This window comes from Procambarus clarkii, chromosome 13 (assembly GCF_040958095.1).
Source record: "Procambarus clarkii isolate CNS0578487 chromosome 13, FALCON_Pclarkii_2.0, whole genome shotgun sequence".
In the NCBI taxonomy this organism is placed as follows: Eukaryota; Metazoa; Arthropoda; class Malacostraca; order Decapoda; family Cambaridae; genus Procambarus; species Procambarus clarkii.
The window spans coordinates 43,467,860-43,612,038 of NC_091162.1; the positions used below are offsets into that span (position 1 = coordinate 43,467,860).

Sequence of the window (144,179 nt, forward strand, 5' to 3'; positions counted from 1 at the left end):
CATATGCTATTCGTACAGCCCAGCACTCCAGTGCATTGTATTTACATTCCAGTTTAAGTAATCATTCTATCGACTTCACAGGGGCAAAATGTATTGTTAAAAGTAAGGATTTTGTTGAACGAAACGTGATCGAGTCTGCTCTGATCAAACATTGTAACAACAGCCTTAATGTGAGCCCCGGTATGTACAAGTTGGATCCCTATTTAAGCCTCAATATAGCACGTCAAAACAATATAGCAATCATTTAACACGTATGGTACTTGGAGATATTAATAGGAGCGGCCTCGTATGGGCCAATAGGCCTTCTGCAGTTACCTTCTTTCTTATAATTCCTTTCCTCCACTTATTCTTGGTAGACAGGTGATCTGCCATGCGGATATAAAGGTCTGATCAGCAATGTTTTCTTATCTTCATTCTACTTTGCTCTGATGAAGGCGAATTAGCCGAAAACGCGTTAAGCATTTTCTATTTTTCACATGTGGTTATTCTGCATACTTGGATCAGTGTTTTTGTGATCATTATTGCATATATATATATATATATATATATATATATATATATATATATATATATATATATATATATATATATATATATATAAGGCCACAAGCAGGCCCACTGGGATAGCCCCATAATGGAAAAGACTGTCACAGCAATGATTGACAACGCTGATGCTGAAAACAAAGCCCGCCTCCTAGCGGTAACAGCACCCCACGCCGGGGATTTTTTATTTGCTGTGCCCAATGCAGCCCTGGGAACTCGCCTCAGTCATGACGCTCTCCGCATTGGAGTTGCCCTTCGCCTTGCCGTCCCCATCCTCACCGAACATAGGTGCATCTGCGGAACTACGATGGCAGACCAATATGGTCGTCATGGTCTGGTATGTCGTAAATCACAGGGTAAAATTGCAAGACATGAAGAAGTCAACGACATCATCAAGAGGAGCCTCGCCACAGCCCGCTGCCCGGCACAAAGAGAACCACACTTATCCAGACCTAACGACCCTCAGAAGCGCCCTGATGGGGTCACCTTGCTACCTTGGAAGGATGGTAAGCAAGTGGTATGGGACTACACTTGCGCTACCACACTGACCAGTACCTACCTCCACTACAGCACACGTGAGAGCGGTGGTGCTGCTTCTTTCAGGGAATCGCAGAAAATTATTAAATACAAAGGTCTAGCACACTGCTACAGCTTTGTTCCGATCGGCTCGGAGACCCTCGGTTCGTGGGGAAAATGTGCATTGAAGTTCCTGAAGGAATTGGGGGACAAATTGATCAGCGCTACAAAAGACCAGAGAGCAAAAAGTTTCTTGTTCCAGCGCCTCAGTGTTGCGATTCAGAGGGGAAATGCCTGTTGCGTCTTGGGCACTAGTCCAACTTCAGAGGAATTCGAAGAAGTGTTTGACTTGCAACAATAATCGAACCCGTCTGTGACATTCATCAATGTTTCCCATTGTTGTGTTTTTCAAGAGATCCATAACATTTAAGCACCTTTTTGCATTTTATTTTTGTATCAACCCATGTATATCTTGTAACCATCAAATGCATAATAAAGCACAAAAAATAAAAAAGGAAGGGGGTGGTAGGAGAAAAGCACACAGAAACTGTATTGGAGGGGATCTAAACATTCCCTCTAATGCGTTATGCGTGGTTTCCTCCGAGGCTATAGGTCCCCCTTCTTCCAGCTAGAGGTGGTACTCCCTTATATATATATATATATATATATATATATATATATATATATATATATATATATATATATATATATATATATATATATGCAGAAAATCCACAGAGAAATATGAAATGAGGTGAACGTTTCGGCTTGATGGCTTTAACAAGCCGAAACGTTCACCTCATTTCATATTTCTCTGTGGATTTTCCGCATAAAATGATCAGTGTTTTGTGATCGTCAATTGCATATATATATATATATATATATATATATATATATATATATATATATATATATATATATATATATATATATATATATATATATATATATATATATATTTTCATATATATATATATATATATATATATATATATATATATATATATATATATATATATTTATATATATATATATATATATATATATATATATATATATATATATATATATATATATATATATATATATATATATATATATATATATATATATATATATATATATATATTAAATATGACCGAAAAAGTAAGATTAAGAATTCTAACACGAATTTTTTAAATATTTTTTATGTTTCTTTTAACTGTCGATGGTAATTGAAAAATCAATTCTCCAAAATTCATTTTTATTTCTTGTCTGACGCGACGCTTGAACGCGTTTCGTAATAACTTATTACATTTTCAAAGACTTTAGTTTACACACACACAGCTATAACCTGCAAACACTAAACAGAGTTTTTCTATTTAAACAGCTTTCATCTTATATACCTGCATTTGGGTGAGGTGATATGTTACAACAGGTTTGGATGAGGTGAACAAAACTTTCAACACAAGTCAGAACACAAAACAATGGGTATATATTGGGTAAATTAAAGGGAAGAATGGAGTAACTGCAAAGGGCCTATTGGCCCATATTTCTTGATGCTTCTATATTGGTGCGGAGTCTTGAAGTGGGTAGAATATAGTAGTGCATTAATTGGAGAATTGATTTTTCAATTACCATCGACAGTGAAAAGAAACATAAGAAATATTGAGAAAATTCGTATTAAATTATATATATATATATATATATATATATATATATATATATATATATATATATATATATATATATATATATATATAAATATATATATTTATATATGTATATATATATAAATATATATATTTATATATATATATATATATATATATATATATATATATATATATATATATATATATATATATATATATATATATATATATATATATATATATATATATATATATGACAATGTCAGACCACGGAGGAAAATGAAACTGGAATTTCCTTAAGTACTTTCGTATATTAATACATCTTCAGAAGGAGTGATATTAATATATGAAAGTACTTAAGGAAATTCCTGTTTCATTTTCCTCCGTGGTCTGACATTGTCACATTTTTAATCACGTGTTTATTTTCGTGATATACACACGCACACACACACACACATATATATATATATATATATATATATATATATATATATATATATATATATATATATATATATATATATATATATATATATATATATATATATATATATATATATATATATATTCAGTTGCATATAGTCCTGGGGACCATTTAGGCTTGTTCGCATATATATATATATATATATATATATATATATATATATATATATATATATATATATATATATATATATATATTAGTATATTTTGGTAGCAGTCTTTCCTGTAGACATATTTTATTAAATATGACCGAAAAAGTAAGATTAATAATTCTAACACGAATTTTCTCAATCTTTCGTACATTATGCTTCACTGTTGGAGGTAAATCAAAAATCACTTCTCCAAAATTCATTTTTATTTCTAGTCTGACGCGACACGGGCGCGTTTCGTAAAACTTATTACATTTTCAAAGACTTCACAAATACACAACTGATTAGAACTTGCATTTCCCTGATTTTATATCTACTTTTGAGTGAGGTGGGAAGGGTGATGTGGCATTACATTTGAGTGAGGTGGGAAGGATGATGTGGCATTAGAGGATATTAATAGGGTATTAAAAGTATCAACACAAGACAGAACACGAAACAATGGATATTGAATAGAAGTGTTTGTAGAAAGCCTATTGGTCCATATTTCTTGATGCTTCTATATTGGAGCGGAGTCTTGAGGTGGGTAGAATATAGTTGTGCAATAATTGGCTGTTGATTGCTGGTGTTGACTTCTTGATGTGTAGTGCCTCGCAAACGTCAAGCCGCCTGCTATCGCTGTATCTATCGATGATTTCTGTGTTGTTTACTAGGATTTCTCTGGCGATGGTTTGGTTATGGGAAGAGATTATATGTTCCTTAATGGAGCCCTGTTGTTTATGCATCGTTAAACGCCTAGAAAGAGATGTTGTTGTCTTGCCTATATACTGGGTTTTTTGGAGCTTACAGTCCCCAAGTGGGCATTTGAAGGCATAGACGACGTTAGTCTCTTTTAAAGCGTTCTGTTTCGTGTCTGGAGAGTTTCTCATGAGTAGGCTGGCCGTTTTTCTGGTTTTATAGTAAATCGTCAGTTGTATCCTCTGATTTTTGTCTGTAGGGATAACGTTTCTATTAACAATATCTTTCAGGACCCTTTCCTCTGTTTTATGAGCTGTGGAAAAGAAGTTCCTGTAAAATAGTCTAATAGGGGGTATAGGTGTTGTGTTAGTTGTCTCTTCAGAGGGAGACAACTTCAGAGGGAGAGACAGTTGTCTCTTCCTCTGAAGAGACAACTAACACAACACCTATACCCCCTATTAGACTATTTTACAGGAACTTCTTTTCCACAGCTCATAAAACAGAGGAAAGGGTCCTGAAAGATATTGTTAATAGAAACGTTATCCCTACAGACAAAAATCAGAGGATACAACTGACGATTTACTATAAAACCAGAAAAACGGCCAGCCTACTCATGAGAAACTCTCCAGACACGAAACAGAACGCTTTAAAAGAGACTAACGTCGTCTATGCCTTCAAATGCCCACTTGGGGACTGTAAGCTCCAAAAAACCCAGTATATAGGCAAGACAACAACATCTCTTTCTAGGCGTTTAACGATGCATAAACAACAGGGCTCCATTAAGGAACATATAATCTCTTCCCATAACCAAACCATCGCCAGAGAAATCCTAGTAAACAACACAGAAATCATCGATAGATACAGCGATAGCAGGCGGCTTGACGTTTGCGAGGCACTACACATCAAGAAGTCAACACCAGCAATCAACAGCCAATTATTGCACAACTATATTCTACCCACCTCAAGACTCCGCTCCAATATAGAAGCATCAAGAAATATGGACCAATAGGCTTTCTACAAACACTTCTATTCAATATCCATTGTTTCGTGTTCTGTCTTGTGTTGATACTTTTAATACCCTATTAATATCCTCTAATGCCACATCATCCTTCCCACCTCACTCAAATGTAATGCCACATCACCCTTCCCACCTCACTCAAAAGTAGATATAAAATCAGGGAAATGCAAGTTCTAATCAGTTGTGTATTTGTGAAGTCTTTGAAAATGTAATAAGTTTTACGAAACGCGCCCGTGTCGCGTCAGACTAGAAATATATATATATATATATATATATATATATATATATATATATATATATATATATATATATATATATATATATATATATATATATATGACAATGTCAGATGTTATGATCTCAGCCTACAGGAGAAACGAGTCTCCCCTCTTGAGAGTTATTCAGCAAGCCTGACCTAACTAAAAAGTATAGGAAATATAGAGGTGATAACACAGATGTAAAATAGTTTGTTGGATTCAATAAACAATTTGAGATTATGGGCAATAAATAAAGAAACAGATAAATGACTGATTAGGAGATGTGGATAATTTGCTGGAGGCGTGAGGCTCGTTTCTGGAGGGCTTTGATCTCACTTGAGGCCAGACATCGCAGGGGGAAGCTGTGCTCCGTTTGAGCTCCCATCAGAAAGGAACCCCTAGTGATATATCTCCAAGAGAAGAGAAGTGTGCAGACGTTCCAGCTGTGGAATTGAGCTGGGAACGTTGTGGTCTCAAGTCCTGGACGGCGAGTATACAACTTTAGAAGTTGTATACTTCACTCTCGTGTTTAGGAGAGTTGTGCCTTAAGCATAGACACTGTGTTCTCCCATATTAACAGGGACTTGATGAAATAAACGTATAAATGACCCCTCACTTGCTCAAGTGCTTTTGGGAGGTGGTGATCTTTGGGGTATACAAATACTCCGAAATTACCATCTCTTTTAAGGGTCTGAGCAGGTGGTGGAGCGGGTTAAGGCGTACCTGTTATGCTAGTTGCTGGAAGGCTTCTGTGCTGGCGAGGGTTCGAGTCTCCTGGTGGGAAAGTGTTCTAAAGTTGTATACTTCACTCTCGTGTTTAGGAGAGTTGTGCCTTAAGCATAGACACAGTGTTCTCCCATATTAACAGGGACTTGATGAAATAAACGTATAAATGACCCCTCACTTGCTCTAGTGCTCTTGGGAGGTGGTGATCTTTGGGGTATATAAATACTCCGAAATTACCATCTCTTTTAAGGGTCTGAGCAGGTGGTGGAGCGGGTTAAGGCGTACCTGTTATGCTAGTTGCTGGAAGGCTTCTGTGCTGGCGAGGGTTCGAGTCTCCTGGTGGGAAAGTGTTCTAAAGTTGTATACTTCACTCTCATGTTTAGGAGAGTTGTGCCTTATATATATATATATATATATATATATATATATATATATATATATATATATATATATATATATATATATATATATATAACATATAAATAAATATATATATATATATAAATAAATAAATAAATAAATATATATATATATATTTATATATATATATATATATATATATATATAAAACATATAAATATATATATATATATGTCGTACCTAGTAGCCAGAACGCACTTCTCAGCGTACTATACAAGGCCCGATTTGCGTAATAAGCCAAGTTTTCATGAATTAATATATTTTCTCTAATTTTTTTCCTATGAAATGATAAAGCTACCCATTTCATTATGTATGAGGTCAATTTTTTTTATTGGAATTAAAATTAACGTAGATATATGACCAAACCTAACCAACCCTACCTAACCTAACCTAAGCTATCTTTATAGATTAGGTTAGGTTAGGTAGCCGAAAAAGTTAGGTTAGGTTAGGTTAGGTAGGTTAGGTAGTCGAAAAACAATTAATTCATGAAAACTTGGCTTATTAGGCAAATCGGGCCTTGTATAGTAGGCTGAGAAGTGCGTTCTGGCTACTAGGTACGACATATATATATATATATATATATATATATATATATATATATATATATATATATATATATATATATATATATATATGTAAGGATGGAGAACGGAGAGGGGGACGGACACGTGGTGAGCAAGGTCCTACACTTCAACCAATTTCAACGTAGATCGCGATGCCTCAGCAAGCCAAGACTTGACCTATGTAGGTATGAATACCTGCTAAAGGCCCCGGGGGTGACAAGAAGAACTGTACCTCCTTCATTCCAACACAATGAACGCTGAAAGGTGCGTTGTCTGAGCTTTGTATGGCGAGGCAGGTACAGTGTATGTGTGAGGGTGAGGGGAGGGTCGCTGCCATATCAGTGCCGCCACCCACCAACCCCCAGGCGGGGTGCGGGGGGAGGGGGGAGTGATGGGGGAGGCTCTCGAGCTGCTTACAGTGATGTTAGTCGAAAGTTAGTGCATTCATGAGCAAATCGGTGAGCGTAGTGTTAAAAACAAAGTGCACTAGTGATTTCCCCGAGTGTTGATTGTGTGTAACAAGTGTGACGGCGGCCTTGCGTGCTCCCCTCCACCACCCCCGCCCGCCATCTTCCCCCACCCCGCTACCTGCGCCTGACCCAGCCAGCCGCCCATCACCACACAGCCTATCCACACACGGTGTCCAGGCCATGTCCAGCCCCCCCAGGAGGGTAATGCTTGCCGTTTTACTCTCCACCTGGGAAAGAGTGGGCAGTGGGCAGCCAGGCGTCATCACATCTAGGCATGGCACATGTCGCACCTGACACACAGCCTCTTTCCAGCCAAGAAGATGAACACCCAAGAGGAAACTGTCAAGTGTGTGACAGACGGTATCGTCTCAATGGAGATGGAACTGTCCGCTATCATTCTGTCAATTCAGGTGGTTGTCTAGGATCTAGGCGCCCGCCCCGGGGCAGTGACGATGGACAACCTGCTGCAGGAGCGAGGAACAATACCTCCCTCAACTTCATTTCAGCAGATAATCTGCTTGAAGCAGTCAAAGCGACGTCCACCAGGACCTTGCCCCACATCCCCAAGGCTGCCCGTCACCATGCAGCAGCCAAACTCACCAGTCTGCTGACAAAGGTCAACAATGCTCCCAGAACCACTGGATCGTGGCACAATCTCCTTCTATTTGGGAATGCATGCCTAGCATTACCGCCCAGGAATCTGGTAAGGTCCTTTGCAGCATCTTTAAGCACCGGGTTCAGCATTTGTTTGATATGCTGCGGTCTTAAACCTGTAACGCCCCCCTGCTCTACCGCCCAGGAGAGACAAGTCATTAGCAACCTCTGTAATCAGGGCTCTTAATGAATTCCCCAGAGCAGACAACCTGGTCCGCCTCCCCCCTCGTGCCAAGAACACCAGCCGCAGGACGACCAACAATAACTCATCTGAGAACCACAAAATAAGAGCACAGATCACCAGGAAAATAGAAGAGGTCAATACCACAGGTGCCATCAGAATCATGACCAGCGATGACACTATTGCCCCCAGGAACGCCACGACAGCAGAGGCTCTTCAAGACAAACACCCACCCAGAGCCCCCGACAGCAGCAGGGATCCCCAGGTAAACAATGCTGGCATAGAACCCTTGACTGTTCGAGAATACAAAGCAGCCATGTCTTTCCCAACAGGTTCAGCAGGGGGCGTTCCAGGTTTAAGACCGCAGCATATCAAACAAATGCTGAACCCGGTGCTTAAACATGCTGCAAAGGACCTTTTTAATGGAACTTACCAGATTCTCCAACATGTGTTTGGCTGACGGCATCCCTGATGACATCAGGCCTTTCTTTTATGGAGAAGCACTCTGTGCTCTAAAGAAGAGGGATATGGGAATCAGGCCCATTGCCGTTGGCAACACCCTCCGACTCCTCGTAGCCAAGGCTGCAGTGAGATCTATCAGCCAGGGAGCAGCCACCTTGCTGAAACCTTATCAGCTCGGGTTTGGGATTCCCCTAGGCTGTGAAGCTGCAGCAAATGCAGCGCGGGCTTACATTGCTGATCTTCCGGACCAGAAGGCACTAGTAAAGCTTGACTTCAAAAATGCTTTCAATCAAGTCAGAAGAGACGCTGTCCTCAGGGCTGTACACAACCATTTCCGTCCCCTTTACCCATTCATCCGATCGTGCTACAGTGGGGACTCTAAGCTTCTTTTTGGGGAGCATGAAATAAACTCCTGTGAAGGTGTCCAACAAGGTGACCCCTTAGCCCCCCTCCTTTTCTGCCTAGCTATCAAAGAGGTCACTGATAGTCTGACAAGCGAGCTAAACATCTGGTACCTGGATGATGGCACTCTCGCTGGAACCCCAGAAACCATTTTGGAGGATATAAGGAAAATCCAGGAGCAGGGAGTAGCCTTAGGCCTCATTCTCAATGCATCCAAATATGAAATAATCTCCCGCAACCCAGACATCACTGGGCAAATGCAAAATGTTCTTCCAGACATTCTCGTTGTCGAGCCACCGGACTGAACTCTCCTGGGTGCCCCACATTGGCCCACGAGCAATCGAGGAGGTCCTGGATGCAAAAATCACTGACCTAAAGAGAATGCTGGACAGGATTGACAAGACTGATGCCCATGATGCTCTCTTTCTCCTCACAAGATGCCTGTCTCTTCCTAAGTTGACCTTCTTTCTGAGATGTTCTCCATCCTACAGCAGCCCTAAGTTAAATGTGTATGACACCCTTCTGAGGTCCATGCTGGTGAAAGTCCTGGACCTAGATTCAGGAAGCTCTGTGTATTTCTTCGTAAGTGGGTTTGCTACGAAGGTTCCTAAGTGCGCCCTAAGAAGATGCTTAGGTGCGATTCAATAAGGTATACTTAGGAAGAAAATTGTTGGTTCACCTGCGTGCCGATAGAGGTCACTACTGTGTTTCGTTTGGCCAATCAGAGAGCAGCAACATTCTTCATATTGAAGATTTAGCGCTGGCTTATAGGAGCTCTACTGCCTCCTATTTACGTCGAATTTTCTTATAAGATTAGTATATTTCGAAGTAAAACAATGTTTTTTAAACTTCTACAGCCAGCACCGACATTGTAGTAAACAAATATGTTACATTTGTTGTTTACCTACGTAATTCTAAGAGATACTGTGTAGCTGTCCTTGTTGCTCGGAAGATGCGCTGACAATTATTGTATATATTTACTGAATTTACCCAATGGCCACTAACTATCTAGTGACCTCGAAGAGGACAGAAAGCCGGCGGCTTGTTAAAGGGCCCGCCAATTGAATTAATGTTATTTTTAGCTGGAATTTGGCATTTACGGCTTCAGCGGGTAGGCGGTTCCATGGGTTTATAGCCCTCTTGGTGAAAATAAAAAACATCTGTTTTCAGTCCTACTTGAGAGAACATACTCTCCAACACTATATCTGTGATTGTCCTGTTATCAGTGACTTCATACCAAATGGTATGAGGTACTTTGAGCTCTGTAATTACTTCATACACTCAGGAATATTGGAAGATATTCTTGTGCTGCACCCAGATTTTGCCAGTGGAGGCTAATAGATCAGCATTAAGTATTTTGTTCTCTCCTAATTCCATGTATGACTGGCCATCCTGTGAGGTGAGGATGTTGGGTGAGCTTGTAGCTGGTTTTTGATCTACACTGTGTGGTCCTTTATACAGAATAGGGAAGCAGCACATTGCTGTGTATACCTAAACATGTTTAAAAATACATTGTTTGAGAGGAGTTTTGTAGAAACTGGTAAGAGTAATTATAATATAATGTTTCCATGATTCAGTGCTTACCTCTTGTGAAAATTGCTTAGAGTTGTTTAGTCAGAGTTGATTTGTTTTTTGTATTGAGGCTGGTATTTTCTAAATTGATTCCATGTACAGTATGTCTAACCATCCTGTGAGATGGGAGTATTAGATAAACTTATAGCTAGTTTTTTATCTACACTGTGTAATATTCCATATAGAATAGGGTAGCAGCACATTGCTGTGTATACCTAATCTTCTTAATAAAAAAAATCAGTAATAAAGATTTTAAATTATAGTTTGTATTATTACAAATACAGTACTGTATTATCCTTATTAAATCATGTTGACCATGGATCATTAAGATCTCATGTTGATATGTAATACAAGTCATATTCCTTTTGAACTGCTAATCCATGCTAATCATTCATTAAATTGTGCATTATGTCTTAATTTTTCACTTCCTTGGATATACTGTACAGTACAAAAAGATAGGATAAAAATAAACCAGTAATATTTCTTTCATTATATTTTTCATTTAAATAACTGCATCAATATTTTTACAGCTGACAGGATTTGTTTTCTCATACAGGTGCATTATTTGTTAAAAAAAATTTGGTTTATTGTTACACACAATGGTGCTACATAGCCTTCCCAGCTTGGTGCCTTCTTTTAATACTTACTGATTAAAAAATAAATAATAAATACATTTTATTCAGGAAAAGTACATACAGTTGATTTACAAACATAATGTTGGATTTATAGGCAGAGCTAGTACATACAATACCTAAAGCCACTAATACTCATAGCATTTCGGGCAAGGTGTGGGGGGAAAAAAACACAGACTAAAACTTAATAGCAATCGAGATTAGGTATAAATTGTGTTGAAAGAAGGAATAAAAAATACAAAAAGGGGGTTAACATAGCATAAATCAGCAATTGCACATGTTGGTGAACAGCGTTGTTTAAAAAATAGCAAGACATGGGTTGACATTTAGGAGGTAAGTTAGGTTACATGGAGTTAATTAGGCAGTACTTGGTTTAACTCTTAAACTGGTTGAGAGAGGTACAGCCTTTGACATGATTCGGGAGGTCATTCCACATTCTGGGTCCCTTGATTTGTAGAGCACTTCTAGTTTGGTTACACACAGCCAAATTGAGTAACAGGAAGAGGTCTTGGACACAAATTTGTTCCATGCTAAATGTAGAGGAATCAGCTGAGTATTCCTCAAATAAAATAAGTTGCCTCAGCTTATAAGGTAAATAAAATAAGCATTTCTCAAATAAGTAGCTGCCTCACCTCACTGCCTTACTGCTACATAGCCTTCCCGGCATGGTGCCTTCTTTTGATAATTACTTGTTCCACACCCAAATTGTATAACAGGAAGAGGTTTTGGTCCCCTACTTCCCTCTCTCTTTTTTAGTAGTCTATATAGTCATAATTATAGCTTTAAGTATTCAATGAATAAAGTTTTTGACATTTTTACCCTTTTCCTTACCTAACATCATTTGTGCAGCATAATTTTATTTTATGTCTCACCCAGATTTAATTTCAAAATAAAACCAAACTAAATAAATTAGAAATAGGTATGTATAGCTAAGGTACGCCCTTACTACTAGGTGAACAGGGGCATTTGGTGATAGTAAATGATCCCATCAGGCAGGGCTCATCACCTTCTCTCATATTTCATGTTCACCAGTGTTTATTTACTTAATAACTACCGGTATAATATCTTGCTATTATAAAACTAATTCTACTATCATCAAACACATATTTACTTCAAGTTTCAAGCAGAGAATGCATATATAACTAACACGAAGGACTCCTCTCCCCTAGATTCACCAGCTATAATATTTTGGTCATGTTCCAATATCATAAATCGATCCCAGTGTTATGTAGTAGAGAAAAAATGACTTATATCCAGTTTACGTAAAGCTACGAGTGGTCGAAACCACACTTAAATCCCGGAATGAACTTACGAAGATTTTTCCACTTAGGGTAGTTAATTGAATACGGACGTAGCCGCCACGAAGGCGCTAAGACAGAAAACGCTCTTAGCTAAGAGGAAAAACCTTCGTAAGTACCTTCCTGAATCCGGCCCCTGAACCTGCCATTGGACGACTCTCAGTGGGAGCAAGCAACCCTTCCTGTAAGACTGGGTTGGTATATATATATACATATATATATATATATATATTAGTATATTTTGGTAGCAGTCTTTCCTGTAGACATATATTATTAAATATGACCGAAAAAGTAAGATTAATAATTCTAACACGAATTTTCTCAATCTTTCGTACATTACGCTTCACTGTTGGAGGTAAATAAAAAATCAATTAAAAAATTTAATTTAAAAATAAATTAAAAAATGAATTTTGGAGAATTGATTTTTGATTTACCTCCAACAGTGAAGCGTAATGTACGAAAGATTGAGAAAATTCGTGTTAGAATTATTAATCTTACTTTTTCGGTCATATTTAATAATAATATATATATATATATATATATATATATATATATATATATATGTCGTACCTAGTAGCCAGAACGCACTTCTCAGCCTACTATGCAAGGCCCAATTTGCCTAATAAGCCAACTTTTCATGAATTAATTGTTTTTCGACTCCCTAACCTACCTAACCTAACCTAACCTAACGTTTTCGGCTACCTAACCAAACCTAACTTATAGAGATAGGTTAGGTAGGGTTGGTTAGGTTCGGTCATATATCTACGTTATTTTTAACTCTAATAAAAAAAATTGACCTTATACATAATGAAATGGGTAGCTTTATCATTTCATAAGAAAAAATTAAAGAAAATATAATAATTCAGGAAAAATTGGCTTATTAGGCAAATCGGGCCTTGCATAGTAGGCCGAGAAGTGCGTTCTGGCTACTAGGTACGACAATATATATATATATATATATATATATATATATATATATATATATATATATATATATATATATATATATATATCCTCGACCTACTTTTCCAAATGACTGCAAACAGTCCAAATGGGATAGCCCCATAGTGGAGAACATCGCCACATCATTGCTGGAGGCAGCTTCCAGGAAGGACAAAGCGCGTCTTCTAGCTGTGCAAGCTCCCCATGCCGGGGACTTCCTGTTGGCAGTCCCTAATTCCGCCTTGGGCACCCGCCTGGACCATCGGACCCTAAGTATTGGTGTTGCTCTGCGCCTTGCCGCCCCTATCTCCACCGAGCACCGGTGTATTTGCGGCCATGCACGGGCAGACCAATACGGCAGCCATGGTCTCATCTGTCGTAAGACACAGGGAATGATTGCCAGACATGAAGCAGTCAATGACATCATCAAGAGAAGTTTGGCTTCAGCTGGGTGCCCAGCACAAAGGGAACCTTAGTTGTGCAGGCCTGACAACAGCCAAAAGCGCCCAGATGGAGTCATCCTGCAGCCGTGGAGGGAAGGTAAACAGGTCGTGTGGGACTACACGTGTGCATCCACATTGGCTGATACCTATCTACCTTACAGCGCAGCTGAGGGAGGCGGGGCAGCCACCTTCAGAGAGACCCAGAAAACTAACAAGTACGGGGACCTAGAACGTTGTTACAGGTTGGTGCCAATAGGCTCTGAGACTCTGGGCGCCTGGTGTAAATGTGCAGTTAAGTTCCTGAAGGAGCTGGGCGAGGAACTCATTGGGAAGTCTAGAGACCCAAGAGCGGCCAGTTTTATGTTCCAGCGCCTCAGTGTCGCTGTTCAGAGGGGAAATGCGTGCTGTATCTTGGGTACGCACCCGACCCCCGAGGAACTGGACGAGGTATATTGTTCATATATATATATATATATATATAATATATATATATATATATATATATATATATATATATATATATATGTGTGTGTGTGTGTGTATACATATGTCGTTCCTAGTATCCAGAACGCACTTTTCGGTCTACTAAGCAAGGCCCGATTTTCCTAATAGCCCAAGGGATTTTCGTAATTTTCCACAAAAACATTTCCAATTGGTTTATTTGAATTATTATTATTACATTATATTATTAACATAAATTATTACCTTAGTTATGTTAGTTTAGGTTAGGTTAAGATAGGTTAGGTTAGGTTAGGTTAGGTAGGGCTGGTTAGGTTCGGTCATATGTCTACGTTAGTTATAAACCAAATTAAAAATATTAACTTAAATATATATATATATATATATATATATATATATATATATATATATATATATATATATATATATATATATATATATATATATATATATATATTTCGTGTCTCCAGACACGAAACAGAACGCTTTAAAAGAGACTAACGTCGTCTATGCCTTCAAATGCCCACTTGGGGACTGTAAGCTCCAAAAAACCCAGTATATAGGCAAGACAACAACATCTCTTTCTAGGCGTTTAACGATGCATAAACAACAGGGCTCCATTAAGGAACATATAATCTCTTCCCATAACCAAACCATCGCCAGAGAAATCCTAGTAAACAACACAGAAATCATCGATAGATACAGCGATAGCAGGCGGCTAGACGTTTGCGAGGCACTACACATCAAGAAGTCAACACCAGCAATCAACAGCCAATTATTGCACAACTATATTCTACCCACCTCAAGACTCCGCTCCAATATAGAAGCATCAAGAAATATGGACCAATAGGCTTTCTACAAACACTTCTATTCAATATCCATTGTTTCGTGTTCTGTCTTGTGTTGATACTTTTAATACCCTATTAATATCCTCTAATGCCACATCATCCTTCCCACCTTACTCAAATGTAATGCCACATCACCCTTCCCACCTCACTCAAATGTAGATATAAAATCAGGGAAACGCAAGTTCTAATCAGTTATATATATATATATATATATATATATATATATATATATATATATATATATATATATAAATGTAAATGTTCGTTTGTAAAAATCGCTAATCTCCTACAGTTTTTCACCAATTGCTTTAAAATTTTCACACAACGTTCCATTCATATCCGAGTGGGTTTTGTATATATACTATATAGATGTCACGTCTGTGACAGGGAAAAACATTATTTTTTTTATAAAACTGTGTTTTTCATGTGAGGGAACTCTTCAAAACCTCTTTACCGATTGCTTTTAAATTTTGACACAACGTTACATTCGAATAGGTGTGCGTTTTTATATACCTACCATATATATGCCTCGCCTCTGACAGGAAAAAAAACATTTTTTTTTTTTTAGAAAAACATGGCCATCTGTGGGACATAAGAGCAACACATGCTATAATCTCCGAAAGTTCTTCACCGATTGATTTGACACAATGTTCTTTTCGAATGCACGTGTGTTTTTTTATACCTACTATATAGATGTCACACCTGTGACAGGTAAAAACCATGTCTTTTTTTAAACATTGCCATCTATTGGACGTAATAGCAACACCCGCTATACTAAAACTGTTACGATTCAATTTCAAAGTTGCCTATTGCATTGATAAATTGAATTTTCATAGATTTTGATTTTTTTTTCATTTAATTTTATTATTTTGTGTGACATTGCTTTGGAATTGAGCTGTGTTATTTACCATACATATCATATCGTGAGTATAGTTTATTATTTTTATTTTTTCATTGATTTCATTTCGTTTTTTTTAGCTGTTTTTCTTATATTTCAGAGATGGGAACATCAGATCATTTGATATTCCCAATTCTCAGATGGGAACCTTAGATAATTTGAGGTTCCCCGTTTTCAGATGGAAACATCAGATCATTTGGGAATGCATCGGATGAGGGAGTGGGGAACAGTGGGGTGGACGAGGAGACGGTAATTGGAGATGATGTGGAGGACAAAGAGACCGGGGAGGGTGTCATGATGGGGAGGATGAGGTGATGGAGGAGTTTAGAATGGTGTGGACGAGGGGACAGGGGAATGGAGAATGGCGGGGAGGACAAGGGGACATTGGAGTGGGGGATGGTGGGGGAGGACGAGGGGATGGGTGAGAGGGGAATGGTAGAGAGGACGAGGGGACAGGGGAGTGGGAAATGGTGGAGAAATCAAGGGGACGGTGGAGACAGGAATTGTTAGGAGGATGAGGCGACAGTGGGGTGGGGGATGGAGGGGAAGACTCTCCCAATCATCTCTCTCGCTCTCTCTCTCTCTACATCTCTGTCTGTCTGTCTGTCTCTCGCTCTCTCTCTCTCTACATCTCTGTCTGTCTGTCTGTCTCTCGCTCTCTCTATCTCTCCGTTTCACTTTGTTTTACCAAATATATGGGAAATAATTTGTTCACATTATCGATGTCATGATGAAGCTAAGCACTTGTGTTCACAACAACTGGTCATTTATACCTATATTGGACACCACCGATGACTATTAATAAAATGAGAAACACCACTAATTAAGTTTTACACTTAATTATTCAGTCTTCAATAAATGTTTCTAACTGAAGCCTTGTTTGTTGTTACGCTCATCAACCTCTGGACGGTTACTGAGACAACTAGAAGTGTTTACTAACCAGCCAGCATATATACCTTTGTCCTGAACATTGTCCACCATTATAGTATATTTTGAGTGTAAATACAGTTAGAAGCGTGGTATACCTCTTGGTATATATATATCTCCCTGTATTAACATTGTTTACAAGTTAAGGCACTATGATTGTTCATCAGGCCAAACCAAATTCACATTAATTGTGTAGCTTTAATTCCTAACTTCTGGTTTTGGTGTCATAAATATCACGAAATTTCGTCAAATATTGAATACAAAGAAATAAATAAATAAAATCAATTGATTTTGTAATGAATGTATTAACCAAGAAGCGAGCGAAACACAGTAACTGAAGAACACTGTTCTCAACTCTGTGTTCACATCAGCACCATATTCCTCTTACACTGACGTACGCCACATCTGCTGCTAGTTTATGTGTTGAGTGTTTAATGTGCGCTTCTTTTCCTACAGTGATTTACAATACTTTTTTTGGGAAGCAATCGGAGTGTTGTAATTTTTCTTTAAAAGCAGGAGGGATTTTTTTTCTTTGTATAATTTTTTTGAAATTTGCAACAATTGATTTTCTTCAAAAAGGTTGAACGTATTTTATGGCTTTCTGTAGACGCCTATGAAGAGAATGTTGTTTGTATGGTTGTCACGGATGAGGAAGATGAAGGGTCGGTCACAGGTGAACTCTCGGGGGACGGGAGGAGGACGGGCGAATGTGATGAAAGCTCCGATGAGAGCTGTGGCGGCGGCGGCCTCGGCGCCCTCCTCGTTCACCTCCACCACCGCCTTATGGATCGTTTTGCCCACCTTTACTATCTTTGAAGGATCATACACCGTGAGATCAGCACCATCAGTGAACAGGTCAGTACTTCCCAGACGCTCAATAGCCTGTAAGGACAATGATAGGGTTATTAACATCATTAAAACATAACCTTTTCTTTTGACTCTAAAACGTTTTGGTCAAGCGATGTGATATTTCCAAGATTTTCTACACCAACCTACTCAGAGTTAAATTACTGGTTGAAAAAAAAAGAGTAGTAAAATAAATAAATAGTTATTTCAGACAAAGCAGAGAATTAGCATTATTGGAGTTATAAATGGGAGATGCCAGGACTGTTGTATTTATACAACAGGAATGCCAGGACTGTAGAAAATACAACAGTGGTGGCATGCACCACTGACCAGAGAAGACTGTAAATACTGGAGCTATATTCGTAAAAAAAGACCCACCCTAAATTTACAGAGTAACAACTTTCATACTTTATCTATGGTAAAAGCCAGACCTCACCACAACATAGGATATCTGCATTTCTACTGCGTTTGATTGGCATCTACTCTCCAGTGTTTCATTGATATCCTTCCCCATTGTGTCCCTATTTGAACACCTATGTGTGATTGCGACACCTTAACCACCCATACAACTTCACCTCTTTCACATGTGTATTTAGGATTAATTTTCACCTTGCATTTCTTTCCTGAAAATGAATCGGCATATAAAATATACATTCAATAATGATCAGTTTCTTAACCATGAATTTCAGTAACGTGATTGCATTTCTTAATTCCGAGAGAAAGAGAATAGTTAGGAGAATAGAAAACTTAGAAAATCAGCAACTCTAGCACTGCCATCATATTTAACCAAATATGCTTAAATGAACGGATGCGGCCTAAATATATAAATATTTAGGCAGCAGCCCAAATATATATATATATATATATATATATATATATATATATATATATATATATATATATATATATATATATATATATATATATATATATATATATATATATATCTTGTAACCATCAAATGCATAATAAAGCACAAAAAATATTCAAGGAAGGGGGTGGTAGGAGAAAAGCACACAGAAACTGTATTGGAGGGGATCTAAACATTCCCTCTAATGCGTTATGCGTGGTTTCCTCCGAGGCTATGGGTCCCCCTTCTTCCAGCTAGAGGTGGTACTCCCTTCCTATATTTAAAAAAAAAAAAATAATATATATATATATATATATATATATATATATATATATATATATATATATATATATATATATATATATATATATATATATATATATATATAGGGGGGTACCACCACTGGTGCAATTATAGGGACCCACAGCCTCAGAGAAGGGAACACAGAGCACTCAGGGAAAAACTTGACATTTAACTCTGAATACGAAAGAGTGTTCACTTCTCCTACCACCCCCTTTTTTTTTTTTTTTATTATGATGTACACTTTATTATGCAAGGTTATACAGTTACATATCTGATTTTATACAATAAATGAACATTAAGAGGACACAAGAAAAAGTTCGCTTCCTAGAGGCTGTAGATTTCCTCGAACTCCTCCGACGCCGGGCAGGAACCGAGGATGCAGCGGGCATTTCCCCTCTGGATCGCGACACTGAGGCGCTGAAAGAGAAAACTTGCTGCTCTAGGGTCTCTTGTGGTGTCAATGAGCTTGGAACCAAGATCCTTAAGAAACCTTCTTGCACTCTCACCCCATGGGCCTAGGGTCTCAGACCCTATTGGAACGAAATTGTACCTTTGATCTAATTGCCTGTACTTGACTGACTTTTGTTTTTCTCTGTGTGTCGCTGCGGCTCCTGCCGTGCCGGCAGAGAGGGTGATGTATGTCGTTGCCAGGGTGGATACGCAAGTATAGTCCCATGCTAACTGCCTGCCACCCTTCCACGGACGCAGTGTGATTCCGTCTGGTCGGCCGGCAAAGCTAACAGAGTCACGGTTCAGTAGGTTGCGGGGCTCTCTCTCCGCTGGACACTGAGCAGAGGCAAGGCTTCTTTTAATGATGTCGTTGACTTCGTCGTGTCTAGTGTGCCAACCACCCGATTTTCCACAGTGCAGGCCATGCAATCCATATTCGTCAGCATCTGCCTCGCCGCAAATACACCTGTGAACAGTGTGGATAGGGGCAGCAAGGCAGAGAGCGACTGCAATACGGAGCTCCTGCGGATCAAGACGTGTGCCTGTCACAGACATAGGGACTGCCAGAAGGAAGTCCCCTGCATGGGGAGCCTGCACAGCTGTGAGGCGTGCACGATCACTGGGGGTTGTTGCTGCCTCCAGCAAAGCTGTGGCTTCTTTGTCTACAATGGGGATGTCCCAACTGGATTGTTTCTTGGCTTTCGGCATGGCTGGTCTGAGTGCTGGGTCTGTCATGGCACCCCATTTCGTGTCGCATTCCGTGTAGTGGGGGTCCTGTATCCCCGCTACATCACTCAGGGTGTCAGGTAGAATTTCCTTAACCAGGTCATCTGATGCTGAGGAGGAAGACAGGAAGGCTGGGACAGCAATTTGGGTGGCGGTGCGGACACCCAAGCCACCGAGCCTGACAGGAAGAGTGGCTTGTTTCCACTGGCATTCGTCGAGGGAGAGGTTAACAACTTTTTCCAGCATGGTCTTCAGTAGGAGGTCATACTCGTCAAGCTTTGGGTTGTTGTAAGATGGGGCGCACCTCAGAAAATAGGTTAGCCTTGGAAGGGATAGGCATTTGGTGAGGAGATAAAAAGCATCGTGGGCATCGATGTCACCTATTCTGTCTTCCATCCTCCTAAGGTCTGCGATTTTCTTGTCGAGGATCTCCTCAATGGCGTTAGACCCGAGGGGAGCTCCAAGGAGGGTGCTGTTCTCGGCCCTAATGACATGGGCTCCAGGCAAGGCAGACCTTATTCTAGCTACGATGTCTGGGTTGGAGGAGACTACTTCACACTTGGAAGGGTTCAGGACGAGACCCAGGCTTACTTCTTGCTCCCTTATTTTCCTGATACCTGACAAGAGGTGGTCTACGGTGCCAGCTATAGTGCCATCATCCAAAAACCAGATGTTGAACTCGCTGGACAAGCTTTCGGTGATTTCTTTTAAGACTAAGCAGAAAAGAAGGGGAGCAAGAGGATCACCTTGCTGAACACCTTCACATGATCTGATTTCATGTTCACCAAAGAGCAGTTTTGACTCGCCACTGTAGCACGATAGTATGAACGGGTAGAGGGGCCGGAAATGGCGATGTACGGCACAAAGTACTGCATCTCTTCTTACCATGTTGAAGGCATTCTTAAAGTCCAGTTTGAGCAGGGCCTTTTCATCAGAAATGTTTGTGATGTATGCTCGTGCTGCATGGGCAGCCGCTTCACAGCCTTGGGGGATTCCAAATCCTAGCTGGATTGGTTTCAGTAATTCAGCCGCTTGCTGGCTGACAACCCTCGTAGCAGCCTTGGCAATCAGGCGTCGGAGAGTGTTGCCAACAGCGATTGGCCTGATTCCTTCGTCCTTTTTGAGAGCACAGAGGGAGGCACCAAAAAAGAGAGGCCTGATGACCTCAGGTATCTCACCAGCCAGACACATGTTGACGAACCTTGTGAGTTCCATAAGAAGATCTTGTGCAGCATCACCAACCGCAGGATTTAACATTTGCTTGATATGTTGAGGTTTTAACCCTGTAAAGCCGCCTGCTGACCCAGGTGGAAAAGAAAGGGCTGCTTTGTAGACCTCAGATTCAGCAACGGTTAATGGGTCTGAAATGGTGTCGGCTGATGGCGGAACGATGTTGTCGCCTTGAGGGGCTCTGGGTGGGTGCTTGCTTTGCAGGGCCCGTGCTGTGGCTGAGTTTCGAGGAGCAATTTTCTCGTCACTGGTGAGGACTCTAATAGCACTTGCGGTATTTCCCTCTTCAATTTTCTTGGTGATTTGTGCTCTGATTTTGTACGTTTCCGGTATGTTGTTGTTACCATTTCTGCGGTGGGTGTGTTTTGCTCGGAGAGGCAGGCGAACTAGGTTGTCCCCCCTTGGGTATTCATTTATCGCCCTCAGGACCGAGGACGCAAGTGATTTGTCCCTCCTTGGAGGGACGGTGAGGCATACATTGCCAAACAGAAGGACATTATGCCACGCTTGAATGTTTTCCGGTGAATCATTGACCCTTTTCAGAAGATTACAAAGTTTGGCTGCTGCATTTGGGCGGGCTGCTTTTGGGATGTGTGGTAATGTTCTAGCAGACGTCGCTATGATCGCCTGGGTGAGGTTCTCAGATGAGATTAGGTTAATGGGAGTCTCTTCCCTAACTGTTAATGGCAGCTGGCCATTGCTTCCCTTCGGAAGCTGGTGGGAACCACTGCATCTTTCCTCGTTGAAGGTGTGAAAGCGGATAACACCACCGTTGGAGTTTATGGCGGTGTTTTTGTTGCATACTCGGCAAAAACCTCTTTTAGGATATATATATATATATATATATATATATATATATATATATATATATATATATATATATATATATATATATATATATATATATATATATATATATATATATATATATATATATATATATATATTTTGTGACGATAATCTCTTTCAAGAGAGATTGAGCCTGCTCTTCCCTACCTAAAGTTATGTCCAGTTTACAAGTATAAGATGCTACATTCAAGATGCGTCACCAGTAGCACAAAACGTTTTGACCAGGAGGCAAAACGTACCCTAAACCCCCAACTCCACACAACCCTCCACGCTGGCTCGTCATCAACCAGCCAACTACCCATCCCAGCTTGCCTGCTCCTGATTGGTGACTCGCCGACCTCACACCTGCACACTGCACCTCAGCACCATCTACCTGAGTCCATGTCTGAGCCTGGACCAGCCATCAACTTCAGAATATTCTTAGTGCTCTAAGAGTTGACATCTCTCTCTGGCATACTAAGCTCTCTGGCTTTTGTATACTAAGGGAGGTCTCAGCCATAGCCAATATTCTCAGCACCATTTCACCATTTACTATTTTGTCTCACATTGTTTTTGCATTTATCTTTGTTATTTAATTGCACTATTCATTTCCCCGAGATTTGTCTTTATTTTCATTTATGTTTAAAGTATATATTAAAGTTTCATTGTTCATACTTTGTGTTTTACGTGTTCCTCCCTCTCACTTACCACAGACAACAGGCAAGCAGTCTATCTTTTTTTTGTAAGTGTGACCAGGCATTGGCACCTGCCATTGGAGGACTGCCGAACACTTTCCCGTCACATTTAATGGGGGCCTGTCTGGGAGCTTCACTCAGGTACTAGTACTAGAACATCAATTTTGTGGTAAGCGTACTTAGCTTTGTTAAAGTTGTTTTTCAATATTATCATTAATTTTCATATTTATATGGTGCTGTGTGTATTGTGCATTCTGAGAGTAGCATATGGTGAGTGTGGGATAACTTTGAATTACGTGGTGACTGGAGGCCTCAGTCATTCTCTTAATTGGTCATCTCTCCCTCTGTGTTATTACTTGTGTTTACCACCTTTTGTCCCTAGGATATTTCTCATATTATCGGCAGATCATCATTGTGGTACCCTGGTACTTTGGTTTCTCTTCGGGTCAAAGGACCCTATGTTCTGCAATCCGACCGAAGGAGGATAAGAGGGCCATAGTTCCTCTAGCATGGACTACGTTGCTGAGTTGGGACCTCAGCAGCAGTTCTCGTCACCAGTTGACACTCGCACCCCTACACGTCGGTCAGAGATGATGATATTTCCTTAGGTAGGGAATTAGCTTTCTTTTTACAGAGCACAAAGTTCGCTAATTCTGTAAGTATCATATTCATTTAGTGGGAAACTCTTGCTTATGTCCTATAGAGACTCGGCAAGGTATGCCTACATTCTTGGACTACCTAATTCACTTTTGGAACAATTAAATGTTTCATTTGTTTTAGAAACTCAGTTTCACTTATTTAGTAGGATTTTCTTGCCCTTATTCTCTTACATTGAGTACCGGGTACAAGATTTCCTGCGATTTTGATTGACTAATCATTTACCATCCTAAAAAATAACGTTAATTGTTAAAGATTAAAATTCCACAGGATAGTTACCAGTTGCCACGTTATCCTGTTTCTGACATTTACCATATCACAACTATATTCGTTGTACATTTATTTGCTATCTTTCACCATGTTTCGTCTCCAAGCTTTTCATAACGATCCAGCAGGTGAAATAGGGACCTTATGACGTGCCAAGAGGATTGAATTACAAACTCTTGCACTCGAGTATCAACTAGATGTTCCCCATGGAGCCAACAAAAATGAATTGCATAACTTAATTATGGATTATCTCTTAGATGAAGGGACAATTGACTCTGAAACTCATTCTATTGCAGATAAACATGATTTGGCAACTATGAAACTCAAACTCGAACTCGCAAAGCTCGAAAGGGAGCAACAGCAAGAAGCTATCCACACGAGAGAACGAGAGGCTGCCATCAGGAAAGAAGAAGCTGCAATAAGGAAAGAAGAGCAAGAAAGAGAGGCTGCCCTGGCAAAAGAAGCTCTCCAAATAAAAGAACGTGAGATGGCCTTATTTACAGAGCGTGAGCGAGTACAGCTTGAAGCAAAACAACGCCACCTGGAGATACAACTTCTTGGCAGAAGATCTGCAACCGTCCAACCTGATCATCATGGACAAACCCCAGGTGTGTACCTCTGTAATGGATAATCCCATCTTTGAATATGTTCCAGCAGAGGTCCAAGAAAGTGATAAAGTTTCTCCTCCGGTTTTGGTGACCACCCGTGCACAAGCTGCACGCCCACAACCAGCTGACTCTACTGCTACCGCTGTCCCTCAAGACCCTCAGAATCTACCTCCAAATCTTACCAATTTGGAGTTCCGTAAGTTACAGAGGGAAGATCAATCATTAACACCATTATTCTTCCAGGCTGAGACTCAACCTGACAGTATCCCTGGGTTCTTCCTAGAGAAAGTGTTGCTCTACGCAGATACAGACCCAGCAAGCTGAAGGAGGATGACGATTGGGCCAATGTCGAACAACTAGTGATTCCCACCAGCCTACGGCCCGATATTCTACACCTGGCCCACGGAGCTCTTTCTCACTATAGTTTTAACAAAACCTCCCACGGAATCAGACAAGACTACTACTGGCCAGGTATGGTAAAAGACGTTAAAAAGTACGTGCAACAGTGTCATACATGTCAGATGGCAGGTAAACCTAACATCTCAATTAGGCTCCCAGGCTCCACTAAAACCCATCCAGGTGCCTGCGGAACCTTTCCACAGACTCATCATAGACTGTGTTGGTCCTTTACCCCGGACCAGTTCTGGCAACGCCTATATATTAATTAACTATCATGTGTCCTACCACCAGATTCCGCATAGCAGTTCCAGTAAAGAACATTACGGCTGCTACTGTGGTGAAACACCTATTGAAGATCTTCACCCAGGATGGATTTCCAAAAGAGGTTCAAAGTGACTTTGGAACCAACTTCACCAGTGATCTCTTCAAGAAGACACTGGAGGAGTTCAACATCACACAGGTACTGTCCAGCCCCTATCATCCTGCTTCACAGGGTTCTTTTGAACGTAGTCATCAGACTATTAAGGCACTCCTAAAGAAATTCTGCAATGACACCTTGAAGGACTCGGATAAACAACTAGATCTCATTATGTGCATTTTCAGAAGTCTCCCCAATGAGTCTCTAGCAGTATTTCCTTATGAGATGCTCTACGGACGTAAGTGCCGTACTCCTCTCAAAGCTTTCAAAGACTCTCTACGTAACGCCACCTTCAGTGACCCTCAGAATGTGCCCCAGTTTCTTCAAAACTTAAAACACATTCTAGAGAGAGTACGTAAATTTGCTAATGACAATCTATTGAAAGCCCAGGAGAGGATGAAGACTCATTTTGACCCACGCAGCAAATTAAGGAAATTTAAACCAGGAGACTTCGTGTTGGCATATTTTCCTATCCCAGGTTCTCCATTGCAAAACAAGTTTTCAGGACCCTACCGCATTAAGGAGTGCAGAAACAACCACAACTACGTTCTTGAGACTCCAGATAGGCGGCGGAAGACCCGGTTGTGCCACGTCAACCTCCTGAAGCAGTATCAAAGTACTCCCTCCACTGTGCTGGTATCAGTCTCCACATTTAAAGGTCCATACCGCCACAGTGAAACCTTCCCTGCTTCTCCCGAAAGCGCTAACACTGAGTCGGTGCTTTCCAACTCGGAAATCCTTACTAATCTTCATACCTATTTGCAGGACAGTAATAGTGCACCTCTCATCAGAATCTTCAAGGAACACCAGAAGTTGTTCAGCGATGATCCACAGGAGTGTAATGTGGTTCAGCACGACATCCAACTACTCCCCGACACCCGGCCGATTCGTCAACTTTTCTACCGAATCAGCCAGAGTAAAAAGGAAGTTATGCGTGCTGAGGTACAGTACCTCCTGGATCATGGGCTGGCCACCCCATGTGAGTCCCCTTGGGCCTCACCCTGCATCTTGGTGCCGAAACCGCATGGTAAGGTGAGGTTATGTACCAACTATCGGAAACTGAATCTTGTGACTGTCAAGGATGCGTACCCCTTACCTAGAATAGATGACATCCTTGACGCCATTGGTAATGCGCGATACCTATCGAAGCTGAACTTACTAAAAGGATATTACCAAGTATGTTTGACGGAGCGAGGTAAGGAAATATCTGCCTTTACCACTCCTTTTGGCCTTTAAAGATACGAAATCCTTCCATTTACACTATGTAATGCCCCGGCCACCTTTCAGCGAGCTGTCAACCGCGTCATCCAGGGCTTAGATAACACCTACGCCTACTTGGATGATATCGTTGTGGCACCCAACACCTGGAGCGAACATCTGCTCCAGCTACAACGACTGTTTGCCAAGCTCCTGTCAGTCGGCCTCACCATCAACTTGGGCAAGTCCACCTTTGTCAAAGGTAAAGTGCGTTATCTTGGTCATGAAATAGGGAGTGGCAGCCTAGCTCCGTTAATCATACATACCCAAGCCATCCAGCATTACCCACAGCCTACCACCAGGAAGCAGCTCCTGCGCTTCCTTGGTCTTGCCTCCTACTACCGTAGGTTTGTGAAGAACTTTAGTACGGTGGCGACACCATTGATCACTTTAACTAGCCCCAAGCAACGATATCATTGGACCATTCAGCAAACCATTGCTTTTGAACAACTTAAATTCCTGCTCTGTTCTAATCCTATTCTCGCCTCGCCATATATCACGAAGCCTTTCATCCTCCATGTCGACGCCACTGGTACCGGCATCGGGAGTGTCCTGATGCAACAACGAGGCGAGGAGATTCTACCTGTTAGCTACTACAGATACAAGTTAAAACCACACCAGAGGAACTACAGCACGATCGAAAAGGAGCTCCTCTCCATCGTCCTGAACTTGCAGCACTTCGAACCGTACCTGCAAGGTACTCGGTCTACCACCATCTACTTGGACCACAATCCCCTATACTTCCTGCAGCAAGCCCAATTCAACAATCAACGGCTTCTACGATGGGCTATATATCTGCAGAATTTCAACCTGGAGATCTTCTACATCAAGGGTTCTGACAACATCATAGCAGACGCCCTCTCCAGAGTCTATGAGGTAGAGGCAGCTACACCTACCACTCTACCACCTGAAGACGTAACTTCACCCGGAACCGCAGGCTTCAGGGGAGAGTTGTGACGATAATCTCTTTCAAGAGAGATTGAGCCTGCTCTTCCCTACCTAAAGTTACGTCCAGTTTACAAGTATAAGATGCTACATTCAAGATGCGTCACCAGTAGCACAAAACGTTTTGACCAGGAGGCAAAACGTACCCTAAACCCCCAATTCCACACACCCTCCACGCCGGCTCGTCGTCAACCAGCCAACTACCCATCCCAGCTTGCTTGCTCCTGATTGGTGACTCGCCGACCGCACACCTGCACACTGCACCTCAGCGCCATCTACCTGAGTCGATGTCTGAGCCTGGACCAGCCATCAACTTCAGAATATTCTTTGTGCTCTAAGAGTTGACATCTCTCTCTGGCATACTAAGCTCTCTGGCTTTTGTATACTAAGGGAGGTCTCAGCCATAGCCAATATTCTCAGCACCATTTCACCATTTACTATTTTGTCTCGCATTGTTTTTGCCTTTATCTTTGTTATTTAATTGCACTATTCATTTACCAGAGATTTGTCTTTATTTTCATTTATGTTTAAAGTATATATATTAAAGTTTCATTGTTCATACTTTGTGTTTTACGTGTTCCTCCCTCTCACTTACCACAGACAACAGGCAAGCAGTCTATCTTTTTTTTGTAAGTGTGACCAGGCATTGACACCTGCTATTGGAGGACTGCCGAACATCTATACTCCAACACTTTCCCGTCACAATATATATATATATATATATATATATATATATATATATATATATATATATATATATATATATATATATATATATATATATATATATATATATATATATATATATGTTGTACCTAATAGCCAGAACGCACTTCTCAGCCTACTATTCAAGGCCCGATTTGCTTAATAAGCCAAGTTTTCATGAATTAATGTTTTTTCGTCTACCTAACCTACCTAACCTAACCTAACCTAGCTTTTTTTGGCTACCTAACCTAACCTTACCTATAAATATAGGTTAGGTTAGGTTAGGTAGGGTTGGTTAGGTTCGGTCATATATCTACGTTAATTTTAACTCCAATAAAAAAAATTGACTTCATACATAATGAAATGGGTAGCTTTATCATTTCGTAAGAAAAAAATTAGAGAAAATATATTAATTCAGGAAAACTTGGCTTATTAGGCAAATCGGGCCTTGCATAGTAGGCTGAGAAGGGCGTTCTGGCTACTAGGTACGACATATATATATATATATATATATATATATATATATATATATATATATATATATATATATATATATATATATATATATATATATATATATATATATATATATATATATATATGTCGTACCTAGTAGCCAGAACTCACTTCTCAGCCTACTATTCAAGGCCCGATTTGCCTAATAAGCCAAGTTTTCCTGAATTAATATATTTACTATAATTTTTTTCTTATGAAATGATAAAGCAACCCTTTTCTCTATGTATGAGGTCAATTTTTTTTTATTGGAGTTAAAATTAACGTAGATATATGACCGAACCTAACCAACCCTACCTAACCTAACCTAACCTATACTAATAGGTAAGGTTAGGTTAGGTAGCCAAAAAAAGCTAGGTTAAGTTAGGTTAGGTAGGTTAGGTAGACGAAAAAACATTAATTCATGAAAACTTGGCTTATTAGGCAAATCGGGCCTTGAATAGTAGGCTGAGAAGTGCGTTCTGGCTATTAGGTACGACATATATATATATATATATATATATATATATATATATATATATATATATATATATATATATATATATATATATATATATATATATATATATATATATATATATATATATATATATGTCGAACCTAGTAGCCAGAATGCACTTCTCAGCCTACTATGCAAGGCCCGATTTGCCTAATAAGCCAAGTTTTCCTGAATTAATATATTTTCTCTAATTTTTTTCTTATGAAATGATAAAGCTATCCATTTCATTATGTATGAGGTCAATTTTTTTTTTATTGGAGTTAAAATTAACGTAGATATATGACCGAACCTAACCAACCCTACCTAACCTAACCTAACCTATCTTTATAGGTTAGGTAGCCGAAAATGTTAGGTTAGGTAGTCAAAAGAGCATTAGTTCATGAAAACTTGGCTTATTAGGCAAATCGGGCCTTGCATAGTAGGCTGAGAAGTGCATTCTGGCTACTAGGTACGACATATATATATATATATATATATATATATATATATATATATATATATATATATATATATATATATATATATATATATATGTCGTACCTAATAGCCAGAACGCACTTCTCAGCCTACTATTCAAGGCCCGATTTGCCTAATAAGCCAAGTTTTCATGAATTAATGTTTTTTCGTCTACCTAACCTACCTAACCTAACCTAACCTAGCTTTTTTTGGCTACCTAACCTAACCTTACCTATATATATAGGTTAGGTTAGGTTAGGTAGGGTTGGTTAGGTTCGGTCATATATCTACGTTAATTTTAACTCCAATAAAAAAAAATTGACCTCATACATAGAGAAAAGGGTTGCTTTATCATTTCATAAGAAAAAAATTATAGTAAATATATTAATTCAGGAAAACTTGGCTTATTAGGCAAATCGGGCCTTGAATAGTAGGCTGAGAAGTGAGTTCTGGCTACTAGGTACGACATATATATATATATATATATATATATATATATATATATATATATATATATATATATATATATATATATATATATATATATATATATATATATATATATATGTTGTACCTAGTAGCCAGAACGCACTTCTCTGCCTACTATGCAAGGCCCGATTTGCCTAATAAGCCAAGTTTTCATGAATTAATTGTTTTTCGACTACCTAACCTACCTAACCTAACCTAACCTAACTTTTTCAGCTACCTAACCTAACCTAACCTGTAAAGATAGGTTAGGTTAGGTTAGGTAGGGTTGGTTAGGTTCGGTCATATATCTACGTTAATTTTAACTCCAATAAAAAAAAATTGACCTCATACATAATGAAATGGGTAGCTTTATCATTTCATAAGAAAAAATTTAGAGAAAATATATTAATTCAGGAAAACTTGGCTTATTAGGCAAATAGGGCCTTGCATAGTAGGCCGAGAAGTGCGTTCTGGCTACTAGGTACAACATATATATATATATATATAATATATATATATATATATATATATATATATATATATATATATATATATATATATATATATATATGTCGTACCTAGTAGCCAGAACGCACTTCTCAGCCTACTATGCAAAGCCCGATTTGCCTAATAAGCCAAGTTTTCATGAATTAATTGTTTTTCGACTACCTAACCTACCTTACCTAACCTAATATAGCTTTTTCGGCTACCTAACAAAACCTAACCTATAAAGATAAGTTAGGTTAGGTTAGGTAGGGTTGGTTAGGTTCCGTCATATATCTACGTTAATTTTAACTCCAATAAAAAAAATTGACCTCATACATAATGAAATGGGTAGCTTATTATCATTTCATAAGAAAAAAATTAGAGAAAATATATTAATTCAGGAAAACTTGGCTTATTAGGCAAATCGGGCCTTGCATAGTAGGCCGAGAAGTGCGTTCTGGCTACTAGGTACGACATATATATATATATATATATATATATATATATATATATATATATATATATATATATATATATATATATATATATTGTGACGATAATCTCCTTCAAGAGATTGAGCCTGCTCTTCCCTCCACAATTACGTCGTAGAAATTATATAAAACTACTATGGAAGAAATGTCCGACAACAACACCAGCAAGGTTTGCCAGAGCGCAAAACGTTGCAGCCACACACCTGTTCGGACTCAAACCGCCAAACTACTTGTTGATCGCTACCGGCCCCGCTGATTGGTCGCCGGTCTGGCTGCACCTGCACTCGCCCCCCCATACTACTTGATGTCTGGGGTCGCCACGACCTCAGACCTCAGAATGTTCAGTGCTTTCGTAGTTATCACTCCTCCCAGCTAGACGTTAGCGTGTACTGAGAGAGGTGATAGCTTAAAGCCAATATTCCAGCACCTCCCATTTAATTTTGTGATGCACTTCTTGTTATTTTGCCTTAATGTAACTTTTCATTGTGTCATTTAAATATTCTTATTATTTTGATTGATTGATTTTATTATAAGAATTTGTTTGTGCATTTTATTCATGTTTTGATTTATTAAACATAATTAAAATTTCATTGTTAAAATTTACTTGTGTTTTGTGTGTCTTCTCCTTACCTTACCACAGACGAAGTTCCAGTTTTTTCTTTTTTTTTATAACTATGTGACGAGGCCATACCCCTAGCCTTAAAGAGCCGAACACCAACGTGTTACCGTCACAAGTTATATGGGGGCCTGTCCGGGAGCTTCACTCAGGTACTGGTGCCAAGTGGTAATTTATGGTAAGCGTATTTAACTTTGTTAACGTAGCTTTACTATTTTTCATATTCAATTTCATTTTTTATAAGGTGCGGTGTATTGTGCATTACGAGAGTAACATATAGTGAAGGTGAGACAACTTTGGATTACGTGGTGACTGTAGGCCGCAGTCATACTCTTAATTGGTCATCTCTCCCTCTGTGTTATTACTCGTATTTACCATCTATGTCCCTTGAATATTTCTCATTCTGTAGTAGGCATCCTTCAGTCTCGGGAGACTATGGAGTTGCGCCCTAGTTGTCAATCCTGGTGCAGCGTCTGGTGTGACTGATGAGGCCAATCCGAGAGTGGCAGTCCATCCCACACCGAGCACAAACGAAGTCCGATTCTGGTCTGTCTTCCTGGTTACCGGCTTTCCTTCTCTGTCTCTTTGCCTCCGATTCCTTGGCAAGTGACTCCTCGAACTTGGAGAGACCTCGTTGAACAGACTGCCTCCAGGCTGAACGGTCTGCAGCCAGTGTCTCCCATATAGCAAGATCGACGTCCATGGCTTTCAGGTCCCTTTTGCATACGTCTTTGTACCGTAGCTGGGGCTTGCCTACTGGACGCTTTCCCTGCCTCAGCTCTCCATACAGGAGATCCTTGGGGATCCTGCCGTCGCCCATTCGCACAACGTGCCCGAGCCAGCGCATTCGTCTCTGTTTCAGCATTGTGTACATGCTGGTGATTCTTGCTCTCCCCAAGACGTTGTTGTTTGTCACCTTGTCCTGCCAGGTGATGTCCAAGATGTGTCTAAGGCAGCGCATGTGGTAGGCATTCAGCCGTCTTTCCTGACGGGCACGGAGTGTCCAAGACTCACTGCCATAAAGGAGAGTGCTCAGGACACAGGCTCTGTAAACCTGAATCTTAGTATACTCAGTCAGCCTATTGTTGGCCCACACTCTCTTTGTCAGTTTGGACATGGTAGTAGATGCCTTACCGATGCGTTTGTTTAGCTCCGTATCAAGAGAGAGGGAGTCAGAGATTGTGGAGCCCAGGTACACGAAGTCGTGAACAACTTCCAGTTTGGAAGTTGTTTCTCATTCTGACAGATCATCATATTGGTACCCTGGTACTGTGGTCTGCCCCGGGTCAAGAGTACCCAATCTTCTGCAATCTGACTGTAGGAGGACAAAGAGGGCCATAGTTCCTCTAGCTCGAACTTTAGTTGCTGAATTGGGACCTCAGCAGCAGTTCTCGTCACCAGTTGACACCTCGCACCCCTACACGTCAGTCAGAGATGATGATACATACAACGGTAGGGAATTAGCTTATTTTTTCAGAGCACAAAAGTTCGCTAATTCTGTAAGTATCATATTAAATTCAGTAGGAAAAACTTGCTTTATGTCCTATAGAGACGTGGCAAGGTATGCCTACATCCTTGGACTACCAATTTTACTTTTGAAGCATTTAACTGTTTCATTTGTTTTCGAAACTCTGTTTCATTTGTTAGTAGGATTTTCTTGCCCTTATCCTCTTACATGAGTACCGGGTACAAGATTTCCTGCGCCCTTGATTTAATTTAATCATTTAACATCTTTTACTTAACTTTAATTGTTAAAGATCTCACAGGATAGGTACCAGTTGCCACGTTGTCCTGTTTCTGACATTCACTATTGAATATTCGTGTACCTTTATTTGCTAATTTCACCATGTTTCGTCTCCAAGCTTTCCGTACAAATCCAGCAGGTGAAATAGGGACTTTAAGTCGTGCCAAGAGGACTGAATTACAAACTCTTGCACATGAGTATCAACTAGAAGTTCCCTACCAAGCCAACAAAAATGACCTACACAACCTGTTGCTGGATTACTATTTAGAGCAAGGTAAGATAGACTCTGAAACTCATGAAACTTACTATATTGCAGGAAAAACTGATTTGGCAACGATGAAACTCCAATTGGAACTGGCCAAGATTGAACGTGAGCAGCAAAGGGAAGCCCGCGAACAGCAAAGGGAAGCAGCTGCCATAAGAAGAGACGAACAAGAACGCGAAGCTGCTTTGAGAAGAGACGAACAAGAACGCGAAGCTGCCTTGAGGAGAGAAGAACACGAACGTGGACTCGCCCTCCACGAACGTGAGGTCTCCTTGCTCCATGAACGTGAGAGAGTACAGCTCGAAACCAAACAACGCGAGTTAGAGTTACAACGCGAACATGACAAGCAACAAGCGACTCTGGCTCTAGAGTGTCGTCAACGTGAAATCGCCTTGGAAACTTCACACTTCACTCAACGCTAGCAAGCTACTGCCAATCTTCCCGTCAGTTTTAATATATCACATGCAAGTAAGTTAATGCCATCCTTTGTAGAAGCAGAAGTTGATGTGTTCTTTACCACCTTTGAAACCCTTGCTAATCAACTCAGTTGGCCTGTCGACCAATGGGCCACACTTCTCAGAGTCCATCTTACAGGTAGAGCTGCAGTCACACTCAGTACTTTGGCGTCTGAGAATGACTACCACACTCTGAAACAAGCAGTGTTGGACGCCTACCTCCTCTCTACTGAAAGTTATAGAAGGAAATTCCGTGACCACCTGAAGGCAAGTACCACTACCTTCCTCGAGTTTGCTAACACGAAACGGAGGTATTTCATGAAATGGCTGGAAGCAGCACATGTCTCTACTTTTACAGAACTCGTCAACCTGATGCTTGTTGAAGAATTCTTGAGACGTGTGCCACCTCCTGTCCGCCTCTACTTAGCAGATAAAGAAGAAACCGACTACCTGAAGTGTGCTAAGTCGGCTGACACTTACAGCCTCATCCACCGGCTGACACCCGAACCATCCTCCAGTAAGAAGTCGTGGTACAGTTACGAGAAGGTGAGCCCCGATCAAGCTGGTTCACAACTGTACTGCAAGTATTGTAGACTCTATGGACATACCATAGACAAGTGTGGTAAGTCTCAATACAAGGGAACCACTGACCAACAAAGACCCAAACCAACTCCTCCTAAGTCCGGTAAGCCTGTGATGAATGTTGGTGTTGATGTTAATGATCTTTCTCTTTTCAGTAACCACCTGTATACTGGAACTGTCTCTGCCAACGGTTCAAATCCGGAGGGACGTTTCAAATTGAAGATCTTGAGGGACACAGCGGCTCTACAATCGATCATCTTGAAGTCGGCTGTGCCCAACATCGTCTACACCGGAGAAACAGTCTTCATCACTGACCTCACTGCTACCACTCCATACCCTCTCGCCAGAGTCCACCTGGATTGTCCCTACGTGAACGGGGAAGTCCAAGTCGCCGTCAGGGAAAAGCCTTTTCCCATGCCTGGAGTGCAACTTCTCCTAGGCAACGACTTGGCAGAAGACCTGCAACCGACCAACCTGATCGTCATGGACAAACCCCAGGTGTGTAACTCTGTGCCAATAAACCCTATTCTTGAGTATGTTCCAGCAGAGGTTCAAGAGAGTGATGAAGTTTCTCCTCCGGTTCTCGTGACCACCCGTGCACAAGCCGCACGTCCACAGCCAGCTGACTCTACTGCTACCGCTGTCCCTCAAGACCCTCAGAAACTACCCCCGCATCTGACCAAGTTGGAGTTCCGTAAGTTGCAGAGGGAAGATCTTACTTTAACACCATTGTTTTTCCAGGCTGAGACTCAACCCGACAGTATTCCTGGGTTCTTCCTAGAGAACGACTTGCTCTACCGCAGATATAGACCCAGTAAACTGAAGGAGGAGGACGATTGGGCCAACATCGAACAACTTGTGATTCCCACCAGCCTGCGGCCCACTATTCTACACCTGGCCCACGGAGCATTCTCCCACTACATCTTCAACAAGACTTACCATGGGATTCGTCAAGACTACTACTGGCCAGGTATGGTAAATAACGTCAAACAGTACGTAAAACAGTGTCATACATGTCAGATGGCAGGCAAACCGAACGTCTCCATTCCCAGAGCACCACTGATTCCCATACAGGTGCCTGCGGAACCTTTCCACAGACTCATAATAGACTGTGTTGGTCCTTTACCTCGGACCAGTTCAGGTAACGCCTACATCCTAACCATCCTGTGTCCTACCACCAGATTTCCCATAGCAGTTCCAGTGAAGAACATCACGGCTGCTACGGTTATAAAACATCTATTGAAGATCTTCACTCAATACGGATTTCCCAGGGAGATTCAAAGTGACTGTGGTACCAACTTCACCAGTGATCTCTTCAAAAGGACACTGGAGGAGTTCAACATCAAACAGGTATTGTCCAGCCCCTATCATCCTGCTTCACAGGGTTCTCTTGAAGGTAGTCATCAGACCATCAAAGCACTCTTGAAAAAGTTTTGTAGTGAGACCTCGAAGGATTGGGATAAGCAGCTTGACCTTATAATGTGTATTTTCAGAAGTCTCCCCAATGAGTCCCTAGGAGTATCTCCTTATGAGATGCTCTACGGCCGTAAGTGCCGTACTCCCCTTAAGGCTTTCAAAGACTCTCTCAGAGATGCCACCTTCAGTGAGCATCAGAATGTGCCCCAGTTTCTTCAAAACCTTCAACACATTCTAGAGAGAGTCCACCGCTTTGCCCATGATAATCTATTGAAAGCCCAGGTGAGAATGAAGACTCATTACGACCAGACCAGCAAAGTAAGAAAATTCAAGCCGGGAGACTTCGTCCTTGCCTATTTCCCTATCCCAGGTTCACCTTTACAAAACAGATTTTCAGGACCCTACTGCGTCAAAGAGTGCAGGAATAATAACAACTACGTAATAGAGACTCCAGATAGGCGGCGGAAGACCCAGCTGTGCCACGTCAACCTCCTGAAGCAATATAATGGTACTCCTCCCACTGTCCTAACTAACTATTCTACTTTCACAGAACCCTACATCCACAGTGAGACCTTCCCAGCTTCTCCTCCCGAAAGCACTGACAAGGAGTCAGCACTTTCTAATTCCGAAATCCTTAATGATCTTCCCAAATACTTTCAGGATAATCATAGTGCACCTCTCGTCAAGATCTTCAGAGAACATCAAGAGTTGTTCCGAGATGATCCCCAAGAGTGTAATGTTACCCAGCACGACATCCAACTGCTCCCCGACACCCGGCCGATTCGTCAACCCTTCTACCGAATCAGCCCGAGCAAGAAGGAAGTCATGCGTGCTGAGGTGCAATACCTCTTGGATCATGGACTGGCTACACCTTGTGAGTCCCCCTGGGCCTCACCTTGTATCTTGGTGCCCAAACCCCAAGGTAAGGTGCGGTTGTGCACTGACTATCGTAAACTGAACTCTGTCACTGTCAAGGATGCTTACCCCTTGCCAAGGATAGATGACATCCTTGATGCCATTGGTAGTGCCCAGTACTTGTCCCAAGTGGACTTGCTTAAGTGGTACTATCAAGTGTGTCTAACGGAGCGCGCTAAAGAGATCTCTGCCTTCATCACTCCTTTTGGACTTTTCAGATATGAACGCCTTCCTTTCGGACTATGTAATGCCCCGGCCACCTTTCAAAGAGCTGTCAACCGTGTCATCCAGGGCTTGGATAACACATACGCCTACCTGGACGATATCGTCGTAGCCTCCAACTCCTGGAGTGAACATCTGCTCCAGCTGCGACGTCTGTTCTCCAAGCTCCTGACAGCTGGCCTCACCATCAACCTGGGCAAGTCCACTTTCGCGAAAGGTAAAGTGCGTTATCTGGGTCATGTTATTGGGAGTGGCAGCATAGCTCCGTTAGACTCGCACACTCAAGCCATCCAACAGTATCCACAGCCTACCACCAGGAAGCAGCTCCTGCGCTTCCTTGGTCTTGCCTCTTACTACCGTAGGTTTGTGAGGAATTTCAGTACAGTCGCCACACCTCTAATTCTATTAACCAGTCCCAAGCAACGGTATAATTGGACCATACAGCAAACCGTTGCTTTCGAACAACTCAAATTCCTCCTCTGTTCTAACCCCATTCTCGCCTCTCCAGATATCACCAAGCCTTTCGTCCTTCATGTCGACGCCAGTGGTACCGGCGTTGGTGGTGTCCTGATGCAACAACGAGGCGAGGAGGTTCTACCTGTCAGCTACTACAGCTACAAACTGAAACCACACCAGAGGAACTACAGCACTATTGAAAAGGAGCTACTATCCATCGTCCTGAACCTCCAACACTTCGCTCCGTACATACAAGGCGCCAGGTCTACCACCATCTTCTCAGACCACAACCCTCTCCGCTTCCTACATCAAGCCCAATTCACCAACCAGCGTCTTCTACGATGGGCTCTGTATTTACAAGACTTCAACCTGGAGATCCGCTATATCAAGGGTTCTGACAACACCATAGCCGATGCCCTCTCCAGAGTTTATGAAGTAGAAGCGACTCCATCCATCACTCCACCACATAACGACGTACTTCTTCCAGAACCGCAGGCTTCGGGGGAGAGTTGTGACGATAATCTCCTTCAAGAGATTGAGCCTGCTCTTCCCTCCACAATTACGTCGTAGAAATTATATAAAACTACTATGGAAGAAATGTCCGACAACAACACCAGCAAGGTTTGCCAGAGCGCAAAACGTTGCAGCCACACACCTGTTCGGACTCAAACCGCCAAACTACTTGTTGATCGCTACCGGCCCCGCTGATTGGTCGCCGGTCTGGCTGCACCTGCACTCGCCCCCCCCATACTACTTGATGTCTGGGGTCGCCACGACCTCAGACCTCAGAATGTTCAGTGCTTTCGTAGTTATCACTCATCCCAGCTAGACGTTAGCGTGTACTGAGAGAGGTGATAGCTTAAAGCCAATATTCCAGCACCTCCCATTTAATTTTGTGTTGCACTTCTTGTTATTTTGCCTTAACGTAACTTTTCATTGTGTCATTTAAATATTCTTATTATTTTGATTGATTGATTTTATTATAAGAATTTGTTTGTGCATTTTATTCATGTTTTGATTTATTTAACGTAATTAAAATTTCATTGTTAAAATTTACTTGTGTTTTGTGTGTCTTCTCCTTACCTTACCACAGACGAAGTTCCAGTTTTTTCTTTTTGTTTATAACTATGTGACGAGGCCATACCCCTAGCCTTAAACAGCCGAACACCAACGCGTTACCGTCACAATATATATATATATATATATATATATATATATATATATATATATATATATATATATATATATATATATATATATGTCGTACCTAGTAGCCAGAACTCACTTCTCAGCCTACTATTCAAGGCCCGATTTGCCTAATCAGCCAAGTTTTCCTGAATTAATATATTTACTATAATTTTTTTCTTATGAAATGATAAAGCAACCCTTTTCTCTATGTATGAGGTCAATTTTTTTTTATTGGAGTTAAAATTAACGTAGATATATGACCGAACCTAACCAACCCTACCTAACCTAACCTAACCTATATTTATAGGTAAGGTTAGGTTAGGTAGCCAAAAAAATCTAGGTTAGGTTAGGTTAGGTAGGTTAGGTAGACGAAAAAACATTAATTCATGAAAACTTGGCTTATTAGGCAAATCGGGCCTTGAATAGTAGGCTGAGAAGTGCGTTCTGGCTATTAGGTACAACATATATATATATATATATATATATATATATATCTCGAACTATCTACTTCTTTTGTAAGGTTTGATGGTGTAGTGGGTTAAAGCATACTAGTTATGCCTGCTACTGGAAGGTAGTTGTGCTTTCTGGGTTCGAGTCCCACTGGTGGGTGTTGTCCAAAGATTATTTAATCTTCACTTGTGGTTTATGCAAGTATAGGCTTATAAGCTGGACACGAGTTCTCTCACATTGACAGTGGCTTGATGGAAAATGCAGACTGACCCCACACTCATCTGGTGCCTTCGGGAAGTGGAGATGTTTGAGATATATATCTCGAACTATCTACTTCTTTTGTAAGGTCTGATGGTGTAGTGGGTTAAAGCATACTAGTTATGCCTGCTACTGGAAGGTAGTTGTGCTTTCTGGGTTCGAGTCCCACTGGTGGGTGTTGTCCAAAGATTATTTAATCTTCACTTGTGGTTTATGCAAGTATAGGCTTATAAGCTGGACACGAGTTCTCTCACATTGACAGTGGCTTGATGGAAAATGCAGACTGACCCCACACTCATCTGGTGCCTTCGGGAAGTGTAGATGTTTGAGATATATATCTCGAACTATCTACTTCTTTTGTTAGGTCTGATGGTGTAGTGGGTTAAAGCATACTAGTTATGCCTGCTACTGGAAGGTAGTTGTGCTTTCTGGGTTCGAGTCCCACTGGTGGGTGTTGTCCAAAGATAATTTAATCTTCACTTGTGGTTTATGCAAGTATAGGCTTATAAGCTGGACACGAGTTCTCTCACATTGACAGTGGCTTGATGGAAAATGCAGACTGACCCCACACTCATCTGGTGCCTTCGGGAAGTGGAGATGTTTGAGATATATATCTCGAACTATCTACTTCTTTTGTAAGGTCTGATGGTGTAGTGGGTTAAAGCATACTAGTTATGCCTGCTACTGGAAGGTAGTTGTGCTTTCTGGGTTCGAGTCCCACTGGTGAATGTTGTCCAAAAATTATTTAATCTTCACTTGTGGTTTATGCAAGTATAGGCTTATAAGCTGGACACGAGTTCTCTCACATTGACAGTGGCTTGATGGAAAATGCAGACTGACCCCACACTCATCTGGTGCCTTCGGGAAGTGGAGATGTTTGAGATATATATCTCGAACTATCTACTTCTTTTGTAAGGTCTGATGGTGTAATGGGTTAAAGCATACTAGTTATGCCTGCTACTGGAAGGTAGTTGTGCTTTCTGGGTTCGAGTCCCACTGGTGGGTGTTGTCCAAAGATTATTTAATCTTCACTTGTGGTTTATGCAAGTATAGGCTTATAAGCTGGACACAAGTTCTCTCACATTGACAGTGGCTTGATGGAAAATGCAGACTGACCCCACACTCATCTGGTGCCTTCGGGAAGTGGAGATGTTTGAGATATATATCTCGAACTATCTACTTCTTTTGTAAGGTCTGATGGTGTAGTGGGTTAAAGCATACTAGTTATGCCTGCTACTGGAAGGTAGTTGTGCTTTCTGGGTTCGAGTCCCACTGGTGGGTGTTGTCCAAAGATTATTTAATCTTCACTTGTGGTTTATGCAAGTATAGGCATATATATATATATATATATATATATATATATATATATATATATATATATATATATATATATATATATATATATATATGCAACAATGATCACAAAAACACTGATCCAAGTATGCAGAATAACCGCATATGAAAAATAGAAAATGCTTAACGCGTTTTCGGCTAATTCGCCTTCATCAGAGCAAAGTAGAATCCATTCTACTTTGATTCTACTTTGCTCTGATGAAGGCGAATTATCCGAAAACGCGTTAAGCATTTTCTATTTTTCATATGTGGTTATTCTGCATATATATATATATATATATATATATATATATATATATATATATATATATATATATATATATATATATATATATATATATATATATATATATATATATATATATATATATATATATATATATATATATTTTATTAAATATGACCGAAAAAGTAAGATTAATAATTCTAACACGAATTTTCTCAATCTTTCGTACATTATGCTTCACTGTTGGAGGTAAATCAAAAATCACTTCTCCAAAATTCATTTTTATTTCTAGTCTGACGCGACACGGGCGCGTTTCGTAAAACTTATTACATTTTCAAAGACTTCACAAATACACAACTGATTAGAACTTGCGTTTCCCTGATTTTATATCTACATTTGAGTGAGGGAAGGGTGATGTGGCATTACATTTGAGTGAGGTGGGAAGGATGATGTGGCATTAGAGGATATTAATAGGGTATTAAAAGTATCAACACAAGACAGAACACGAAACAATGGATATTGAATAGAAGTGTTTGTAGAAAGCCTATTGGTCCATATTTCTTGATGCTTCTATATTGGAGCGGAGTCTTGAGGTGGGTAGAATATAGTTGTGCAATAATCAGCCAATTATTGCACAACTATATTCTACCCACCTCAAGACTCCGCTCCAATATAGAAGCATCAAGAAATATGGACCAATAGGCTTTCTACAAACACTTCTATTCAATATCCATTGTTTCGTGTTCTGTCTTGTGTTGATACTTTTAATACCCTATTAATATCCTCTAATGCCACATCATCCTTCCCACCTCACTCAAATGTAATGCCACATCACCCTTCCCTCACTCAAATGTAGATATAAAATCAGGGAAACGCAAGTTCTAATCAGTTGTGTATTTGTGAAGTCTTTGAAAATGTAATAAGTTTTACGAAACGCGCCCGTGTCGCGTCAGACTAGAAATAAAAATGAATTTTGGAGAAGTGATTTTTGATTTACCTCCAACAGTGAAGCATAATGTACGAAAGATTGAGAAAATTCGTGTTAGAATTATTAATCTTACTTTTTCGGTCATATTTAATAAAATATGTCTACAGGAAAGACTGCTACCAAAATATACTAATATATATATATATATATATATATATATATATATATATATATATATATATATATATATATATATATATATATATGGAAACGGATGGAAAAAAACATGCCTATCTGAAAAATTGTGTTTTTCATGTGAGAGAAATTATCGAATCCTCTTTACTGATTGCTTTGAAATTTTGACACGACATTGCATTCGAATAGGCGCGTGTTTCTATACACTTATATATACATGCCTCATCTGTGACCAGAGAAAACATGCTTTTTTTTAAAAACATCGCCCTCTGTTGGATGTAAGAGCAACACACGCTGTAATCTCCCAAAGTTATTCTCCGATTGCTTTGAAATTCTGACACAACGTTCCATTCGAATATGCGCATCTTTTTATATGCCTACTATATAGATGCAACCCCCTGTGACAGGTAAAAACATGTGTTTTTTGAAAAGCAACGTCATCTGTTGCACATAATAGCAACATGCACACTATAATAAATATGTCACGAATTTCATTTCAATGTTTCCGAATGCATATATAAATTTTATTTTCATATATTTCGATTTATTTTATTTTTTATTAAATTATTTTATGTGACATTGTGTTGGAATATAGCTGTTGTTTACCTTACCGGTATTTACTTAAGTATAAGTATAGATGCCACATCTGTTATAGGTAAAACTATGCGTTTCTTGAAAAACAGCGCCATCTGTTGCATGTAAGAAGAACACACATGCTACACTAAATATGTTACAGTTCCATTTTAATGATTCTGATTTCACTGATAAATTGAATTTTCATAGATTCTGATTTATTTTCATTTAGATTTAATATTTTATGTGAATTGCATTGGAATTGAGCTGTGTTGTTTACCATTCAGTTCATTTCGTGAGTATAGTTTATTTTTTTAATTTTAATATTTTCGTTTAATATTTTAACTTTTTTCTTATTTTTCAGTGATGGGAACATCTGATCACTTGATGTTCCCAATTTTCTGATGGGAACATCAGACCATTTGGGAAGGCATCAGACGAGGGAGTGGGGAATGGTGGGGATGAAAGTGAGAGATGGTAGGGAGGACGAGGGGACAAGGGAGCGGATAATGGTGGGGAAGGACGAGGGACGGGGGAGTTTGGGATGGTTAGAACGAGGGAATGGGGGAATGGAGAATGGTGGAGAGGACAAAGGGACAGGGAAGTGTTCATGGTGGGAAGGAAGAGGGGATGATGGAGTGGGGAATGGTGGGGAGGACGAGGGGACGGTGGAATGGGGAATTGTTAGGAGGCCGAGGAGACGGGTGAGGGGGGATTTGGTGGAGAGAACTGGGGAACAGGGAAGGTTGCTGAGGCTCAGCAACGCACATGCGTGGCTGAGCCACAGCAACGTGTGGCCGGGTACTGCTACTTTATTATAAAACCAAAAAAAAACGGCCAATCTACTCATGAAAAATTCCCCAGATACCTTGTTACTGTGATATTTGGGTCAAAGTTTTAAATCGAGGTGGGGTTGCCTCCTTTTCTCCCGTTTCTTTTCCTCTTCTGTTTTAGCACACTGATTTTAGTCTTGTTTTAATAATATTATCTTGGTGGTGGATATAGATGCACAGTGTTCACTAATGCGTCCAATTCTTCAACTACTTTTCTAACCGTTATTGTCACTGTGGATTCTGCATCTAATGCAGCTGTTCTTGTTGGTTGAATTTTGAGTTTGATTAACTAGACTTTAGTTGCTTCACATTCCAGTAATTAGTGTAATAATTATTACAGACAGATGAATGTCTCTACATCTGTTTTACAAATATGACATTCTTTGGATTTATTACCTCTCAACAGCACTTGTAACAAGTCTGAGTCTGTGTATGGATACGGCAATGTCTCTGGATATCTTTTTCCAGGCTTGAAAGAGGAGTACCCAGTGGCTTGGTCGTACCACATCGCAGTGGATCTGCCTTTCGCTAATTTGGCTCTGTTGTGACTTTTGAAAGTTGGGAGTATTTTCTTCTTGATTTGCTCCTTAATCTGTAAAAAAACATGAAGGTATATTAACCTGTACAACAGGTAGAGTAGTGACAGTTTTTGCTAGTGAGTCTGCCTTTTCATTACAATCTATACCAATGTGACTTGGTATTCAATTTAGAGTGACTGACACCCATAGATTGTGTGCTTCGTTTCCTATATGTAGGATTTATATGATGACTTGTATATTATCTCTGTGCTGGCTGGATAACAAAGCCTGGAGCGAAGATTTAGAATCTGAATAAATGAAGACATCATGTACATTATTTTTCATTGCATGCTCCAGTAAGCTTCAGTGTAAACTGCTGCCCCAGCAGTATCTCTTTCCTGATCAACTGATCCATCTGTGAAGATATGAGTGGTTGTCGGTCTTGAGGGGCTTTCCATTTGTTGTTCTATGATTGCTTTGAGCCTCTGAGAGTCACAAGCTGATTTTTTACCTGGTAATCCTTCAATGATTATCTTTAAACTTGATTCTTCCCATGAAGGAGGCTGCCGAAAGTGTTGATAGGTCTAAATTCTCATTTGTTTCTAATGGTTTGTTTTAAGTCCCCTTTCTCTAGAATCCTAACCAGATTATCTTTCCATGCATTTGTTCTATATTGAAGATTTCTGTGAATCGATCTGTGTATGCTATCTTTGATTGACAGTATGGTGATGGTTCCAACAAGTTTTGCTGTTATGGTGGATAATTCTTGTTTGATCCTGTTTTCTAAGGCTGGTAAGTTGGTTTCTATTCTTAGAGTCTTTCAACGCATTCATATAAGAGCATTCAGCATTGTTCTGAGGGCATCAATTTGAGTTTCTCCCATTGCTTATCGCTAAGAGATGTAAGAGCAGGAGTAGCATAGTCAGTGAGTGACCTAACTTCTTGAACGAAGTACATTTTTAGCACTGGCAAAGTTGCACCACCTCTGAGACTTGTCTGGGAACAGAAAGCTGAGTTTCTGGCTTTGCAACGTTGCCGAAGATATTCAATTTCTCTAGTGAATTTCAACTGGCTGTCTATTATGACTCCAAGATATTGAGAAGATGTAACACTCTCAATCTCTTGTTCTTGTATTGCGAGTCGGATGTTTTGAGCTCTCATTTTAACAACCATTGCTTTGGTTTTATTGTTGTTTATTTTCATTGCTATGCGTTCCGTTTCCTTCCTGATGATGTCTAGGCCTTTTTTGTGCATAGTTCCTGGCGCCTTTGCCATTCAAAGTCATTTGCATAGTTAAACAGTTTGGCCTTTGGTAACTTGAGCTTCATGAATTGTTCCAAGAGACAGTTGAAGTGGAAGGGGTTTAGTATTCCACCCTGTGGAGTCTAATTTTCCCGCCTTTTGAGGTAGATGTTTTTCCTTGGAATTTGACTTTAGCTTTTCTGTTAAGCAGACTTCCTTTGACAAAGGCAAGAGCGTGTACTTTGATTTCCTTATCCACCAGGCAGCACAGTGTAGCTAGAGCACTAATTAGCTCGAAGGCTTTTTGTAGATCCTGACTAATAAGGATTCATGGATTGTCATTGATTTGATCCAGATGGAGGTAAGGTGGTTCCCACACCTGTTCTTGCAGCAAAGTGGTCACTAGTCAGTACATAGTCAAGTGACTAGTAAAATAATAACTTTGGTTATTGTGTTATTGGTAGTGAGTCTGAGCTTAACCCCAGCAAGTACAACTCATAAATACTGGTAGAGACAAATGTGAGGTCCAGCTACCTGCCACGAATATGGGTTGGTTACGTTAAGTTAAGCAGACGGACTTCATCCAAAAGGTGTTCAATATGTCTTCCGTTGGCTTCGATTCTTGGTGAATCAAGTAGCAGTCCACTATAAGCGTTGAAGTCATCCGAGATGATAGTAGGTGTGGTGACCTCTATTACAAAGATTGCAGAGAGATCCATATCGTATTCTCTATGGCTCCTTTATTCATTGAAGATGGACAGCATTGAATTCCTCATAAGGAGATTAATTCCCATAATTTTGACGTCCTCACGTCCTTCACGTTCTCTTCGTTCAATCACAGGTTAGTGATTGGAGTGGCATTAATATTATTTCTTACTAGTAGTGAAATGCCGTTGGTGCCACCTTGTGCAATTGGGCAGTGGGAACCTTTCAATCCTGGTAAGTGCTTATTGACGTAAAATAATATCAATGTTGTCCTTGAGAAGCACTGCTCTGAGTGTTTGAGCTTTGTTTTTGAATCCATGAAGGTTCCATTGTATAATATTGAGATTGTTGTTATTGTCCGATATTCTGTTTGAGTATCCATTGAGTCCATGGTAGTTTCTAATGGGCTGATTTCCCCGACAGCTTGTGTCTTCTTGGCTGGAGTAGAGACTGCCATTAGGTGCTGAAACAATTCAGTTTCGTCACCTTCTTCGACTTCGTCAACATTTTCCGGTAGGGCTTGTAGAAGTGTGGAGCAAATAAGTTCAGTAGATTTTTTTTTACCTTTGTTGACATTTCCTTCTTTGAATGAGGGTTGGTCTGTCGTAGTGCTTGTTTATGCATTACCAAGCATCATGCTGATGGTCTCTGTCAATGAGTCAATAATCATTGCCACAGTGGTCACTTGATACTCCTTTGGCTGCCTTTCTTTGTCAGGTGAGGAGACTCTTGGTTGGAACGTGGTGTCTTTGCTACATCCAGCTACTGGGGCATTTGATGACGTAGAAGTCATCATCCGTGCTTGAGATATCCTGGAGGCAATAGCAGGTGTATTATTTTTTTTACCCTGATCTATGCAATAGTTTTTTGCCTTGTGTAGTTGTTGTTGTTGTTGTTGTTGAGTTAGGGGCGACGACGATCGTGGGATCGGATGCGCCCCGGCGTACCCGTGAAGGGTGAATCGCAAAGCCAGGAAAGGCGAAATGCCAAGCCAAAACGCGAAACGAGCGACGCCAAGCACTAGAAACTAATATGCCACACAGCAAAGCAACGCACAAAGGGAGAGGCAGATGCATATAATAGAACCGGGCAAACAAACAGCCAGAAGGGCACACAGCATGTCGTAGAGCAAATACACAGGAAATCAGAGCACATACTTGCCCGGGAACCTGGCCCGCGGGAACCATACATTAAACGCCTCCCAGAACACCCATTGCAAAGGGTCCCGTCCATCCGCCGGGGACGCCATAATATCCGGAACCGGGGCAACAAACACCTGCAAACTGGGGACCCAGATGGTAGTACTCATGAGGCGAGAAGTCGCTACTCGCCCCCACAGAAAGGGAACTTGCCCACCATGAAAGCACTCCGGCCCGTCAGACAGCAGTAACTCAGCAATCTTCGACCAGTGAGGGACCCGGCGGCATCACAGACGCCGGCAGCACTTCACCCAGGGCCCCAACGCGCACCCGCACCACAGGGGTACCCGCGGCCCCGGGCACACCACCAGACGACAGCAGGGAACCCGGACGGCACGTATCCTTCCGTAACGTCACCACCAGGCCACGCCCAGCACCAGAGTCCACACCATCCCTGGCAGCGGAAGCCACCATCCCCCACTGTGGAGAGTCCCCCGGCGGAGAAAGAACCGAAGGCACGTCCGAGACACAGGCACCAGCACCAGCAGGCACATGGCCCCCCCTGCTACCACGAACCGCGGAGACATCGACGCATCCGTATCCACACTGTCAACACCCGAAGACCCGCAGCCACTGAAGTCACCAACGTCGGCCCAGGAAGAAGAGGAACGCCGGGAACGTTTGGGCACCGGCCGGATATCGTCAGAGCCGGTAAATGACCCAGAAACACGGGTACCACGAGCCGAAGGAACCGACGCCTGACAGAACGGCAGCAGCCTCTACCACAGGGGGAACCGGGCCACACACAGAAGAGGCTCCGCAGCCCCCCAAGCACCAAGCACATCCAGGACCCGAGTCACGGACACAGGGCCAGGTGCAGCATCAGAAGACGAGGGAGAAGACAGCGACGTCACACAGGGGGCTCCAGGAAGGCCCACAGGAACAGCTGGAACAGCGACAATATCAGGCAGACCAACCGACGGTACCTCAAGAACCGGAGGAGGGATGGCAACAACCGGAGGAACGGCAGGCGCCACCAGGGAAGCTGCAGCAGCAGACGGGACGCGCACCACCTCATCAATATCTCCGCCTTGTGTACCTCCAGAGGGAGCGGCGGGAAATCCTCGTCGCGGAACAAGTTGACAGGAGCAGCAGGGGCCTCAGAGCACCCGGCAGCCTGATGCCCCAACAGGCCACACCGGAAACAGGTACGAGGCTGCCGGGCATAATACACCCGGACGTAGTATCCCATAAGCCGGACAGAAGAAGGTATATCCAACCGCAGGCGCATCTCCAACGTGCGAATGTTTGTACGCCTCCCAGCATACCGCCCCGAGGAGAGCGTATTCACCCGCACGCTGACAACAGTACCAAACCCCCCGAAGTAACGCCGGAGGAGGTCATCAGGGAACTCCATGGGCGCACCATGGATACTGACATAAGTCAGGGCACCACTGCGGTCCGAAATCGCCACAGAGCCGGCATCGTCTGGCAACGGCAACGTACACCCCCCGTACCGACGGAGGAAGTCCCGGTACTCGTCCTCCCCAACGAACTTAATAACAACCCAATGGGCAGTAACTAGCTCCACATCGTAAACAGCTTCCACCGGGACACGAAGCATGTCACACATCACCATCTCGATGGTCGGATAACCAGCCTTACAAGTGAACTCCAGGCCCACGGAGTTCACAGGCTGAACAGGAGGAAGACGGCCCCCCATGTCAGAACTGCCACGTCAACGCAGCCAGGCAGGCAACAAAACTGGTAGGGCAGGGACCCCCACACCACCTGGCGACCAAAACAGCAAACAACTCCAACAGCCACGGAGGGTCGGTAAACGTCCTCACTCCACTGCCGCTAGCAGTCGACTCCGCCTTGTGTAGTAGGGATTTGTTTTCTACAGTTGTTCGAGGCCCTGGTGTTCAGAATGGTGCATCATGGGTGCTCAAGACTCGGAGCAGACTCGGACATGCTGAAGAGTATTCCATTAACTTTTAAATGAGGGTCTGGTAGTTTGCTGTCGTGGATTTGTGGCTTCGAGTTGCTCGGTAGATCTAAAGGTTTGGAGAGAAGATATGATTGATTGATGAAGATTAAGCCACCCAGGAGGTGGCACGGGTATGAATACCCTGTAAGTGGTAGATTTTATTTATTATTTTTTGTGAATGTATACTGTGTGTTGAGGTCGTATTTAAATCGCCAGGCTGCTATCGCTGGGGAGGATACTGCTTGACAGTATTTATGAGCATGTCCACCTGCTAGACACCTTTTTTGACCAGAAGAGTGGCAGGGTTGATGGCTTCAGGGTGGTTACTGCAAGACTCATTGACTCTTAAAGCTTTTCTGAGGTCGTTGGTTGCTTGACATTCCAGGAGATAGTGAAGTAATGGCTTTTCTGTAATTATTTGGCAGCAGATGCATTCTCTCTATCTGGGTTCACTAATTTCCACAGTTGCATCTGTAACCTAGACGTAGTCTAAATAACCGAACTGCTGTTTCCCTGTGGATTTCTTTTGGGATATTTAACCTGTCTAGGAGATATGAGGGAAAATCTAATATTAGATATTAGTACGCATAGCCCGAAACGCTATGCGTACTAGTGGCTTTAGGTATTATATGTGCTAGTTCTTTCTTTAAATCCAGCATTATGTTTGTAACTCATCTGTTATGTATGTACCTTTAGCTGAATAAAGAATCTGAATCTGAATCTGATACCTCTCAGTACCTTCGGGCTGTGTAGTCCTGATTATCTATTGGAAATCTGCTAATGATTGAAGTCTACAGTTGCTTGGAGAGTATGGAGTTAGGAGTTCGTTTAGTCTTTAGATAAGGTGGAAGGGTGGAGGTGGTATCAACCCCAACCTTACCAGCACTATACTACCACCAGGCCGTCCCGACCACACTCCTAGTAATGTCAGCAAAAGATGCCGATACCGGTCAAGGAATATAATGGGACATCGGAGGAGACGTGACAGGGAACATAATGAGACAACGGAGGGGGGGGAGGTTATCTTGAGATGATTTCGGGGCTTTTTAGTGTCCCCGCGGCCCGGTCCTCGACCAGGCCTCCACCCCCATAAAGCAGCCCATGACGGCTGACTAACACCCAGGTACCTATTTTACTGCCTGCTAGGTAACAAAGGCATAGGGTGAAAGAAACTCTGCCCAATGTTTCTCGCCGGCGCCTGGGATCGAACCCAGGACCATAGGATTACAAGTCCAGCGTGCTGTCCGCTCGGCCGACCGGCTCCCTATCTCCCTATCACGCCTCTCCCGGACAGGCGGGGGAGGCGTGACAGGGAACATAGTGAGGCAACGGAGGGGACGTGACAGGGAACATAACGAGACAACGGAGGGGACGTGACAGGGAACATAACGAGACAACGGAGGGGACGTGACAGGGAACATAATGAGACAACGAAGGGGACGTGACAGGGAACATAACGAGACAACGGAGGGGACGTGACAGGGAACATAATAAGACAACGGAGGGGACGTGACAGGGAACATAACGAGACAACGGAGGGGACGTGACAGGGAACATAACGAGACAACGGAGGGGACGTGACAGGGAACATAACGAGACAACGGAGGGGACGTGACAGGGAACATAACGAGACAACGGAGGGGACGTGACAGGGAACATAATGAGACAACGGAGGGGACGTGACAGGGAACATAACGAGACAACGGAGGGGACGTGACAGGGAACATAATAAGACAACGGAGGGGACGTGACAGGGAACATAACGAGACAACGGAGGGGACGTGACAGGGAACATAATAAGACAACGGAGGGGACGTGACAGGGAACATAACGAGACAACGGAGGGGACGTGACAGGGAACATAACGAGACAGCGGAGGGGACGTGACAGGGAACATAATGAGACAACGGAGGGGACGTGACAGGGAACATAACGAGACAACGGAGGGGACGTGACAGGGAACATAATAAGACAACGGAGGGGACGTGACAGGGAACATAACGAGACAACGGAGGGGACGTGACAGGGAACATAAAGAGACAACGGAGGGGACGTGACAGGGAACATAATGAGACAACGGAGGGGACGTGACAGGGAACATAACGAGACAACGGAGGGGACGTGACAGGGAACATAACGAGACAACGGAGGGGACGTGACAGGGAACATAATGAGACAACGGAGGGGACGTGACAGGGAACATAACGAGACAACGGAGGAGCCGTGACAGGGAACATAACGAGACAACGGAGGGGACGTGACAGGGAACATAATAAGACAACGGAGGGGACGTGACAGGGAACATAACGAGACAACGGAGGGGACGTGACAGGGAACATAATGAGACAACGGAGGGGACGTGACAGGGAACATAACGAGACAACGGAGGAGCCGTGACAGGGAACATAACGAGACAACGGAGGGGACGTGACAGGGAACATAACGAGACAACGGAGGGGACGTGACAGGGAACATAACGAGACAACGGAGGGGACGTGACAGGGAACATAACGAGACAACGGAGGGGACGTGACAGGGAACATAACGAGACAACGGAGGGGACGTGACAGGGAACATAATAAGACAACGGAGGGGACGTGACAGGGAACATAACGAGACAACGGAGGGGACGTGACAGGGAACATAACGAGACAACGGAGGGGACGTGACAGGGAACATAACGAGACAACGGAGGGGACGTGACAGGGAACATAACGAGACAACGGAGGGGACGTGACAGGGAACATAATGAGACAACGGAGGGGACGTGACAGGGAACATAATGAGACAACGGAGGGGACGTGACAGGGAACATAATAAGACAACGGAGGGGACGTGACAGGGAACATAACGAGACAACGGAGGGGACGTGACAGGGAACTTAATGAGACAACGGAGGGGACGTGACAGGGAACATAACGAGACAACGGAGGAGCCGTGACAGGGAACATAACGAGACAACGGAGGGGACGTGACAGGGAACATAACGAGACAACGGAGGGGACGTGACAGGGAACATAACGAGACAACGGAGGGGACGTGACAGGGAACATAACGAGACAACGGAGGGGACGTGACAGGGAACATAACGAGACAACGGAGGGGACGTGACAGGGAACATAATAAGACAACGGAGGGGACGTGACAGGGAACATAACGAGACAACGGAGGGGACGTGACAGGGAACATAACGAGACAACGGAGGGGACGTGACAGGGAACATAACGAGACAACGGAGGGGACGTGACAGGGAACATAACGAGACAACGGAGGGGACGTGACAGGGAACATAATGAGACAACGGAGGGGACGTGACAGGGAACATAATGAGACAACGGAGGGGACGTGACAGGGAACATAACGAGACAACGGAGGGGACGTGACAGGGAACATATTGAGACAAAGGGAGGGACATGACAGAGAGCTGTTATGACCACACATACACCAGTCTGTCCTCCAAAAATGGGGAAGTAAATGTAACAGCCTATTAAGTGTAATTATGGACTATGTATGGCAGTCAGGAATGGTATTTATTTTCACTTAGTATTAAACCGTACTGTCAAATATAGTGAATATTTGAGTTTACCTGAGAAGCTGAATAGAAAACCACGACCTAACCTAACTTTTTATTGCTTCTTAATTACAATTACTACTTAACCTATAGCTATATTGATATTACAGTTTTATAAAATAAATAAAACAAAACTAAAATATTTCAATAAATTTTAAAGTAATTCAAGATACTTTCAAATTTTGTGTAAAATCTCTATTGTTTAATAAAAAAAAATGAAATTCCTCATATTTAAAACTTGTGCATAGCGAACGGAACATTAAAACTTCATCCTAAAATTCTGAGTGTCTTAACAGAAAATAGGGAGATAAATGTAACAGCCCTTTAAGTGCAATTATGTACTATGTATGACAGTTAGGAAATGTATTTATAACACTTAGTATTACGTACTGTCAATTAGTAGGATGGGTTGCATACACTAGTATGCTGTGTTCAGACCGTATAGTAAAATATTAGTGTTATTTCTTATATCTGTACTCTCATGTTGATAATACGCTAGCAGAAGCTAAATTATTATGGTGTATATAGTAGTATGTAGAATTAGATATACTTAAGATATGACTAGGGATAAACAATAATGTAAGTTGTAAACACCGGTGGATCAGATAACTGCTGGTAATCCTCCAAATACCCCCCCCCCCTCTCCCTTACCCATAGTCGAGACGTCGCAAGTGTTACCATATGTAAGAGAATTGACTGCCTTACGTGATTGTATATAAACCATGTTATATTCTAATGTACCTTGAGTTTGCTGTGTACTCTCCTGTGGAGATTATTGTATATTCTAATACGCACTTAGTAATGTGTGACGTAGAAGTTACAATTGTGTTTTTGAGCTTCTGTTATGTGAGAGGAGTGACTTGTCATGTTGGCAGCACAGTCGTTCTTGGCCGGCTCAGCTCTTGGTAAGTCATTACTCACCCGATTTCCTAGATAGAAGGACGTGTAGGCGTCCAGCTGTAGGTTGTGTTATATACTGTTGGTTCCTTATTACTCAGGTATAGATAGGAATAATGATTTTCGTATAAATGGATCAGACTATCGCAGTCTACCGAGATATATCAGCTGTGTCAGGTGGTAGGTGTTTTAGTGTTGAGATGGGTATTGGAGGATCGTAGAGGCTTGTTATAGTATTTTACTGAATCCTCACCCACTACTTATTTATGTATAACACCTCCAACCTGTTACTTGGGTTAGTGTACCACTGCGACGGTTGGAGCCTGGTGTCAGTTAGTCCTAAGTATTAGCCGTTACTGATTTTGATTGCTGTGTTTTAAGTTCTTAAAGTTCATTGATGTGACTAATTGAGCTGTGTGTTGAAGCTCCTTGTTCTGATTACAGTATCAGTTGTATACTAGTGTATATCAATTGTATATAGAGAATAATAGTTCTCAGTGTTTTACGGTGACCGGTTTATATGTCCCAGTAAACTGGCGTTGTTTTAACAAGCCTTTTAAACTTTACCCCTAGACACTTATTGAAAATTGGCCAGGCTTTGGTTGACCAGCGATGCTGTTGACCATGAGGTCATGACAGGAACACAATGAGACAACGGCGGGGACGTGACAGGGAACACAATGAGACAACGGCGGGGACGTGACAGGTGTACACAATGAGACAACGGCGGGGACGTGACAGGTGTACACAATGAGACAACGGCGAGGACGTGACAGGTGTACACAATGAGACAACGGCGGGGACGTGACAGGGAACACAATGAGACAACGGCGAGGACGTGACAGGTGTACACAATGAGACAACGGCGGGGACGTGACAGGTGTACACAATGAGACAACGGCGGGGACGTGACAGGGGAACACAATGAGACAACGGCGGGGACGTGACAGGTGTATACAATGAGACAACGGCGAGGACGTGACAGGTGTACACAATGAGACAACGGCGGGGACGTGACAGGTGTACACAATGAGACAACGGCGGGGACGTGACAGGTGTACACAATGAGACAACGGCGAGGACGTGACAGGTGTACACAATGAGACAACGGCGGGGACGTGACAGGGAACACAATGAGACAACGGCGAGGACGTGACAGGTGTACACAATGAGACAACGGCGGGGACGTGACAGGTGTACACAATGAGACAACGGCGAGGACGTGACAGGTGTACACAATGAGACAACGGCGGGGACGTGACAGGTGTACACAATGAGACAAAGGCGAGGACGTGACAGGGAACACAATGAGACAACGGAGGGCGGGGACGTGACAGGGAACACAATGGGACAACGGATGCGGAGGACGTGACAGGGAACATTAGGAACAGTGGAGTAACAATAAGGAGCGTGTTGCAGAACATATGTGTTCGCGCTGAGTCCCTAATGTTGTACAACAAGACAGACAGACAGCAAATATACAGCTTACCAGCACTACACCACCTCCGGGTGGTCCCAACAACTCTCCTGGTGGAGTCAGCTTAAGATGGCGACTCCCCTGGTGTCGTCAGCTTAACATGACGACTCCCCTGGTGTCGTCAGCTTAACATGACAACTCCCCTGGTGTCGTCAGCTTAACATGACGACTCCCCTGGTGTCGTCAGCTTAACATGACGACTCCCCTGGTGTCGTCAGCTTAACATGACGACTCCCCTGGTGTCGTCAGCTTAACATGACGACTCCCCTGGTGTCGTCAGCTTAACATGACGACTTCCCTGGTGTCGTCAGCTTAACATGACGACTCCCCTGGTGTCGTCAGCTTAACATGACGACTCCCCTGGTGTCGTCAGCTTAACATGACGACTCCCCTGGTGGAGTCAGCTTAACATGACGACTCCCCTGGTGGAGTCAGCTTAAGATGGCGACTCCCCTGGTGTTGTCAGCTTAACATGACTGTGAATGAATGAAGATTCCCTCAGCTAGTTTTTCTAGTTTCTAGATTAGGCTAGAGTCGCTCTAGGGACTCTAGACAAGAAGTTTTCAAACTAACATGCACTTGTGTGGTGTTGGATGAAAGCTGATGTTTAGGACTGTCGTTTAAGACTAACTAGAGGTCTGTGATCGCTCTGTAGAGAGTTACAGAAGTTTTCCTGTTTCTGTGAAATAGGATGAGAGTTGAGAGTGAAGTGGTATGAGAGGATATTTGACTCTCAACGGTTTTAGAGGTGGGGGGACACCTCTAAATAAGTGTAATATATTCTATCTTGAGGTTATCTTGAGATGATTTCGGGGCTTTTTAGTGTCCCCGCGGCCCGGTCCTCGACCAGGCCTCCACCCCCAGGAAGCAGCCCGTGACAGCTGACTAACACCCAGGTACCTATTTTACTGCTAGGTAACAGGGGCATAGGGTGAAAGAAACTCTGCCCATTGTTTCTCGCCGGCGCCTGGGATCGAACCCAGGACCACAGAATCAAGTCCAGCGTGCTGTCCGCTCGGCCGACCGGCTCCCTAGAGGAATTCACTTTTTTCTTCACCTTGAAATAAGTGGGAAGTTTAATTTGACGAAGCCAAATGCCTCGTCATCTAATTAGTGACGCGCATGAATGGATTAACGAGATTCCCACTGTCCCTATCTACTATATTCTATACTATATTCTATATTCTACTATATTAATCATATCCTGTCTGATGACAGTGGATTAATATGCACTTATGTTAATTAGGGGAGTAATTAACTCCTCTCCCGTGAATTCAGAGTGTTTGATGAGACCTGCTTAGGCAGTGCGGAGTGAGACGTATTTATGTATGATTAATTATCGGTCCTGGTGACAGTTAATAAACTGCTCAGGGTTAATTAGGGTAATTAACACTCATTAAAGTAAATTTTGACATAGACTGTTGAGAAGCTACCAAGTTAGTGGTAGGCTTAGTTAACATAACTCGACGGGGATGTAATTAGTGGTCCGTTTGACCTTAATTAGGAATTACTCACTGAATACTTGCAAGGAATCAAGTGTGATGTAATGTAAGAGTCTTGAGTTATTGGCAACAAGATGACTTGTGTTAAGAGAGACAAGTGTTAATGATTAACGTAGAGTACTATCATGCTGTTGTCTAAGAGACAAGTCTTTGTGATTAACGTAGTACTTTGTTGCTGACTGCTGTGATCAGGCAATTAACGTAATTAATCACATAATCAATTTTGTAATTGATTAAGGCAATTTTCTTTTGTTTATCGTCTGGTGACGAGAGTAAAGTAACTTAGGGATTACTGGAGCCGTGTCTCAGAATCCCACCTTGCCTGGCTTTGTTTACTGGTTACAGTGCAACTCCTTGCAGGGGGTTGCAAAGAGTGTTCACATTAGGTTGTGATAGGGGGAGTCACTGTTGGACTACCCGCCTAGTTACGGGGGTCTCTCCTGTTATGGGTGGAGGACCCTTAAGATTGTGATTATAGTATCTGTTCACCGTGAAGCAGTGACAATATTGATTGCAAGCTTGTGTCATCAGTGGGCATCCATCATTGTTCAGTTAGTTCACTGGTCCGCCCGAAGTGTCAGCAAGATGGAGACTGCTGTCATTTCTCGAGGGGCTGCTGAATAGCTGTGTTGAAATTGCCACTGGATAGACATTAACGTAACGAGTCACTCTCTGTAATGTAACTTAGTCTGTGATATATTTTTTTGATTTGCAATATTGTGTCATCAGTGGGCACACCTGTGTTCAGGTTAGTTCAGTATGCAGCCGCACAGCAAGGGTTGCTATTTAGCTGTTTGTTATAGTGCCACTGGATGGACATTAACGTAGTGTAAACTCGATGTTGTAGTAGTTTAGTCTCTTGTTATTAATAAATTGTTTATTTTATAGAAAACGGTCTTTGATGTCAACCCTTCAACCATTCTTTTCCACCCATGTTCTGCTTTATACGATTGAATGTTGATGTGATCTTTTGATATGACGGTTGTTCTTGGGAATTCGAATTTCAATTCATAGCGCCACATCAAATATAAATATTTGATTGTGAGAACCCGTCGGTTACCCTTTATTAGTTTTAACGTCCTGTTTAACTAGGAGGAGCCAGCGGCCTATTGTGGACAGGTTTTCACCCCTAGTGGTGGAGGCCTGGCGGTTTGCTCCCGCTTTTCCTTTTTCTATTGGACTCATGCTTAACTGCCGTGAGCAGCCTTTAAACTTGTAGTCCACCTCCTAAGGGAGGTAGGCGTAGAAAAAAATTTCACAATGACGACTCCCCTGGTGTTGTCAGCTTAAGATGACGACTCCCCTGTTGTCGTCAGCTTAACATGACGACTCCCCTGGTGTCGTCAGCTTAACATGACGACTCCCCTGGTGTCGTCAGCTTAAGATGACGACTCCCCTGGTGTTGTCAGCTTAACATGACGACTCCCCTGGTGTCGTCAGCTTAAGATGACGACTCCCCTGGTGTCGTCAGCTTAACATGACGACTCCCCTGGTGTCGTCAGCTTAAGATGACGACTCCCCTGGTGTTGTCAGCTTAACATGACGACTCCCCTGGTGTCGTCAGCTTAAGTTGACGACTCCCCTGGTGTTGTCAGCTTAACATGACGACTCCCCTGGTGTCGTCAGCTTAACATGACGACTCCCCTGGTGTTGTCAGCTTAACATGACGACTCCCCTGGTGTCGTCAGCTCAAGGTGACGACTCTCCTGGTGTTGTCAGCTTAACATCACGACTCCCCTGGTGTCGTCAGCTTAACATGACTCCCCTGGTGTCGTCAGCTTAACATGACTCCCCTGGTGTTGTCAGCTTAACATGACGACTCCCCTGGTGTTGTCAGCTTAAGGTGACGACTCCCCTGGTGTCGTCAGCTTAAGGTGACGACTCCCCTGGTGTTGTCAGCTTAAGGTGACGACTCCCCTGGTGTTGTCAGCTTAAGGTGACGACTCCCCTGGTGTTGTCAGCTTAAGGTGACGACTTCCCTGGTGTCGTCAGCTTAAGGTGACGACTCCCCTGGTGTTGTCAGCTTTAGGTGACGACTCCCCTGGTGTCGTCAGCTTAAGATGGTATCAAGAAACTAATTCAACTTTAACAGACATTTCACTCACCAGCTTCAGTTCATCATTGATTGTTTGCTCGAACTTGAACTTTGGAAGTTTAAGGATGACTTTCTGTGTTCTGAGTTTGGTGAGAGCATCCGTGAAGGTGTTGTGTGAGAGGCGTCGCAACATGGCGTCCAGGGGCGTTGTGGCGTCGTCGCTGGCCGTGGTGTGAGGCAGGAACACCAACATGGACGCCGCCTTCCCCTTGTACGGCATCTCCAGCACCGTCGCTCCCAGCTGACTCGAGTCACCTGCGTCAAACAAACAACTGGTGTTCAGACTGTCCGCCACATCGTGCTAGCATCACGCTGGCATTATCTTCGCAAATGGTTAGATAACAAAGTAACTGTCTAACATTAAATAACAGGGAGGTCTGTCATATACAGAACAGCTTTCAGATCTTCACACACTAAGACGGGGTACCAAGTGTGCAAAATAAATACTGGTTGGCATGGTAAGAATTGCAGATGAGAGACAAGAAAAAAACAGAGGGAAATAGATGCGATAAAAGACTATCAGAAACCTGCAGAAGAATTTTGTTATCAGCTAACTCAATTTTTCAAAAAGATTACATGAGACAAGAGATCTCACAAAAATCTGGAAAAAGACAAACGATGGGTGTAAATGGAAATAGACGAGAAGCGTCATGTTATAGATATAATGAATCGTCAATCCCTCATAAGATCCAACTCATTCAGTGTCAAAGTAATTCCACACACACCTATATTGACCCTTGGCTTTAACTGATATATATTTAGTAGAGCACATATAGGTAGGTTGCAACGGATATAAGTATATATCATTCATTTTCTTGCCCTCTAAAGTTGGAAGATGACGAGGAGTCTTTTGGTTTAAAGTGAGTTCCCTCATGTGTCTCACCAGGTGACTGGTGTGTGTTGTGTATCAACTCCTTTATGTGTCTCATCAGGTGACTGGTGTGTGTTGTGTATCAACTCCTTCATCTGTCTCATCAGGTGACTGGTGTGTGTTGTGTATCAACTCCTTCATGTGTCTCACCAGGTGACTGGTGTGTGTTGTGTATCAACTCCTTCATGTGTCTCATCAGGTGACTGGTGTGTGTTGTGTATCAACTCCTTCATGTGTCTCATCAGGTGACTGGTGTGTGTTGTGTATCAACTCCTTCATGTGTCTCATCAGGTGACTGGTGAGTGTTGTGTATCAACTCCTTCATGTGTCTCATCAGGTGACTGGTGTGTGTTGTGTATCAACTCCCTCATGTGTCTCATCAGGTGACTGGTGTGTGTTGTGTATCAACTCCTTCATGTGTCTCACCAGGTGACTGGTGTGTGTTGTGTATCAACTCCCTCATGTGTCTCATCAGGTGATTGGTGTGTGTTGTGTACAACTCCCTCATGTTTCTCATCAGGTGACTTGTGTGAGTGGTGTATCAACTCCCTCATGTGTCTCATTAGGTGACTGGTGTGTGTTGTGTATCATCTCCCTCATGTGTCTCATCAGGTGATTGATGAATGTGGTGTATCAAGTCCCTCATGAGTCTCATCAAGTGACTTGTTTGTGTTGTGTATGAACTCCCTCATGTGTCTCATCAGGTGACTGGTGTATGTGTGGTGTATCAACTCCCTCATGTGTCTCATCAGGTGACTGGTGTGTGTGTGGTGTATCAACTCCCTCATGTGTCTCATCAGATGACTGGTGTGTGTGTGGTGTATCAACTCCCTCATGTGTCTCATCAGGTGACTGGTGTGTGTGTGGTGTATCAACTCCCTCATGTGTCTCATCAGGTGACTGGTGTGTGTGTGGTATATCAACTCCCTCATGTGTCTCATCAGGTGACTGGTGTGTGTGATGTATCAACTCCCTCCAAGCAACAGCCTGGTGGACCAAACTCTCACAAGTCCGGCCAGGGCTTGGGGAGTAGAAGAACTCCCAGAACCCCATCAAGCAGGTATCCCTCACGTGTCTCATCAGGTCACTGATGTGGGTTGGTGTATCAACTCCCTCACATGTGTGTAATCAGGAGACTGGTGTGTTGGGTATCCACTCCCTCCTGCGTCTCGTCAGGTTACTGGTGTGTGTGGTGTATCAACTCCCTCCTGCGTCTCGTCAGGTGACTATTGTGTGTGGTGTATCAACTCCCTCCTGCGTCTCGTCAGGTGACTGGTGTGTGTGGTGTATCAACTCCCTCCTGCGTCTCGTCAGGTGACTGGTGTGTGTGGTGTATCAACTCCCTCCTGCGTCTCGTCAGGTGACTGGTGTGTGTGGTGTATCAACTCCCTCCTGCGTCTCGTCAGGTGACTGGTGTGTGTGGTGTATCAACTCACTCATGTGTCTCATCAGGTGTCTGGAGTGTGTTGGGTATCCAATCCCTCATGTGTCTCATTAGGTGACTGGTGTGTGTGGGGTATCCACACCCTCATGTGTCTAATCAGGTAATTGGTGTGTGTGGTGTATCCACACCCTCATGTGTCTCATAAGGTGATTGGTGTGTGTGGTGTACCAACTCCCTCCTGTGTCTCATCAGGTGACTGGTGTCTGTAGTGTATCAACTCCTTCATGTGTCTCATCTGCTGACTGGTGTGTGTGTTTTTGGTGTATCAACTCCCTCATGTGTCTCACCAGGTGACTGGTGTGTTGTGTATCCACTCCATCATGTGTCTCACCAGGTGACTGGTGTGTTGTGTATCCACTCCATCATGTGTCTCATCAGGTGACTGGAGTGTGTGGCGAACTAACTCCCTCATGCGTCTTATCAGGTGACTGGTGTGTGTGGTGTATCAACTCCCTCATATGTCTCATCAGGTAACTGGTGTGTTTCTTGTATCAACTCCCTCATATGTCTCATCAGGTAACTGGTGTGTTTCTTGTATCAACTCCCTCATATGTCTCATCAGGTAACTGGTGTGTTTCTTGTATCAACTCCCTCATATGCCTCATCAAATGACTGGTGTGTGTGGTGTATCAACTCCCTCATGTGTCTCATCATGTGACTGGTGTGGTGTATCAACACACTCATGTGTCCCATCAGGGTGACGGTGTGTGGTGTATCAACTCCCTCATGTGTCTCATCAGGTGACTGGTGTGGTGTATCAACACCCTCATGTGTCTCATCAGGGTGACGGTGTGTGTGGTGTATCAACTCCCTCATGTGTCTCATCAGGTGACGGTGTGAGTGGTGTATCAACTCCCTCATGTGTCTCATCAGGTGACTGGTGTGGTGTATCAACTCCCTCATGTGTCTCATCAGGTGACTGGTGTGGTGTATCAACTCCCTCATGTGTCTCATCAGGTGACGGTGTGTGTGGTGTATCAACTCCCTCATGTGTCTCATCAGGTGACTGGTGTGGTGTATCAACTCCCTCATGTGTCTCATCAGGTAACGGTGTGTGTGGTGTATCAACTCTCTCATGTGTCTCATCAGGGTGACGGTGTGTGTGGTGTATCAACTCATGTGTCTCATCAGGTAACGGTGTGTGTGGTGTATCAACTCTCTCATGTGTCTCATCAGGGTGACGGTGTGTGTGGTGTATCAACTCCCTCATGTGTCTCATCAGGTGACGGTGTGTGTGGTGTATCAACACCCTCATGTGTCTCATCAGGTGACTGGTGTGGTGTATCAACTCCCTCATGTGTCCCATCAGGGTGACGGTGTGTGTGGTGCATCAATTCATCCATCCACCAACACAGACACACAGGATGAAGAGGATGTATTATTAGGGTAGGCATGGATGGATTATTTAACACTGGTGGTACACCCACATGGAGACGCATGTGGTAGCTGTGTCCCCTTGTGTCCGCACCCAAATGACCTACAGAGACATTAGAAAGAACTTTTTCAGCGTCAGAGTAGTTAGTAAATGGAATTCACTAGGAAGTGATGTGGTGGATGCTAACTCCATTCACAATTTCATATGTAGATATGATGAAGCTCGAGAAGCTCAGGAATCTGTACACCAGAAGATTGACGGTTGAAACGTGTGGCCAAGAGGCAAAGCTCATCCCCTTCAAACAAAATTAGGTGAGTACAATTATTTGACAACTAGGTGAATACAACTAGGTGACAACTAGGTGAGTACACACACTCACACGCATATACACACACACAAACACACACATAGTTGTCCTATAGTTGGGGCCCTGATAGCTGAGTGGACAGCGCTCTGGACTTGTAATTCTAATGTCCGGGCTCTATCCCCTGTGATGTCAGAAACAACTTGGCAGAGTTTCTTTCACCCTGATGCACCTATGCACCTGTTACCTAGCAGTAAATAGGTACCTGGGAGTTAAATAGCTGATACGGGCTGCTTCCTGGGGGTGCGTGTGGGGGGGGAGGGGCGGAACAGTCGATTGACTGACAATTGAGACGCGGGCAGAAAAAGAGCAGAGCTTAACCCCCCCCCCCCCCGCCGATAAGCACAACTAGGTGAATACACATACACACACACACACAAACATGACAGACATAACATGGCAGTTAACACTGTAATTGAGAGGGAAGCCTCTGCTGCCTGTAGAAATCGATCCCATCTGCTCTTCATAGGGAGAATTCAATCACGGAAAGATAGACTTGGAGAGCAAGGAAACCTCATGGAGGGAAATAAACAAGAAGAACTAAACTATTGGACGTTGCGACAAGAAATGTTTTAAGCCAGCATGTCAGGGGACCCACAAGAATGAGAGGCAACGATGAACCAGCGAGACTCGACCTAGTGTTCACTCTGAACGACTCCGACATAAGGGAAATCGGTTTAGAGACCGCAGTAGGAATGAGCGATCACAGTGTACTGACGTTTGAGTATCTGGTCGAAGAACGGTTAATGTGTTCAAGGAGGTGACCAGAAAACAAGAGGCCGGAATTCCGAAAAGGAATTTCTATGAGCAGATTAGGAAATTCCTAACTGATATAACGTGGGAAACAAAGCTCAGAGGAAAGACTGCCCAAGACATGATGGGCTACATCAGGCAGAAGTGCAAGGAGGGAGCAGACAAGTTTGTCTCAGTTTGTTTGTCTAACTCTTTGTTTCCTTTGGTATAGCCATGCCCTAATCCAACTTAATATATCACCCCCAATACCATGAGCCTCTATCTTTTTTATAAGACTTTCATGTGGCACTGCATCAAAATCTTTGCTAAAGTCAAGGTACACCACATCACAACCTTTACCACTATGTGGGTGGGAAAGAGAATAGGTTGACTAATGTGTACACATTCTAAATATCTCAAAAAAAGTTTCTAAAACTGTTGGCATTCTTTCTAAGATCAGATATCATGTCACTGCCCTGGTGACGCTCTATTACTCTCTCATCTATCCTTATCTCAATTATGGTACTTGTGCTTGCAGTTCTTCTACTACACAAAATCATTTACGTCCTCTAATTATTCAACACAAAGCTGCTATTAGAACAATATCTAACTTTGGCCCCAGACAGCACTCGGTACCCTTACTCAAATCTCTGAATATGTTAGATATTAAGTCACTGCACATCCTCTCATGCGTACTCTATATATTTAAAACTCTGAACTGCAATGTCAATCCTGACCTTAGAAGTTTCCTAGAAGGTTGTAACAGAACTCATGGGCATCACACCAGAAACAAATACCTATTTGATATTCCAAGAGTGCGCCTTAATCAAACTAGAAATGCTCTACAAATCAAGGGACCCAGAATGTGGAATGACCTCCCAAATCATGTCAAAGGCTGTACCTCTCCCAACCAGTTTAAGAGAAAAACCAAGTGCTACTTAATTAACTCCATGTAACCTACCTTACCCCCTAAATGTCAACCCATGTCTTGCTTTTGTTAAACAATGCTGTTTGTTCTCCAACTTGTACAATTGCTTAATTCGGCCATGTTCCACCTTTTTTATTTTGTATTCCTTTTTTCAACACAATTTATCCCTAATCCCAATTACTATTAAGATTTAGTCTAAGCGTTTTTCTTTTCCCTTCACTCTGCCCGAAACGCTATGAGTATTAGTGGCTTTAGGTATTGTATGTACTAGTTCTATCTATAAATCTAACATTATGTTTGTAAATCAACTATGTATGTACTTTTCCTGAATAAAAATTTATTTATTTATTATTTATTACTATCAACTGCCTCAACTATGCTGGAATAAAATGATAGCAATTTTTTTTTTAAATTAACGGCCATTTGTAAAACCAAGTTGTGAATCATTTATTAATTTATGTTTTCTTGTTTTATGTTTTTGCAATTATCGATTCAAGTAACTTTCCCAAAATAGACGTACGGCTAATTGGCCGATAGTTTGGCACAAGTGATCTGTCTCCTTTTTTTTTTAAATTGATACCGCATTAGCAACCTTTCACGACACTGCCACTCTGCCTGACTAATGATTTGTTAAATATGGTACACAATGGCCGGCCGCAAAGCTCCTCTTTGCATTCTTTATGCACCCTGACAAACACTTCGTCTGGCACTGGGAACTTGTTTTGCTTGAGTTTCACTCTTTGTTTAATAACATCCTCTCTGGCAACTCAAACTGCTAAACTAGTCAACCTATTCTCTTCCCTATCCACATAGACTTGTTTAGCTGAAGGCATAATGTTAAGTTCCCCCTTTGTAAATACAGAGATAAAATATTTATTAAAAATACTACTCATCTCTTCGTCATTATCAGTTATATGACCTGTCTCAGTTTTAAATGTACCTATCGTTTCCCTAATCTTTGTTCCATATAACTGAAAAAAAAAATCTTTAGGATTTGTCTTTGCTAAACCGAACTGAACCGGACGACATTAGAAGAAAAAGGGAGCGGGGATATATGATAACAGTATACAAAATACTTAGGGGGTTGACAGAGTGGAAACAGACGAACTGTTCACACGGAATACCAACAGAACAAGGGGACAAGGGTGGAAGCTGGAAACTCAGATGAGTTATAGAGATCTTAGAAAGTTTTCTTTTACCGTGAGAGTAGTGAGGGAAATGGAATGAACTAAAGGAGCACATTGTGGAAGCAAACACTATTCATAGCTTTAAAACTAGGTATGCTAGAGAAGTAGGACAAGAGTCATTGCTGTAAACAACCGAAGGCTAGAAAGGCGTGATCCAAGAGCCAATGCTCGTTTCTGCAGGCTCAAATAGGTGAGTACACACACACATACATACATTATAATGTCCACTAAGGCAGTGGACATCGACTTATAAACCGAAACAAATTATTACATAGTTTTTAATCTTTTAACATTTTAGTTAAAGACGCAGCAGTTTACTCACCGATTCTGAAATTAGCAGTTTGCGTCATCATGTCAACGAGAGTGTGCTGGTCCGGGGTGGTGAAAAACTTTCTTTTTAATGTATCTTGTTTCTTGAAGGCGGTCAGCCAAAGGCCCTTGAAGTAGGCAGCGTTCACCAGCACCATCGGCACATCTCTGACGTCGGCGGCGGTCACCAGGACTGGGATCTTGCCCCGCGTTGTCTTGCTAACGAACTGGTTGATTGTTTCAGCTGATGCAGCCGCCTGTCAACATAAGCTCGCAGTTGACTACACACAGGAAGGTAAAGTTTATCTCAGACAAATGAGAGATAATTTGGACTAATTGGCAAGTAGAAAAATAACTTTTTGAACACAAAATATTAAAGAAATTACCAAAATGCAGGTTCTTCAATTTTGTATGAAAAGTGTTGGACAGTAGATAATGCTACGGTACAAGAATGGTAGTCCTAGTTGCACTACCTCTGTGGACAGTAGTTGATGTTACAGAACAACACTGGTAGTCCTGTCTGTCATGAATTAATTGTTTTTCGACTACCTAACCTAACCTAACCTAACTTTTTCGGCTACCTAACCTAACCTATAAAGATAGGTTAGGTTAGGTTAGGTAGAGTTGGTTAGGTTCGGTCATATATCTACGTTAATTTTAACTCCAATAAAAAAATTGACCTCATACATAATGAAATGGGTAGCTTTATCATTTCATAAGAAAAAATTTGAGAAAAAATATTAATTCAGGAAAACTTGGCTTAATTGGGAAATCGGCAAATATCCAGCATTACAGCTGTAATGCTGGATATATCGGGAGTTCCATTCGGAACTTTAAGATTAGGATACTTGAGCACCGGGGATTATCTTTTAGGACTGGATTACCATTGTCTAAACCAGCATTTTCGGAGATTAGAAACCATTGTTATGAGTTTAATCATTCTCTGCTGGAATCTGATTTTAAAATTCTGGACACTTGTATGAATGGCCAGTCAGATTTGAGAGTAATGGAATCCTTATATATAAAGGAGCTGCGGCCTCTGTTAAATAGCAACCTTTCAGCTGTTCAATTGTACACTGTATAGTAGGCCCTGTAATTTGATTTATAATTCATTTTGGTAGTTTAATTTTATTATAATTTTGTTTAGTTTACCATGTCTTTGCCCTTTCTTACTTATTTCAAGTCTTGACATTGTACATTAATATAATCTTTTATTTATGATATATAATACATTTTTTGGTATTTAATTTTATTTAATATTTGAGTTTTTTATAAGATTTTGGTTAGTACTTTATAATTGTCGTTTATTTTGTTTGTATTTTACATACATTTTTCGTAGATTTGTAGTCATTATATAAATATTTGTTATATTGTTTAGTATCTATGTGTTAGGTATCAAGTTTCACTTCTGATCACTTCACGTAAGTTTAATAGAATGGATTGTTTTAGTAGTTATAAATTTTATCTTGTAGTTTAATGGATTTTTAAATTAGCTTTAATATATGTGACAGTTAATAAGTTTTATTTGTATTGATCACTTTCAGTGCGCTTAAGTGTTTTGTTTTTTAAGCATTTCCCTTTCTTTGATAGGCAATTATATTCAGTATGAGTTCTTTGTTTACCAGCTATTTGATTGTGATTTCTGTTTTTTCTTTTAGATCTGATGATGAATACGAGAAGTATTCGAAACGTTATGCATTTTAAAGTAAAGAATCTGAAACAAGATGTTCAGTATATCCCTGGTTTTCCTATTCATCTTAAAATTAAGATTCCCGAAGGGAACATCTATCATATATATATATATATATATATATATATATATATATATATATATATATATATATATATATATATATATATATGTCGTACCTAGTAGCCAGAACTCACTTCTCAGCCTACTATGCAAGGCCTGATTTGCCTAATAAGCCTAGTTTTCATGAATTAATGTTTTTTCGACAACCTAACCTACCTAACCTAACCTAACTTAACGTTTTCGGCTACCTAACCTAACCTAACCTATACAGATAGGTTAGGTTAGGTTAGGTAGGGTTGGTTAGGTTCGGTCATATATCTACGTTAATTTTAACTCCAATAAAAAAAAATTGACCTCATACATAATGAAATGGGTAGCTTTATCATTTCATAAGAAAAAAATTAGAGAAAATATATTAATTAAGTAAAACTTGGCTTATTAGGCAAATCGGGCCTCGCATAGTAGGCTGAGAAGTGAGTTCTGGCTACTAGGTACGACATATATATATATATATATATATATATATATATATATATGTTGTACCTAGTAGCCAGAACGTCGTACTCGGGCAACTATGTAAGTCCCGATTTGCCTAATAAGCCAAGTTTTCCTGAATTTATATATTTTTCAATATTTTTTTCTTATGAAATGATAAAGCTATCCATTTCATTATGTATGAGTTAACTTTTTTAAATTTGAGTTAAAACTAACGTAGATATATGACCGAACCTAACCAACCCTACCTAACCTAACCTAACCTATCTTAACCTAACCTAAACTAACACAATTAAGTCAATGATTTATGTTCTTAATATAATATAATAATAATAATTCAAATAAACTAATTCGAAACAATTTATTGAAAATAAAGAAAATCACTCGGCCTATTAGGCAAATCAGGCCCTGCATAGTAGGCCGAGAAGTGTGTTCTGGCTACTAGGTACGACATATATATATATATATATATATATATATATATATATATATATATATATATATATATATATATATATATATATATATATATATTATATAAATATCGCAATTATTGCTATATATAATCAATAAAGCAATAATTTAACACGTATGGCACTTGGAGATATTAATAGGAGCTGCCTCATATGGGCCAATAGGCCATCTACAGTTACCTTCTTTCTTATAATTCCTTTCCTCCACTTATTTTTGGTGGTCAGGTGTCTGCCCAGGCGGATATAAAGGTCTGATCAGCAATCTTATCTTCATTCTACTTTGCTCTGATGAAGGCGAATTAGCCGAAAACGCGTTAAGCATTTATATTTTTCACATGTGGTTATTCTGCATACTTGGATCAGTGTTTTTGTGATCATTGTTGCATTTATATATATATTTTTAGAACCGGGCCCGGTTCTCTTCTGCCTATTTATGTCCAGTACTCGACCTGTAAAACCACACCTTCTGAAGATGTATTAATATACGAAAGTTCTTAAGGAAATTCCTGTTTCAATTTTCCTCCGTAGTCTGACACTATCTCATTTTTAATCACGTGTTTATTTTTCATGATTTACACACATATATATAATGTATAAATCACTAACAGCACACACTGGTTAAGCGGCGAAAAGATGGCCGTAAAGCATTGATCACCATTATTAACTGACGACAATGTAGATCGTAGGCATAATATTTTTTGTTTGCTTCAAGGGGGAAACAGGAGATGGGAGCTGCCAGGTGTTTAGGGTGGGGTGGGAGGTGTGGGGGTTGGGTGGGACGGGGGTGTGAGAGAGATATTAACACGTGCAAGGGCATGAGTAGTCATTACGGTTACCACACCAGGTATGAGAAGGCGATGGTGTGTAAGGAGGGCATAGTTGTGTTTTCTTCAGGAGCCCACCTGAAGAAGGGAGGGTGTCACGCCGTACTGTGAGGTACTTATCCAGTTTCTATACAAGTAAGCTAACTTTTTCTTCTGTCTTTAACTGTTCTACTACTAGTACTAGTACAATCCCTAGTCATTTATTTCTCTATCTGTCTTTTATTCCTCTATTTTAATATTATTCTCTCTTCATACACACTCTCTACCTAAATATTCTAATCTTACATCTTCATACTTTGGTTCGTCTATGCACTCACCTATCTCTTACCTCAAAATGGAACCTGCTAGCCGCTGTACACTTCCCCCTCTAAAAATGGAACCTCATACCCGCTGTACAATCTACGAAAAAATTATACTTTCACTAAACAATCCTATTGACATTTTTTTTTTAAATTTCAACACTTTCCAACAGTTATCATTCTCCCCTTTCCATCATCATCAATGTCCTCATTATCATTATCATGCAACATAGACTAAAGTTGTGCAACATGCAGTGCAACATATGTTGCACAGGACTCCATGTCCGGTTCTAGTCCTCAATTCTCCGTCTGTCATGTAGATTACTGTATGTATTTTAGCAGCGAGGAGGTCACTAAGAGGTCACAGGTCATGCAGCTTATTGCGTGTACAAATTAAGAACATATCCAACCTGACTGAAGTCGATAATCTGCACTTCTTTAGGTAGGACGTCCTTGACACACTCCCGGAGGGTGACGTTATTGTCCATATACACTTTGTTGGCCAAGTCTATCACATACTCGCTGGTGTTGGCTTGTCTCTCCGCATACCTGCACGGTCGTCACGTACTTATGATAAATTCATATAAACACATATATAAGGAATATATATTATACAACAAACAAAAAACAAACAAATGTTCAAGTTCATTTATATATATATATATATATATATATATATATATATATATATATATATATATATAAATGTTTATATATAATATATATATATATATATATATATATATATATATATATATATATATATATAAGCCTATACTTGCATAAACCACAAGTGAAGATTAATAATCTTTGGACAACACCCACCAGTGGGACTCGAACCCAGAAAGCACAACTACCTTCCAGTAGCTGCCAAAACTAGTATGCTTTAACCCACTACACCATCAGACCCTACAAAGACGTAGAGAGTTCGAGATATATATACATCCCAAAATGGTGTAGTGGGTTAAAGCATACTAGTTATGGCAGCTACTGGAAGGTAGTTGTGCTTTCTGGGTTCGAGTCCCACTGGTGGGTGTTGTCCAAAGATTATATATATATATATATATATATATATATATATATATATATATATATATATATATATATATATATATATATATATATATATATATATATAAATATATATATATATGAAGGCAGGCGTCCGCTTTCAAATGTGAGTATACTTACAGTCGGTCGAGAGCCTTATAGGTGGCCAGAGTGTGTGCAGCGTCACGCAGATGCAGAGTCTCCTGCAGCTGCTGGCGGGTCCTGCCACCAGACCCAAAGTAGGCCAGGACGAGGGCGTTCCAAATGCTGTAAGGGGAGAAGAAGAAGTTTCCCGGGGTGTTGGGTGGGTTGAACTGCTTGAAGAGGTCCAGGCTGAAGGGAGTGATGTTTTCCAGGTCAGGGGTTGGGGGCAGGGGTAGGTGGTCGTTGTCTGAGACACATTGAGGCCGGGCCACACTCACCAGCGTCACCACCAGCACCGCTCCACGCCACACTTGCCTCATTCTGTGGACAAGTGCACTAAAGCAGAGTTAATTTGTTCTGAATCATTATCAATATTGGTATAATTATCCTGCTAAAAAAATCGTTCAAAAAATCGTCGAACAATAAACATGGAAAGATTAAGTGATCTAGTATTTCTTCACAATATTGATGATATAAGATATGCGTAGAATTTAAAATATCTCAAAGAAAATTAATAATAGTCACAATGCTGTCATGTTTAAGGACATGTGCTGTAAAGAAAATCTGCTCCCCCATCTATATATATATATATATATATATATATATATATATATATATATATATATATATATATATATATATATATATATATAAGAATGAGGTGATTTGGTAAAATGCTATGCCCAAGATTACTATCCGAGTGCCGGCGGTGGGGTGGTTCAAATAGCCTCGGCTATCACCTCATTAGTCCGGTCGTGATGGTCAAGTGGATTAAGGCGTCTTGTACATACCAGTTGCGTTGCTCCTGGGAGTATGGGTTCGAGTCACTTCTGGGGTGTGAGTTTTCAGTTGCATATTGTCCTGGGGACCATTCAGGCTTGTTCGCATTTGTGTTCCTCACGTGTGCCCCAAAGAATGAGGTGATTTGGTAAAATGCTATGCCCAAGATTACTATCCGAGTGCCGGCGGTGGGGTGGTTCAAATAGCCTCAGCTATCACCTCATTAGTCCGGTCGTGATGGTCAAGTGGATTAAGGCGTCTTGTACATACCAGTTGCGTTGCTCCTGGGAGTATGGGTTCGAGCCACTTCTGGGGTGTGAGTTTTCAGTTGCATATTGTCCTGGGGACCATTCAGGCTTGTTCGCATATATATATATATATATATATATATATATATATATATATATATATATATATATATATATATATATATATATATATATATATACATATGTCGTACCTAGTAGCCAGAACGCACTTCTTGGCCTACTATGCAAGGCTCGATTTGCCTAATAAGCCAAGTTTTCCTGTTTTAAATATTTTTCATTTTTTTTCTTATGAAATTATAAAGCTATCCATTTCATTGTGTATGAGATAATTTTTTTCAAATTTGAGTTAAAAATAACGTAGATATATGACCGATTCTAACCAACCCTACCTAACCTAACCTATCTTTATAAGTTAGGTTAGGTTAGGTAGTCGAAAATACATTAATTCATGAAAACTTGGCTTATTAGGCACCAGAGTGCACTTCTCAGCCTACTATGCAAGGAACGATTTGCCTAATAAGCCAAGTTTTCACGAATTATTATATTTTCTCTAATTTTTTTTTATGAAATGATAAAGCTACCCATTTCATTATGTATGAGGTCAATTTTTTTATTGGAGTTAAAATTAACGTAGATATATGACCGAACCTAACCAACCCTACGTAACCTAACCTAACCTATCTCTATAGGCTAGGTTAGGTTAGGTAGCCGAAAAAGTTAGGTTAGGTTAGGTTAGGTAGTCGAAAAAAACATTTATTCATGAAAACTTAGAATATTAGGCAAATCGGGCCTTGCATAGTAGGCAGAGAAGTGCGTTCTAACTATTAGGTACGACATATATATATATATATATATATATATATATATATATATATATATATATATATATATATATATATATATATAAGAACATAAGAACATAAGAACAAAGGTAACTGCAGAAGGCCTATTGGCCCATACGAGGCAGCTCCTATTCTATAACCACCCAATCCCACTCATATACTTGTCCAACCCGTGCTTGAAACAATCGAGGGACCCCACCTCCACAATGTTACGCGGCAATTGGTTCCACAAATCAACAACCCTGTTACTGAACCAGTATTTACCCAAGTCTTTCCTAAATCTAAACTTATCCAATTTATATCCATTGTTTCGTGTTCTGTCCTGTGTTGATACTTTTAATACCCTATTAATATCCCCCCGGTTATGTCCATTCATCCACTTGTAAACCTCTATCATGTCACCCCTAACTCTTCGCCTTTCCAGTGAATGCAACTTAAGCTTTGTTAATCTTTCTTCATATGAAAGATTTCTAATTTGGGGAATTAACTTAGTCATCCTACGCTGGACACGTTCAAGTGAATTTATATCCATTCTATAATATGGCGACCAAAACTGAACTGCATAATCTAAATGGGGCCTAACTAGAGCAAGATATAGCTTGAGAACCACACCAGGTGTCTTGTTACTAACGCTGCGATTAATAAATCCAAGTGTCCGATTTGCCTTATTACGAACATTTATGCATTGATCCTTTTGTTTTAAATTCTTACTAATCATAACTCCCAGATCCCTTTCGCAATCCGACTTCGCAATCACAACACCATCTAGCTCGTATCTTGTAACTCTATCATCATTACCTAACCTCAGAACTTTACATTTATCAGCATTAAACTGCATCTGCCAATCCTTTGACCATTTCAAAACCCTATCTAGATCAACTTGAAGTGATAGTGAGTCCTCCTCCGAATTAATTTCCCTACCGATTTTCGTATCATCGGCAAATTTGCAAATGTTGCTACTCAAACCTGAATCTAAATCATTTATATATATTATAAACAACAGAGGTCCCAGGACAGAGCCTTGAGGCACTCCACTTACAACATTTTCCCACTCTGACTTGATTCCATTTATACTAACTCTCTGTTTCCTTTGGTATAGCCATGCCCTAATCCAGCTTAATACAGCACCCCCAATACCATGAGACTCTATTTTTTTAATCAGTCTTTCATGTGGCACTGTATCAAAAGCTTTGCTAAAGTCAAGGTATACAACATCGCAATCCTTACCACTATCAACTGCCTCAACAATGCTAGAATAAAAAGATAACAAATTTGTTAAACATGAACGGCCATTTATAAAACCATGTTGCGACTCAATTATTAATTTATGTTTTTCAAGATGAAGACGAATTTTATTTGCTATTATAGATTCGAGTAACTTTCCCACAATAGACGTTAGGCTAATTGGTCGATAGTTAGACGCAAGTGATCTATCTCCTTTCTTAAAAACTGGTATCACATTAGCAACTTTCCAAAACTCTGGCACTCTGCCTGACTCTATTGATTTATTAAATATGGTTGACAGTGGGTCACAAAGCTCCTCTTTGCATTCTTTAAGCACCCTAGCAAACACTTCATCCGGCCCTGGGGATTTGTTTGGTTTGAGTTTTACTATTTGTTTAAGAACATCCTCCCTGGTAACTGCTAAACTCGTCAACCTGTCCTCGTCCCCACCCACATAGACTTGTTCGGCTGAAGGCATATTGTTAAGTTCCTCTTTAGTAAATACAGATACAAAATATTTATTAAAAATACTACTCATCTCTTCATCACTATCTGTTATTTGACCTGTCTCAGTTTTTAATGGACCTATCCTTTCCCTAGTCTTAGTACGATATAACTGAAAAAACCCTTTAGGATTTGTCTTTGCTTGCCCTGCTATGCGAACTTCATAGTTTCTTTTTGCTTTCCTTATCTCTTTTTTAACATTTCTAACCAGTTGTACGAATTCCTGTTCTAAAGTGACCTCCCCATTTTTAATCCTTTTGTACCAAGCTCTCTTTTTACCTATAAGGTTCTTCAAATTCTTTGTTATCCACTTTGGGTCATTAGTATACGATCTATTCAATTTGTATGGTATACTACGTTCCTGTGCTTTGTTTAGAATATTCTTAAATGAGTTATATATTGAATCCACATCGAAATCCCCATTTAAGTCACCTATCGCTGGGTTCATGTCTCGCTCCAAGACCGGCCCACACCCCATACCCAAGCCTTTCCAATCAATTTGACCCAAAAAATTTCTTAGGCTATTAAAATCAGCTTTTCGAAAATCTGGCACTTTAACAGAATTTTCTCCTACTGGTCTATTCCATTCTATGCTAAATCTGATTTCTTTGTGATCACTGCTCCCTAGCTCACTCCCTATTTCGATGTCATTAATTTGCGTTTCCCTGTTAGTTAACACTAAATCTAAAATATTATTTTCCCGTGTTGGTTCCTTAATGTGTTGCGTAAGAAAGCAATCGTCAATTAATTCTAGAAAATCTTCTGCTTCACTATTCCCTGTTTTGTTCAACCAGTTTATTCCGCTAAAATTAAAGTCACCCATGACATAAATACTGTTAGATCTAGATGCTCTAGATATTTCATCCCATAGATGCTTTGCTTCCATTCTGTCTAAATTTGGTGGCCTATATATTACTCCTATTATAATATTATTAGCTTTTTCGTTTAATTCAATCCAAATAGTTTCTGTGTGTGGCTCTGTTTTGATTCCCTCTTTGAGACTACATTTCAAATTGTCCCTAACATATATGGCTACTCCACCTCCTCGTCTAATATATCTATCTGTGTGAAATAGTTTAAATCCATATATTTGATATTCAGCTAATAGTTCTCTATTTTCTACATTCATCCACGTTTCGGTAAGTGCAATAATATCTATTTTTTCTGTGCAGACAAGAGCATTTAATTCGTTAATTTTGTTTCTTAGACTTCTACTGTTTGTGTAATATACCCTAAGTGAATTGTTATTTTGCGGACCTTCTCTTTCCCTGATCGTTTTGCCAATTCCTTTCTCCCACAAACACATACTTTTATTACCTCCTTCCTCCAAATCAATTCCCATACCTCTATCTACTAACAGTTTAAACCCAAACAAACACCTCTAACCACTTCTTCTAGCGAGTTCGCAACAGCAACAACCCCAGCTCTCGATAGATGCACCCCATCACGAGCATACATTTCATTTCTTCCATAGAAGTGTTCCCAGTTGTCTATGAAAGATATTGCATTTGATTTGCAATATCTTTCCAGCCGGCAATTGACACCAAGTGCCCTCGATATCCATTCATTTCCCACTCCCTTTCTTGGAAGAATGCCACATATGATCGGGATTCCTCCCTTGCTCCTAACTAACTCTATGGCTGTTTTATACCTCTGAATCAGTTCCTCACTCTTGACTCGACCAACATCATTTCCTCCCACGCTAATGCAAATAATGGGATTGTTCCCATTACCAGCCATAATATCATTCATGTTGTTTATAATATCACCAATGCCAGCTCCGGGATAGCAAACCCTTAACCTGTTCCCCCTATCTCTAGCACAAAACGTTCTATCCAAATACCTTATCTGGGAATCTCCCACAACTAATGTTTGCTTAGGTACTTCCTTTACTTTCTGAGGGGCCTGCGCTTCCTTTCTCTTCGTTGCTTTCCCTTTTGCGCGATCCACAGTCTCTCCACAGCACTCGTCCTCCAAAACGTCAAATGAATTTGAAGTTGCTATGGCGTTTGAAGGCGGCTTTATCAAAGTCTTCTTAAGGCCCCTGTCTTTCGCAACTCTCCAAGACGAGGTCCCTTTACTGCTGGTCTCCTCCTTCGTTACTTCTCGTTGTTTTTTAAGCTGACGCACCTCCTCCCGCAGAGAGTCCAACTCTGTCCTCAGGGCTCCCACTAGAGTCACCAGGTCCTTCACTACAACTTCCATATTGCTATGATAATATAACAACACATATATATATATATATATATATATATATATATATATATATATATATATATACAACTTTAGAACACTTTCCCACCAGGAGACTCGAACCCTAGCCAGCACAGAAGCCTTCCAGCAACTGGCATAACAGGTACGCCTTAACCCTCTCCACCACCTGCTCAGACCCTTAAAAGAGATGGTAATTTCGGAGTATTTAAATACCACAAAGATCACCACCTCCCAAGAGCACTAGAGCAAGTGAGGGGTCATATAGACGTTAATTTCATCAAGTCCCTGTTAATATGGGAAGACACAGTGTCTATGCTTAAGGCACAACTCTCCTAAACACGAGAGTCAAGTATACAACTTTAGAACACTTTCCCACCAGGAGACTCGAACCCTAGCCAGCACAGAAGCCTTCCAGCAACTGGCATAACAGGTACGCCTTAACCCTCTCCACCACCTGCTCAGACCCTTAAAAGAGATGGTAATTTCGGAGTATTTAAATACCACAAAGATCACCACCTCCCAAGAGCACTAGAGCAAGTGAGGGGTCATATAGACGTTAATTTCATCAAGTCCCTGTTAATATGGGAAGACACAGTGTCTATGCTTAAGGCACAACTCTCCTAAACACGAGAGTCAAGTATACAACTTTAGAACACTTTCCCACCAGGAGACTCGAACCCTAGCCAGCACAGAAGCCTTCCAGCAACTGGCATAACAGGTACGCCTTAACCCTCTCCACCACCTGCTCAGACCCTTAAAAGAGATGGTAATTTCGGAGTATTTAAATACCACAAAGATCACCACCTCCCAAGAGCACTAGAGCAAGTGAGGGGTCATATAGACGTTAATTTCATCAAGTCCCTGTTAATATGGGAAGACACAGTGTCTATGCTTAAGGCACAACTCTCCTAAACACGAGAGTCAAGTATACAACTTTAGAACACTTTCCCACCAGGAGACTCGAACCCTAGCCAGCACAGAAGCCTTCCAGCAACTGGCATAACAGGTACGCCTTAACCCTCTCCACCACCTGCTCAGACCCTTAAAAGAGATGGTAATTTCGGAGTATTTAAATACCACAAAGATCACCACCTCCCAAGAGCACTAGAGCAAGTGAGGGGTCATATAGACGTTAATTTCATCAAGTCCCTGTTAATATGGGAAGACACAGTGTCTATGCTTAAGGCACAACTCTCCTAAACACGAGAGTCAAGTATACAACTTTAGAACGCTTTCCCACCAGGAGACTCGAACCCTAGCCAGCACAGAAGTTTTAGGGCATGGCTATACCAAAGGAAACAGAGAGTTAGTATAAATGGAATCAAGTCAGAGTGGGAAAATGTTGTAAGTGGAGTGCCTCAAGGCTCTGTCCTGGGACCTCTGTTGTTTATAATATATATAAATGATTTAGATTCAGGTTTGAGTAGCAACATTTGCAAATTTGCCGATGATACGAAAATCGGTAGGGAAATTAATTCGGAGGAGGACTCACTATCACTTCAAGTTGATCTAGATAGGGTTTTGAAATGGTCAAAGGATTGGCAGATGCAGTTTAATGCTGATAAATGTAAAGTTCTGAGGTTAGGTAATGATGATAGAGTTACAAGATACGAGCTAGATGGTGTTGTGATTGCGAAGTCGGATTGCGAAAGGGATCTGGGAGTTATGATTAGTAAGAATTTAAAACAAAAGGATCAATGCATAAATGTTCGTAATAAGGCAAATCGGACACTTGGATTTATTAATCGCAGCGTTAGTAACAAGACACCTGGTGTGGTTCTCAAGCTATATCTTGCTCTAGTTAGGCCCCATTTAGATTATGCAGTTCAGTTTTGGTCGCCATATTATAGAATGGATATAAATTCACTTGAACGTGTCCAGCGTAGGATGACTAAGTTAATTCCCCAAATTAGAAATCTTTCATATGAAGAAAGATTAACAAAGCTTAAGTTGCATTCACTGGAAAGGCGAAGAGTTAGGGGTGACATGATAGAGGTTTACAAGTGGATGAATGGACATAACCGGGGGGATATTAATAGGGTATTAAAAGTATCAACACAGGACAGAACACGAAACAATGGATATAAATTGGATAAGTTTAGATTTAGGAAAGACTTGGATAAATACTGGTTCAGTAACAGGGTTGTTGATTTGTGGAACCAATTGCCGCGTAACATTGTGGAGGTGGGGTCCCTCGATTGTTTCAAGCACGGGTTGGACAAGTATATGAGTGGGATTGGGTGGTTATAGAATAGGAGCTGCCTCGTATGGGCCAATAGGCCTTCTGCAGTTACCTTTGTTCTTATGTTCTTATGTTCTTAAGCCTTCCAGCAACTGGCATAACAGGTACGCCTTAACCCTCTCCACCACCTGCTCAGACCCTTAAAAGAGATGGTAATTTCGGAGTATTTAAATACCACAAAGATCACCACCTCCCAAGAGCACTAGAGCAAGTGAGGGGTCATATAGACGTTAATTTCATCAAGTCCCTGCTAATATGGGAAGACACAGTGTCTATGCTTAAGGCACAACTCTCCTAAACACGAGAGTCAAGTATACAACTTTAGAACACTTTCCCACCAGGAGACTCGAACCCTAGCCAGCACAGAAGCCTTCCAGCAACTGGCATAACAGGTACGCCTTAACCCTCTCCACCACCTGCTCAGACCCTTAAAAGAGATGGTAATTTCGGAGTATTTAAATACCACAAAGATCACCACCTCCCAAGAGCACTAGAGCAAGTGAGGGGTCATATAGACGTTAATTTCATCAAGTCCCTGTTAATATGGGAAGACACAGTGTCTATGCTTAAGGCACAACTCTCCTAAACACGAGAGTCAAGTATACAACTTTAGAACGCTTTCCCACCAGGAGACTCGAACCCTAGCCAGCACAGAAGTTTTAGGGCATGGCTATACCAAAGGAAACAGAGAGTTAGTATAAATGGAATCAAGTCAGAGTGGGAAAATGTTGTAAGTGGAGTGCCTCAAGGCTCTGTCCTGGGACCTCTGTTGTTTATAATATATATAAATGATTTAGATTCAGGTTTGAGTAGCAACATTTGCAAATTTGCCGATGATACGAAAATCGGTAGGGAAATTAATTCGGAGGAGGACTCACTATCACTTCAAGTTGATCTAGATAGGGTTTTGAAATGGTCAAAGGATTGGCAGATGCAGTTTAATGCTGATAAATGTAAAGTTCTGAGGTTAGGTAATGATGATAGAGTTACAAGATACGAGCTAGATGGTGTTGTGATTGCGAAGTCGGATTGCGAAAGGGATCTGGGAGTTATGATTAGTAAGAATTTAAAACAAAAGGATCAATGCATAAATGTTCGTAATAAGGCAAATCGGACACTTGGATTTATTAATCGCAGCGTTAGTAACAAGACACCTGGTGTGGTTCTCAAGCTATATCTTGCTCTAGTTAGGCCCCATTTAGATTATGCAGTTCAGTTTTGGTCGCCATATTATAGAATGGATATAAATTCACTTGAACGTGTCCAGCGTAGGATGACTAAGTTAATTCCCCAAATTAGAAATCTTTCATATGAAGAAAGATTAACAAAGCTTAAGTTGCATTCACTGGAAAGGCGAAGAGTTAGGGGTGACATGATAGAGGTTTACAAGTGGATGAATGGACATAACCGGGGGGATATTAATAGGGTATTAAAAGTATCAACACAGGACAGAACACGAAACAATGGATATAAATTGGATAAGTTTAGATTTAGGAAAGACTTGGATAAATACTGGTTCAGTAACAGGGTTGTTGATTTGTGGAACCAATTGCCGCGTAACATTGTGGAGGTGGGGTCCCTCGATTGTTTCAAGCACGGGTTGGACAAGTATATGAGTGGGATTGGGTGGTTATAGAATAGGAGCTGCCTCGTATGGGCCAATAGGCCTTCTGCAGTTACCTTTGTTCTTATGTTCTTATGTTCTTAAGCCTTCCAGCAACTGGCATAACAGGTACGCCTTAACCCTCTCCACCACCTGCTCAGACCCTTAAAAGAGATGGTAATTTCGGAGTATTTAAATACCACAAAGATCACCACCTCCCAAGAGCACTAGAGCAAGTGAGGGGTCATATAGACGTTAATTTCATCAAGTCCCTGTTAATATGGGAAGACACAGAGTCTATGCTTAAGGCACAACTCTCCTAAACACGAGAGTCAAGTATACAACTTTAGAACACTTTCCCACCAGGAGACTCGAACCCTAGCCAGCACAGAAGCCTTCCAGCAACTGGCATAACAGGTACGCCTTAACCCTCTCCACCACCTGCTCAGACCCTTAAAAGAGATGGTAATTTCGGAGTATTTAAATACCACAAAGATCACCACCTCCCAAGAGCACTAGAGCAAGTGAGGGGTCATATAGACGTTAATTTCATCAAGTCCCTGTTAATATGGGAAGACACAGTGTCTATGCTTAAGGCACAACTCTCCTAAACACGAGAGTCAAGTATACAACTTTAGAACACTTTCCCACCAGGAGACTCGAACCCTAGCCAGCACAGAAGCCTTCCAGCAACTGGCATAACAGGTACGCCTTAACCGTCTCCACCACCTGCTCAGACCCTTAAAAGAGAACATAAGAACATAAGAACAAAGGCAACTGCAGAAGGCCTGTTGGCCCATACGAGGCAGCTCCTATTCTATAACCACCCAATCCCACTCATATACTTGTCCAACCCGTGCTTGAAACAATCGAGGGACCCCACCTCCACAATGTTACGCGGCAATTGGTTCCACAAATCAACAACCCTGTTACTGAACCAGTATTTACCCAAGTCTTTCCTAAATCTAAACTTATCCAATTTATACCCATTGTTTCGTGTTCTGTCCTGTGTTGATACTTTTAATACCCTATTAATATCCCCCCGGTTATGTCCATTCATCCACTTGTAAACCTCTATCATGTCACCCCTAACTCTTCGCCTTTCCAGTGAATGCAACTTAAGCTTTGTTAATCTTTCTTCATATGAAAGATTTCTAATTTGGGGAATTAACTTAGTCATCCTACGCTGGACACGTTCAAGTGAATTTATATCCATTCTATAATATGGCGACCAAAACTGAACTGCATAATCTAAATGGGGCCTAACTAGAGCAAGATATAGCTGAAGAACCACACCAGGTGTCTTGTTACTAACGCTGCGATTAATAAATCCAAGTGTCCGATTTGCCTTATTACGAACATTTATGCATTGATCCTTTTGTTTTAAATTCTTACTAATCATAACTCCCAGAAATGGTAATTTAGAGATGGTAATTTCGGAGTATTTAAATACCACAAAGATCACCACCTCCCAAGAGCACTAGAGCAAGTGAGGGGTCATATAGACGTTAATTTCATCAAGTCCCTGTTAATATGGGAAGACATAGTGTCTATGCATAGACACTCCCTGATCACCACCTCCAGACACCACAGTGTCTATGCATAGACACTGTGTCTTCCCATATTAACAGGGACTTGATGAAATTAACGTCTATATGACCCCTCACTTGCTCTAGTGCTCTTGGGAGGTGGTGATCTTTGTGGTATTTAAATACTCCGAAATTACCATCTCTTTTAAGGGTCTGAGCAGGTGGTGGAGAGGGTTAAGGCGTACCTGTTATGCCAGTTGCTGGAAGGCTTCTGTGCTGGCTAGGGTTCGAGTCTCCTGGTGGGAAAGTGTTCTAAAGTTGTATACTTGACTCTTGTGTTTAGGAGAGTTGTGCCTTAAGCATAGACACTGTGTCTTCCCATATTAACAGGGACTTGATGAAATTAACATCTATATGACCCCTCACTTGCTCTAGTGCTCTTGGGAGGTGGTGATCTTTGTGGTATTTAAATACTCCGATATTACCATCTCTTTTAAGGGTCTGAGCAGGTGGTGGAGAGGGTTAAGGCGTACCTGTTATGCCAGTTGCTGGAAGGCTTCTGTGCTGGCTAGGGTTCGAGTCTCCTGGTGGGAAAGTGTTCTAAAGTTATATACTTGACTCTCGTGTTTAGGAGAGTTGTGCCTTAAGCATAGACACTGTGTCTTCCCATATTAACAGGGACTTGATGAAATTAACGTCTATATGACCCCTCACTTGCTCTAGTGCTCTTGGGAGGTGGTGATCTTTGTGGTATTTAAATACTCCGAAATTACCATCTCTTTTAAGGGTCTGAGCAGGTGGTGGAGAGGGTTAAGGCGTACCTGTTATGCCAGTTGCTGGAAGGCTTCTGTGCTGGCTAGGGTTCGAGTCTCCTGGTGGGAAAGTGTTCTAAAGTTGTATACTTGACTCTCGTGTTTAGGAGAGTTGTGCCTTAAGCATAGACACTGTGTCTTCCCATATTAACAGGGACTTGATGAAATTAACGTCTATATGACCCCTGACTTGCTCTAGTGCTCTTGGGAGGTGGTGATCTTTGTGGTATTTAAATACTCCGAAATTACCATCTCTTTTAAGGGTCTGAGCAGGTGGTGGAGAGGGTTAAGGCGTACCTGTTATGCCAGTTGCTGGAAGGCTTCTGTGCTGGCTAGGGTTCGAGTCTCCTGGTGGGAAAGTGTTCTAAAGTTGTATACTTGACTCTCGTGTTTAGGAGAGTTGTGCCTTAAGCATAGACACTGTGTCTTCCCATATTAACAGGGACTTGATGAAATTAACGTCTATATGACCCCTCACTTGCTCTAGTGCTCTTGGGAGGTGGTGATCTTTGTGGTATTTAAATACTCCGAAATTACCATCTCTTTTAAGGGTCTGAGCAGGTGGTGGAGAGGGTTAAGGCGTACCTGTTATGCCAGTTGCTGGAAGGCTTCTGTGCTGGCTAGGGTTCGAGTCTCCTGGTGGGAAAGTGTTCTAAAGTTGTATACTTGACTCTCGTGTTTAGGAGAGTTGTGCCTTAAGCATAGACACTGTGTCTTCCCATATTAACAGGGACTTGATGAAATTAACGTCTATATGACCCCTCACTTGCTCTAGTGCTCTTGGGAGGTGGTGATCTTTGTGGTATTTAAATACTCCGAAATTACCATCTCTTTTAAGGGTCTGAGCAGGTGGTGGAGAGGGTTAAGGCGTACCTCTTATGCCAGTTGCTGGAAGGCTTCTGTGCTGGCTAGGGTTCGAGTCTCCTGGTGGGAAAGTGTTCTAAAGTTGTATACTTGACTCTCGTGTTTAGGAGAGTTGTGCCTTAAGCATAGACACTGTGTCTTCCCATATTAACAGGGACTTGATGAAATTAACGTCTATATGACCCCTCACTTGCTCTAGTGCTCTTGGGAGGTGGTGATCTTTGTGGTATTTAAATACTCCGAAATTACCATCTCTTTTAAGGGTCTGAGCAGGTGGTGGAGAGGGTTAAGGCGTACCTGTTATGCCAGTTGCTGGAAGGCTTCTGTGCTGGCTAGGGTTCGAGTCTCCTGGTGGGAAAGTGTTCTAAAGTTGTATACTTGACTCTCGTGTTTAGGAGAGTTGTGCCTTAAGCATAGACACTGTGTCTTCCCATATTAACAGGGACTTGATGAAATTAACGTCTATATGACCCCTCACTTGCTCTAGTGCTCTTGGGAGGTGGTGATCTTTGTGGTATTTAAATACTCCGAAATTACCATCTCTTTTAAGGGTCTGAGCAGGTGGTGGAGAGGGTTAAGGCGTACCTGTTATGCCAGTTGCTGGAAGGCTTCTGTGCTGGCTAGGGTTCGAGTCTCCTGGTGGGAAAGTGTTCTAAAGTTGTATACTTGACTCTCGTGTTTAGGAGAGTTGTGCCTTAAGCATAGACACTGTGTCTTCCCATATTAACAGGGACTTGATGAAATTAACGTCTATATGACCCCTCACTTGCTCTAGTGCTCTTGGGAGGTGGTGATCTTTGTGGTATTTAAATACTCCGAAATTACCATCTCTTTTAAGGGTCTGAGCAGGTGGTGGAGAGGGTTAAGGCGTACCTGTTATGCCAGTTGCTGGAAGGCTTCTGTGCTGGCTAGGGTTCGAGTCTCCTGGTGGGAAAGTGCTCTAAAGTTGTATACTTGACTCTCGTGTTTAGGAGAGTTGTGCCTTAAGCATAGACACTGTGTCTTCCCATATTAACAGGGACATGATGAAATTAACGTCTATATGACCCCTCACTTGCTCTAGTGCTCTTGGGAGGTGGTGATCTTTGTGGTATTTAAATACTCCGAAATTACCATCTCTTTTAAGGGTCTGAGCAGGTGGTGGAGAGGGTTAAGGCGTACCTGTTATGCCAGTTGCTGGAAGGCTTCTGTGCTGGCTAGGGTTCGAGTCTCCTGGTGGGAAAGTGTTCTAAAGTTGTATACTTGACTCTCGTGTTTAGGAGAGTTGTGCCTTAAGCATAGACACTGTGTCTTCCCATATTAACAGGGACTTGATGAAATTAACGTCTATATGACCCCTCACTTGCTCTAGTGCTCTTGGGAGGTGGTGATCTTTGTGGTATTTAAATACTCCGAAATTACCATCTCTTTTAAGGGTCTGAGCAGGTGGTGGAGAGGGTTAAGGCGTACCTGTTATGCCAGTTGCTGGAAGGCTTCTGTGCTGGCTAGGGTTCGAGTCTCCTGGTGGGAAAGTGTTCTAAAGTTGTATACTTGACTCTCGTGTTTAGGAGAGTTGTGCCTTAAGCATAGACACTGTGTCTTCCCATATTAACAGGGACTTGATGAAATTAACGTCTATATGACCCCTCACTTGCTCTAGTGCTCTTGGGAGGTGGTGATCTTTGTGGTATTTAAATACTCCGAAATTACCATCTCTTTTAAGGGTCTGAGCAGGTGGTGGAGAGGGTTAAGGCGTACCTGTTATGCCAGTTGCTGGAAGGCTTCTGTGCTGGCTAGGGTTCGAGTCTCCTGGTGGGAAAGTGTTCTAAAGTTGTATACTTGACTCTCGTGTTTAGGAGAGTTGTGCCTTAAGCATAGACACTGTGTCTTCCCATATTAACAGGGACTTGATGAAATTAACGTCTATATGACCCCTCACTTGCTCTAGTGCTCTTGGGAGGTGGTGATCTTTGTGGTATTTAAATACTCCGAAATTACCATCTCTTTTAAGGGTCTGAGCAGGTGGTGGAGAGGGTTAAGGCGTACCTGTTATGCCAGTTGCTGGAAGGCTTCTGTGCTGGCTAGGGTTCGAGTCTCCTGGTGGGAAAGTGTTCTAAAGTTGTATACTTGACTCTCGTGTTTAGGAGAGTTGTGCCTTAAGCATAGACACTGTGTCTTCCCATATTAACAGGGACTTGATGAAATTAACGTCTATATGACCCCTCACTTGCTCTAGTGCTCTTGGGAGGTGGTGATCTTTGTGGTATTTAAATACTCCGAAATTACCATCTCTTTTAAGGGTCTGAGCAGGTGGTGGAGAGGGTTAAGGCGTACCTGTTATGCCAGTTGCTGGAAGGCTTCTGTGCTGGCTAGGGTTCGAGTCTCCTGGTGGGAAAGTGTTCTAAAGTTGTATACTTGACTCTCGTGTTTAGGAGAGTTGTGCCTTAAGCATAGACACTGTGTCTTCCCATATTAACAGGGACTTGATGAAATTAACGTCTATATGACCCCTCACTTGCTCTAGTGCTCTTGGGAGGTGGTGATCTTTGTGGTATTTAAATACTCCGAAATTACCATCTCTTTTAAGGGTCTGAGCAGGTGGTGGAGAGGGTTAAGGCGTACCTGTTATGCCAGTTGCTGGAAGGCTTCTGTGCTGGCTAGGGTTCGAGTCTCCTGGTGGGAAAGTGTTCTAAAGTTGTATACTTGACTCTCGTGTTTAGGAGAGTTGTGCCTTATATATATATATATATATATATATATATATATATATATATATATATATATATATATATATATATATATATATATATATATATAATGTCGTACCTAGTAGCTAGAATGCACTTCTCAGCCTACTATGCAAGGCCCGATTTGCCTACTAAGCCAAATTTTCATTAATTAATGTTTTTTCGACTACCTAACCTACCTAACTAGGTTAGGTAGGGTGGGTTAGGTTCGGTCATATATCTACGTTAATTTTAACTGCAATAAAAAAAATTACCTCATACATAATGAAATGGGTAGCTTTATCTTTTCATAAGAAAAAAATTAGAGAAAATATATTAATTCAGAAAAACTTGGCTTATTAGGCAAATCGGGCCTTGCATATGTCATGTTCACAGAAAATGGTACCATCCGTTTTCTATGTGCGGCGGCTGAGACGCCAGAGAGAGAGAGGAGGTAAACAAGAGAGCGTACAGGACGCCCGCCAAGCTTGGTAGCTACTAGTCATGTAATCATATTAAGTATTAAAGTCAGTAACCAAGTCATGACTTTACATCAACCCTACAACCAAGACTTCCTCAGCTACACACAAACACCACATTGGCGACGAGGATGAACTGTGAACGCAGGTATTTGTTCAGTTGCAAACACAAGGGAGAAGCATGCTGCCTGGAGGAGGAAGAGAAGCTGTGAGCGCCATACCCGATGCTGTATGCTAACCGATGCTGTGTGCTAACCAATGCTGTGTGCTAAACGATGCTGTGTGCTAACCGATGCTGTGTGCTACCCAAGCTGTGCTGAAGAAACTGTGTACTGAGGAATCTGCCGACGTTGTGTACGAAACGACGCTTTGATGTGTACAAAACCTGATGTTTTGGTTACGAAACGACGCTTCGTGCTACAAAATTCATCACACTGAACTGACTGCTGTACCAACTGCTGCTGTACCAACTGCTGCTGTACCAACTGCTGCACCAACTGCTGTACCAACTGCTGTACCAACTGCTGCTGTACCAACTGCTGTGCCAACTGCTGTGCTGCTGCTGTGAGTAGGAACAACACATGTACACAAGGGCTAGGTAAGAAGTCAGTTGCTGCTATATTGTGCACTGTTGTGAACTTTTGCATTAAAATGCTTGTGTGCTTTGCAAAATTAAAGTAATTACAGTGAATTCTTGACTAACATATTCAGTGCAGTAAGTGTTTAATATTCTGTGGAACATTTAAGTGATAAGTTACATTTATTCAGTAAAAATGGCAAATATACCTCAGTTTCCTGCATTTGATCCTGACTGTAACCAGACAAACCTGTCACAGAGGTGGGTCAAATGGCTTAAAAAGTTTGAAAATTTGTTGATAGCTTCTGACATCAAAAGTGCTGAAAGAAAGCGTGCCTTTCTACTTCATTATGCAGGTGATAGAGTTTGTGACATCTTTGACACACTGAAAGACACTGGTGGTGCCAAAGATTATGACACTGCCAAAGCCAAACTAACAGAGCATTTCAAACCAAGGCAAAATACTGCAATGGAAATTATGCATTTCAGGAGAGCAAAACAACTCTCTAATGAAACCGTGGATCAATACCACACACGTCTGCAGGGTTTAGCAGCCCATTGTGAGTTTGCTGATGTTGACAAAGAAATCAAACAGCAAATAATTGAAACGTGCACATCTACACGTCTCCGTCGAAGAGCTCTAGAACTTGTTGATGATGAAAGTTCTCTTACCAAGATGCTGGATATGGCTCGTCGAATGGAAGATGCTGCACGTGATGCTCGTGTCATGGAGTGCAGTACCAATAACGGTTCTGCCACTGTTACTAACAGTGATGAGGTACGTAACGTTCAGGGAGGACACCGTGATCAAAGAAGATATCATGGCAAACCTAACAGTAAATTGAGCCGAGAACCACATCACAACTGGGGTCATGGAACAAGACTCAAGCAGTCACAACGACCCACATCAGAGGGTGTCAACAATAAATGTTACAATTGTGGAGGAGACTACCCACACCAAGATAATGTTTGTCCTGCTCAAGGTAAGAAGTGCTATGAGTGTGGAAAACTAGGTCATTTTGGTGCTATGTGTCGTTCCGCACTAAAGAAACCACAGTCAATGAATAAAAGCACTGTACGAGGATCAGGTCATAGGGGTCGAGGTGGTAAACACAATATTGCACCTCATATCCAGAATGTTAATAATATACAAGACAACATTTCATTACAACCAATCTCAGATGACAGTGAATGTGATTATACTTATGGAGTACAAGCAATCACAGAATGGAATGATCTTCCAAACAACCCAGAGACATGTGTATACATTGCTGGTATTTGTCTCAAAGTTCTCATTGACACTGGATCAAACATTGATACCATTGCTGAGTGCCACTATGAAAAATTTAAAAAACAGTTCCCAAAGCTTGAAAACTATAATGGCAAAGCCACTGCCTATGCTTCAAAGGTAGCCTTGCCAGTGATTGGAACTTTCACTACAGAGATTAAGTCAAAGAATACAATGCTCATTACTACATTCCATGTTGTTAGGAATGCAAAGGAGTCTTTACTCAGTTACAAGACTTCAACCAAATTGGGGCTACTTCAGCTTTCTAATGCTGTAGCAGTGGAATCTGCAAACAATGTTGATGGTATTGTTGCTGAATTTTCTGATCGATTTAAATCCATAGGTTGTTATACTGATAGCAAAGTACATCTGCATATCAACCCAGATGTAATTCCTGTTGCCCAACCACATCGCCGACAACCATTCCATACTCGCAAGAAAGTCGATGCCGAACTGGATAGGCTGATAGAACTAGATATCATTGAACCAGTAACAGGCCCAACACCATGGGTAAGCCCAATTGTCACTCCACCAAAGCCGAAGAATCCAGATGAGATACGCATTTGTGTGGACATGCGTGTTCCCAACAAGGCAATAATGCGTGAACGCCATTCTACACCCACTGTAGATGATATGATCTACCGCTTGAATGGTGCAACTGTATTCAGCAAGTTAGATTTAAACAAGGGCTATCATCAGCTTGAACTTGATGATGAGAGTCGCTTCATCACAACGTTTACGACACATCGAGGTCTGTATAGGTACAAGCGCCTGAGTTTTGGTATTAACAGTGCTGCCGAGGTATTCCAGCACATCATCAGCCAGGTATTGCAAGATATACCTAATGCTGACAACATGTCTGATGACATCATTGTTTATGGCCGTACCCAAGCTGAACACGACAAAGCTCTTCGTGCAACATTGCAACGCTTACGAGAAAAGAATTTGACGCTAAGCCGAGCAAAGTGTGAGTTCAATCAACATAAAATTGAATTCTTTGGACATGTACTTAGTGACAAAGGTCTGTCTCCAGATCCTAAGAAAGTTGCAGATATCAAGAATGCTGCACCTCCTTCAACGTCCACTGAAGTACATAGTTTTCTGGGAATGGCAAACTACTGTTCTCGCTTCATTCCAGATTTTGCTACCATTACGAAGCCTCTACGTGAGCTCCTGAAGAAAAATGCATCATGGTACTGGAGCGATATCGAGCAAAATGCATTTGATGCTGTGAAAGATGCACTAGTAGAGAATGCGACTGCTGCGTATTTTGATCCATCAATGGACACTGAGTTAACAGTGGATGCTAGTCCTGTTGGTTTAGGTGCTGTTTTAGCCCAACACAAACCTGGTCAACCAGATTCCCGTGTAGTAATTGCCTACGCCAGCCGTTCTCTCACAGATGTTGAGCAACGATACAGTCAGACAGAGAAGGAAGCTCTTGCTCTTGTATGGGGTTGTGAACACTTCAATGTGTATCTGCTTGGTGCGCCCTTCACCACGATAGTCACTGACCACAAACCGTTGGAGACCATCTTCAATAATCCAAAGTCCAAACCACCAGCTCGCATTGAGAGATGGGCTCTTCGTCTGCAACCATACAACTTTACGGTGAAATACAAGCCGGGTACAGGCAATCCCGCTGATTACATCAGTCGACATCCTGCCAACAGTTTCACCATCACCAAGCATCAGCAAGTTGCCGAGGAATATGTACACTCTGTAACCTGTGATGCAGTCCCTAAGGCTCTTACTCTTGATGAAATCCGTACTGCAACCCTAGAGGACCCAACTCTGCAAGCAACAGTGGATGCATTGACTAAGAAAAAGTTTCCACGCATCCCACCCTCAGGAGTTGACCAAGATGCATTCAAAGCACTTGAACGCATCCAGACAGAATTAAGTGTTACGCAACAACGCGACACTGTGCTGCGAGGTACTCGTATCGTGATTCCAGCTGTTCTCCAGCAACGTGCTCTGAAGCTTGCACATCAAGGACACCAAGGTCTTGTTAGGACGAAACAGCTGCTACGAGAAAAGGTGTGGTTTCCTGGCATTGATCGTCAAGCAAAGGATATGCATGATGCCTGTGTCCCTTGCCAAGCTGCAGTGGATACTTCAAGACCAACACCTCTACAACCTTCACCACTACCTGCTGCACCATGGACGGAAGTATCGATGGACTTCTGCGGACCACTACCAACTGGAGAGTACTTGATGGTAGTCATTGATGATCACTCACGTTATCCAGAAGTAGAAATCATCAATTCCACATCTGCAAAGGCCGTCATCCCGAAACTTGACAAGATCTTTTCAAACTTTGGCATTCCTGAAGTTGTCAAGACGGACAATGGACCGCCATTCAATGGACAAGACTTTGTCAACTTTGCTGAGCATATTGGATTCAAACACCGCCGTGTGATGCCACTACATCCTCAAGCAAATGGAGAAGTTGAGAGATTCATGCAATCTCTCATGAAAGCGGTATGCTGTGCTCATGCCGAAGGACGATCCTGGAAACAAGCTATGTATGCTTTTCTCAGGAACTACCGTGCAACACCACATGGAACACTGGGCAAGTCGCCTGGTGAACTTTTATTTGGACGTCCTATGAGAATCGCACTACCTGTCATGCCAGCCGAGGTAACGGATAAACGTCTCGCTCAGAAGGATGCACTAGCCAAGGGCAAGATGAAAATTGCTCATGATCAACGTGCAAAGGAACAGTTCATAAAGGTTGGTGACACTGTTCTCGTTAAAAAGAAAAAAGAGGGAAAGTTAGATATGCCGTATGATACAAAACCATATAAAGTGATTAGTGTAAAAGGAACTATGGTAACAGCTAGTAATAGAGATCATAGTATAACACGTAATATGGCTTATTTCAAAGTGATTCCAACTAGTGTAGAAAATGATGAAGTGCAAAGTCGTGCAAAAGAAAAAGAAAAAAATAGTTATAACCCGACAAACAATTCATCAAGGGATGTTATTGCATTTAAGGACTCTCGTCCTAAACGTCATGTTAAACGCCCTACACGATTTGATGATTAATTGTGTTCCTATGTAATGAAAAGTATTTACTTATTGTGCTAAACTAAATTTAATATTGTTTGAATAATGCAGATATCTCATTCAATATTTTGTAACTTTGTATTACAGTTTCTTTCATGTTTAACATTGCATATGTATTTTTAACATTGAAATCCTTTGTGGAAAAGATTAAGTTGTTTAAATTCTTTGTGTGCTTAATTAATGTTAAATGTATGCAGTATCTCTTGATATGTTAATAACTTACTTTGTGTCAATAACTTTGCTTTGTGCTACCAGCATGGTAGACATCCTGTATTCATTCTTTTTAAAGAAAAGGAGGGATGTCATGTTCACAGAAAATGGTACCATCCGTTTTCTATGTGCGGCGGCTGAGACGCCAGAGAGAGAGAGGAGGTAAACAAGAGAGCGTACAGGACGCCCGCCAAGCTTGGTAGCTACTAGTCATGTAATCATATTAAGTATTAAAGTCAGTAACCAAGTCATGACTTTACATCAACCCTACAACCAAGACTTCCTCAGCTACACACAAACACCACAGCATAGTAGGCTGAGAAGTGCGTTCTGGCTACTAGGTACGACATATATATATATTGTGACGGTGTTCCCCCCCTTTATATTTCTCCCACGCCTGCTGTAAGAGTCATGTCCACTTTACCCGAGCGTTCTCTACGTCGCAGGCATCAGTTTGATATACGTGGGAAAATGTAGTGTTCTCGAAGTGGCGAGAAATTTGTAAAAGAAGAGTATTTTGGCCTGTGGTTTAGGCCCTTTAGGAAGCCAATATGGCGCTGGCTCTTCTGTTTTGCCGCCAAAACTGTGTGACGTCAGTGACACCAGATTGGTCACCGACAGCGATGTGGCACAGGGAGCCAATGAAAACCTTCCATGGCGAATGTGACATCACGAAGGAAGGGGGGTCCGGTCAGAGCGCCACGGCGGCGCGATCAGTCTGACACGACACGTCAAGGTGGGCGGATGTGTGAAGGTTGATCCTGTCAATCTGACAGTAATACGCCACTCCCGTGGATCTTACGCGTCACCCGTAGTCTGCAAGTACGCCAGAGGTCTTCCTTCATTCCATGTGTGGACCGAAGAGGGAATTGACGGAATATTGAGCATCAAGTGCTCCAGGATCGGGTGCTGTGCAGGTGGAGTCTAGGCAGTATCGTCTGGGACGTCTGATAGCTTCACAGTGACGATGTAGCGGCTGGGCCAATCCACTGGGAAGCAGTGAAGAAGACACTAATCGGGAATCCGAACGACTGCAGCCGAGACGTAGGCAGGCAGCCGTAGCTGGGAGGAGAAGTTGACGGCCGGGAGACCGACTCCAACCCTACAAGAAGTCGAGGAGGAGCACGGACCTGCAGTGAAAAGGCACGGAGACGACGCGCTTATGGTGGGACGTTGATTGAGTTCCTGGAGGACACGACAGAGTGTGTGTGGGGGCGTTCCCTACACGAGGCAGGAGCCAGGACCAGGAGCTACAACTCAACTCTCACCGGAGGATAGGTGGAAGTAGGTGATTCTTGTTTCCCTCCCAATTCCCCTTTAGTCAGCTATATTATTTAGCCAGAGTATTTTGTATGTTGTGAGCAAGGCTCACCTATGTCACAGTAAGGCACAAGTGTGTAGTGGGGCTACATAGAGTCCTCACAGTATTTATGATAATTATTGGTGTGTGCAGGCACCCGGAGTAATTGATGAATTTACTGTGTTGATAATGTCTTTCATGAGACTTTAATATGATCATTTAGTAAGAGAATATATATATATAAATATGCCAGTATTTGGAGTTAGGCTATGTGCCTAGTAACTGTGTTATTACCATTATTGATGTCTATGATTCATCCATATATATATATATATATATATATATATATATATATATATATATATATATGTATATATATATATATATATATATATATATAAGTCTATGCTTGTGTATTGAATAATCATTCATGTGTGCAGTGATTAATTGTGTTATCGCCCACGAAAGGAATTACTGAGAACTACAGTGATATATACTTGCGTACATTATCATTAAATGAAGGGCAGTATGTTATACCATGATAGTGAGTTATTGTGTCTATTAATATAGAGATGTTTGATTGAGCTCAAGATCAGTGCAGTGAAGCATTTACGTGTTATTGTCACAAATATTGTGTGTTCGAACTTCTAGTGATCTTTGAGAACTTAAAGAAACAGGCGCGTCACGCCACAAGCAAACAGATAAAGTAACGTTCGCGCAGTGGTAGTCGCCCAGCTGATTTTGACATTGACGTGAGGGGGAACGTTGCCGCCTTGGCGAGTTCATGGTTAAATGTGGGAACGAGTGACTTCCGCCAGAAACAGCTGTTTGCTTATTGATATAATCTTGTGATGTCTTTGAATGAGTTTTAAGTAAAATACACAGGACATTGGTGTTTATATCATCCCCTCCATATTTGTTGTGGCTATATAATACCTGAAAGCAGATAGTGATAGAAGTAAATACCTGCCTGATATCAGACATATTGAGTGTGCTCTTGCCACTGTTACCACAATTCAACAAAACCACTGACGTGTTACTGGACACCGGAAACACCAGTTGGCGACCTTGTGATTAGTAGTAGAGCGCTGTGCCGGGGCGGGCACACAAGCTGTAGAGAGTACGAGCTGTGTTCCCACTCATTCTCGATTAGAGGCCGGTTGGGATTGACTGGGATACTCTCCTGGCGTACAGTGGCGCCGTGAGGATTAGAGTGAAGACCCGCAGGGCTACGGTGAGTGACCTTGAGTATACTGTTACTCGCCCCTCTCTTAATGAGGTGAACCCCGACATTGGCGACCTTGCCAGGATCACGATCGAGATAAAGGTTGCAGTTGTGGTACTTGGCAGTGGTATTAGGTATCAGGTGCAGGTTATCACTCACAGCACGAGATGGAGGATGATAAAGTAACAAGGTTCATTGACACTAGACATGAGCAGGTGCTGGAGGAGTGCACCAAGGCACAGTTACAGTCAATAGCAGACCATTTTGGGATAAAGCTGAGATCTTCCAGAGTGGGAGAGAGAAGACTGGAGATCATGGCACAGCTCAGAGCACGAGATGAAGCTTTGGGGGAGGAACGGCCACAAACACCTGCCAGTATGGGAGAACATCTGAGCATTGGTGGGAGCAGCAGAGGATCCAGCGGCAGCAGGCACAGCGTTAAGCTGGAGATAATGAAGCTGCAGCTGGAAGCACAGCAGCGCAAAGAAGAGTGAGATGCACAGCAGCGCAAAGAAGAGCGAGAGGCACAGCAATGCAAAGAAGAGTGAGAAGCAGAGGCACAGCAGCGCAAAGAAGAGCGAGAAGCAGAGGCCCAGCAGCGCAAAGAAGAGCGAGAGGCACAGCTGCGCAAAGAAGAGCGAGAAGCACAGCTGCACAGGGAAAAACAAGAGCGAGAAAAACAGCTAAGACGAGAGGAGCACGAGCGAGAAGCTAGGCTGAAACAGCAGGAGATAGAAGCTAACAAGGATGTGGAGCTGAAGCGAGCTGAGCTAGGGCTAGCTCCCCCTGCTCTGCCACAGCAGGAGGACCGCCGAGTGAGGGAGAGAGATTTGCCGGTCTTTGTACCAAATGAAGCTGAAGGTTTCTTCGACCATTTCGAAAGGGTTGCTACTTTGAAGAAGTGGCCGAGGGCGGAGTGGGCGGAGCTGGTTCAGGGTAGGCTCACCGGTGAAGCTCGTGAAGCCTACAATATGCTCGACTTCCAAGAGTGCACCAACTACGATGCTGTAAAGAGAGCTGTGCTCCATTCTTTCAAGCTCACGCCGGAATGTTACAGGAAGAGATTCAGGGAATGTACCCGTTCGCCAGGAAAATCTTATGCGGAGACAGCGAGGGATATGGAGAGAAAGTTCCTTAAGTGGCTGGAGTCCGAAGGAGCGAGGTCGGCTGAGGAGGTCAAGAGGCTTATGGTCATGGAGAAGTTTATGTCCGTGCTCTCTCCTGAGATCAGGGTGAGAGTAAAGGAGGCGGATATAAAGGACCTGAGGGCCGCAGCCGACAGAGCCGACATGCTGGAAGAAGCCTTACGCCCACGCAGAGAGGGACAGCACCGACCGCCCGTATACTCCGGAAATGGTAGAAATTATAGGAGGACGGACGGATGGAGGACAGGAGCGAGTTCTCCCAGGTCCCACCTCTCAAGTGGGGACAACAGAGGATCGAAGAGTGCTGTGGAGCCGGTAAAGAAGTCCCAAGCTGAGAGCTCAGGAGCTGTTGCTGCGACGAAGGAGTCGACAGATGGTGCGAGGAAGACACACGGAGCGACGGCCTCTGGAGGCAGTGCCAGGGCGAGCGGTGGTGGATGGTCTCCGACGAGGAAGATCCGCTGCTACAATTGCGGAATATTCGGACACGTCGCACGGGAATGCAAACGCCCTAAGCAGCGGGGGAACGTTGCTTTCGTGAGGGTCGAGGACCAGATGGCCGAGAGGATACGGGATGAACCCGTACTGAGTGGGGAGAAAAGAGTTCACCCATTCGTGTGTGAGGGAACCGTAAGGATGGGGGACGCAGACCCCATCCCGGTGAAGATATTAAGAGACACTGGGGCAGATTTTACCCTGGTGAGCGAAACCCTGTTCCCTGAGGGTTACGAGAGTACCAGTGTGGGGGTGGCAAGGGTGACCACTGTGGGAGGCCCAGTGAGGCTGCCCCTACACCAGGTGACTCTGAATTCTGATTATGGCTGCCAGACCCTAGTGGTAGGGGTCTGTGCATCAATGCCCAAGATGGAGGCACAAGTCATCTTGGGAAATGACGCATGTGGAGGATATGTCCTCCCGAATCTCGTGAAGGGCGAGGAGTGCCTAGAGCACTATAAGGAGATGGGCGGAGTGTTAGACGCCTGTGGGGACGAGAAAGGAATCGCCACGGTGGCGTTCCCGGTTTGTGCTGTGATGCCGAGACAGCGCGAAGGACATGGAGGGTGTGGATCTGATGGGGCTGAGGAGGCGTTCGACAGCCTGGGAATCGATCACCTCTTCATGGGACCCGGAGAACGAGCGGAGGGCGAAGGCAGCCCGAATGGTGAGTTGCAGGTGACCCTCACCAGTTCTCTAGGGGTAGACCGCACTCGTCTTAGAGAGTTGCAGCAAATGGAGTTCCCCGAATTAATTCGTGAGGCCAAAGGAGGACGTGTTGGTCCTGAGAGGGCCACTCATTTTTACATGCAGGACGGCATGCTGATGAGACAGTGGAGGCCTGTGAGGATGGAGGCCAGAGAAGAGTCTCTAGGTACGAGGCACCAGGTAGTGTTGCCGGCCCAGTGCAGAGCGGCAGTGTTAGACATATCGCATTCTGTGGACTCTGCAGGTCACCTGGGGGTGACCAAGACGCTGCTAAAGATCAGGGATCATTTCTACTGGCCAGGTATGGACGCCGACGTGAGGCGTTATTGTAAGACGTGCTTACCGTGCCAGAGGGCAGGGAAGAGCCAACCTGCGATACCGAAGGCCCCGTTGGTCCCTGTTCCGGCGTTTGGGCCTGCATTCGAGCGTCTGTTGGTCGACGGGGTGAGTCCGTTGCCAAGGACGAAACGAGGGAATACCTACCTGATGACGATCATGTGTGCGTCCACCAGATTTCCAGAAGCCGTCCCGATGCGACGTTTGACGTCGAAAGGAGTAGCCGGGCAACTACAACGATTTTTCTCTTGGGTGGGGAAGCCCAGAGAAATTCAGACAGACTGTGGAATTATATTCCAGTCTAAGTGGTTCCGACAGACGGTGACAGGTTGGGGAGTGACTCAGATTCGGTTGTCGCCTTACCGACCGCAGTCGCAAGGGGCGATCGAAAGGTTTCACTCCACCTTGAAGACCGTTCTGAGAGTGTTCTGCGCAGAACAGGGGGCTGAGTGGGATGAGGCAGTATACCCTGCGTTGTTTGCCATATGTAACGCGGTGGTAGAATCGTTAGGTTTCTCACCTTTCCAGCTGGTGTATGGACACGAGGTGCGAAGTCCTCTGTCCATGCTGAAGGAACAATGGACACCGGGAGTGACCATGGGGACGCTCAATGAATATGTTCAAAAGTTCAAGGAGCGTCTCACTCTAGCAAAGGAACTAGCTGGGAAACATCTGAAGGAGGTGCAGCGTAAGATGTCGGAGTGGTACGACAAGAGAGCTACGCTGAGGGAGTTCCAGGTTGGGTCCCAGGTGATGGTATTGCTGCCGGGTAAGAGTAGGGTGACCGAGTCGCGGTTCGAGGGACCATACCAGGTGCTACGGCGGTTGGGTCCTGTATCGTATGAAATCGGGAAGCCGGATAGACCCCGCAAGAAACAGGTGTGTCACGTAGACCGCCTGAAGCCTTTCTTCCCTGTGGAAGGAGGAGCCGCCGTGCAGGACGGGACGGTGACCCGAGATCCCCAGCAGAAGACGATTTTGTGCATGCAGGTGGACCAGGAACTTCCAGAGGAGGAAGGAAAGTGGTCCAGGGCGGACGGCACCCGTCTCACCAACACGGAGAGTCTGGCGAAGATCGAGGACAAGCTACTACACCTGGAAGGGCAACAGAGCGCGGTCCTGACGAACCTACTGAGGGAGAATGCCTCTCTCTTTACCGACATGCCCCGACGACACAAGAGTGTAACGCACGAGGTGGAGGTGAGGGACGCCAGGCCCGTCAAGCAGAGCGCGTATAGGGTGAGCCCGGAGAAGCGAGAGCTGATGAGGAAGGAGGTGGAGTATCTCCTTGAGAACGACCTTGGCGAGCCCAGTAAAAGTGAGTGGAGTTCCACATGCTTGTTGGTGAAGAAAAGCGATGGTACCTTCCGCTTTTGTACAGACTACAGGAGGGGTGAACTCCATCACAGTGGCAGATTCTCACCCCATGCCAAGAGTGAGCGATTGCATCGACCAGGTGGGCAGTGCAAGGTACGTATCCAAGGTCGATCTGCTCAAGGGGTACTACCAGATCTCTTTGACTCCTGAGGCCAGGAAAATATCAGCTTTCGCAACTCCTGACGGGCTGTACCAGTACAAGGTGTTACCCTTTGGAATGAAAAACAGCGGTAGCTGTTTCCAGCGCATGATGAATGAGTTGCTAAGGGGTGCCGAAGGCTGCACAGTATACATCGATGACATCGTCGTGTACGCCGACGATTGGAAGACGCACCTGGAGAGACTCAAGGAATTGTTTAGAAGGCTAGAGGAGGCTAACTTGACTGTAAATTTAGCCAAGAGCAAGTTTGAGAAGGCCCACTTAGAGTACCTTGGCTTCGTCATTGGCCAAGGTGAAGTAACCCCTGTAGATCACAAAGTGTCAGCCATTAAAAAATACCCCGTGCCCAGAACGCGTAAAGAGTTGTTAAGGTATCTCGGGATGATAGGGTACTATCATGGGTTCTGCAGGAATTTTTCCATGGTAGCGCATCCCCTGACCGAGCTACTCTCCAAGAATGTGCGATGGAGATGGGGAGAGGCCTGCCAAGAGTCTTTTGAGAAGACCAAGAAACTGTTGACGGAGGCCCCGGTATTAATATCCCCAGATTTCTCAGCCGGATTCATCCTGTACATAGACGCCAGCGACGTTGGGATAGGGGCCATGTTGGCTCAAGAGAGGAGTGAGATACATAGGCCAGTAGCTTTCTACTCTAAGAAGTTTGTGAAATACCAGCGGGCCTATAGTACCGTTGAGAAAGAGGCATTGGCGCTAGTTATGGCCCTGAAGCACTTCGATGTGTACGTGGGAGGAGGGGCGAGACCTGTTCTGGTGTTCACAGATCACAACCCTCTCACCTTTTTGTACAAAATGAGGAACTCCAACCAACGTCTGACGAGGTGGGCGTTGCTACTGCAAGAATACCGGCTGGACATCAAGCACATCAGGGGGAAGGACAACGTGGTTGCGGATGCCCTGTCCCGTATACACTAACCAGACATGACTCTTATTTTAAGAGGAGGGGTATGTGACGGTGTTCCCCCCTTTATATTTCTCCCATGCCTGCTGTAAGAGTCATGTCCACTTTACCCGAGCGTTCTCTACGTCGCAGGCATCAGTTTGATATATGTGGGAGAATGTAGTGTTCTCGAAGTGGCGAGAAATTTGTAAAAGAAGAGTATTTTGGCCTGTGGTTTAGGCCCTTTAGGAAGCCAATATGGCGCTGGCTCTTCTGTTTTACCGCCAAAACTGTGTGACGTCAGTGACACCAGATTGGTCACCGACAGCGATGTGGCAAAGGGAGCCAATGAAAACATCCCATGGCGAATGTGACGTCACGAAGGAAGGGGGGTCCGGTCAGAGCGCCACGGCGGCGCAATCAGTCTGACACGACACGTCAAGGTGGGCGGATGTGTGAAGGTTGATCCTGTCAATCTGACAGTAATACGCCACTCCCGTGGATCTTACGCGTCACCCGTAGTCTGCAAGTACGCCAGAGGTCTTCCTTCATTCCATGTGTGGACCGAAGAGGGAATTGACGGAATATTGAGCATCAAGTGCTCCAGGATCGGGTGCTGTGCAGGTGGAGTCTAGGCAGTATCGTCTGGGACGTCTGATAGCTTCACAGTGACGATGTAGCGGCTGGGCCAATCCACTGGGAAGCAGTGAAGAAGACACTAATCGGGAATCCGAACGACTGCAGCCGAGACGTAGGCAGGCAGCCGTAGCTGGGAGGAGAAGTTGACGGCCGGGAGACCGACTCCAACCCTACAAGAAGTCGAGGAGGAGCACGGACCTGCAGTGAAAAGGCACGGAGACAACGCGCTTATGGTGGGACGTTGATTGAGTTCCTGGAGGACACGACAGAGTGTGTGTGGGGGCGTTCCCTACACAAGGCAGGAGCCAGGACCAGGAGCTACAACTCAACTCTCACCGGAGGATAGGTGGAAGTAGGTGATTCTAGTTTCCCTCCCAATTCCCCTTTAGTCAGCTATATTATTTAGCCTGAGTATTTTGTATGTCGTGAGCAAGGCTCACCTATGTCACAGTAAGGCACAAGTGTGCAGTGGGGCTACATAGAGTCTTCACAGTATTTATGATAATTATTGGTGTGTGCAGGCACCCGGAGTAATTGATGAATTTACTGTGTTGATAATGTCTTTCATGAGACTTTAATATGATCATTTAGTAAGAGAATATATATATAAATATGCCAGTATTTGGAGTTAGGCTATGTGCCTAGTAACTGTGTTATTACCATTATTGATGTCTATGATTCATCCATATATATATATATATATATATATATATATATATATATATATATATATATATATATATATATATATATATATATATATATATATAAGTCTATGCTTGTGTATTGAATAATCATTCATGTCTGCAGTGATTAATTGTGTTATCGCCCACGAAAGGAATTACTGAGAACTTCAGTCATATATACTTGCATACGTTATCATTAAATGAAGGGCAGTATGTTATACCATGATAGTGAGTTATTGTGTCTATTAATATAGAGATGTTTGATTGAGCTCAAGATCAGTGCAGCGAAGTATTTACGTACTATTGTCGCAAATATTGTGTGTTTGAACTTCTAGTGATCTTTGAGAACTTAAAGAAACAGGCGCATCACGCCACAAGCAAACAGATAAAGTAACATTCGCGCGGTGGTAGTCGCCCAGCTGATTTTGACATTGACATGAGGGGGAGCGTTGCCGCCTTAGCGAGTTCAAGATTATATGTGGGAACGAGCGACTTCCGCCTGAAACAGCTGTCTGCTTATTGATATAATCTTGTGATGTCTTTGAATGAGTTTTAAGTAAAATACAAAGGACATTGGTGTTTATATTATCCCTTCCATATTTCTTGTGGCTATATAATATCTGAAAGCAGATAGTGATAGAAGTAAATACCTGCCTGATATCAGACATATTGAGTGTGCTCTTGCCACTGTTACCACAATTCAACAAAACCACTGACGTGTTACTGGACACCGGAAACACCAGTTGGCGACCTTGTGGTTAGTAGTAGAGCCCTGTGCCGGGGCGGGCACACAAGCTGTAGAGAGTACGAGCTGTGTTCCCACTCATTCTCGATCAGAGGCCGGTTGGGATTGACTGGGATACGCTCCTGGCGTACAGTAGCGCCGCGAGGATTAGAGTGAAGACCCGCAGGGCTACGGTGAGTGACCTTGAGTATACTGTTACTCGCCCCTCTCTTAATGAGGTGAACCCCGACATTGGCGACCTTGCCAGGAATATGTACTTATACGGTCGCTCACCGATAAACCCCGACAATATATATATATATATATATATATATATATATATATATATATATATATATATATATATATATATATATATATATATATATATATATATATATATATACATATATATATATATATATATATATATATATACATATATATATATATATATGTATATTTATATATATATATGGGGGGGTACCACCACTGGTGCAATTATAGGGACCCACAGCCTCAGAGAAGGGAACACAGAGCACTCAGGGAAAAACTTGACATTTAACTCTGAATACGAAAGAGTGTTCACTTCTCCTACCACCCCCTTTTTTTTATTTATTATGATGTACACTTTATTATGCAAGGTTATACAGTTACATATCTGATTATATATATATATATATATATATATATATATATATATATATATATATATATATATATATATATATATATATATATATATGTCGTACCTAATAGCCAGAACGCACTTCTCAGCCTACTATGCAAGGCCCGATTTGCCTAATAAGCCAAGTTTTCATGAATTAATAAATTTTCTCTAATTTTTTGCTTATGAAATGATAAAGCTACCCATTTCATTATGTGTGAGGTCAATTTTTTTTTATTGGAGTTAAAATTGACGTAGATATATGACCGAACCTAACCAACCCTACCTAACCTAACCTAACCTATCTTTATAGGTTAGGTTAGGTTAGGTTAGGTAGCCGAAAAAGTTAGGTTAGGTTAGGTTAGGTAGGTTAGGTAGTCGAAAAACAAATAGTTCATGAAAACTTGGCTTATTAGGCAAATCGGGCCTTGCATAGTAGGCTGAGAAGTGCGTTCTGACTACTAGGTACGACATATATATATATATATATATATATATATATATATATATATATATATATATATATATATATATATATATATATATATATATATATATATGTCGACTAAGACTTTTTGCTCGATGGTAGCAAATCGAGCAAAAAGTCTTAGTCGACATGAACTTGAAACCGGCCATATACTGCAGGTATGTTGACAACATTTTTACACAGGTACCTGATGTCAGACATCTGCAGGAGCTGAAGGAGGCATTTGAGCAGAGTTCCGTGCTGCTTTTCACTTACGAGATGGAAAAGGATGAGAAGCTGCCCTTTCTAGATGTAACAGTCATTGAAAAGAGCGGAGGTTTCCACACTGCAGTCTACACTAAGGAAACGAACATAGGAATGTGCCTAAATGCCAACAGCGACTGCCCAGACAGGTACAAGAGGAGTGTTGTTAACGCATATGTCGACCGTGCTCTCAGCCACAGCTCAGAATGGAAGCAAGTCGACGAAGAACTCTGTAGGGTAAGGCAGGTCCTAGTCAACAACGGCTTCTCCAATGGTTTCGTCGAAGACATCATAAGAAGGAAAGTGAAACGCCATGCAACCTCTGAAGAGACAACTAACACAACACCTATACCCCCTATTAGACTATTTTACAGGAACTTCTTTTCCACAGTTCATAAAACGGAGGAAAGGGTCCTGAAAGATATTGTTAATAGAAACGTTATCCCTACAGACAAAAATCAGAGGATACAACTGACGATTTACTATAAAACCAGAAAAACGGCCAGCCAACTCATGAGAAACTCTCCAGACACAAAGCAGAACGCTTTAAAAAGAGACCAACGTCGTCTATGCCTTCAAATGCCCACTTGGGGACTATAAGCTCCAAAAAACCCAGTATATAGGCAAGACAACAACATCTCTTTCTAGGCGTTTAACGATGCATAAGCAACAGGGCTCCATTAAGGAACATATAATCTCTTCCCACAACCAAACCATCGCCAGAGAAATCCTAGTAAACAACACAGAAATCATCGATAGATACAGCAATAGCAGACGACTTGACGTTTGCGAGGCACTGCACATTAAGAAGTCAACACCAACAATCAACAGTCAATTAATGCACAACTATATTCTACCCACCTCAAGACTCCGCTCCAATATAGAAGCATCAAGAAATATGGACCAATAGGCTTTCTACAATCACTTCCATTTCAATACCCATTGTTTCGTGTTCTGTCTTGTATTGATGAAATTCATACCCTATTAAATACCACCTCACCCCATCCACCTCACTCAAATGTAGATATAAACAAATCAGAGATATGTAAGTTCTATTCAGTTGTGTATGTGTAAAGTCTTTGAAAATGTAATAAGTTTTACGAAACGCGCTCAAGTGTTGCGTCAGACTAGAAATAAAAATGAATTTTGGAGAATTGATTTTTGAATTACCTCCAACAGTGAAAAGAAATGTACGAAAGATTGAGAAAATTCGTGTTAGAATTATTAATCTTACTTTTTCGGTCATATTTAATAATATATATATATATATATATATATATATATATATATATATATATATATATATATATATATATATATATATATATATATATATATATATATATATGTATATATATATGTATATATATATGTATATATATATATATATATATGTATATATATATGTATATATATATATATATATATATATATATATATAAATATATATATATATATATATATATATATATATATATATATATATTTATATATATTCAAACACATTTGACGCTTGAGGTATGGGTGTCACCAACTTTTTTTAATGAACTGGGTTCTATTCAAATTGAAACAAGATTAGCCAGAACCTCAACGTGACAATACAGAAAATTTGAGAACCAGCAGTAGCTACAGCTGGACCCCAACTATGAGAACCAGCAGTTGCTACACTTGGACCCCAACCATGAGAACCAGCAGTTGCTACAGCTGGACCCCAACTATGAGAACCAGGAGTTGCTACAGCTGGACCCCAACTATGAAAACCAGCAGTTGCTACAGCTGGACCCCAACTATGAGAACCAGCAGTTGCTACAGCTGGACCCCAACCATGAGAACCAGCAGTTGCTACAGCTGGACCCCAACTATGAGAACCAGCAGTTGCTACAGCTGGACCCCAACTATGAGAACCAGCAGTTGCTACAGCTGGACCCCAACTATGAGAACCAGCAGTTGCTACAGCTGGACCCCAACTATGAGAACCAGTAGTTGCTACAGCTGGACCCCAACTATGAGAACCAGCAGTTGCTACAGCTGGACCCCAACTATGAGAACCAGCAGTTGCTACAGCTGGACCCCAACTATGAGAACCAGTAGTTGCTACAGCTGGACCCCAACTATGAGAACCAGTAGTTGCTACACTTGGACATAAACTCTGTGCAAAGAAAACACGAAAAATATAATGGGAAAACTTTGCATTGGCGGGACGCACCGATGACGCGAGACTTGCCGCCTCTTGGGGGTTCCCCGCTATGATGACCCCCACCACCACCTCCCGTCTCTGGTAGGCTGACACCTGCCGCGGCCTGCCTGTTGTCTCACCCCCCCCCCCCACCACCACCACCTGGACCCTGGTGGGCTGACACCTGCCGCGGCCTCCCTGTTGTTTCCCCCCCCCCACCACCACCACCACCTGGAGCCTGGTGGGCTGACACCTGCCGCGGCCTGCCTGTTGTTCCCCCCCCCCCACCACCACCACCTGGACCCTGGTGGGCTGACACCTGCCGCGGCCTGCCTGTTGTCTCCCCCCCCCACCACCACCACCTGGACCCTGGTGGGCTGACACCTGCCGCGGCCTGCCTGTTGTTTCCCCCCCCCCCCCCACCACCACCACCTGGACCCTGGTGGGCTGACACCTGCCGCGGCCTGCCTGTTGTTTCCCCCCCCCCCCCCCTCCACCACCACCACCTGGACCCTGGTGGGCTGACACCTGCCGCGGCCTGCCTGTTGTCTCCCCCCCCCACCACCACCACCTGGACCCTGGTGGGCTGACACCTGCCGCGGCCTGCCTGTTGTTTCCCCCCCCCCCCACCACCACCACCTGGACCCTAGTGGGCTGACACCTGCCGCGGCCTGCCTGTTGTCTCCCCCCACCACCACCACCACCACCTGGGCTCTGGTGGGCTGACACCTGCCGCGGCCTGCCTGTTGTCTCCCCCCCCCCACAACCACCACCTGGACCCTGGTGGGCTGACACCTGCCGCGGCCTGCCTGTTGTCTCCCCCCACCACCACCACCACCACCTGGGCTCTGGTGGGCTGACACCTGCCGCGGCCTGCCTGTTGTCTCCCCCCCCCCACAACCACCACCTGGACCCTGGTGGGCTGACACCTGCCGCGGCCTGCCTGTTGTCTCCCCCCCCCTCCACCTGGACCCTGGTGGGCTGACACCTGCCGCGGCCTGCCTGTTGTCTCCTCCCCACCACCACCACCACCACCTGGACTCTGGTGGGCTGACACCTGCCGCGGCCTGCCTGTTGTCTCCCCCCCCCTCCACCTGGACTCTGGTGGGCTGACACCTGCCGCGGCCTGCCTGTTGTCTCCCCCCCCCCCCCTCCACCTGGACCCTGGTGGGCTGACACCTGCCGTGGCCTACCTACACTGTCCTATACTGTCACCTTGCTTGGTACTATCCTTTCACCTTACAGTGTGCTCCTCTATCACCTTACATTGTCCTACCCTGTCACCTTACACTAACCTATCTTGTTCCTTTACACTGTCATATCCCGTCCCCTTACACAGTAGGTAGCTCTGGCTACGATCACCGAGTGGTGAGGTGGCTCTGGCTACGATCACCGAGTGGTGAGGTGGCTCTGGCTACGATCACCGAGTGGTGAGGTGGCTCTGGCTACGATCACCGAGTGGTGAGGTGGCTCTGGCTACGATCACCGAGTGGTGAGGTGGCTCTGGCTACGATCACCGAGTGGTGAGGTGGCTCTGGCTACGATCACCGAGCAGTGAGGTGGCTCTGGCTACGATCACCGAGTGGTGAGGTTTCTCTGGCTACGATCACCGAGCGGTGAGGTGGCTCTGGCTACGATCACCGAGCGGTGAGGTGGCTCTGGCTACGATCACTGGGCGGTGAGGTGGCTCTCTTTACTATAACTGAGCAGTGAGGTGGCTCTGGCTACGATCACTGAGCAGTGAGGTGGCTCTGGCTACGATCACTGAGCAGTGATGTGGCTCTGGCTACGATCACTGAGCGGTGAGGTGGCTCTGGCTACAATCACCGAGCGGTGAGGTGGCTCTGGCTACGATCACTCGGCGGTGAGGTGGCTCTCTTTACTATAACTGAGCAGTGAGGTGGCTCTGGCTACGATCACTGAGCAGTGAGGTGGCTCTGGCTACGATCACTGGGCGGTGAGGTGGCTCTGGCTACGATCACTGAGCGGTGAGGTGGCTCTGGCTACGATCACTGGGCGGTGAGGTGGCTCTGGCTACGATCACTGGGCGGTGAGGTGGCTCTGGCTACGATCACTGAGCAGTGAGGTGGCTCTTTCTACGATCACTGGGCAGTGAGGTGGCTCTGGCTACGGTCACTGAGCAGTGAGGTGGCTCTGGCTACGATCACTGGGCGGTGAGGTGGCTCTGGCTACGATTACCGAGCGGTGAGGTGGCTCTGGCTACGATCACTGAGCAGTGAGGTGGCTCTGGCTACGATCACTGAGCAGTGAGGTGGCTCTGGCTACGATCACTGGGCGATGAGGTGGCTCTGGCTACGATCACTGAGCGGTGAGGTGGCTCTGGCTACGATTACCGAGCGGTGAGGTGGCTCTGGCTACGATCACTGAGCGGTGAGGTGGCTCTGGCTACGATCACTGAGCAGTGAGGTGGCTCTGGCTACGATCACTGAGCAGTGAGGTGGCTCTGGCTACGGTCACTGAGCAGTGAGGTGGCTCTGGCTACGATCACTGGGCGGTGAGGTAGCTCTGGCTACGATCACTGAGCGGTGAGGTGGCTCTGGCTACGATCACTGAGCGGTGAGGTGGCTCTGGCTACGATTACCGAGCGGTGAGGTGGCTCTGGCTACGAACAATGAGCAGTGAGTGTATACACTGCAGGCAATATTACCTCTCAGTTGATGTGATGGGCCCAGGTGAGGAACACTGAGACACACGTGAAGCAGCGGCCGAGGTGAGGAACACTGAGACACACGTGAAGCAGCGGCCGAGGTGAGGAACACTGAGACACACGTGAAGCAGCGGCCGAGGTGAGGAACACTGAGACACACCTGAAGCAGTGGCAGAGGTGAGGAACACTGAGACACACCTGAAGCAGCACCAGCAGTGTAGGTGTCCACACGGTAGTCGCCTCAGACCGGCCTCAAACTTTCCTAGTCTCCCTTTATATGTTCTCTCACCTCCCTCTGGCTCCTCCCACTGTAACTCCTCCCACAGTAACAACTCCAACAGTAACCCCTCCCACTGTAACTCCTCTCACAGTAATTCCTCCCACAGTAACCCCTCCCACTGTAACTCCTCTCACAGTAACTCCTTCAGTAACTCCTCCCACAGTAATTCCTCCCACAGTAACCCCTCCAACTGTAACTCCTCCCACAGTAACTCCTTCAGTAACTTCTCCCACCGTAATTCCTCCCACAGTAACTCCCCCTACAGTAACTCCTCCCATAGTAACTCCTCCCACAGTAACTTCTCCCACAGTAACTTCTCCCACAGTAACTCCTCCCACAGTAACCCCTCCCACGGTAACTCCTCCCACAGTAACCCCTCCCACAGTAACTCTTCCCACAGTAACACCTCCCACAGTAACTTCTTCCACAGTAACCCCCTCCAACTGTAACTCCTTCCACAGTAATTCCTCCCACAGTAACTCCTCCTACAGTAACTCCTCCCATAGTAACTCCTCCCACAGTAACTCCTTGAGTAACTCCTCCCACAGTACCTTCTTCCACAGTAACCCCTCCTGCAGTAACTCCTCCCACAGTAACTCCTCCCACAGTAACTCCTCCCACAGTAACTTCTTCCACAGTAACCCCTCCCACTATAACTTCTCCCACAGTAACTCCTCCCACAGTAACTCCTCCCACAGTAATTCCTCTAGTAACTCCTCCCACAGTAACTCCTCTAGTAACTCCTCCCCCAGTAACTTCTTCCACAGTAACCTCTCCCATTGTAACCCCTCCCCCAGTAACTCCTCCCACAGTAACTCCTCCCACAGTAACTCTTGTCACAGGACCCTCCTGCCACAGGACCCTCCTGCCACAGTAACTCCTGCCACAGTAACTCCTGCCACAGTAACTCCTCCCACAGTAACTCCTCCCACAGTAACTCCTGCCACAGTAACTCCTGCCACAGTAACTCCTCCCACAGTAACTCCTCCCACAGTAACTCTTGTCACAGGACCCTCCTGCCACAGGACCCTCCTGCCACAGTAACTCCTGCCACAGTAACTCCTGCCACAGTAACTCCTGCCACAGTAACTCCTGCCATAGACATTAGACAGATTTCTCAGTGTCAGAGTTGTTAACAAATGTTGTGTGAAGTTACGTGGTGGAGGTAGACTCCATACACAGTTTTAATATTAGATATGATAGAGCCCAGTAGGCTCAGGAACCTGTACACCAGTTGACTGACTGTTGAGAGGGGGGACCAAAGATCTGAAGCTCAGACCTTGCAAGTACACCTATGTGCGTACAATTAGGTGAATACTTTATGCCTCATCCACCCGACAATTTACCCACCTGATAACTTACCCACATGATGACTTACTCACCTGATAACTTACCCACCTGATGACTTACCCACCTGATAACTTACCCACATGATGACTTACCCACCTGATAACTTACCCACCTGATAACTTACCCACATGATGACTTACTCACCTGATAACTTACCCACCTGATAACTTACCCACATGATGACTGACTCACCTGATAACTTACCCACCTGATGACTTACCCACCTGATAACTTACCCACATGATGACTTACCCACCTGATAACTTACCCACCTGATAACTTACCCACATGATGACTTACTCACCTGATAACTTATCCACCTGATAACTTGCCCACATGATGACTTACCCACTTGATAACTTACCTACAAAATGACTTACCCACCTGATTACTTACCCACATGATGACTTACTCACCTGATAACTTACCCACCTGATAACTTACCCACAAGATGACTTACCTAGATTTTCTTTTTTTTCCAGGCCCACTAATTGTTTCACGTTTCTGTCTTCGGCGGAGTATGAGTATTTATGACTCGTATGGTCGCTTCAATAAGATTATGCCCCATGTATTTAACAACTTCTGCTCTGTTGAATCTAAGTTGAAATTATACTGGGTTTGTAATTTTACACTGTGTTAGATAATGTTCCAGTGGTCTGTCTGGCATTTCTCCACAGTGCTGACACTTCCTCTCATCTTCCGGAACCTGAAAGCCTATGTCCCATGCACATGGGTACCCAAGCCTGATGCGATGTAAGTGTACTTCTGTTGTTCAACTGCTTCCTGGCATCAAAATAAGTGGTTCGTAGTTTGTTGAATTCTTGTACCATCCCGCAGATCCTAATGTTGCAACTGCTGTGTTGTGGTTACTGTGCATCTTCTGCACAGCTCTATTTCTAATTACTTTCTTAACCTGTACTGGTTTCTGTGGTATGTAAATATCTACATTTCTTCTCTTAGTTGCCATTTTTACCGCTGCGTCTGCTGTGTCATTTCCTTTTATTCCTACAAGACTTGGCACCCAGTTCATAGGTATCAGATGGCGTTGACAATTGAGTACTCACTTAGCTGTGTTTGCTAAGTGAGCTAACCCAGTTGCTACAGCTGGACCCCAACTATGAGAACCAGCAGTTGCTACAGCTGGACCCCAACTATGAGAACCAGCAGTTGCTACAGCTGGACCCCAACTATGAGAACCAGCAGTTGCTACAGCTGGACCCCAACTATGAGAACCAGCAGTTGCTACAGCTGGACCCCAACTATGAGAACCAGCAGTTGCTACAGCTGGACCCCAACTATGAGAACCAGCAGTTGCTACAGCTGGACCCCAACTATGAGAACCAGCAGTTGCTACAGCTGGACCCCAACTATGAGAACCAGCAGTTGCTACAGCTGGACCCCAACTATGAGAACCAGCAGTTGCTACAGCTGGACCCCAACTATGAGAACCAGCAGTTGCTACAGCTGGACCCCAACTATGAGAACCAGCAGTTGCTACAGCTGGACCCCAACTATGAGAACCAGCAGTTGCTACAGCTGGACCCCAACTATGAGAACCAGCAGTTGCTACAGCTGGACCCCAACTATGAGAACCAGCAGTTGCTACAGCTGGACCCCAACTATGAGAACCAGCAGTAGCTACAGCTGGACCCCAACTATGAGAACCAGCAGTTGCTACAGCTGGACCCCAACTATGAGAACCAGCAGTTGCTACAGCTGGACCCCAACTATGAGAACCAGCAGTTGCTACAGCTGGACCCCAACTATGAGAACCAGTAGTTGCTACAGCTGGACCCCAACTATGAGAACCAGTAGTTGCTACAGCTGGACCCCAACTATGAGAACCAGCAGTTGCTACAGCTGGACCCCAACTATGAGAACCAGCAGTTGCTACAGCTGGACCCCAACTATGAGAACCAGTAGTTGCTACAGCTGGATCCCAACTATGAGAACCAGTAGTTGCTACAGCTGGACCCCAACTATGAGAACCAGTAGTTGCTACAGCTGGACCCCAACTATGAGAACCAGTAGTTGCTACACTTGGACATAAACTCTGTGCAAAGAAAACACAAAAAATATTATGGGAAAACTTTGCATTGGCGGGACGCACCGATGGCGCGAGACTTGCCGCCTCTTGGGGGTTCCCCGCTATGATGACCCCCACCACCACCTCCCGTCTCTGGTAGGCTGACACCTGCCGTGGCAGCTGCCTGTTGTCTCACCCCCCCCCCCCACCACCACCACCTGCACCCTGGTGGGCTGACACCTGCCGTGGCCTGCCTGTTGTCTACCCCCCCCCCCCCACCACCACCTGTACCTTGGTGGGTTGACACCTGCGGCGGCCTGCCTGTTGTCACCTCCCACAATCACCTGGACACTGGAGGGCTAACACCTGCCGGGGCCTGCCTGTTGTCTCCCCCCACCACCACCTGGACCCTGGTGGGCTGATACCTGCCGGGGCCTGCCTGTTGTCTTCCCCCCACCACCACCACCTGGACCCTGGTGGGCTGACACCTGCCACGGCCTGCCTGTTGTCTCCCCCCCTCCACCACCACCTGGACCCTGGTGGGCTGACACCTGCCGCAGCCTGCCTGTTGTCTCCCCTTCCCCATCACCTGGTCCCCTAAACACTTCCTTGACCCTAGTGGGCTGACACCTGCCGCAGCCTGCCTTTAAACTACCCCCACCACCACCTGGTTCTTGTTGGGCTGATACCTGCCACTGCCTGCCTTTTTGTCTCACCCCCCCCCCCCCACCACGACCACCACCTGGACCCTGTTAGGCTGACACCTGCTGCAGCCTGCCTGTTGTCAAATCCACCACTACCACCTGGAACCTGGTTAGTTGACACTTTCCGTGGCCTGTCTGTTGTCTCCCCCCACCACCACCTGGACCCTGGTTGGCTGACACCTGCTGCTGCCGGCCTGTTTTCTCCCTTCACCCCCACCTGGACCCTGGTGGGCTGACACCTGCCGCAGCCTGCCTGTTGTCTCGCCCCACCACCACCTGGACCCTGGTAGGCTAACACCTGCCACAGCCTGCCTGTTGTCTCCCCCCCCCCACCATCACCTGGACCCTGGTGGGGTGATACCTGCTGCGGCCTGCCTGTTTTCTCCCCCCTCCCCCACCACCACCTGGACCCTGGTAGGCTGACACCTGCCGTGGCCTGCCTGCTGTCTCCCTACACCACCACCTGGACCCTGGTGGGCTGACATCTGCCGTGGCCTGCCTGCTGTCTCCCTACACCACCACCTGGACCCTATGGCCTGACACCTTCCACGGCCTGCCTGTTGTCTCCCAGCAAACATAAAACGTGTTGAAAACTTTCATCTAACTCTTCCCATAAGTGTAGGAATAACTTGCATTGAGAATGGTGCAGGAGTGCATTTGAGAAACTTTTAATTCAAAAATTTAAACACATGTTTTATTATAAACGTTTTTTCTAGGACTATTTTGTTCCTAATGTATTACAAATAGTTTTTACATGTTTAAATATAAAATTTATGGTGTTTTTTGTAAAATTCATAAATAAATTGTGAATGATATTTAATAGCTGTATGAAACCTTGAAAATACATTTAGTTATTCTATGATCAGAAAAGAGTAGTTGTCAAAATTTTCAAAAAATCGCTCTTTTTAATGCAGTTTGATTCCTTATGCATTCCACTAAACACTAATATCATGTTTAAGTATAAAATTTGTGTATTATTCCCTAAAATAATTTATATAAATTGTAAATGTTGCTTGATAGTGGTGTAAAACATTCTGAAAACTTTTTGTTGTCTTATATATTGGCGTGTTCTTATTAACTATCTCAAGTGCACAGTTTATCTAACAAGAAGATTAACATTCGTCAACCCTTAAAATCTTATGTTATCTTGCGAGTACAAAATGGGGGAATCGTTAAGAATAGTATCTCTATGACAAATGGAGTTTTCCCTAACTCAAACAATGTAGGGTTTTTAATTCTTCACATATTTCTAATGCCTCTTAGATGTTTACATTCTCTGAAGTATAGTTGTCAAGGCTGTGTCCATCACTCTCACCACAGATTCTTGAACTCTTCTGCATGTTCAACTATAATTGTTTCCTTTCTGAATCTCCATGGACATTTGTGTCCAAAATGAAACCAATGTGGTTTCCTTCAGCGCCTTCAGCAGCCAGCACATTTGCTCAGTCATTTCCACAGATTCCAACATGGTAGGGGATTCACAGAAATTTGGCTATTCATATTGTTATCTATTATGAATGCATTTCCATATTATAAGACAAATACATTTGTTTATAATAAATTCGTTTTCTGTGATATAACATTGGTATGCTGTTTTTTCTTTAAACCCCATACTAAACTAAATCACGAGAGTATATATTGTTTATAGAGAAGCGCCACCACTGACCACCAATTAAGTGCTCACATCAATTATAACTCTATAAGAAATAACACACAAGCCATGCCCAACCGTCGATCAACATTGATGCTGCACACACTCGGGCGCCTTGACTCAAAATTGCCATTCATCAGTCATATGGAGGAGAAAACTTTGACAAACTTCACTTATCGTAAATAAGAAGCTCCACCATTGACGCCAAGTGCTCACATCAAGTCTAACTCTAACAACACGCAATCGTTGCAAATAACCATGTCAACACGGACTCCGGACACGATACGTCTCCCAACATCATCACTCGTGCTGTCATCAAGACAGAAATGTTATGACCTCTCCTATTGCTTATATATACACAGAAATGTGCTGTTACCCTGCTGTTTCCCGGCCAACAGCCCCACTTCTGTACCAGGTAAGCCGCCACGGGCTCACCGTAGCTACTTGGAACTTTTTTTCTGAGTAGCTGTATTGTAAACAACAACAACAGCTGCTACCCTATTCTATATGAAAGGCCTCTACTAGCACACTCTGGTACAGCGCAAGAATATCTTCCAATTTTTCTGAGTGTATGAAGTGATTACAGAGCTCAAAGCTACCTCATACCACTTGGTCTGAAAACACTTATAACAGGGCAATTTCAGATATAGTGATGGGGAGTATGTCCCAGCTCTTGTCCAACCCACGTTTGAAACAATCAAGGGACCCCACCTCCACCACGTTACGCGGTAATTGGTTCCACAAATCAACAACCCTGTTACCGAACCAGTATTTACCCAAGTCTTTCATAAATCCAAACTTATCCAATTTATACCCATTGTTTCGTGTTCTTTCTTGTGTTGATACTTTTAATACCCTATTACTATTCCCTTTGTTATGTCCATTCACCCCACTTGTAAACCTCTATCATGTCACCCTTAACTCTTTGCCTTTCCAGTGAATGCAATTTAAGCTTTGTTAATCTTTCTTCATATGAAAGATTTCTAATTTGGGGAATTTACTTTGTCATCCTACGCTGGACACATTCAAGTGAATTTATATCCATTCTATAGTACGGCGACCAAAACTGAACTGCATAATCTAAATGAGGCCTAACCAGAGCAAGATATAGCTGAAGAACAACATAGGTGTCTTGTTACTAACGCTTCGATTAATAAATCCCAATGTCCTATTTGCCTTATTACGAACATTCATACATTGACCCTTTGGTTTTAAATTCATACTAATCATAACTCCCAGATCCCTTTTGCAATCCGACTTTGCAATCTCAACACCATCTAGCTCGTATCTTGTAACTCTGTCATCATTACCTAGCCTCAGAACTTTACATTTATCAGCATTAAACATCTGCCAATCTATTGACCATTTGAAAATCCTATATATATCATCTTGAAGTGATAGTGAGTCTTCTTTCATGTTAATTTCCCTACCGATTTTTGTATCATCGGCAAATTTGCAAATGTTGCTACTCAAACCTGAATCTAAATCATTAATATATATTATAAACAACAGAGGTCCCAGGACAGAGCCTTGAGGGACTCCACTTACAACATTTTCCCACTCTGACTTAACCCCATTTATACTAACTCTCTGTTTCCTTTGGTATAGCCATGCCTTAATTCAACATAATATAGCACCCCTAATACCACGAGTCTCTATCTTTTTGATAAGTCTTTCATGTGACACTGTATCAAAAGCTTTGCTAAAGTCAAGGTACACAACATCGCAAACAATACCACTATAAACTGCCTCAACTAGGCTGGAATAAAAAGATAGCAAATTTGTTAAACATGAACGGCCATTTGTAAATCCATGTTGCGACTCGTTTATTAATTTATGTTTTTCAAGATGAAAACGAATGGTATTTGCAATTTGCCTTTGCTTAGCCTGCAATACGAACTTCATAGTTTCTTTTTTTTCAACTTCATAGTGGTGGAGGAACTATTTTTCGAACTTCATAGTGGTGGAGGTGGGCTCCCTCGATTGTTTCAAGCGCGGGTTGGACATGTATATGAGTGGGATTGGGTGGTAATAGATAGGAGCTGCCTCGTATGGGCCAATAGGCCTTCTGCAGTTACCTTTGTTCTTATGTTTTTGCCCTCCTTTTTGCACCCCATAAGTCTAGGCACCAGCCACCCAAGGTAGTGGTGTGGTGTGAGGCGTGGTAGTGGCGTGGTGTGAGGCTTGGTAGTGGCGTGGTGTGAGGCGTGGTAGTGGTGTGGTGTGAGGCGTGGTAGTAGCGTGGTGTGAGGCGTGGTAGTGGCGTGGTGTGAGGCGTGTAGTGGCGTGTTGTGAGGCATGGTAGTGGCGTGGTGTTAGGCGTGGTAGTAGCGTGGTGTGAGGCGTGGTAGTGGCGTGGTGTGAGGCGTGTAGTGGCGTGGTAGTGGCGTGGTGTTAGGCGTGGTAGTAGCGTGGTGTGAGGCGTGGTAGTGGTGTGGTGTTAGGCGTGGTAGTGGCGTGGTGTGAGGCGTGTAGTGGCGTGGTGTGAGGCGTGGTGTTAGGCGTGGTAGTAGCGTGGTGTGAGGCGTGGTAGTGGTGTGGTGTGAGGCTTGTAGTGGCGTGGTGTGAGGCTTGTAGTTGTGTGGTGTGAGGCGTGTAGATGCATGAAGTGGCGTGGTGTGAGGCGTGGTAGTGGCGTGGTGTGAGGCGTGGTAGTGGCGTGGTGTGAGGCTTGTAGTTGTGTGGTGTGAGGCGTGTAGATGCATGAAGTGGCGTGGTGTGAGGCGTGGTAGTGGCGTGGTGTGAGGCGTGGTAGTGGCGTGGTGTGAGGCTTGTAGTGGCGTGGTGTGAGGCGTGGTAGTGGTGTGGTGTGAGGCTTGTAGTTGTGTGGTGTGAGGCTTGTAGTTGTGTGGTGTGAGGCGTGTAGATGCGTGAAGTGGCGTTGTGTGAGTCGTGGTAGTGGTGTGGTGTGAGGCATGGTAGTGGCGTGGTGTGAGACGTGGAAGTGGCGTGGTGTGAGGCGTGGTAGTGGTGTGGTGTAAGGCGTGGTAGTGGCGTGGTGTGAGTCGTGGTAGTGGTGTGGTGTGAGGCGTGGTAGTGGCGTGGTGTGAGACGTGGAAGTGGCGTTGTGTGAGGCGTGGTAGTGGTGTGGTGTGAGGCGTGGTAGTGGCGTGGTGTGAGACGTGGAAGTGGCGTGGTGTGAGGCGTGGTAGTGGCGTGGTGTAAGGCGTGGTAGTGGCGTGGTGTGAGGCTTGGTAGTGGCGTTGTGTGAGGCGTGGTTGTGGCTGTTACGTACCCCTATAAGATACGTAAGTAAATAAATTAATATGTACATTTATAATTGTGTGTAAATTACAAGCATGTATATTGATATACTTATATGTTCTATGCAAACGTACATTCATGTTACAGTGTTGGCGTTAGGCCCAACGTATCGTGGGAATGATTGTTTTATTTCTTTGTGTGCTCAGTTTTCCCACGGGAACTAATGATTTATATGTGATCATATGTGGGTAACAGAGGTGAATAATAATTGAGTGAACTGTATCTGGCAAATTGTCGTGGGATCGTCCGTTGCTGGGTGTGCATGCCATTATTCCCTTCTGTATGCATATTTTAATTACTATGTAAAGAAATAATTACTTTATTTTTGTATATCAATATGTATTAATTATTCATTAAGTTAGTTTAAGATTACTCTTGTCACAATGTATTGCTCCATTGTTGAAATAATAAATATTGTAACTTTGGCAATTTGTTCGCGGGGCAAGGCAATGTGTTTTGACTCTCGCGTTATGTTATTCAGTAGCTGATCCGGAACCAGAGAGATAGCATCTTGTTGGAGTTAAGTTATACATTTTTGTTCTGTCATAGCCATACATATAATAAATTTAATTTAATGTCTGGAAGATACAGTGATATTTTTAATGTGATATATTGTGACCATATAATCATCTGTTTGCTATTGAGATTTATTTAATATATATATATATATAAGATTTTGTCTCTATTCTTCAGTCCTAAGGAAGATTTATTATTGTGCTCATTACTTATCAAGGGGTTATACTGGTGATTCGCTATTGAGAACAGCAGTTGTCTCGTATCCCTAGACGTAATTAAAGTTTGGCTGCTGTAGGGTCACGAGCCGTAACGAACGATAGGTAACAAAGAGTTATGGGGGCCTGTGCCGGGAAATATTGTTCCCACTTTAACTTAACTATGCTAATCTAACCTTGCCTTCCTAGGTACCAGAGTGTCAAGTGTCTGTGTGTTTCTTAAGAACTATTCCATGTGCCAAGCAAGCCTTCCTGTGTGTCAAGTAACAACGTTTCACGATTTTGAGGTAAGTCATCCTATATATTTTGTTTGTGCAGTGAGGCCAAGCGAATTTTCAGTGTGGTGACAATTTTACAGTGAAGTGTAGTGCAGTGCCATTGTTTAATTATTTTTGTGAATCAAGTGCCAAGTGTTAGTAACGATGGAGGAGAAAGTTGCAGCGTTGGTGGCTCACCCAGACTTTGAAGGGATTCAGAACCTTAAAAAGACTGAGTTAATACAAATGGCAAATCAGTTGGATTTGACCGCCAACAATAGAATGGTTAAAGCCCAAATATTGAAAGTCATTGTGACGCATTTTGTTGAGAATGGGGAGTTAGATGAAGAAATTCTAGAGGAGTTAAGAGAGGAGTCGAGTGATCAGATGACGTTAAAGCGTCTTGAGTTAGAAGCGCAAATAGCCAATGCTAAGCTTGAAGCTCAAAAGGAACAGAAAATATTAGAGGCTGAAGCTCGTCAAAGAGAGATTGAAGCTCAACAGCAACAGAAAATATTAGAGGCTGAAGCTCAGCAAAGGGAGCTTGAGACTAGGCGTTTAGAAATTGCGGTACAATTGCAAATAGAAGCCACAAAGAAGCAACAATTAGAGATTCAACAACAAATGGCTGACACTAACTTCAGGCTTGAATCACAGCGTATGGCAGCTGGGCATGGAAATACTAGTAATGTTTCAATAAATAGTGATAATAATCCCATCAGGATGAATAAGTATATAGAGTTACCCAAGTTCAATGAGGAGGATCCTGAGGTTTTCTTTGCACATTTTTATAAAATTGCCATCAGTATGAACTGGCCAAGGGATCAGTGGGTAGCCATTATGCAGTCTCAATTTAAGGGGCGTAGTCAGGAGGTTTTTACATCCCTACCTGACGCTCATAGTTTTGATTATGAATTTGTAAAGAAAAGCATCCTAAATGCGTACCAGTTAAATCCAGAGGCACACAGGCAAAAGTTCAGAAACCTAAGGAGGATAAGCGATCAGACAATAGCAGATTTTACTCGTCAGAAGACGAATTTTTGCAACAGATGGTTAAAGTCACTTGCAGTCACTGATTTTGATGCTCTAAAGAATCTTCTTATAATGGAAGAAGTATTGTCATGTCTCCCAGACCAGTTGTCTACTTTTATGGCAGAACAAAAGAATGTAACAGATATTGATGAGCTGTCAAAGCTCGCGGATGAGCCTGAGTTGTTGACTAAGGCCCCGTTTACGGCCACTTCACCTAAGTCTAGTCGTAGAGTAAATTTTAATGCTCACCAAACTCCTTATCAGTATAAGTCTCCTCCTGGTGCGACAGTTACTCCCGTGAACTCTTCTCTTACTAACCCTAAGATGGTTACTCCATTGCCAGGATCAACTAAGCCTAGTAATGCTAATTCTAAACCGGCAGTTGGTTCTACCAGTGTGTCCACTGTCAAGCATTGTACCCATTGTAAGAGAAGGGGGCATGTGATTTCTTCATGTTTTAGTTTGCATCCTGAACTACGGCCAACTGGTCTTATTATGAGTAAAGGATTGCAACCTATTAATTCTTCATGTATTACAGTCAGTCCCAATTGGATGGCTGAATTTAAACCCTATATTTCCACAGGTACCTTATTATGTAATAATGGTAGACATAAGACTGTTCAATTACTCCGTGATACTGGAGCTTCACAGTCTCTTATTACCCAGAAGGTACTTGATGATGTTGACACCCGAGATCTGGGTGAAGTTGTGCTTCTCCAAGGTATTGCCGGTAGTGTGCAACCAGTGTCCTTATTGCAAGTTAACCTTGATTCTAACTATACTTCAGGATGGTGTAATGTTGGTGTAAGTAAACAACTGCCCATTCCTGGGGTAGACATTATTCTAGGTAATGATTTTGGCAACCAAATGGTTGTAGGGCCCAAGTGTCCCATCATGTTAACTAAACCCCATAATGTATTAGCTCAACCAGAAGCAGATGATGATATTATTTACCCTGCTTGTGTTGTAACTAGATCAATGGGACAAACAGGTGAGAGTAATCCTGTCTTCACTGAGGTTGCTGTTCCCAAGACCAGGACCCCTTCAGTAAAGGAGTGGGAGGTGGATCTTGAGGATTCCTTTATGACTCGACTGGATGATGAGAGTGAGGCCGTAGTAGAAGCCCCGCCGAACCTAAATCACAAGGAAAGTGAAGGTGAGGAGGCTGAACTATCTGTACCTTGCCCGCTTGTCTCCAGTGCGCCAGTTGTCGAGAGTGAGGCCGAAGTAGCTATGACTCCATTTTATTCTGATCAATCGGGAAAAGAGATCAAGCTACTAGGTTCTTGCCCGCTCGCTGCTGAGTCTGAGTCATTGCCCTTAAGTGTTGTACAGACTACTGATCCTAGTTTAAGTAAGTGTATTTCTGAGGCTCCTGATAATGTTGATGCATTGGAGGAAGGGACGGGTTTCTTCTTCAAGGATCGACTTCTGATGAGAAGGTGGAGACCCAAGGGAACTCCCTCTTCAGATGATTGTGAGATTAGAACCCAACTCGTTGTCCCCAATGATTATCGTAGGCAGGTCCTGCAGGCTGCACATGATGATCCCATGGGAGGTCATCAAGGTATCACGAATATGTACCATAAGATAAGTAAATATTTTTTCTGGCCAAAGTTAAAGAAAGACGTGGTCAGATATTGTCATAACTGTATACCCTGTCAAATTGTTGGTAAACCAAATCAATCTGTACCTAGAGCACCATTGCAACCTATTGTAGTTCCTGATGAACCATTTACTCATGTTGTAATTGATTGTGTAGGTCCTTTACCTAAGACTAAGTCGGGTAACATGTTTTTGTTCACTCTCATGTGTATGACTACTAGATTTCCTGAAGCTTATGCTCTACGGAATACCAAGGCTCATAATCTCATCAAGTGTCTTGAAAGATTCTTTTCGTTGTTTGGAATGCCTAGAGTTATTCAGAGTGACAATGGGGGAAATTTTGTTTCTAAAGTTTTCAGAACTTTTTGCGAATCCCGAGGGATTCGGCACAAATTATCCAGTCCATATCATCCACAAAGCCAAGGTGGGCTTGAACGTTTCCACCAGACTTTGAAACAAATGCTGAGGACAACAGGAGAAACTCATCCACGTAATTGGGATGAGAATCTCCCCTTTGTGTTGTTTGCTGCTAGAGAAGGGCTACAAGAGTCATTGGGCTGTTCACCTTTTGAACTAGTGTTTGGTCACCAAGTAAGAGGTCCTCTTAAAATGCTACAAGAAAAGTTGTTGGGAGATGTCTCTGTTCATCAGAGTGGATTGTACTTGAGTGAGGTCAAGGCCAAGTTGTGTCGGGCTCGTGAGTTGGCGAAAGAACATCTGGGAAGGACTCAACAAGCCATGAAAGTAAGATATGACAAGAAGTTCAAAGCTAAGCTCAGGTCTTTTGCTGTCGGAGATTTGGTGTTGGTGTTGAAACCTCGTATGGGGACTTCCATGTCCCATAAGTTCGCCGGACCCTACCAAGTGGTAGAAAAGGTGGGAGACCTAACTTATAAACTAATTAGCCCTAATCTTTCAGAACCCCAAATGACTGTGCACATTAACAGATTAAAAGCTTATGTTGGACCTGGTGTAGTAGCTTGTTTTAGTCGGGAAGAGTTACCACCTGAGGATAATTGTAGTGAGAGACATGATGTTAATATTCAACTTCTCAGTTCCAGTTCCAATGGCAGGGAGATGCTATGTCATTTACAGGAGGAACAACGTGATGAGTTCCAGGTTCTGCTCGACAACCATACATCTCTGTTTGGGGAGGTTCCTACCCAGACCCACCTCATCACACACGACATTCAGCTCCTGGACAGCACCCCCATTCGACAACATCCGTACCGAGTGAATCCCGAAAAGAGGAAAATTATACAAGCAGAAGTGGAATATCTGCTCCAGCATGATTTCATTCGGCCAAGTCAAAGTACTTGGAGCTCTCCGTGTTTGTTAGTGCCAAAACCAGATGGAACCTGGAGATTGTGCGTGGATTATAGGAAACTGAACAAGAACACTACAGTGGACTTTTTTCCTTTACCCTTGTTGGAGGAATGTATTAAGTCCATAGGACATGCCGAATATGTAAGTAAGCTTGATTTGTCAAAAGGGTACTACCAAATTCCATTAACAGAGTATGCTAGGGAGGTTACTGCTTTTGTTACACCTGATGGTGCGTATGAATTTAATGTCATGCCATTCGGTTTGAGAAATGCACCTGCTACTTTTCAAAGACTCATGAATTTCTTACTCAAGGATGTGCCAGATTGTAGGGCCTACCTTGATGACATTGTTTTGTACAGTAAGAATTGGGCAGATCATCTCTTAGGCCTTAAGAACTTGTTTACAGTGTTGAAAAACGCAAAGTTAACCATAAATATGAATAAGTGTAGTTGGGCAAGAGGTACGATAACTTATCTTGGACACGAGGTAGGACAAGGTAAGATTATCCCCTTACAAGATAAGATTCAAGCCATTGTGGACTACCCAGTGTTAACCAATAAGAAAGGAGTCCAACGGTTTATTGGTATGTGTGCATACTATAGGCGTTATTGTAGAAATTTTTCAACAGTAGCTGCTCCTTTGACAAATTTGTTACGCAAGCAAGTAAAGTTTCAGTGGACACAAGATTGTCAGAATGCTTTTCAGAACCTAAAGGGCATATTGTCCACCTCACCTATTCTTGCTAGTCCCCAATTTGATAAACCGTTTATATTACACATTGATGCGTCAGATGTTGGAATAGGTGCTGTGCTTATTCAAGTTGGTTTAGACAAGATTGAGCATCCTGTGTATTATTACTCTAGAAAATTTAATGCAGCTCAGAGAAATTATTCCGTGGTAGAAAAGGAGGCGTTGGGTCTTATATTGTCAATTAAGAAGTTTGAGATTTACTTATCAGGAAACAAAGTGTTAGTATTTACAGACCACAACCCCCTTATCTTTATAAATATGATGAAAGTCAAGAACCAACGAATTCTGCGCTGGTCATTGTTTTTGCAGGAATTTAATGTAGAAATCAAACATATTCCAGGCAGGCAAAATGTTGTTGCTGATGCTTTGTCAAGAAGTTTTGATGTACCATAAATGAAATGTTTCTTTTCACTTAACATTTTTACTTCGGAAAAAATGCCATTGATCTTCAATCCATTGCATTTTTTTTCTTGGAGGTGGAAGTGTTACGTACCCCTATAAGATACGTAAGTAAATAAATTAATATGTACATTTATAATTGTGTGTAAATTACAAGCATGTATATTGATATACTTATATGTTCTATGCAAACGTACATTCATGTTACAGTGTTGGCGTTAGGCCCAACGTATCGTGGGAATGATTGTTTTATTTCTTTGTGTGCTCAGTTTTCCCACGGGAACTAATGATTTATATGTGATCATATGTGGGTAACAGAGGTGAATAATAATTGAGTGAACTGTATCTGGCAAATTGTCGTGGGATCGTCCGTTGCTGGGTGTGCATGCCATTATTCCCTTCTGTATGCATATTTTAATTACTATGTAAAGAAATAATTACTTTATTTTTGTATATCAATATGTATTAATTATTCATTAAGTTAGTTTAAGATTACTCTTGTCACAATGTATTGCTCCATTGTTGAAATAATAAATATTGTAACTTTGGCAATTTGTTCGCGGGGCAAGGCAATGTGTTTTGACTCTCGCGTTATGTTATTCAGTAGCTGATCCGGAACCAGAGAGATAGCATCTTGTTGGAGTTAAGTTATACATTTTTGTTCTGTCATAGCCATACATATAATAAATTTAATTTAATGTCTGGAAGATACAGTGATATTTTTAATGTGATATATTGTGACCATATAATCATCTGTTTGCTATTGAGATTTATTTAATATATATATATATATATAAGATTTTGTCTCTATTCTTCAGTCCTAAGGAAGATTTATTATTGTGCTCATTACTTATCAAGGGGTTATACTGGTGATTCGCTATTGAGAACAGCAGTTGTCTCGTATCCCTAGACGTAATTAAAGTTTGGCTGCTGTAGGGTCACGAGCCGTAACGAACGATAGGTAACAGTGGCGTGGTGTGAGGCGTGTAATGGCGTGGTGAAAGGCGTGGTGTGAGACTTGTAGTGGCATGATGTGAGGCGTGGTGTGAGGCGTGGTAGTGGCGTGGTGTGAGGCGTGGTAGTGGCGTGGTGTGAGGCTTGGTAGTGGCGTTGTGTGAGGCATGGTGTGAGGCGTGGTAGTGGCGGGGTGTGAGTCGTGGTAGTGGCGTGGTGAAAGGGGAGGTAGTGGCGTGGTGTGAGTCGTGGTAGTGGCGTGGTGTGAGGCGTGGTAGTGGCGGGGTGTGAGGCGTGGTAGTGGCGTGGTGAAAGGGGAGGTAGTGGCGTGGTGTGAGGCGTGGTAGTGGCGTGGTGTGAGGCGTGGTAGTGGCGTGGTGTGAGGCGTGATAGTGGCGTGGTGTGAGGCGTGGTAGTGGCGTGGTGTGAGGCGTGGTAGTGGCGTGGTGTGAGGCGTGGTAGTGTCGTGGTGTGAGGCGTGATAGTGGCGTGGTGTGAGGCTAGTAGTGGCGTGGTGTGAGGCGTGGTAGTGGCGTGGTGTGAGGCGTGGTAGTGGCGTGGTGTGAGGCTTGGTAGTGGCGTGGAGTGAGGCGTGGTAGTGGCATGGTGTGAGGCGTGGTAGTGGCGTGGTGTGAGGCGTGGTAGCGGCGTGGTGTGAGGCTTGGTAGTGGCGTGGTGTGAGGCGTGGTAGTGGCGTGGTGTGAGGCGTGGTAGTGGCGTGGTGTGAGGCGTGGTAGTGGCGTGGTGTGAGGCGTGGTAGTGGCATGGTGTGAGGCGTGTAGTGGCGTGGTGTAAGGCGTGGTAGTGGCGTGATATGAGGCGTGTTAGTGGCGTGGAGTGAGGCGTGGTAGTGGCGTGGTGTGAGGCGTGTAGTTGCGTGGTGTGAGGCGTGTAGTGGCGTGGTGTGAGGCGTGGTAGAGGCGTGGTGTGAGGCGTGGTAGTGGCGTGGTGTGAGGCGTGGTAGTGGCATGGTGTGAGGCGTGGAAGTGGCGTGGTGTGAGGCGTGTAGTGGCGTGGTGTAAGGCGTGGTAGTGGCGTGGTGTGAGGCGTGGAAGTGGCGTGGTGTGAGTCGTGGTAGTGGCGTGGTGTGAGGCGTGGTAGTGGTGTAGTTTGAGGCGTGAAGTGGCGGGGTGAAAGGCGTGGTTGTGGCGTGGTGTGAAGCGTGATGTGAGGCGTGGTAGTGGCGTGGTGTAAGGTGTGGTAGTGGCGTGGTGTGAGGCGTGGTAGTGGCGTGGTGTGAGGCGTGGTAGTGGCGTGGTGTGAGGCGTGGTAGTGGCGTGGTGTGAGGCGTGGTAGTGTTGTAGTTTGAGGCGTGAATGCGCTTGGTGAAAGGCGTGGTTGTGGCGTGGTGTGAAGCGTGATGTGAGGCGTGGTAGTGGCGTGGTGTAAGGCGTGTAGTGGCGTGATGTGAGGCGTGGTAGTGGCGTGGTGTGAGGCGTGGTAGTGTTGTGGTGTGAGGCGTGGTATTGGCGTGGTGTGAGCCTTGGAATGGCGTAGTGTGAGGCGTGGTAGTAGCGGGGTGTGAGGCGTGGTAGTGGCGTGGTGTGAGTCGTGGTAGTGTTGTGGTGTAAGGCGTGGTAGTGTTGTGGTGTGAGGCGTGGTAGTGTTGTGGTGTAAGGCGTGGTATTGGCGTGGTGTGAGCCTTGGAATGGCGTAGTGTGAGGCGTGGTAGTAGCGGGGTGTGAGGCGTGGTAGTGGCGTGGTGTGAGGCGTGGTAAAGGGCGTGGTGTCAGGCATGTAGTTGCGTGAAGTGAGGATTGTAGTGGCGTTTTGTGAGGCGTGGTTTTGGCGTGGTGTGAGGCGTGGTAGTGGCGTGGTGTGAGGCTTATAGTGGTATGACGTGAGGCGTGGTAGAGGCGGGGTGTGAGGCGTGGTAGTGGCGTGGTGTAAGGCGTGTATTAAGCAACCCGTTCTCACACAAGACAGGACATATATGACTTTATTCTTAAAGTCAATATGTTGAATGTGATTTAGTACATGTGTGATATATTCCCAGTTACCTTTTTTACCAAGGCCCAAACTCTTCCTCACGTACCAATTTACGTCTCACAGTACCCGTCCATCAACGTAGATAGCAGAATAGTCGTGATTGGTTCAATTATAATGAAAATTGTAGTTTTCATGTCCCACATGGGTTGTGAAATTTACCTTCTATTGTCCATGCTCTTATAATATTACAGATCAGCTATATCCTATTGAAGGCTCGTAGTTTTGTTTTGAGAAATATTAGTTGTTCTTAGTAAATTATAATAAGCACTATAAATTATTACATAGAATAACAGTGCTTCACCAATCAATATTTTATACCATAGTTTGTGCTTTAAAAATGATTTAAAAAGAATGTTTTGTAGGAACTCTAACAGAAAACGATGTTACGTTGGAATGTTTATTGGGTAAACTACTGCAAACAGCATGGTATGGTGTCTACTATACCAAATATTGGATGGGTATAGGGTCCAATACCACCTGTTAGGTGGGTAAGGGGTCTAATACCACCCGCAGGATGGGTATGGGGTCCAATACCATCCACTGGATGTGTATGGCGTTCACTACCACCCACAGGATGGGTATGGGGCTCCAACCACCCACAGAATAAGTATGGAGTCCAATAACACCCACTGGATGTGTATGGCGTCCATTGCCGCCCACAGGATGAGTATAGGGTCCAGTATTGTCAACAGGATTAGTATATAGGGTCCACTGCCGCCCACAGGGTCGGTAGGGGGTCCAATAACGCCCACAGGGTTGGTAGGGGGGTCCAATACCGCCCACAGGGTCGGTAGGGGGTTCACTACCGCCCACAGGGACGGTATGGGGTCCACTGCCACCCACAGGGTCGGTATGGTGTCCACTGCCACCCACATGGTCGGTATGGGGTCCACTACCGCCCACAGGGTCGATAGGGCGTCCACTACCGTCCACAGGGTCGGTAGGGGGTCCACTGCCGCCCACAGGGTCGGTAGGGGGTCCACTGCCGCCCACAGGGTCGGTAGGGGGTCCACTGCCGCCCACAGGGTCGGTAGGGGGTCCACGGCCGCCCACAGGGTCGGTAGGGGTCCACTACCGTCCACAGGGTCGGTAGGGCGTCCACAGGGTCGGTATGGGATCCACTGCCACCCACAGGCCGGTCGGTATGGGGTCCACTGCCACCCACAGGGTCGGTAAGGGGTCCACGACCACCCACAGGGTCGGTAGGGCGTCCACTACCGTCCAAGGGTCGGTAGGGGTCCACTACCGCCCACAGGGTTGGTAGGGGGTCCACTGCCGCCAACAGGGTTGGTAGAGGGGTCCACTGCCGCCCACAGGGTCGGTAGGGGGTCCACTACCGTCCAGGGTCGATATGGGGTCCACAGGGTCGGTAGGGGGTCCACTACCGCCCACAGGGTCGGTAGGGCGTCCACAGGGTCGGTAGGGGCCCGCTACCGCCCACAGGGTTGGAATGGTAGGGGGTCCACTGCCGCCCACAGAGTCAGCAGGGGGTCCACTACCGCCCACACGGTCGCTATGAAGTCAACTACCGCCCATAGTGTTTGCATAGTGTCCACTACCGCCCATAGTGTTTGTATAGTGTCCACTACCGCTCATAGTATTATTATGGGGTCCACTACCCCTCATAGTGTCGGTATGGGGGTCCATTACTACCCACAGGGTGTGTCTGGGGTCTATTTTTTTCTGTATAGCAGAGGTGGCAATACTGCTTTTCCAATCCCATTTGTTGTTCAATGTAAAATATTTGTTGCTCTACTTGCAACAATTTATATATATATATATATATATATATATATATATATATATATATATATATATATATATATATATATATATATATATATATATATATATATATATATATATATATATATATATATATATGCAGAATAACCACATATGAAAAATAGAAAATGCTTAACGCGTTTTCGGCTAATTCGCCTTCATCAGAGCAAAGTAGAATCAAATCATAGAATTGATTCTACTTTGCTCTGATGAAGGCGAATTAGCCGAAAACGCGTTAAGCATTTTCTATTTTTCATATGTGGTTATTCTGCATACTTGGATCAGTGTTTTTGTGATCATTGTTGCATATATATATATATATATATATATATATATATATATATATATATATATATATATATATAGTATAGTGCCTTTGCAATAATGTACCAATGTGTGTATATTCATAACCCATTTTAAATTCTTGAAAAATATATAACTTCATAGTGAATGCAAGTCAATGTATATTTATTTATTTATTTATTTATTTATATACAAGAAGGTACATTGGGTTAGAGAGAATACATTGCATAGTATTTGCAATCTTGCAAAGCCACTAGTACGCGCAGGGTTTCTGGCAGGTCCTTAATCTAACAGATAATTTTAAGTAGGTAAATTCTAGCAGAATTAATAAAATTATAAGAGATACATTGCAAGAAAAAAAAATGAGATGAGAGAGAGAATAGTAAGTATATTAAAGCTCATTGGTTTATTAAAGCTCTGGTTGATTACATTGACAACTTGATTGGTAATTTAAACAAGATTAACAGACACCGTACAGCTGATTGATAGCACATAAAGAAGACAGCAATGATCACGATGGTAAAGATGTTCGGATTGGGTACATAAAGATAGGGAAATTGGGTAGCAATAGATACAGTGCAATTTTAAAGCAACAAGGTAAAAAAACTATGCAGATGAGATTATGTACTTTTTAGTTTTGTTTTTGAATGACGCAAAAGTTGGACAGCTTTTCAATTCATTAGGGAGTGAGTTCCATAAACTGGGTCCGTTTATTTGCATAGAGTGTTTACACAGATTATGTTTGACTCTGGGGATATCAAAGGGATATTTATTTCTGGTGTGGTGATAATGGGTCCTATTACATCTGTCAAGGGAAAGTTTCAGAGCAGGATTTGCGTTTAAGAACAGGGTTTTGTAAATGTAATTGACACAAGAAAGTTTGTGGAGTGAGATTATGTTTAGCATGTTAAGGGAGTTAAACACGGGGGCTGAGTGTTGTCTGAAAGTAGAATTTGTTATTATTTTGATAGCAGATTTTTGCTCGATGATGATGGACTTGAGGTGGTTTGCAGTGGTTGAACCCCATGCACAGATACCATAATTAAGAAAGGGATAGATTAGTGCACAATATGTAGAGATGAGAGCAGAGTTAGGTACATAATATCTGATTTTGGAGAGTATACCAACTGTTTTAGAGACTTTCTTAGTTATGTGTTGTATGTGGGTGCTGAAGTTGAGTCTCTTGTCTAGGAATGGGACAAGAAACTTTCCATCATTTTTATTGCTAATGTTTACATTATCTATCTGAAGCTGAATTGCATTTGTAGATTTGCTTCCAAATAAAATGTAGTAGGTCTTTTCTATGTTAAGTGTTAGTTTATTGGTTGACATCCATAAGTGGGCTTTTTTTAGTTCATTATTAACACCATCATTTGGTGTATGTGGGTTGAGGTTAGGGTAGATGAGGGTAGTGTTGTTCCGATCCATAATGGAAACTGGCCCAACTGTGGGATGGGTTAACCCAAGTATCGCGTTTCCAAAAGGGTCGCCCATGTTGGAAAAGACGAACGCCGAAAGAATATTGTTGAAAACATCTTGATGACTTATTAAACCAAAATTATTTATTAGTCAGAAGAAAGACAAAAACGCGATCTATATGTAAAACTTCTATCAGACAAATATTCTAAGTAAAACTTATGATATTTGTAGTTTTATAAAAGGGGCAGTTTTCATCGCTCGTCGAGCTCGAAAACCGCAGCATTCATTTAATTATTTATTTATGCATTTACAAGAAGGTACATTGGGAATGTGAGGATACATAATATGGTAATTACAATCTTGTAAAGCCACTAGTACGCGCAGTGTTTCGGGCAGGAAATCTCAGAACCATGCCTATTTCACGCAGATTCCTTAATAAACGTAAGAGTTTTATATGTCACAAGAAAGATATAAATATAAGTTTCATTCTAAATACCTTACCATGGGCATATTTAGATTTAAAGCAAACATACGTGTACTTTTATAATAGCCGAGCTCCGACCCCGGACAGATTGATCGACCGAGCAACTCTCTCTCAGAACAATGTTTATTTCACATGAATTCGTTAATAAACATATATGTTTTATATGTCTCAAGAAAGGCAGACATATAAGCTTCACTTTAAACACTTTACCATAGACATATTTAAAGTTCTAATGAAGATACATGTATTTTAAAAATTATGGAGCTCCCACCCCGTACAGACTGAACGACAGAGCAACTCTCTCTCAGATCAATGTTTATTTCACGTAAATTCGTTAATAAACACAAATGTTTTATAAGTCTTAAGCAAGATAGAAATAAGAGCTTCATTTTAAATACATTACAATTGACATATTTATAGCTCAAGTGAAGATACATATGTTTTTATAGTAGCGCTCAGTAGCTTGTCGGGCATGGAGTGCAGACGCCTACGCACTTGCCGATATATTGTATAATTAACAAAGATACGCTAATAAAGCCTAAAATCTTATATGCCTCCAGAAAGACCGAGATATGAACATTATTATGATTGCACCAAATGAAATATATCATGTTCGAGAACAAAGATATATCAATTTTAAATTAAGTTTCGACTCTTGCTCGGGCGAGAGAGAGATGGGGCGACTCTCGCCCCATCTATTGGAGATTCTGTCCACTAAAGACCCAAAGCTACTCAAACCCTCCCAGCATTATTTAAGTAATGAAGTTCTCGTGACGCTGAACCCCGGTTCATTCCGAACACAGCGATCACACAACACATTTATTTATTTATTTATTTATGCATATACAAGAATGTACATAAGGAATGTGAGGATACAAATATGGTAATTACAGTCTTGTAAAGCCACTAGCACGCGCAGCGTTTCGGGCAGGTCCTTAATCTAAGAAAATTTTAAGGAGGTAAATACTTGCAAAAATTATAGACAAAAAAATGATAACAGATTACATGAAATGAAAAAAAGATGAGAGAAAATTGTAGGTACAGTATATTAAAGCACATAGGTAGCTAAGATTGATTGCAATGACAGCTTGAATGGTAGTTGACAAAAAAATTGGTAGGCACAATACAGCAGAAACAATATAAGATTGGTTGCAATGACAGCTTGAATGGTAGTTGACAAAAATTGGTAGTCACAATACAGCATATGGCTAGCACATAAAAGAAGACAGCAATGAACACAATGATAAGGTTGTTTGATATTACATAAAAATTAGGAGATTGGGTAACACTAGGTACAGAGCAAATTTAAAGCTCAGTGTAGGAAACTAAGAAGATGAAGTTAGGTACTTTTTGGTTTTGCTTTTAAATAAGGCAAAAGTTTTACAGTTTTTCAATTCATTAGGGAGTGAGTTCCATAGACTAGGTCCCTTAATTTGCATAGAGTGTTTACACAGATTAAGTTTGACCCTGGGGATATCAAAGAGATATTTATTTCTGGTGTGGTGATAATGGGTCCTATTACATCTGTCCAGGGAGAGTTTCAGAGCATGGTTTGCATTTAATAACAGGGTTTTGTAAATGTAGTTGGCACAAGAGAATGTGTGGAGGGAGTTAATATTTAGCAGGTTTAGGGATTTAAACAAGGGAGCTGAGTGTTGTCTGAAAGCAGAGTTAGTTATTATTCTGATAGCAGATTTTTGCTGTGTGATGATGGTCTTAAGGTGGTTTGCAGTGGTAGACCCCCATGCACAGATACCATAATTAAGATAGGGGTAGATTAGTGCATAATATAGTGAGAGGAGAGCAGAGTTAGGAACATAATATCTGATTTTGGAGAGTATACCAACTGTCTTAGAGACTTTCTTAGTTATGTGTTGAATGTGGGTGCTGAAGTTGAGTCTCTTGTCTAGGAATAGGCCAAGAAACTTGCCATCATTTTTATTACTGATGTTAATGTTGTCTATCTGTAGCTGAATTGCATTTGATGATTTGCTTCCAAATAAGATGTAGTAAGTCTTTTCGATGTTTAATGTTAGTTTGTTCGTTGACATCCATAAGTGGACTTTTTTTAATTCATTATTCACAACATTATTTAGTGTATGTGGGTTGAGGTTTGAATAGATAAGAGTAGTATCGTCAGCAAACAGTATAGGTTTGAGAATATTAGAGACATAACACCTTGCCTCAGCAACCGTTACTACCACCTATACTCCTACACACACCAGACCCTTGAGGCATACCACTCGGTTTGTACTGGAACACAATGAATGAACATATGGAAGGTATTTAAAGGCCGTCGGGTTTTGTCATTTAATTACAAAGAATAGACTCTGACAAATAAATACATATTAACATACTCTATTAGGTCAATACACTTCCAATACCCATAGACCACTTGACCTGCGCGATCCCCACCCACACTCGTAACTTCCGCCTAAGTCCCTAATATGGAATGATTACTACAATGCTCTACACCCGGTTAGTCTTTCATTCAATACTCACATACTGCAGACTTAACTTCGTCACTAAGATCACATCAGGCTCTCGCATAGCTGTCTGCTACACTTCGCTGCTGCCGCAAACGGGGATCCAGAGGACTTGCCAGTTCAACTCCCACAATCAGACTGACCCCAGTCAGCCATCTATCTCAACCATTTCACCCCGCCTCTCAAGGAAGGTATAATCCGATTAACCTTATCCCTAGAGCGGTAACCTTGATCCTAGAAGCCTGACGAAGAATAATTCCTCTTTCCAGGAATTATTAATTTGGCTAAATAGCTTCGGTCTTAATCCATTGACCTTTCTTAGATATGTGATCCATAGTCTGTCTAATTACATGTACTTCCAATCATCATTCGTTAAGTGTTGTAGTAATGATCCTCTAGCTAATAATTCCTACTAACTTGTGGATTACAATAAAGTAATATGGTATATTTACTCACTATAATGTGGGTGTTGAATGCATAACATGAGAAAACATATATTTACTCCAAACTAATATAATTTCATTATGAAATAAGTAGCATCAAAGGAAGTCGACGGTCCAAGCGTCAATGTTGTGGAGCGACTTATCCAAGATATATCGTTGTTTGGAAAGTGTTTGTTGGCATATCCAGTTGTCGCAGTTCTCTGCACAAATTATCACAAATAACATAACTAGCCAGAAAACATTTAACATTTATTAAAAAATATATGTTTGGAAGTTAAATCGACTTCATAGGACAATAGTTTTGTTATATATACTCGTTATTCGTTGACATGCGTTCGCTACTTAAACTACCACGTACTGTACTTATGTAAAATCTCCCATGTCTCTTCGCTCATTTCACCGAACCCTACAGGGTCTGTGATATATTGTTAAATTAATTGAGATTCACAAATAAAGCTTATAATTGTATATGTTATCAAAAAGGCAGAGCTTAGTTTAGTTCATTTATTATGCGCCCTATACCCATCCTATGAGCGATAGTGGAGTGTTACAGAGGCACATAATTGGCTCAGGGACTGAGCCAGGGACATGGGCTCAAGGACTGAGCCAGGGACATGGGCTCAGGGACTGAGCCAGGGACATGGGCTCAGGGACAATTCATATAGCCAAACAAGTTATAATCTTGATAAGGTAGTTACAAAAGGCAATGCAAATTGTCACATCAACAATGGGCTCGAGAGCGACCACAAGTGCAGTTTATAATTTAAGCAACTGACATATATGGAGGGCTAGTGTCACAATTGATATGTTTATCCTACACATAACCCCCTCTTCCCCATCCAATGGGCAGAGGTGGATAGGTTACAATCAAGTCGTTTTTGTGTTTTATTCAGAGATTAGATGTTATTGGGTGACGAAAGATATTCATGTTTTAAAGAAGGCTTCTTGGCTGATTCTCTCCATTGATGGAAAATATACAACCTTTTGAAAATCAATGTTAGTTTGATCTAGATATTGTAATTAACGAAAGTATTTATGTCATCAGAAAGGTAGAAATATAGGCTTCATTTAAAATCCTTTGTCATAAATATAACTGAAGTGAAAACGAAGATATATGCGTTTTGATAGTTACTTGATGGCTAGCTCTGAGAGTGTGAAGCCCTGCACACCAGCCAATAAATTGTATAATTAGTTACCATATATTTTAATTAATCTTAAAAATCTATATGTCCGAAGAAAGGAAGATGTTGCCGTTAATGTGACAACATTTAAAAATATATATATCTTAAGTTAAATAAATAATACCACCTTATCGCCGGTGTCCGGACACATGAAAATTACCTAGGTATCAGTATCCAGCCAGGCGGGGATCACAGGCTGCACAATACTGATAAATTATGTAATGCACTACTTGTGGTCGATCTCGAACCCATTTATGATGTGACGACTTATAGTGAATTTTGTAACTAGCTCATCAAGATTGTAACTTGCTTAGCTAAATGAATTGTGGGATTCAGTCCAGTTATTTTCTTTCTTTATTATGCACCCCATAATACCCATCCCGTGGGCGGTGGTGTAAAGGATTACAGAGGCACATAATCGGTTCAGGAACTGAACCCCCTAGTTCGTTTAGCTAAGCAAATAACAATCTTTTGACGCTAGTTACAAAATTATTAATGTACACATACTTATGCATACATGTACATATACATACGTATACATACACATACATATTTAATCACCTACACAAATACACACATCAGTAATCTTTGTGTCACAAGTGATCAGCAAGAGGCTCACAACAGACACTATACAAGGCACTTTACATTTGCGAGGAGTCGCACAGTTACTAGTCTTGCTCCACACCCACCCAACTGGGCGGCAGCTTTACAGTCATGTGCTGCATACATACCCAACTGGGCGGCAGCTTTACAGTCATGTGCTCCACACCCACCTAGCTGGGCGGCAGCTTTACAGTCATGTGCATGCATTACCTACAGTAAGCAAATTTTGGATACTTCGCTAAGGTTTCGGGCAGCACATCATTATGAATGAAGTACTTACACATTTCATGGACACTATTGAAGTTGTTATCTTTAAATTCCGCGATTTTTTCACATTCCATTATATAATGACGCAAAGTATGCGAATAGTTCTGCTGACAGAGTTTACATTTAGTCAAATCTACATCATCAGATGTTACAAATTCCCAGAGGTACTTGTAGCTGAGCCTAAACCTAGCAGTGGTAACATCTAGAAGTCTGCTAACATTATTGGATGACCCATAGACGAGCGATTCATCAAAGTTTATACAATATTGTGAAATTGAGAGTCAGTGTAGTAACATAAATTGGTAAATCATAAATATTGTAAGTTAAGAATCTGATGCATGTGTGTGTTTTTTTTTTTTGGGGGGGAGGGGGTTATACCCTTGGTAAGCGAGAGTGGAAAGTAACCTTAGACATTCTGCGGTCAATGTGGGGGGGGGGGGAGGGGGAGGGAGGGTGGGAGAGTCAAATCCACCCTCCAACATCTGGGCATAGTACCACCAGCCTCCACAATACTCCATCAGCCTCCAGCTGATGCTTGCAGATGCTTCATCTAACCTCACTTATGTCACACATTAACCTACAGTTCCTGTGATATTTAAACTCCTCATCACAGTGGCGTCTCACCAATATAAACTGTATTGGATTTTGTCCCGAAATAGCTGTATGCTGACTGGACGTCTATGCATGCATATATGTATGTATGTATGTATGTATGTATGTATGTATGTATGTATGCATGTACGTATGCATGTATGTACGCATGCATGTATGTATGGATGTATGTACGCATGTATGTGTGTATGTATGTGTTTACTAGTTGTGTTTTTACGGGGGTTGAGCTTTGCTCTTTCGTCCCGCCTCTCAACTGTCAATCAACTGTTTACTAACTACTTTTTTTTTTTTTTTTTCCACACCACACACACACACCCTAGGAAGCAGCCCGTGACAGCTGACTAACTCCCAGGTACCTATTTACTGCTAGGTAACAGGGGCATTCAGGGTGAAAGAAACTTTGCCCATTTGTTTCTGCCTCGTGCGGGAATCGAACCCGCGCCACAGAATTACGAATCCTGCACGCTATCCACCAGGCTACGAGGCCCCAACATTATTGCCAACAGCATTTGGTGTTCCCAGGCGGTCACCCATCCAAGTACTAACCAAACCCAACGTTGCTTAACTTCGCTGATCGGACGAGAAGCGGTGTTCTCAACGTGGTATGGCCGTTGGCGGAGGGAGGGTGTATGTATGTATGTATGTACGCATGCATGTATGTATGTATGTATGTACGCATGCATGTATGTATGTATGTATATATGTGTGTATGTATGTATGTATGTATGTATGTATGTATGTATGTATGTATGTATGTATGTATGTATGTATGTATGTATGTATGTATGTATGTATGTGTGTATGTATGTATGTATGTATGTATGTATGTATGTATGTATTGTGACGGTGTTCCCCCCCTTATATTTCTCCCACGCCTGTAGTAAGAGTCATGTCCACTTTACCCAAGCGTTCTCTACGTCGCAGGCATCAGTTTGGTATATGTGGGGGAATGTAGTGTTCTCGGAGTGCCGAGAAATTTATAAAAGAAGAGTATTTTGGGCTGTGGTTTAGGCCCTTTAGGAAGCCAATATGGCGCTGGCTCTTCTGTTTTGCAGCCAAAACTGTGTGACGTCAGTGACACCAGATTGGTCACCGACAGCGACGTGGCACAGGGAGCCAATGAAAACCTCCCGTGGCGAATATGACGTCACGAAGGAAGGGGGGTCCGGTCATCGCACCGCGCTGGCGCCATCAGTCTAAGACAGCACGTCAAGGAGGTCGGACGTGCGCTGGGGGGGGTCCTGTCAGTTGGACAGTTTACCCCGTCTCCGGAGGACTTACGCATCACCCGTGGTCTGCCAACACCTGTGGGGTCTTCCTTCGTTCATGTGTTGAACTGAAGAAGGAATTGACGGGATATTGAGCAACAAGTGCTCCAGGAACAGGTGTTGAGCAAGAGTGGAGTCTAGGCAGTGACGTATGTGACGGCTGATAGCTCCACAGTGATGACGTAGTTGATGAGCCAATCCTCCGTGAGGGAATCAGTCTGACACGACACGTCAAGGAGGTTGGACGTGCGAAGATTGGTCCTGTCAGTTTGACAGTTGTTTCCCGTCCCGTGGATTTTACGCGTCACCCGAAGTCTGCCAGTACTCTGTGAGGTCTTCCTTCGTTCATGTGTTGGACCAGAGAGGGAATCGACGGGATATTGAGCAACAAGTGCTCCAGGACAGATACTGTGCAAGAAAAAGTGAAGTCTGTGCAGTGATGTATGCGACGTCTGAGGCAGTTCACCCGTTTGTGACGGCGTAGTGGCTGAACCGAGCCACTGGGAAGCAGAGGAAGAAGGAAACTATTTGGGAATCCGAACGACTGCAGCCGAGACGTAGGCGGGCAGCCGTAGCTGGGAGGAAAAGTTGACGGCCGGGAGACCGACTCCAACCCTACAAGAAGTCGAGGAGGAGCACGGACCTGCAGTGAAAAGGCACAGAGACGACGCGCTTATGGTGGGACGTTGATTGAGTTCCTGTAGGACACGACAGTGTGTGTGTGGGGGCGTTCCCTACACGAGGCAGGAGCCAGGACCAGGAGCTACAACTCAACTCTCATCGGAGGATAGGTGGAAGTAGGTGATTCTAGTTTCCCTCCCAATTCCCCTTTAGTCAGCTATATTATTTAGCCTGAGTATTTTGTATGTCGTGAGCAAGGCTCACCTATGTCACAGTAAGGCACCAGTGTGCAGAGTGGTACTATAAAGAGTACTCACGATATTTACGATTATTATTGGTGTATGCAGGCACCCGGAGTAATTGATGAATTTACTGTGTGGATAATGTCTTTCATGAGACTTTAATGTGATCATATAGTGAGAGAAAATATATATATAATTATGTCAGTGTTTGGAGTTAGGCTATGTGCCCAGTAACTATGTTATTACCATTATTGATGTCTGACTCATCCATATATATATATATGTCTATGCTCGTGTATTGAATAATCATTCATGTGTGCAGTGATTAATTGTGTTATCGCCCACGAAAGGAATTACTGAGAACTCCAGTGATATATATATACTTGCATCCGTTATCATTAAACGAAGGGCAGTGTGTAATACTATGACAGTGAATTATTGTCACATTTAATATAAAAATGTTTGATTGAGCCCAAGATCAGTGTAGCGAAGTATTTACGTGCTAATGTCGCAAATATTGTGTGTTCGAACTTCTAGTGATCTTTGAGAACTTAAAGAAATTGGCGTGTCACGCCAAGCAAACAGATAAAGTAACATTCGCGCGGGGGGTAGTCGCCCAGCTGATTTTGACATTGACGAGAGGGGGAGTGTTGCCAGCTTAGTGAGTTCATATTATATGTGGGAACGAACGACTCCCGCCTGAAACAGCTGTTTGCTTATTGATATAACCTTGTGATGTCTTTGAATGAGTTTTAAGTAAAATACAAAATACATTGGTGTTTACATCATCCCCTCCATATTTCTTGTGGCTATATAATACCTGAAAGCAGAGAGTGATAGGAGTAAATACCTGCCTGATATCAGATCTATTGAGTGTGTCCTTGCCACTGTTACCACAATTCAACAAAACCACTGACGTGTTACTGGATACCGAAAACAGCAGTTGGCGACCTTGTGGCTAGTAGTAGAGCCCTATGACAGGGCGGGCATACAATAGTTAAGTGAACAAGTTGTGTTCCCACTCCTTCTCGATCAGAGGCCGGTTGGGATTGACTGGGATACACTCCTGGCGTACAGTGGCGCTGCAAGGATAGAGTGAAGACCCGCAGGGCTACGATGAGTGACCTTGAGTATACTGTTGCTCACCCGAGTAAACCCCGACAGTATGTGTGTATGTATGTATGTATGTATGTATGTATGTATGTATGTATGTATGTATGTATGTATGTATGTATGTATGTGTGTATGTATGTGTGTATGTGTGTATGTGTGTATGTATGTATGTGTGTATGTATGTATGTATGTATGTGTGTATGTATGTATGTGTGTATGTATGTATGTATGTATGTATGTATGTATGTATGTATGTATGTATGTATGTATGTATGTGTATGTATGTATGTACGCATGCATGTATGTACGCATGCATGTATGTATGTATGTATGTATGTATGTATGTATGTACGCATGCATGTATGTACGCATGCATGTATGTATGTATGTATGTATGTATGTATGTATGTATGTGTGTATGTATGTGTGTATGTGTGTATGTGTGTATGTATGTATGTGTGTATGTATGTATGTATGTATGTGTGTATGTATGTGTGTATGTATGTATGTATGTATGTATGTATGTATGTATGTATGTATGTATGTATGTATGTATGTATGTATGTATGTGTATGTATGTATGTACGCATGCATGTATGTACGCATGCATGTATGTATGTATGTATGTATGTATGTATGTACGCATGCATGTATGTACGCATGCATGTATGTATGTATGTATGTATGTATGTACGCATGCATGTATGTATGTATGTATTCCCAATCACGTTAAGGACTCCCCCTCTATCATCCAATTTAAGAGAAAAACAACTATGTACTAAATAATCAACTCCTTTGTAACTTTAATTATGCTGACCTTCCTATCTGTATTCAGACTGTGCCTACCATCATTATAGGTGATTATAACGCTAGGCATAGGAATATTGGTAATTCGCAGTTCAGTAATCGTAACGGCAACCATCTGTTGTCACTATTAGGTAGTCACGATGATGCACAGATTGTGGGTGACCTTGAACCGACGAATATCTACGGAGGTATTCTTGATCTATGTCTCGGTGTCAACGTCTCCCACACCGTGTGCGCCTCGTCAATAGTGCCAGATATGGCGTCTGATCATCTGCCCATATTTGCCACTGTAAGCATCGGAAGCTCTATCCTTCCCAGTGGAGTGTTCAAGCGGAAGAGGCTGGATGTGCCCATTGATCAACGAGACAATCTTGTTGCTCATGTGTCAGATTGGTGCAGTTCATCTGAGCCTTCATCAGTTGAAGATTTTAACAATGAGCTCACAGGTACTATACCTGGTTGATACCTGGTTGATACCTGGTTGATGGGGTTCTGGGAGTTCTACTCCCCAAGCCCGGCCCGAGGCCAGGCTCGACTTGTGAGAGTTTGGTCCACCAGGCTGTTGCTTGGAGCGGCCCGCAGGCCCACATACCCACCACAGCCCGGTTGGTCCGGCACTCCTTGGAGGAATAAAAATAAACTATCAACCAGTTTATAGAATCACTTGATCCATCGTCCAGGCCACGGAACCCAAATTACACTGGTCATAGCACTTATGCTTATTATAATGATTCTAAATTGCATGCACTAAAACGCACTGCCAGAATAATTGGACTAGCTTGTAGAAGGACCCGCACTGCTGAAATGCTTCGGCTCTTTCAAGCGGCTCTGGCTAAGGCCAGGGAACGTATGGTGGAGCTGAGGTAGACAGACTGGGAAACTTTTGTCCGTGGTCTCAATTCTCACACGCCCATGCCACTAAGTCGGGCATGGAAGGATATCAACAAGATCAAAGGGAAAAATGCTGCAGAGATCTCGTACCCTAATCCTCTGCACAGAGCAAATGAGCTTGTTGATGCTTGGGCCACGACTTCCAGCTTTGACAGTCTTCCTCTACCCACACAGAATGAATTAAATAATAGATATACTGATAGGGCAAGGCTCCTTGACTTCATGCGTCATCAAGAGGATGACTGTGATATGCTTTTTACTGAATACAAACTAGACTCTGCTCTACATAAAGGCAAAGCTACGTCACCTGGGGAGGATGGAGTTACTTACGTCATACTGCATATGCTTCTGTTAGTTCCAGGGAATCCCTTGCTTCAGTTGTATAATATGAGCAATGTAACTGGGGAGCTTCCTAAGTCCTGGACCAACAGTCTTATTATTCCCATTCCTAAACCTCACCAGCCGAGTACTTTTCGCCCAATCTCCCTCACTAGTTGTCTATAAGTGTCTTGAGAGGATGGTTCTCAACCGTCTCCTTTACAAAATTAATAATATGTTGTCTCCCCAGATATGTGGCTTTACGCATGGAAAGAGTGTACGTCACTGTATTACCACATTCCTCACCCTGCATACTGATAGGTCATATACCACTTTCCTAGATCTTAAGTCAGCCTTTGACATTGCTAACCCACACGTCATTCTGAGCGAACTTGCTAAAATGAATGTTGGAGGATGGCTTCTACGGTGGATAAGAGGCTATCTATCCAACAGGAAGTCATCTGTACTGTTCCAAGGGCATAGGCGTGTAACGAGAGATTTTGAACTTGGGACTCCACAGGGAGGTGTCCTCAGTCGTACTCTGTTCAATGTGTTTATCAATGCACTTTTAAACTTAGTAACTAGAAGGTCCAGCGAACACATCATTAGCTATGTGGATGATATACTGATCCACACCAATGGGTATACCAACACCCAAAATGTTCTGAACTCTGTATTGTACACATGTCAGGAACTAGGCTTAGTCATCTCAGTAGAGAAAACAAGGATCCTGAACCGACACCCACCCAGACGGAGTGGGGCCGTTCGCAAAATGCAGTTGGATGATGGCTCTCTGCTCGACTATGTTACCAGATACAATTACCTGGGCTTGTGGTTCTACTGTACCGCAATGTTTTAGCCAGACTGGGTCGCCAATGTAGAGAGAGGCTCCGTACTCTCAAGGCTGTGGCAGGCAAACACAACTGTACCGTACAGTGTTATATATTTATTTCAGTTTGAACAATTTTTAACATTAAAGGATAAATCTTTTAATTGGTTGAAATTGGTTTTAACATTCGAAATCTAATTTGTTGATGTTAAATAATATAAGGTTCAAATTTATTAAGATACATACTTTAAAAACTATTTCTATTTGATACCAACAGTATCACGTTAAGAGAAGCGTCTCGCCTTGCTAACCCAAGTATAAAATATATAAAGAAACGGTGCAACTGTACTGGTATCTGCAGTACAAATATATGTCCCTATTTAAAGAAAAATAAACTGCACCAATCACTGCCATTCCTCACACCAATGCAACAATAAGGAGAGTGATAACAGTGCTTCACATTCGACAATGTTAAATTATTTAACAGATGACGAGATAATGAACATTGGAACAAATGTACAGCTCTCTGACCTTCACATAAAATCTGCATGTGACCTCATCAAACAAACTGTGCCAAGCGTAGAAGGCCTTCATGACCCAGCGTTGTAGCGGGACCTCTCCTGGCCAGTTACAATTGGTGAATTTATTCAAATTATTCAAGTTGATGGTTGTCATTGGGTCACCGTTTCCAACATTGGAGTAACGGGACAAATTAACATATACGACACCAGGCATAAATTACCATCCAAATCTGAATACGCTTCACTTTGCGTTAACCATTGGACGTCCTAATGATTAAGGTTCCCAAAAGGACTTAATCAAACCTCAGTGGATATTTTTACTCTCCCTCTCTCTCTCTCTCAGAGCATCCCAGATGTGTTGTATGTGGGTGCTGAAGTTCAGTCTCTTGTCTATGTATCGGTGAAGGAGCTTTCCATAATTGTTATTGCTAATGTTTACTTGTAATACTGGGTATACATCCAGTCCAGTGTTCTTACCCTCGACCGCGGCGAGGGTAAGCCGCGGTCGTATGGTCTGAAAACCACAAATATTTACAATGGGGGTGGGGGAGGGTGGATAACGTTTCCTCTTCAAGCACGCGCACACAAATGAACTATGATACTTTTCTGGAAGCACTCGTACAACATAATTTACACGATTTCCCAGGATTATTATACTTCTTACCAGTATATATACAGTATAGTACCTACGAGGTTCTCTTCAATGATATCTAAGATAATTAAAAGAACTCAAGCAAACTACTGTGGAAATGTGCAGGACAAACATATCAATTGTGACACTAGCTCTCCACTTATGGCATTTGCTTAATTTAGAAACTGTACTTGTGGTCGATCTCGAACACATGTTGTTGATGTGACGATGTGTTATGAATTTTGTGGCTAGCTCCTCAAGATTGTAACTTGCTTAGAAAAATAAATTGTGTGTTCAGTCCCTGAACCCATTATGTGATAAATTAACTAAACAAAAACTATAGTATTGCGACGAAACCTGAACTGCATAATGTAAATAGGGATTAACCAGAAAAAGAGATGTAGGTGAAGAAAAACATCAGGTAACTGTAAAGCTACCGCCCAGTTGGGTGGGTGTGGAGCAAGACTAGTAACTGTGGGACTCACCATAAATGTAAAGTGCCTTGTATAGTGACTGTTGTGAGCCTCTTGTTGAATCACTTGTGACACAAAAGATTACTGA

General features: G+C 42.9%; 1 protein-coding gene and 1 non-coding gene across 5 annotated transcripts; both read right to left on the minus strand.

Moving 5' to 3' along the window:
• Positions 1–17,356: 17,356 nt before the first annotated feature.
• On the minus strand, positions 17,357–108,726 carry LOC123757294 (leukocyte elastase inhibitor). Of its 4 annotated transcripts, none has more exons than XM_069323880.1 (6): positions 108,675–108,726; positions 71,326–71,649; positions 70,545–70,683; positions 66,304–66,547; positions 59,091–59,335; positions 17,357–18,054 (listed from the first exon to the last, which is right to left on the minus strand). In XM_069323880.1, exons 2-6 carry the CDS (start codon positions 71,646–71,648, stop codon positions 17,764–17,766), a joined length of 1,242 nt encoding a protein of 413 aa, XP_069179981.1. In that variant the 5' UTR covers position 71,649; positions 108,675–108,726; the 3' UTR covers positions 17,357–17,763. The 4 variants fall into 4 exon arrangements, with proteins under 4 accessions (XP_069179981.1, XP_069179979.1, XP_069179980.1 ...); XM_069323878.1 differs by having other exon boundaries at positions 108,477–108,724; XM_069323879.1 differs by having other exon boundaries at positions 71,326–71,664; positions 108,477–108,722.
• Positions 108,727–136,874: 28,148 nt separating this feature from the next.
• Positions 136,875–136,993, minus strand: LOC138364563 (5S ribosomal RNA). The gene has a single exon (XR_011228436.1). It is a non-coding gene; the product is annotated as a 5S ribosomal RNA (ribosomal RNA).
• Between the last annotated feature and the right edge of the window lie 7,186 nt (positions 136,994–144,179).

Bases quoted from the DNA above. Each gene is read 5' to 3' on its own strand.
- LOC123757294 (XM_069323880.1), bottom strand. From the start codon at position 71,648: ATGAGGCAAGTGTGGCGTGGAGCGGTGCTGGTGGTGACGCTGGTGAGT. The intron at 70,684-71,325 runs GTAAGTATACTC...ACGACCGTGCAG, and splicing joins TATAAGGCTCTCGACCGACT to GTATGCGGAGAGACAAGCCA. The intron at 59,336-66,303 runs GTGAGTAAACTG...TGTTTGACGCAG, and splicing joins AACTGCTAATTTCAGAATCG to GTGACTCGAGTCAGCTGGGA.